Source organism: Nyctibius grandis, chromosome 5 (genome assembly GCF_013368605.1).
Source record: "Nyctibius grandis isolate bNycGra1 chromosome 5, bNycGra1.pri, whole genome shotgun sequence".
In the NCBI taxonomy this organism is placed as follows: Eukaryota; Metazoa; Chordata; class Aves; order Nyctibiiformes; family Nyctibiidae; genus Nyctibius; species Nyctibius grandis.
In genome coordinates, this window is record NC_090662.1 from 25,813,663 (window position 1) to 25,957,841 (window position 144,179).

General features: G+C 40.1%; 1 protein-coding gene across 3 annotated transcripts; it reads left to right on the forward strand.

The window, feature by feature from the left end:
• Positions 1–15,335: 15,335 nt before the first annotated feature.
• On the forward strand, positions 15,336–96,678 carry POT1 (protection of telomeres 1). Of its 3 annotated transcripts, XM_068402227.1 has the most exons (19): positions 15,336–15,406; positions 22,552–22,685; positions 26,709–26,781; positions 28,244–28,335; positions 34,335–34,445; positions 36,833–36,880; positions 38,086–38,200; positions 54,014–54,144; positions 60,359–60,649; positions 64,571–64,726; positions 74,813–74,973; positions 77,662–77,750; positions 79,342–79,498; positions 82,549–82,754; positions 85,529–85,664; positions 88,408–88,502; positions 90,104–90,195; positions 93,664–93,769; positions 94,782–96,678. In XM_068402227.1, exons 2-19 carry the CDS (start codon positions 22,563–22,565, stop codon positions 94,892–94,894), a joined length of 2,295 nt encoding a protein of 764 aa, XP_068258328.1. In that variant the 5' UTR covers positions 15,336–15,406; positions 22,552–22,562; the 3' UTR covers positions 94,895–96,678. The 3 variants fall into 3 exon arrangements, with proteins under 3 accessions (XP_068258328.1, XP_068258329.1, XP_068258330.1); XM_068402228.1 differs by lacking the exons at positions 15,336–15,406; positions 28,244–28,335 and having other exon boundaries at positions 22,597–22,685; XM_068402229.1 differs by lacking the exons at positions 15,336–15,406; positions 22,552–22,685; positions 26,709–26,781; ... (2 more) ...; positions 36,833–36,880; positions 38,086–38,200 and adding an exon at positions 52,420–52,487.
• The last annotated feature ends 47,501 nt before the right edge of the window (positions 96,679–144,179 follow it).

Consider the following 144,179-nt stretch of genomic DNA (forward strand, 5'->3'; position numbering starts at 1 on the left):
TCAAATTTCCGATTATTCTGTTCAGTTCTTAAAGAGCGATGACAGGATATGGATTTTCTGTCTGAAAAAGCAATGTGGGCAAAAGTTTCTGTCTTAGTGTGGCAAGGTTTTGGTAGTGGGGAGTTGCAGGGGTGGCCTCTGTGGAAGAAGGTCAGTGACTGTCATGGGCTGGATACAGTCAGTTCCAGATGGCTCTGGACCCATCACAGGCCAAAGCTGAGCCCGTCAGTGAAGTCGGTGTTGCCTCTGTGAAAATGTATTTAAGAAAGGACAGAAAACTTCAGAGAGAGGAGGAGGGAACATGGAGAGAACGAGGGAAGAGAGACAGGAGGAGAGAATCAGAGAGAAACAGCAAGAGAACACCTATGTCAGAGGGGCAGGAGATGCTCCATGGCAGAGCAGATATTCCCAAAGGGACAGAGCCCGTGGAAGACCCATGCCAGAGTAGAGGAAAAGAGCAAAGAAGGAGCAACAAACAGAAACCACTATGTCCTGACTGCAAACACCACCACCCCTCCGCTATTGCTATTCCTTGCTTCACTGAAGGCACTGAATGTAACCTGCGGCCATAATAAGGTGGGAGGAGAAGTGTCTGATGTGAAGTCGAGCCTGGGAAAAGGAGAGGTGCATTTTCCCTAAATGTTTTAATGCTTTTTTCTTGTTTTGTTTTTTGTTTCGACCTGAAAGGGTAATTAAATATTTATATTAATTTGCAACAAATTAATTTCCCTAAGTCGAGCCTACTCTGCCTGCCACAGTAATTGGTAAGTGATCTCTTTGTCTTATCTTGACCCATGAGATGTCTTGTTTCTGTTCTATTTTCTCTGTCATACTGAGGGTAGGGAGAGTGAGCAAGCAACTGGGTGGGTGCTTGGCTGCCAGCCAGGGCCAACCCACCACAGACTTTTTTGGTAATTATTTTTGGTAATGTTGCTGACCTCTTCACTAGTCCCTACTGTTGAAAAGAAATGAACCTTGTTTAGAAGAATCCACCTGTCTAAGCCACAGAGAAGCTAAAACTCCTGCAGTCCTCACTGTTGTAAATACTTCAGAGATAGCTTCACATTTGAGAAGACATATTCAGATATGTAGTGTTTGATCAATAGCAATGTTGTCCTGTGAACAGAATCACACAAAAGATTCACGTGCAACTAGCAAAGAAACACTCATATTCACCAAGGCTGAGACAAACGTGATCTACATGACTCTTCCTAATGTGTTTTCTTGGAAAAACTCCTGCTTTCTTAGAAAATGCCATCTCAGACATCCTCTCTACAGCTATAAATTATATCAACATTAATAATCATATGCAAATAAATTGATCTTCTCCTCTAAGAAAAGACTATTTGTATTAGCAAGAGTTGCAAGCTCCAAATTTGGTGTTCGATTACACTCCTTCATGCTTGACTGCTTTCTTAAAGATGCAGAGATCAGTATCAAAAACCCTTGTCTATATTCAGTGCAAATGAAGCATTCAAGTGCAATTTTTCAAAATAATTAGATGGTTGGTTGAGCACCTAGTTTTAGTCAATTCAGTTGAATGCATGTGCAATTATGATATATCAAAAAACACTTTACAATGTTTATTCCTTTTTCCTGCTAATCAAATTATCAAATAAATTTTAAAAAGTATTTTTGAAACCACTTAGCACTTCTTCTTAGATCTTTATGAGTTATTTAAAAGATGACAATTAAACCAATAACATTAAAACACACAAACCACAAAACTGAATGACACTGTCAATATTCAAAAGAAGAACAAAGAACTAATGCAGCATGAAAATGCGGCAATGAACAATCATGCAAGATTGTGTAAAATAAAACTCAGTGACAGCTTTTAATCACATATTAACCACATCCAATCAAACACAATGAACATATACTAAGCCACAAAAAAGCAACAAATTGTAAATATTTACTTCACAGTCTGCATATGAACAGACTTCCACCCTTGGCTAGTGATTGCTTTGGGTTCCCATAAACAGCTTAGAATAACGCCATCTAACTAAGAAAAATACAGCTTTAAGAAGCGAATAAATCTAAAGTAAGTAAAAGTTTCATACCTAATCTTATAGAACCATAGAAATACAGAGTTGAAATGACCTTCAGAATGTATCTTATCCATCCCTCTGCTCTGAGACAGATCAGCTAGTTAAATTAAATATTTTATTAACCTGGTCCAACAAAATCCATTCAGTAATGCAGATTTCAGGAAAACTATTCCATGCCTCAAGATTACTTATTTTTTTGGTCAGAAAGTCTGTCCTATTGTCTAATACGAATAATTCATTTCAGAATTTAAGCTTATTACTTTTTCTCCTATGTACCATGGACACACAGAAACAATTATTTCTTCTTTGTTTCTGTTTTTTATATACCACATGACTCCACATGAGTAAAACATACTCTTGACTTTAGGCTAAATAACCCCAGGTCTTTCCATCCATCTTTGGAGGTCATGTTTCCTAAGCCTTTCATCATTCTTGCTGATGTCCTTCAGAACCTCTCCAAGTGACCTATGTTTTTCTTGAAGTTTTATGACAGAAACGGAACACATTACTTCAGCTTATCAAAGGTCTTGAAAAGAAAGTTTATATTATGTATCTTACAGGTTATTTATGTCATTTGTTCTTTTTCAGAACAGAATGACATGACTAACTCACAACCAGCTTGTGATTCACTCCTTTTTTCTCTAAAGAACTGCCACTTAGCCCATTGTCATGTATTTATGCAGTTGACTCTTTTTGCTTGTCCCTGTTGACTGCATCTTATTTTTTAAAACCATTTTCCTCAATTTGACAAAATGCTTTTGTAGTACAACAAAAAACTGACATCTTCAGTATCTGATATTATTTAAGAGTCTTTCTTCAGATACCATGCTTCCCAGGTGTGCTATATTTTAGAGACCACGACAACAACTCCATTGCCAAGGTTGTAAGAACATACTAGCACGTTCTCATAATTCTGGAGGTCCTGAATATCTGTTCTGACACTTTTATGAAAATTGAGCTCATGCAGTACCTCTCAAGGGCTCAGCAGTCTCTTAAATAAGGTATTAAAACAGCTGAAGAATCCTTACTACCACAAAATTCCATGTCGCTTTAAGTCCCATTGAAGTCCACAAGAATGTAAGACATCAAGTACCACACAGGTGCACTCAAAAAATTGTGTCTAGTAATGGATGAAGTCACAAGCACTCTGGAGTTAAGCAAACTCTAGAAACAACGATGAGTGCAAAATCATCACTAAACTGTTACATCAGGTACTATCACAGAGGTCAGATGTTTTTCCTGTGCTTCCTCCTTATTCATTGCTGAGGGACACTTTTTCATTTCAGTCACAGTCAAAAAACAAATGGCATATTTTGCCTCAGTTTGAATATTTTGGCTGTTTCCAAATGTAAAAAGATGTTTGTTTACCATGTTTTGGAAAATGCTGTTTATGTTTTCTGTAATAGAGAGGCTTCAAAAAATAATCACAGAATCACAGAATCAATCAGGTTGGAAGAGACCTCAGGGATCATCGAGTCCATCCGTTGCCCTGACACCACCATGTCAACTAGACCATGGCACTAAGTGCCATGTCCAGTCTTTTCTTAAACACATCCAGAGATGGTGACTCCACCACCTCCCTGGCCAGCCCATTCCAATGTCTAATAACCCCTTCTGAAAAGAAATTCTTCCTAATGTTCAATCTGAACCTCCCCTGGCGAAGCCTGAGGCTGTGTCCTCTTGTCCTATCGCTAGTTGTCCGTGAGAAGAGGCCAACTCCCACTTCACTACAACCTCCCTTCAGGTAGTTGTAGACTGCAATAAGGTCACCTCTGAGCCTCCTCTTCTCCAGGCTAAACAACCCTAGCTCCCTCAGCCGTTCCTCATAGGTCATACCCTCCAGACCCTTCACCAGCTTGGTCGCCCTCCTCTGGACTCTCTCCAACACCTCAACATCTTTCTTGAAGTGCGGGGCCCAGAAATGGACACAGTAGTCAAGGTGCGGCCTCACCAGTGCCAAGTACAGAGGGACGATCACTTCCCTAGACCGGCTGGCTACACTATTCCTAATAGAGGCCAGGATGCCATTGGCCTTCTTGGCCACCTGGGCACACTGCTGGCTCATGTTTAGCTGGCTGTCGATCAGCACCCCCAGGTCTCTTTCCACCGGGCCGCTTTCTAACCACTCTTCCCCCATTCTGTAGAGCTGCATGGGGTTGTTGTGGCCGAAGTGTAAGACCTGGCACTTGTTCTTGTTGAACCTCATGCCGTTGGTCTCGGCCCATCTATCTAACCTGTCCAAATCCCTCTGAAGGGCCTTCCTACCCTCCAGCAGATCGACACTCCCACCCACCTTGGTGTCATCTGCAAATTTGCTGAGGGTGCACTCAATCCCTACGTCTAGATCATCTATAAAGATATTGAACAGTACCGGCCCCAGAACTGAGCCCTGGGGAACACCGCTAGTGACCGGCCGCCAGTTGGACTTTGCCCCATTCACCACCACTCTCTGCGCTCGGCCATCCAGCCAGTTTTTAACCCATTGAAGAGTCCACCCATCCAAGCCCCGGGCAGCCAGTTTGTCTAGGAGGATGCTGTGGGAGACAGTGTTGAATGCCTTACTGAAGTCTAGATAGACTACATCCACAGCCCTGCCCTCATCTACTGAGCGGGTCACTTTGTCATAGAAGGAGACCAGGTTGGTCGAGCAGGACCTGCCTTTCATGAACCCATGTTGGCTGGCCCCGATGCCTCGATTGTCCTGCATGTGCCATGTAATGGCACTCAGGATGATCTGTTCCATCACCTTGCCTGGCACCAAGGTCAGGCTGACGGGCCTATAGTTCCCTGGATCGTCCTTCCGATCCTTCTTGTAGATGGGCGTTACATTCGCTAATTTCCAGTCAGCTGGAACTTCACCAGTTAACCAGGACTGCTGGCAGATAATCGAGAGTGGTTTGGCAAGTTCATTTGCCAGTTCCTTCATTACTCTAGGGTGAATCCCATCCGGGCCCATAGCCTTGTGGGTGTCCAACTGGCACAGCAGGTCACTAACCTTCTCCTCCTGGATTACGGGGGGTTCACACAGCCCCCCGTCCCTAACTTCAGGCTCTGGGGGCCGAGTCTCCTGAGGACAACCAGTCTTGACATTAAAGACCGAGGCAAAGAAGGCATTGAGCACCTCTGCCTTTTCCTCATCCCCTGACACTACACTACCCTCCTCATTCAGCAAGTGGTGAGGCTCTCCTTGACCCTCCTTTTGCTGTTGATGTATTTGTAAAAGCTTTTTTTGTTATCTTTGACTGTAGCAGCCAAATCAAGCTCTAATTGAGCTTTGGCCCTTCTAATCTTCTCCCTACACGGCCTGGCCATGTCCCTATAGACCTCCCAAGTTACCCGACCCTTCTTCCAGAGCAAATAGGCTCTCTTTTTTTCCTTAAGTTCTAGTCTAAGTTCCCTGTTTAACCAGGCCGGTCTTTTTCCCCTATGGCTTGCCTTCCTACAGACTGGGACAGCCTGCTCCTGAATATTTAACAATTCCCTTTTGAAGCATGTCCGGCCTTCGTGGACTCCTTTGCCCTCCAGGACTGATTCCCAAGGGACTCGGTCCACCAGCCTCTTAAACACGCTAAAGTCAGCCCGCCAGAAATCTAAGGCAGGAGTTCTACTCTTGCCCCTCCTTACTTCCCCCACTATCGAAAACTCTTAACATTTCGTGGTCGCTACTCCCCAGACAGCCACCGACCCTCACATCTCCCACTAGTCCTTCTCTGTTCACAAACAACAGGTCAAGCAGGGCCCCTCCTCTAGTGGGCTCATTTACCACTTGCATGAGGAAGTTGTCCTCCACACATTCGAGGAATCTCCTAGATTGCTTCCTCTCAGCCATGTTGTATTTCCAGCAGACATCCGGCAAGTTGAAGTCGCCCACGAGTACAAGGGCCGGCGACCAGGCGGCTTCTGACAGACGCTTGTAAAACGCCTTGTCCGCCTGTTCATCCTGGTTGGGTGGTCTATAACAGACTCCCACCGTAATGTCCGCCCTGCCGACCTTCCCCCTGATCTTCACCCATAAACATTCAACCTTGTCATCCTCACCATCTTCCTCAATTTCAACACAGTCCAAGCACTCCCTAACATACAGCGCTACCCCACTGCCTCTCCTACTTCGCCTGTCCCTCTTAAAGAGCCTATAGCCATCCATAGCTGCAGTCCAGTCATGAGAGTCATCCCACCACGTTTCTGTGACGGCAACACATCATAACCTTCCTGCTGTACAGTGGCTAATCAATCATCTAGCCTAAGAAATTAAACAGATGAAAATGTTTGGAAGATTAAAGACAAACATCTTCAAAGATATAAAAGTTTTAAAATAAGGTAGTCTGTCATTTATGGTAGAACAACTTCTGTTCAGTTTTTGAGAGAGCACTGAAGCTAAAGAGGTTAAGAGCACTGGATGCCTGATGCTTTAGGTTCAGGGTATCCCAAACCACTTAAGCTAAAGATTTTTCAAGAAAAAGAAAAAATATTTTTTGTGCTTTTGGCATATTTCATGCATACCGAAAACACTGGGCTTTCTTAAATTATAATTCATTTTATCTATTGAAGTTTTCTGCAGGCTGGAGAATGCAATGACGTCTAGAAAACTGGCACCATTATCACACTAGTGAAAGCTAAGTACCTTAATAGGAATAGGCTTCCCAGTAACCTTTCTTCCCAAGTCTCCTCTTGCTTCCAGTTGTATTTTTTTGTTTCAAAATAAGTATCTCACTACATTATAAATTAACTCCAGTTCTAATTATCTTGTGTATTTTGATTGTAAACCTAGTGGGGTGGAGACTGGCTTTTTTTGTTTGCCATCGCATTGTTAAACACAAAAGGATTCCAGTTCATGATGGCATCTATAGATTTCCACAGGGAGGACAATGATGCCTGTGATAATAACCATAGTTCGACTTTCATTCATGAAACTGAAGAACTTGAACTTTCCAAATAAACCGGTTCATAAAGAATTCCACTTAAAAAATCAGAAAAAAAAATCTCAAGCTTTAGTATGCATCACAGAAAAGCAATTGCTTCAGTTAATGAATGTAACAAAGCATGAAACACTTTACTATTTTAGAAGTAATACTTAAATAACTCTTACAGAAATACTTCTATTTATCTGTGCTCACACAATTGCACCCTTTAATAAGCTCTTTTAATGACTTCCTTGAAAATATATGCTTAGGTTCCTGTCTGCAGTTGTCTACAACTGAAGCACACTTACCAAAATTCACATGCAACGAATGGACAAAAAAACAAATGCTCCAACATAAAGTACAAGCACTTAAACAACTCACAGAATCACAGAATCACAGAATGTTAGGGATTGGAAGGGACCTCGAAAGATCATCTAGTCCAATCCCCCTGCCGGAGCAGGATTACCTAGACCATATCACACACGAACGCGTCCAGGCGGGTTTTGAATGTCTCCAGAGAAGGAGACTCCACAACCTCTCTGGGCAGCCTGTTCCAGTGTTTGGTCACCCTCACCCTAAAGAAGTTTTTCCTCATATTTATGTGGAACCTCCTGTGTTCCAGCTTGCACCCATTGCCCCTTGTCCTGTCAAGGGATGTCACTGAGAAGAGCCTGGCTCCATCCTCATGACACTTGCCCTTTCCATATTTATAAACATTAATGAGGTCACCCCTCAGTCTCCTCTTCTCTAAGCTAAAGAGACCCAGCTCCCTCAGCCTCTCCTCATAAGGGAGATGTTCCACCCCCTTAATCATCTTCGTGGCTCTGTGCTGGACTCTCTCTAGCAGTTCGCTGTCCTTCTTGAACTGAGGGGCCCAGAACTGGACACAATATTCCAGATGCGGCCTCACCAGGGCAGAGTAGAGGGGGAGGAGAACCTCTCTTGACCTGCTGACCACACCCCTTCTAATACACCCCAGGATGCCGTTGGCCTTCTTGGCCACAAGGGCACACTGCTGGCTCATGATCATCCTGCTGTCCACTAGGACCCCCAGGTCCCTTTCCCCTACTCTGCTCTCCAACAGGTCTGTCCCCAACTTGTACTGGTACATGGGGTTGTTCTTGCCCAGATGCAGGACTCTACACTTGCCCTTGTTATATTTCATTAAGTTTCTCCCCGCCCAACTCTCCTGCCTGTCCAGGTCTCTCTGAATGGCTGCGCAGCCTTCCGGTGTGTCAGCCACTCCTCCCAGTTTTGTGTCATCAGCGAACTTGCTGACAGTGCACTCTATTCCCTCATCCAAGTCATTAATAAATATATATTGAATAGTGCTGGTCCCAGTACCGACCCTTGAGCGACTCCGCTAGACACAGACCTCCAACTGGACTCTGTCCCATTGACCACCACTCTCTGGCTTCTTTCCTTCAGCCAGTTCACAATCCACCTCACTACCCGATCATCCAGACCACACTTCCCCAGTTTAGCTGCGAGGATGCTGTGGGAGACAGTGTCAAACGCTTTACTGAAATGAGATAGACCACATCCACAGCTTTACCATCATCTATCCACCGGGTTATGTCCTCATAAAAGGCTATCAAGTTGGTTAAGCATGACTTCCCTTTGGTGAAGCCATGTTGAGTGCCCCTAATGATCCCCCTATCCTTGATGTGCCTAGAGACAGCATCAAGAACAAGTTGTTCCATCACCTTTCTGGGGATGGAGGTGAGGCTGACCGGTCTATAGTTACCCAGGTCCTCCTTCTTGCCCTTTTTGAAGACTGGAGTGACATTCGCTTTCCTCCAGTCCTCAGGCACCTCTCCCGTTGCCCACGACTTAGCAAAGATGATGGGGAGTGGTCTAGCAATGATGTCCGCCAGCTCCCTCAGCACCCGTGGGTGCATCCCATCAGGGCCCATGGATTTATGGACGTCCAGGTTGCTTAATTGGTCCCTGACCCAGCCCTCATCTACCAAGACAGATTCCTCCTCTATCCTGACTTCTTCTGAGGCCTCAGGGGTCCAGGGCTCCTCAGGACAGCCTCCAGCAGTATAGACAGAGGCAAAGAAGGCATTCAGTAACTCCGCCTTCTTTTTATCCTCTGTCTCCAGGGCCCCCACCTCATTCATCAGTGGGCCTACATTGCCTCTAGTGTTGGCTTTACCTGCAATGTATTTGAAGAAGCCCTTTCTGTTGTCCTTGACCTCTCTTGCAAGGTTTAATTCCAAGGAGGCCTTAGCTTTCCTAGTTGCCTCCCTACATCCTCTGACAACAGACTTATATTCCTCCCAAGTGGCCAGTCCCTCCTTCCATGATCTGTACACCCTCTTCTTCCACTTGAGTTTGCCCAGCAGTTCCCTGTTTAACCATGCAGGTCTCCTGCTACCCTTCCTTGACTTCCTACCTGCTGGGATGCTCTGATCTTGAGCTCGGAAGAAGCAGTCCTTGAATACTAACCAACTATCTTGAGCCCCCTTACCTTCTAGTACCCTGTCCCATGGGATTTCCCCTACCAATTTTTTAAAAAGGCCAAAGTTGGCCCTACTGAAGTCCAGGGTTGTAATTCTGCTAGCTATTCTGTTCCTGCCACATGAGAACCAGACCCTCCTTGTTAGTGAGGATAAGATCCAGCAGCGCTCCTCTCCTAGTTGGCTCTTCCACCATTTGCATCAGAAAGTTACCATCAATGCACTGGAGGAACCTCCTGGACTGAGGATGGCTGGCTGAGTAGGCCTCCCAGCAAATACCAGGGTAGTTGAAATCCCCCACGACAACCAGGCCCTGCAATTGAGAGACTGCTCTCAGCTGCCTGTAGAAGGCCTCATCACCCTCCTCATCCTGATCCGGTGGCCTGTAATAGACACCCACAACAGTATCACCCCTGCCAGCCTGCCCCTTAATTCGCACCCACAAACTCTCAACTTGCTCCTGATCCGCCCCTGGACAGAACTCAATACATTCTAGCTGCTCACTCACATAAAGAGCAACTCCACCACCTCTCCTTAGTGGCCTGTCTTTCCTGAACAAGACATAGCCATCCATGACCACATTCCAGTCATGCGAGGCATCCCACCAAGTCTCTGTAATTGCCACTAGATCATATCCCTCTGACCGAACACGGATTTCCAACTCCTCCTGTTTATTCCCCATGCTGCGTGCATTGGTGTACAGGCATTTCAGGGAGCGAGCTGAGCACACCGATTTCACCCTAGGGGATGGGAGGCCTCCTGGTCTACCTCAACACTAGAGCATTGCCCCAGTGGTTCAAGCCCAGCTACAACCCCAACCCTCTTCGATACTCAGTGATACCATTTTGGTTTTAATTACCTTGTACCTATGAATGTTGTGCTTTTCCTGCAGAAATATCATAAGATATTTCTGGGTTTATTCCTGTGTTTGCAACAAAAGAAAAGATCCAGTGCTTCTGAAGTGTTGGGGTTTCTTTTCCTTAGCTTACTCACAGGATATGTGTCACACTAACACATCAACTCCTTGGGAAATTATATAAATTAGATTTATTTTTGCAGTAGCCTTCTTAGCCAGTGTAAGCTTATAAGCATCAGTGAAGGAAGCACAAACTTCTATAGCTAGTCAGACAGCTGAGGTTTTAGAATAAAGAACAGTATTTCAACATTCTTAGAGCTAGGGAATATTTCATTTAAAATATAGAAAAACTCCTATGCAAAGAGATAACAAACATCTATTATTGTACATTTCTACAGAAGGCTTTTGGGTAGCTGCCTCATCAGAAAATAAAACCCTATTGCTAAGCAAATTAGCTAAGAATACAACCACAGAGCAAGCATATTTAATGAATGTACTAAATTTTGAAAAGAAAAATGGCTCATTTTAAACAAAGAAGCAGACTTAATACTGGCGAACAAAAATCTAATCTGCAGGACCTGTGATGATTCGATGAACAAGAAAGCTTTGAAACCAACGGAAAGACTAACACTGACTTCAAACAGCTTTGGGTCAGGTTCCACAATTTACACTGTAGTAACTCTTTATAGTCTATTAACATCTGTTGTCTTATGCTCAAAACCCCAGTAAGCTTTGAAGCAGCCAGTAGGCATAAGAACTATTCCTTTCTGAGAGACTCCACATATCATATATCACATCGTTTTACAAGAAAACTTGGAGATATTCAGACATATTTTAGAGCTGCTGAACCACAGAATTGCCACTAGCAGAGAGGTCTCCAGAATCACAGTAGTGGAGACCTTCTTCACAGCCTTGCCTACATTCAGTCTCTTGCTTTTCTCTGTATCCTCTCCCATTTCTTTTCCTTATCCCCTAAATAGAAGAGTGAAATAATGAGTCTTTCTTCACCCACTACTCCATTAGTCAGTTACTTAAAGCTGCCGCCTTCTGGTCAGGGAGCCAGCCATGAATCTGTTCTGTGAGTGAACTACTAAAATATCAGCTGTAGTTTGTGAAAAGTGTTCCACTGCTATCATATACTATGCACAATCTATAACCTATATAATTTGGTCTAATAAAAGGTTTATCCTCTTCTGCAAATCTTCCTTCTTAAATTAACATAATGTACCCATTAAATAACTATTAAATGTATGTTCTATTTATTTTTACATCCACATAAGCAATATCCATGTCACTGAGCTTCAATTACATAGAACACTAATATACTACAAATAATGAAGAATTACTTATTTTAATACTTCATATATACTTACTTCAAGAGACTCAGTTCTGGCCTCTGCATTTCAGGCTTGCCAGCAGTGATAACAAAACTCATGCCTCTGACTGTCCTTTACAGAAGGCAAATCATTTAAGCACAGCACTTTCTAGTGAGAAGCATGCTATAATCATATGATTTATTGATTCATTGCACATGAACTATGTTTATAAAGATGCAATTAGTCAAAATGCATTCTTGGAAATCATCTAGAAATTATTAAACATTTATACTGTAATCATTTCAGTAATTTTAATAAATCTGGATTTTTAACTTCTATTAGCCTATCAACTCTAACAAGCAACACATCATTTCCGAAGTACTGCAAAGGATCTCTGCCCCATAACTGACCGAATTTGGCCTGTATCCATAAAAGTCTACTAGAAAGTCAAGTGCTGTCATCAAAGTAAAGTTAAAGGAGTAGAAAAGGGCTGCCTTTAGCTGTGGAGGTATTTGGAAATAGTTTTACAATAGCTCTCAAATGAAATGAAAGACGATCCTTTTTGAGAGCTGCATTATTTAGAACCTGAGTATATACTTACATTTAACACTGTATCAGCAACCTACGAAATGTCTCATGCTGAACTTAGAAAACATTACACCAAGACAGCTGCTAACGGAGACAGTCTGTATTCCTATAGGACAATTCTCTTGCTGTTGTTTACTAAGATATTGGAGGAAAATGAGGTCGAACAGAGAGAATTTTCAATATTGCTTATGGACTTGACTGCCATTGCAACACGTGTTTTTCAAAACATATATCTTCTCTAGTATTTTCAAATGGTTCCAAAAATTTGAAAAAAACATGAGCTAGTTTCCCAAACCCCTATTTAGTTTCCTGCCTCACTAAGAGAACAGTCTTCAGGAGCTCCTGTGAGTCGGTAGTGATGTAATGTATAAGGCTTCTATTTCTGAAAGCTTTGATTCAATACCTCGTGTTACATATATTTTCGATGCACAGGGGAAAGTTTTGGTCTTGCTAAAGTGCATGGAAAGTTTTCATTATTTTCAGTGGGATCAGAATTTCAGTTGTATTTGGGGCTTTCAGGAATTCCTAAACTGCTTAGAAGCATGGGCATCAGCTACCTGTGGACCCTCTTTGCAACCCCCCATTTCAAAGCTCAAGTTCAAGAAATAAGGCTAGTATGTTGTTATTTATTTATGAACTTTCATTTAGTAGTGAAAGCTTTAAACATGATTTATTGAAAGTCACACAGCAGACCAACGTCAAGATCAGAAATCTGTTTTTTGCGGTTTGGGTTGTTTTTTTTTTTTCCCTCTGTAGAAGTACTATTTTCTACTATGACATATATAAATTGCAGCACATTTCAAGATTATTGCAAGTAGCATGAGAACATACAGTACATACTTACTGGAACATTAAAAATCACATTCTGATGTAATTCAATATATTGTTCATCTAACTTCTCCTATTGACTGTAATATTCTACTGGCAGAAATTGGATAATTTCTTGAAGAAAAATGAATAACTGAAGAGGAAGATGACTATCATTAAAAAAAACAGTACTAGAAATTAAAGAAAACCAGATTTCAGGCTACATTTATGACAGACGCAACAACTGTTCTGTCGACGCATAAAACTGGGATCTATCTTTTTTGATCAAAATTCTGCTTATATACAGCTTCTCCTTCATTCTTCTCTTTTGATTAAATACAGAACAGCACATACAACATTCAAATTCCTCTAGGTTTGAGATGACTTTATAAAAGAATTTAATAGTAAATTTAGAAAAGGTAGCTGGGAACAGAAGCAGCAAAAGATGAGAGAAGTAAGATGAGAAGATCAAGTAACCTTTAAATTACTCAGGAGTCCAACTTGCTGTTTCCAAATTATTTTAATTTAATTCAACTATAGCACCTAAGCTTTCCATGATTTCACTTCACCATAATTATAATTGCTAAGCAGATCTTTTACAAGCATAAAAAAAGAAACAGAACAGAAAAGAGAAGTGCATCAGCAAGTTAAAGCAGAATTCCCTCAGTTTTCACTCTTTCAAATTTTCCAGAGTTTTTTTTACTCAGTGATAAGGGGCTCTAAAAATGTTTCATTCCTGACTGTATCCTTCACCACTTTATCAACTTTTTTTCTGATAAATTTTTAATTGTGATAAAAACTTGTTTTCAAAATGTAGATTTAAAAATAGAGGTCATAAGAGAGGACTGACAATATTCCACCATAAATGCTCACTTGACAGAACTTACTAGTCTAGAAATAAGGTTGATTTCTCCAAACCTTTTTAGGGAAACAAAGGACATGGGCAATTGACATCAATCTTAGCCTATGTACTCTGCTGTAGTTGGCTCTTCAGGTGGCCAGGTGATTAGTCCTCCATGTAACCAGGTGTGCTTAAATTCCCAGCTCCATCTTAGCTCTGACTGTTAGCTATTTTTATCATGCCTGTATAACGAGATCTTAATTATATTTTTGTTTAAACCAAGCAAGCTACGTTAATACCCAATGGAAGGTATAGGATTAAAACTTAGTGAGACTAGTGATTATCAAAGAAAAGAAACCTGTTCCAGAAAAGGTTGTCAACAATGAAAATTAGTACAAAACATAAATGTCAGTGAATCCCCCTCCAGAGGCTTCCTGAACATGGATGGATTCAAGTTCCAATTTTTGAATTGAACTTCAAGTGTGACTAAAATACTTTAGAGACTTAACTAAAACAGTTCCAAAATAGGAGGAGGGTTGTGAAGGAAAAGATTTAACGGGTAGAGAAAGGAGAAAATGATTTCCTGTGGGACCTTTTTTAAAGTCACTAATTGATGAAAAAAAAGAAAATGAAAGCTGTCCCAGATATCCAGGACTGCAGAGATGAGAAAGGGGAGATAGAGAGTGCAGACTGGCAGAAGACATGTCTCTCAGGTACTGGAGAGATAAAGCTGAAATCTCTAAAGGAAGAAGCCTTGCTGTTGTGATGTTGAGACACGTATGCTGTAATTTTGAATTGGCAAACAATGCAAATAGGATCTTGGCATGTGTCAACTTGCAGGATCCAAACATCAGCAAGCCTGAGGGACCCTGTGTCTCTGACAATGACAAATACTGGTTTTCAAAGCCTGGCCTGATACCTCCTGCCATTTAAGCAACTACAACCACCCACCAGCAATCAGCAGGTTTTTTTCCTCCCGTATTTTTTAACTTTCTGCAGGAAAGGTGGCAGCTTTTAAGTGCGCCTGAACCGGATCATAGCATCCACGTTTTACCGGCCACCCAACATTGGGCCGGTCCCTGCCGGCACTGGTCACCCCCTTCCAAGCGGGCTGGGAGACGGCGCTGACTCGGGCCCTCTCTACCCCTTCGGCAGCCCGACCGGCGCTGGGGAAAGGCGGTGATGAGGCCGCCCTTAGGGCCGGCGCGGCTCCTGCAAGCTCCGACATAGCCGTTGGCGGGTCCTGCCGCCCCACCGCGGGGCACACGGCTAGGCCGGCGGGCCCCGGCCCAGAGCACACTTTGTGCCGCCCCTCTACCTCTGCTGCCGCCGGCACTGCCCGCTCCCGCCTCTCTCCGCTCCCTGCCCGGCCTCTGCCCGCGCCGCCAGTGAGGGCAGCGCCTTCCAGCCTCCGCACAGTGCATGCTCGCACCTCCCTCGGCTCGAGGGGGTGGCCGGCGGCGCCGGTGCGCATGCGCGCTCCGCCCGGGCATGCTCGGTGGGCGGCAGGCGCGCGGTGCGGGCGGAAGTGGGGTCGGTGGCGGCCGCGGCCGGCGGTGTCAGCCCGGCGCTCGGAGACAGGTACTGGCGGGTCTGCGGGCCGCCCTCCGCGGCCTCGGCGGCGCGGCTGCTGTGCAGGAGCCAGGCGGGGCGGAGTGCTCTGCCCGCTCCGTAGGGCCGAGAGTAGCGGGCGGGCGGCTCGGCTGTGGACGAGGAGCCTCTAGTGGCTCGGAGACCCCGCCGCCCCGGCCGTTGCTTTGTGCCGCCCAGGCGCTTTGCTGGGCTTTGCTTTCCACTGTGAGGCCTACAATTAGCTTGCACCATGCTCCCCTCGCTGAGCTGCCCTGCACGTGGTCTCTGCTATGGGAATTGAGTCCCGACTTTGACACAGAGCTTTGCGGATTAGAAGCTTAGCTTTTCCGTTCTTTTCCGTTCTTTCTTTTCCGTTCTTTCTTTTCCGTTCTTTCTTTTCCGTTCTTTCTTTTCCGTTCTTTCTTTTCCGTTCTTTCTTTTCCGTTCTTTTCTCTACGTAGGCACTAAGTATACCGAAAAAAGTTTTTGTTGTTAATACGCCTATGTAATACACCTCAGCTCTTGGTTTTAAAAATCTCAGCTTCTTGCAGTTGCTGAATTGACTCTCTGAAGGGATTGCAGTTCACATCCTGAAAGGATCTGCGTTACAGCCCTGTCTTCCTGAGGTCTGTTTTGCAGTGGGTGGCTGCTTTCTAGAGCTGAAGTATTGTTGAGATAAATGGCAGTGTAAGAATCCATTTTCCACAGGTAACATTTGATTGTGGCTTCTTTTGCACAATATCAGATTAATACATTTTTTAATAAAGGAGATTTTGTTTTGTTTTGTTTTTTAAATTCTAGTTGTATTCTAGTGAAAGTAAGTACCAGATGTATTATTAAGAGTAAGAGTAGCCTAGGGGCTTATTTCCAGAAGATAAGTGCCTGAAGATCTGCAGCAACAGCAAGCTGAAGCCTTGCAGCTAAGGGAGTAAGATGTGTCGTGCTGCTGACTTGGTTTCTCCTTCTGTTGTAGTTACCTGACGTGGTGTTTTCTCCTATGAGAATTCTCAAGGAAATCACAAATTACAAGATTAGACTACTACAAAAATTCTAGATGACAGACTTTGTTCTTCATGAATGGTCCTCTTGATTTTATTAAGACTGATGTATGACAAAAGATTGCTCTTGTAACTGATTGCAGGTTGAGTTTATGGTAGTTCTGTGCTGTCTGCTTTGTTCAATGGTGTAAATGTTAGTTTTTATGAGAAAATTTTGCATAAACTATATAAAGAGTGTATGGCAGTGTCTACATATGTGTGCACATTTAAAGTGAGGCATTACCTATTTCATAATTGTTTTGACTTTTGCACAATTAGCCCAGGTATGGCACTGACTAGTATTTGTGTTTACAGAGGCTTCAGATATCTACCATTTTGACTGACCACACCAATAAGATGCTGATGCTCTCAGCTAAGAGTTTCTTCATGAAACTTCAGTGAGGTTCAGAGGTCCACAGAATCATGTGTTTGATTTGGTGAATGAGTTTATGTGTCTCTCTTGCAAGTGGCGTCTGCTTTGATAGATAAGGAATCTCCTCATGCTTCTGACCGCTACAGCTTCCTTTTCCCAAAATGATATTAATCCTCTTTATGTCATTTTCGTGTATCACTGAAGTATTTCTTGGTCGTAGAGGAGGGAGCAATCTTCCCTATTTACCTCTCATTTCTTGTGTTTTCTTCTCTCTTCTGCTTCAAAGCTAATCTATCATTAGTTCTTGAAGAAAAGTTGTGTTCTAGAGGAGGCTACAAAGGAATAGTCCATTTGTTCTAGTGAGAGCTAGAATCAGGACTCAGTAGTGTGTATCTTTGGCTTGAGCAAAGGCTCAAATATTAGTTACTTGCTATCCTGTGCACTGGATTGAGGTATTATGATGATAAACCATAACAGAAGAACAGATCCAGTTTTGACTTCTTCGTGAAGTTAGTGCTGGAGTCAAGATGAAGAATATGAATACCTTATTTTTCAGTCATCTTTTTTTCAGGAGTAAGGGCTTGCAGTTTTTACAGTGGAGTTCTGTTGTCTATAATATTTCATTTATATTTTGAATTTCTGACAGTATGAACCAAAAGTGGTAAAGCTTGTCTTGCATCTTATTTATAACTTAGGGTGCTATTAGGGGCTCAGTTTGAATTTTTTTTTTTTTAAATTTTCTTCCTTTAAATATGTCTTGATGAATGTTTTACTGAAGGAAATATCAGAATTGTAATGTTTTGGAGACCTAGACGTGAAGACAAATATCATGGATTTATTAATCAAATAAAGGCAATGGGGAAAAGTCTTACTTTTTGATCTTTGTCCTCTTACAGAAAATGCTTGTGTCTCTTAACCTGGGAGGAAAAAACCCAAAACATTAACTCTGATTGTCGTTACCCTATTTTCCTTGTATTACTTTTACCTCATGTCCTCAAATATATGAAGTCTATGGGTCATCATCCCATTAGTAGTGAAATGAGTTTTCTTCTGATTTGCTATCATCTGTGAAAGTTCAGTTGATCTTCACTGAATTCTAGAGATTCTCCTTGCTCAAAAGAATTCAGCAAATTGTATACTCAAAATGTTCATGGAGTGATTCCCCGTTCTAACAGGAGGTGGACTTGATCTGTCTGTCATGGGTAATAAGATGTTTTCCACTGCTAGAACGTTCCCTGGGGCTTTAGACTCTTCTAAGTCATCATGTTACCTTTAGTTTAACATTGACAGTGTATGAGAACATTTTTGTATACTGAGCTTGCTACTTACAACTTTTGTACTGAAATCTTTTAGAAACTTTGTACTGCTTTACTATGTTAATTCCCATACAAAAGCATGGAGAAAGGGGAGAAACAGTGATGAATTGTCTTGATGATAAGAACAAATTTGCCTTTCCTGTGTGGCTTGTTTTTCTTTTGTTCCTGTCTTTCAGGCATGTTGCACTGGTGTTCATGTCAACAGTTCTGTGTTGTTTGTGGCTGTGTGGTGTTAACTTCACTTGCAACTGCAGCTTGTGGTTTCTTAATGATTTTCAGTGTGCACTGAAGGGTGATATAAGTAATCTGAGAGTTTAAATTCTGGTGTTTTTCCAAACATAATTTAAGATTTTTTTTTTTTAATTATAAAGAAAGTTTAAAAAGCCTAGAGAAAGAAGATGTAAGGCTTTCACAAAAAAGACTTAAATGGTCAGGTTCTTCCTACCACTCTATTTTGCAGTGCAAAGCTCAACAATTACAGTCCATAAACCTGTTGTAGAGCCACTGCCTGATTCTATAAGTGCATAAGCCTTTGGATGTATACTTTGTCTTAAACACTGAAGTTACCAGGCTCTTAGAGCTTGTATATGGGGTGTACTGTACCTGAAAGGAAATGCTAATTATTTTGCTTTCTGTGTGAACTGATGAAAAGACTGTGAGCCTGAAAGCTTTTCTTGTTTCTTGTGCATGCACCCCAGTCCATACCTAGCTGCGTAATTCAGGTCTGTGGATGTTTAAACTCTCAAGCTGCAAGTGAAAAGGATGAGGTAAAATCCTTCAGATATATTATAGGAATTTTTCTCTTGCTTCTGGGCCTTGAGATAGCGGCATTCTGTGACTGGAATATTTTGATGGAATAATGTCCTCATTCCAGAAGGAAAAAAATTCTAAAATGACTGTGTATTTCTGTGGAAGGTTAACGCTTGCTCAAAGCCATTTCTACTAGGCAATTGTTTTCTGGTGTACTGTGGTTTAAGATGGTTTTTATGCTTTTGGAATACATGTTAATATTCCGTAGGCAATTAAGACAGAACTAGTGGGTTCTAGTAGTTTGTTCCACTGTCAGAACAGTGCTTGTGCAGGCCCAAGGCTTTCTCTCTTTCTCCCTCTGCTTCCCCCAGTGAGTGGGCTGAGGTTGGACAAGAAGTTTGGAGGCGACACAGCTGGGACGGCTGACATGAACTAGCCAAAAGGATATTCCAGACCAAACAGAGTCATGCTGAGCAATAAAAACTGGTTTTTTTTATTGGGTCTTCCAAGGGAGCCGTTGGTCAGAGACTGTTGGGGCATTGGTCTGCTTGTGGGAGGTGGTCAGTGATTGCCTTTGTATTGTTTGTTTTGTGTTCTCGGCGGGGGGGTATTTTTTCCCCCCTCCTGTTTCCTTCACTCACTAAACTGTCTTTATCTCAACCCATTATTTTTTTTTTGCTTTTACTATTCCTGTTCTCTCTCCTGTCCCTCTGTGGGGAGATGAGTGAGTGGCTCTGTGGGCGCCTGTGGGCAGGGCAGGGTCAACCCACCACAATAGCACAGACAGTCAGAAGGTAGAACTCTCCTCCAATGCTTTCTACAGCTCACTGGTGAGGTTACGGCAGGAGTGAAAAAAAGTCATGCATGTTGACACTTCACCCTTGATTAAAGTGTTGTGCCTCCCCCGCAACCCTGTCCCCCCCAAAAAAGCACTATCATTGAAACCCAAATTGGTCAACCCCATTACTGGTGAGTTTTGTGGATGTTATGTCTTTCTAGCTCGTTGGCCATCAGATGTTTTGAAGAAGGATATTGAGATTCCAGTTAGAGATTTGTGAACCCTTGTAAGAATTTAGTACCTACTGTTTCATATCAAATAACTGACATTTGATAATACTTCAGTTTTATCCCAGTAAAAGAGTGAGATTTTGTTTGTTTTATGGTGTGTTGAAGCTCCCTGCTCTGCTGTCCATTCCAGGTAGTTGTTGATCTTGTGTCTTCTGGGTTCCTTTCAGAAGAGCAAAATTCTCTGTGAGGCAAAAGAATCTCAAAAGCTTAAGTAATTGGCTTAAGTTTGTCATTTGTTTGTTTGTTTGTTTGTTTTAGGTGTAAGCTAACATGTTCTGCTTTGCAATTGGGTCAGATTAACATTGTACACAGATAATTACTGAGGTTAAGATTGGTAATTTGTAACTAGCTAATTCTTGTCCGGTTACCTGCCCCTATATAAATTCTTTTTACACATATCCCAGGTAAGAAACTGTTTGAGTCGTCTCTTGTAGTAGTCAAGCTCTTAAATGTACTCATCAGTATTTGGTAAGCTATGTCTGTTGCTCGAAGTCTATGGTGTTTTGAGTAACGGTGCCTCTTGGAGCCTCTGTGTCTTCTGAATGTTGTAAGGCCTTATTTCATACACACTGAGGAGGAAGTTACAGAGAAACAAGTTGCTTGCTGCCTTTACGTTGTAAAGTAGGGAAATAGATATTGTAAGCAAGGAAGGTGCATGACAGTGTGGCCCTGATATTCTCCTGCATCTCCTGAGTTCTTGGGGCTGCTTAGTAGGACTGGTTTTCAAAGTCTGAGCTACAAGACCCTCAAGTCAGCACTAAAGTTTTTCCTATTTGAGGTATGATATTTATCAGACGTGCTAGAATGTATTTTGCTTTTAAATGCATACTTTATTGCCTAGATACAATAGCTTAAGAACCCAGAGGTTCTTTAGCTATTACTGCTTTTTAATTCTTAAATGTTAAGAATAAAAGCTGATATTGCCAGTGAAAAGTTAACTAGTTTTCTAAGAATTGCAGATTCAAAATTAATGTATATTATGGGCAACTTTTCACTTGCTACTGTATATGACAAAGTAAAAGGTTCAGTCTGGGACAAGGGACAAGAGAGAGGTACGTAAATTGGAAGCTAGGAGAAAAAAGAAAAGCCAGTCATCCTACATATAGTCATTTTTGTCTGAGACATCCTTGAACCAAAGTATTTTATTTTATAGAATTCTCCTTAGTGAATGTGAATTCTTGATAGTATGTGTTAGACAAGAATAATATCACTGGGGACTTTCCTGGAAAATGGGGAAGGAGAAAGGATGGTCATTCACAACTAGAGAACTAGTCATGAGTGAAGTCAGATATCTTTGGGTACTGGAGTGACAGTAAGGTGGAATATTGATTTTTCTGAATAAGATTTTTTTTTAAAGAATACTTATAATATTGCTGAGTGTCTGCACCTATATGCATTGACTTATGTTTATAACTTACGATCTAGCGGTCTTTCCATTTCACAATGGAAATTCCCGTTTCCATTTAATTGTAAGTGAATGTTTTGTAAGAATTCAGTCTGCCTAACACTGAAAAAGCACTTCTGAACTGAAATGAAAACATAGTTTAAGCTTTTATTTAGTAGAATACCAAATTTTTGTGTCCGTCTGAAAGTATAGGAAATACTTTTTTTGTTCTTTACTGTCATATAAAAATTGCTAAAACTCTGTCTGAAATTAGGACTGTGGCTATAATACTACCAGCTGGGTTTTTAGAAAACAGAAAGCATTTTTTTGCTTAGTTTAAATTAAAACTTAGTTTAAATTAAAACTTTGCTTAGTTTATTAAAACTTACTGAAACAGAAGATTGATAATTCTGTGACTTTTCTGTAGATACCCACTTTAAATAAAAATTGTACAGCAAAAAATCAAAGATACTCCAAGAACAAGATGACCATGTAATGAGAAAATATAGCAATAACTATTTATTGCTAGATCACTTTCTTATGTTTCTCATATGTGTAACTTCAATATAATAGAGTACTCTTCCTCTCCCCCATTCTCAGTATTATAACAGTGATGTTGTCAAGAATTTATTTCATTGACTTTTAGCACAGTGAGAACAAACAATAGACAACAGTCATACATTTCTTATTTTTTTTCTGGTGCATTCAGTGTTTAGCGTTTGTAGATGCACATCTTTATTATTTTTTTCTTTACTTGATACATTGATCAATTTTATTTTAATCTGTACATAAGCATTTTTTGTTCATTATAAGTTAAAATGACAGATGTTTTAATTTGATACAATCAAGTTGTCTTATAGGGAAACAGCTGAATATAGAGACTGTTTGTCCATGACCTATGCTGGGGAAGGAGTCATTCAAAGTCTCTGCTTGATTTTTAATGTGCATTTCTGTACATAAAATATTCACATTGTTTACACTACCCTTTGCATTCATATATAAAGTAATATTTTGTTGCCGTTTGCTACTTTCTCTCTTCCTGCTATTCATGGTACTAAGAGATGAGGCCAATCCCTCTGAAGACTTTAGTCTTACGTAATTAAACTTTCTTATTATAAAATAGATAAATACTCCCCTTTTGAGTAAATTGCAACTCTAGTAACTCTTAATTTGAACGAGTAGTTCAAATGAGATGAGTACCTTCAGGAGACTTATTTTTTGTTTAGATAAAGCAGCTATGCCTGTTCAATTGCTGAAGATCATTAAAGGGAAATCTGAGACTCCACTACCAAGCCATTTGCAGAAGGAGGATTTGAAACATTTGCAAGAAGGCTTTGATCATACCAACAGATACTTTCAGGTAACTTACTAATAAAAGAATTTTGGCTTACTTTGAAATAGCTCCTGGTATATTTATAAGGGACCTTCATATTCCAGCTCAGTTGGTGATTTGCCGCAATTGCGTGTCTTTGTGTGCATCTGCTGCGTACCTTTAAGCAATGCAAAATTATGACCCTGTTGAACTTCGTTGCATGTTACTATTGACTTCCTTGATTCACAGTTCTACCCCTTCCTCTTACATTGTCAGACTTTAATTTTATAAGAGGTTTTCTTAGTTTCTAAACTGTGGACTCATATAAAAACACATTAATATTTAGAAGACTGTGCTGAAAATGGGGGGGATAGGGGGAGTAGTATTTTGTTTTTTTAAAAAAAAAAAAGTAATAAGCACCACCATCGTGTTAGAGATCAGATTTCAGAGTAATGACTTCCAGAGCAGTCTTCCTTTCTTGTATGAAGCAATGCAATATCTAGTTTTATGAAAAGAGGACTCTGTAGCAACTACTTGCATCAAGATACAATTAGCTTTTTCATCGTTATCAAGTGTGCATTTATATTTTACAATAGTCCCAAATATATTTCAGATTGGAAGTACAATCCTAGTGTACTAGTGAAATGCAGAAATATTTTTTTCATCCCTAAAAAAAGTATACTCTGTAAAATGCAGTGTCAGTTCTTGAGGGTTTCTTTTTTAACCTGTTTGACTTTTTTTGTGAATGCTTCTGAAAATCCTTTTAATCATCCCTGATGCTTAAGTGGCAGGAAATCAACATCATGCCAGGCTTGCCTTGAGTCTGTTACCAAAAAAAGGGGGGGAAGGGGCACGGCAGGAGGAGCAGGCTAATTCTGTAGAAAACCTTAGGTGGCTTGAATCCTTAAAAAATGGCACATATATTTTAAAAACATGAGCTGAACTGGCCTAATGATTTTCTGTATCCAAAAAATATTTTTACTTCCCCAGCTGTGTTTTCCCAGTTCCAGCTCTAGTGCTTATCTGACTCTATGATTGAGTCCATTTATGATAAATAAACTGGCAGAAAACCATCCATATTGATGGAGAGAGGGTAGTTTGCTGCTCTCACTCTCTGGACTGGTTCATTATGGTGTCAAAGGGATGCCAGGAGGCAATTATGTAAAGCAAAGCAGCAAAACTGCCCTTTTCGGAAGCAGGCAGCAGTGGAGTGTGATAGGAGGTGATGTGATTGAGAATGATCCAGCCTCACTTACGTCTTGTAAAGGAACAAATGGAAACATCAATAACCAATGCTGCTGGTAAACATGGTTTTTATTCCTCAGGGTGTAGTTTTCTGTCCCCATTCACCTGCAGGGCATATAGGCTTTCCTGCTTTTAAGAGCTATGTCTGCAAGCACCCCTGACATGGAAGAACAGGGATTCTTGTTCACAAAGGAAATGTTGAAGCAGACAAAAACGGATTATAAATTAGAAAATGTTTCTGCCAAAATAAATGTTTCCATTAGGAAAGCAGAACAATTATTACCAGACTATGATTTAAAGCATACATGCAGTGTTGTAGCTCGTTGCTGAAAGCATAAAGAATCTCTTTCACAGGCTTCTGCCTTATGTTAAGAAAACTTCATGCTGCTGCCGACATGGATTAGTAGGTGACTAAAACAGCTTGGAATTAAAACAGTGCAACTGGAGAGCTGATAAAGCTGGTGCTAATGCACCATTAAATATGTAGGAAAATCCATTTCTGCAGGCTGAGCTTGAAGCAAACCTTGGAATGCGCTGATGTTAGGTTATCTTAGTGATGGCACAGCACACTGTCACTCTAGACCTGCCAAAATAGGGATCAGGTTTTGTTTTGAGGAGGGAGGAAGGGGAGAGGAGGATTTTCATGAAGTGTGTTCTCAGAAAAAAAAACATCCAGGATGCTTCTGTCTGGCTTGTGTGCCTCAGTCCTTTCATTCTTCTGAAACCTTTTTGCTTTCTGGCATCCCTCTGAACAATACAAATTTTAGTTTAAATTTGTGAAAACACAGCACAAGCAATGACCATACATCCTCAGTCATGATGTCCCCTAACTGAACTTGATGTCTCCTCCTGTTAATTCATAATCCTCTGGTTTTTGCTGCGGCAAAGCTGAACCAAACGTGAAAATGAGCTGCCAAATCAGCTGTTGGAACAGTCTGAGGAACGAGGCTACAGCAAGGAAGGAGACGTTTACTAGACAAATTGCGCATAGTCAGTTTGAGAGTGAGTCTAGTGGCATATGGAATAGGGAGGGTTTTGGAAGAAGTCTGTCTATGGGCTCAATAAGCAGAGCAGGATAGGTGGGGGAAGAGTGAATTTGAGCAGGTTTTGCTAAGGCAGGTTTTGTTGAAGTTTGGAGCCCAAGAGTTTCAGGCATGTTGAGAAAGCAGCGGGTAGTATTTCTGCTTAGGAGGAGAACTAGAGCATAGGTGTTTGGGATACAAAGGAAAGTGGTGGAGCCACTAGAGTATTTTATTTACTTTTGAGTATGCTTCAAGACAATCTCAGCAAGAACAATTATATATAGTACTTGAAATTTTGAACAAAGTTGAAATTTTGAAAACAAGTGGCAAACCTTTCTTTAAGTACTCATAGACAAATCTCAGAACATTATTTTTGCAGGTGCTGATTGTTATTTGATACTTAAGTCTCCTTACAACTCCTGTTAAAAACGTGTGGTCATAGATTTTTGACCATTTTCGTCTTAAGTGAAGCATTACTACTGTCTCAAAAGCAATAAAGCAATATGGTACATGTTAAATCTAATTCAGTGTGGCTATTTTTTTAGTGTAATAAAATCAAAATATACTTTGGGTTGGAAAAGGATGATTTGCGGAGTCTTAGTATTTCTTTATAAAACAGATAGTAAAATAAATTGTTGAATTTGATTTGGATTCCTCCTCAGTTAACATGTTGTAGGACTACTTTTACTCTGAAAAGCCTCTACAGTAACAATTCACTGCTGTGTATTTTATCCTAATTTGGTTTAAGAAGTGCTTACTCACATTTAAGTCAGGCTTCCCACTGAATATGTGTACTGTAAAATTATTATGATTTACCTGACTTGCCTCTTAATGTTGCTTTTGTGCATTTATAAACAGATTGCCCCTGCTGTCTCTTTACGAGAAACCTTTTCTTTTATTTCCTGTGCTGTTTGTGTAGTTCTCTTAAACACTTTATAGAGTCTGTTTTCAAATTTTTGTATTTTTCTTTATTGAACCAATTTCTGTGTTTTTATCCTTGAGAAGGAGACTGCTTTGTCTGCCATACTGTGGAAGAATACATTTAATTGACATTTCTGCTACTGTTGAAGGAGAACCTTTTTTCATGAGATGACATCTTTCTTAAAAAATACATTTGTTCCAAAGAGATGTTAACATCACTGAAGTTGCTGGTCTGTGATTTTTGCTTCATTGTAACTCAACTTCACTATGAAGAGAGTATTTTTACATAATTAATAGAACCTTTGCATCTTTTGGAGCATTTGTATTATTGACAAATTAATAGGTCACTACAGCTTCAAAACTTTGTAATGCTGTTCTCCCAGCTGTACAGTTTTTCTATTTTTCACAATTATTTATCTTCATATACATCTTTTATCCCTTGACTGTGATTTTGCTTCGATATTTATGTTGTAATCCTTTGCCAATAGTTCCGGAGAAATTGCTGTATCCTTTAAGATTTTGATCATCCTACCTTTTTAGCCACCTTTCAGGTTTTGTGCTAAAACTGTAGCCTTTGTGCTTTTATTGTAACTAGTAAAAGGTACTTTAATTGTTTAGTCTAAGCTTATCATCAGTAGCAGTCAGTAGCATCTAAGTATATTGACACGTAATATTTCCTTTTTTATATCCCAAGAATATCGCTCTTCAATGCTGTCTTTAGCAGTTTCTATTAATTGTTTTTAAGAATTCAGATGATAATTTGCACTTAGCACTTCAATTCTACCTTTTTCTAGCTTACACATGTTTCAGATGCTATCAGTATTTCAGTAACTTAGAGGCCTATAGTCTTAGTTTACTCTTTCTTGTTTTGTTTACTTTTTAGGGAATAGTTATTCTCTCCTACCCATTAACGAAACTGGGAGATGGGACAGACTTTTTCAAGGTGGTTCTTCAAGGTACTACATTTTAGTATAAATTTAAAATTTATTTTGTTGAGCTTCTTGACGCTTTTTTTGACATCATGCTATTGCATCACTAGAACCTGCTTTCTTAGTGTTCAGTAAAATGTTATATTTAAAATACTCTATAAAAGTGTTCGTTCTCTACAAAAATAGATTATTTTAAACTTAGGCCAGGTAAGTTAATGGAAGCAATACAGTCTTTATATGTTAGTAGACTTCTTGTTGCAGAATCTTCTAAAGTACAGTCTTGGAACGGCTTTTATAGTGTATTTTTAAACTGCTTATCATAAAGAAGGACTAAGAAAAATGCACTCTTAATGGTTACCATATAATATACGTAGTATATACACTATGTAAGTGTACGTTTTATATACATCAGTATCTTGATTAGCAGCAAAATATTTGTATTTCATTCTGTTTTAATCTAAGCAGTTAAAAAAATGGAATTTCACCTGATTACTCAGATATTCAAGTATCAGCAGACACATTAACACATTGAAAGGCTTAAGTTGTTCATCATGTAATAAATGATACAAAAAAATAACGTGTCCCTTTTAAGTCCAAAGCTCATCACCCCTTCCAGCCAGGAAGGCAGAGGATGTCATTAGTCAGGAGTCTATGTTGGATTCAAGGAACTTTCCATTTCCTTCTCAGCTCCTTCCTTACACTGGTTGGAGAATCATCACTTGCTCCCTCCAAGCCTTCCTGATTCTACAAATTCTGTGACAGTGACTGAACAGCAGGCTGAGGGGTGCAGATCCTACCTGGTGACACTGCCTGTGACTGGTATTAGCAGAGGTGAATGAAGTTGATGGGACCTGAGTCAGTTTCCCTGCCTGCTTCAGGGTTCCCAAAGAGGGACACAAAACCTCCTTGACTCTTGCTAATTTCATATGGCTGTTCGGGAGAGCGGAGGGTTTCTTCACAGTCTCCACAGTCTCAAAAAATATGTTTGTGCATCTAAATCATTAGCGTTGTTTCTGAAACAGTAAAAGGTAGAAAATTCTTCTGAAATAACAACGTAATTTCTACTTCAGTCCTCCTGGAAGGCTATTTATTGATATGTCTGTTCCTGGAATATCTCCAGTTTATGTAGTTCTACAATATGATCTGTGTTAATGTAAAAAAATCAAATGTGACTGGATAATATTTCCTCTCTAAAACTATACACTGAATTGTCCAAGTGGAAGTCTTTGTCATTACTGTTTAATGTACACTGATGTACAACGTGCACATTTTAAATGGTCCTTTTATGAAGAATATTCTGCTTGATATACCTATAGTTAGCACATAAAAGTAGTTGTATAACTATTTGAAAGGATTTTCTGTTTGTAGATTAATTGGAATGAAAAGTGTTAGACTCTGTAGATTAACTTATTTTGGAAATCTCTTCGCATTGCTGTTTTGTTTTGGAGAAGGTGTGGTGATTGGAATCACTTCTGCTTCCTTTCTCTAGATTTGGATAACTTATGTTCACGGATCAACAGCATCAATATTTTAATATATGGAAAAATGGCAGAGGATTGTGCAAAAGTTATACGCAATGGGGTAAAACATACATATATATTTTTCTTATTTTAGGAATTGTTTTCCACAGATGTGTGTTGTCTTCTTATCTTGTCTTTATATAGCTGTCACCAAAATTAGAAATAGTCTATTCAGTCAGTTCAAATCTGAAATAGAGTATTGAACTAGATATGAACTAGAAAAAAGAAACAGAAAGTATTTGCTTATATAAATTCTTTCTAGCAATAATATTGAAATAAAGCAATTCTTTTTGCCAGTACCATTTACCTAGCTCATGTAAAGGATCATGAATATGGATGATAGAGAAGTTATCCATTTATATTCATAATTTTAATGTCTGTTGCCATTTGATAAGATAGATTTTAGAATTAAATTGATTTAAAAGACAGTTACACTAAAAGCTTTTTTTAAAAAAAAAATTAATTCAAATCTACGTACATGGTTTTCTTTATTGGCTGGGTGCTGGTGTCTTGCTTCATCAGAGATACAAGCTTGGTTTGATTAGCTCCAGGGTAAAGGACATTGGCAAGTCAGCCTATGAGTTTGTGAGACAGTGTTTCAAGTAAAGAAGGAAAACAAGCTGAAAACAATTACCTTAACTTAATGGTTTTTATTAGATTGCCTATCAGTTTGCTGACATTTCAGTATTAGCCAGATATCAGATTAAGTTAGTCTACAATATGTTATGAGCTCATGTTAGTGCTTTTTCATTTGCAATATAAATTCACAGTAAATCATGCTGGAAGGGACCTTTAAAGATCATCCAGTTGCAACCCCTCTGCCATGGGCAGGGACATCTTTCACTAGATCAGGTTGCTTCAAAGCCCTGTCCAACCTGACTTTGAACACTTCCAGGGAGGGGGCATCCACATCTTCTCTGCGCAACTTGTTCCAGTGTCTCGCCACCCTCAACATAAGAGTTTCTTCCTTAGTCCAATTTAAACCTATCCTCTTTCAGTTTAAAACCACTGCCCTTTGTCCTGTCACTACAGGCCTTGGTAAAAAGTCTCTCCATCAAAAAGGTGGGAAGTGATTTAGTGAAGAAAATAAGGCTCTGTTTTCATGTTCTTAGAAATATTTGTTATGCACAAAAATTAAGGGCTTTCTCAAATATGGAAATAGCAGTGGCTTAGTTAGAATTCTGTCAGGATTTTTCATCTCAGATGGACTAGCACACCTGAACTCTGGTGATCTGTATGTTGAAAAAGGGTAAAAATTGTAGTAGACCTTTGGGCATGACATCAAAATACCACTTAAAGTCCAAGTTGCTCTGAATTTGTGGAACATTTTAATTTCAGATCAGAGGCGTGTATTCTTTTTATATAATTCTTTTTGCTTGATTTTGCTCGATTCCCAGCTCTTTTTTTTTTTCCTTTCTTTTTTTTTTCTTTAAGAGGGAAAGTTCTATTTATATTCCTTGAGAGTGATCTTGCTGTTTCTGGATAGTAGCTTACACCCTGAATTCTATCAGCTTCGAAGATGCCTGCATCAGTTCATGAGACATAAGGGACCAAAGCTGCTAGTTTAAGAATTACACCTATAATTAAAGCTGAAGCATTTATATAATGTATAGTGACCTATATTACAATTTTTCTATAATTATGTACTTATAAATATTCAGATGCTGAAAACTTTTGAATCCCTGTGTTTTCACCATTGTTAATCTGACTAAATTAATACAGATTTGGTGAATATGTATACATTAGAGAGAAGGAACTGAATGTTTAATTATTGCTTTTATCATGTAGACAATCCTCAAACAGCAGGTGACATACACTGACTGCCTCTTCAAATGGGTTAAAAAAAAGTATCTTACCCAAGAAAGCATTTAATGTTTCTCTTTTTTCAACAGAGATGTAACTGTTTTGAGGTTTTTATCACTTTTCAAATTTTAGTTTAAATCAATAAAGAGGTTTGAAGTTATAGAACATGTAGGAGCAAGGGTAAAAAAATACCAGTTTTATAAATGTTTAGTGAATAGTTGAAGATATTTATTTGAAGTTATAGTTTTGACCTAGTGCAGCATTTAAAAAAAAATGAAATCGCAGGATCGTGTATAGGTGAAAACTTCCCATGGAAATGAAAGATGCTGGCATATATCTTTGTAGACCCTTCACTTTCTTTATCAGTCTTACCAGTCACGTAATTTGTTTTATTAAATAATAAATTTATTAATAATGATAAATAATATTAGCAATAATAATTAATAGTAAATATATATTAAAATGTTTGCTGTATTTTTAATGAATCTGTAAAATACTTAAGAAGTCTTGCTTAGCAATGTGATTCCTTGTACTTTGAGGATTTTTTCTGGCATCATTGACCATATGGCTTCCATTAGCAGATAGTCAAGCTTTTGTCATGAACTGAACAGGTTAAAACTTTGTTTTTGAAGAAATCTCTGAGTCTGGGAAACATTTTCCAGCAAAAGGTGCTTGCTTTGACAGATAGCATGGTGGTAGGTCTTGGGAAGTATACATTGTCTGTAGTATGTAGTCTGTTAAATAAAAGTCTGTGTGAGAGCCAAAAAGAATTCTATAGGACATCTAGTATCTCTCCTCCAACCAGCACAGGTTATCAGAAGGAAAAGTCAGTAACACCTAATGATTGTGAATGAAGGATTTCACAGATAGAATTCTTTTGAATGAATTTAGCCATAAGGAATAAAAATTGCCTAAATCCTTTTAATAGAACACGTTTAGAGATTGTGCTATTAATTTGACCTCAAAATTGCTGGATGGCCCTTTTCAGCCCTTTGATGTGTGTGAGCTTGAGGGAACAACATGGAGGGGCTTTGGGCTGGGTGGTAAGTTGTGCAGGTCAGAGAGTATTCAATTTTACATTGGAATCTGCTGTGAATCAAAGCCTTTTTTTGTTTGTTATATGCCATGCTAAAGAAAGAAACATGCCTTGAAGATCAGCAAAATCATTTCAATCTGTTTAGGGCAAAAAAATCATTTACAACCATCAGATATGTATAAAATAAGAAGTGACAGTCTTTATACAAATTTCTCGATTCCACAGAATTTTGACAGTGAGTCTAGGATGGCAAGTTCCTGAACTAATTTGCTAAATATACAAGCTGCAGAATCATTTTAAAGAACAAATCAGTTTTATTGTTCTGATGAAAATATAAATCTTGAACAAGGCCCTGAGCAGCAATTAGAAGATAGAAAGATCAGCACTAAAGAGTAGTAGAAAACCACAACCCACAGGCAACAACCCTTAGACAGCCAGAGTGCACTAAAACCAGCGTTCAGTCTTCCGCAGTGAACTGAGCCTTCATGGTACTTTCCACATGTCTCAAATGAGATTTTAATTTTGGAAGAATCTGAATCTGAGGGAACAGAATGATTTCTGAAACTGTCAGAGTTGCAATTCGACAGTTATGAAAGGGATTTAATTTTTAAAAAAACCCGAAGTTTTAGCCATTAAAGAATTGCTTCAGTAAGGTCCAGTACATTTTGTTTGCTGCTTACAATTTCAGCCTTTACAGTTTTGTAGCTTTCCATATCATACTTCCCATACTGTAACAGGTTTAGCTAATGAGCCTGGGGGGAGGGGGGGAGGAACAGGCTGTTCCCAAAACCATGAATAACCATGTTCTTCTTGTCTCCTGAGAGTCTTCTGGTTCTGTAATAGAATAACCATCAGGGAAAAAATTGTCTTTCCTTTATTTTTCACTTCTTTTGAATGAGGGGAATAGGATTTCTTTTTGCTGCTTAAAAATGTGGGTTGAATCTTATAGTTTGTATATATATGCAATATAATACTCTTCTGTTGACATGAAAATCCACAAATATCTGTAAATTAATTTGATTCCCAAGCTAATTATAAGAGAACTTCTAATAATTACTCTTAGCTAAAGTTGAAATGGAAACTAATCTATTTTGAAAACTAATATAGCATTCAATTTCAAGGCGCTGCAAACCTCATAAATTTTTTGCGAGTTTAGAAATTGCAAGTCACAACCTGTCAAAGTTGACTGGACTTGTAACAAATCTGAGAATATACCTGTTCTTTCCACCTGTAAAACTAGATTTTGAGGCTAGTGCTGTCTTTTTTCCTCATTGAAATTGCACAGTCCTTTCACAGGTATTTTTTGAATATCATGTTACGCATTGCGTATTTCATGAGAGTAATCACCAGTGATCTAATATTATTCACAAAAAACGTTTCCATTTATTATCAGCCTGTGTAAAGGCTTGAGTGTGTAATTCTAAAGTTCCTTCTGAGACAGGAGAATAAGACTAGTCAAGTCAGCTGTACAGAGCTTCGATCCTGACTCAGCAACCAAGTCCCAGAATCTTGTGCAGCCTGCAATCTAATGAAATGCTGAAATGGGAATAATGTATAGCAGGGCATAGCTTTTTAGCTGAAGGTTGATTCCACTGTTGAAGGAACACCGTGAGTAGCATCAGCAACAGTGAAAGACACATGCTAAGACCTGGTTTCTGAAAAATAACTGAGTTTCTTAAAGCTGGTGTCTATCTGGAAAGAATGAAACAACTTTAATGTATGTTAGGAGGGTGGTGTGTTCCAGGTGCAAGGAATATTGAGTTGTCTAATTGTTTTGACCCATTTTAAGTTACTTGGCTCTGAGTATGGCTTATACTAGGTGACTTACTTATTATCTTTTAGTCAAAATATACGTTGTATTCCCATTTATGACACTACCTGAAAATCACTGTGCCCTAAGTAGTTTTGTTGTGTATTAAACTGTCTGATTAAACTTATGTTTTCGGCAGTAATTTTTTTTTTTTTTTTTGGCAAATCCTTTAATAACTATATAAAGTTAGTCACTGTCACTTAAGCTAGCAGCCATTCTTTTTCTTGCACAAAACATTAAGGTTTTGGATCTTAAATCATTTAGAGTAGCATTGTCAGATTGCTGAAATAGCAAAAAAAAAAACCATCATAGTGCAATATTTGGCTAGAACTGTCAACTTAAATCAGAAAACTCTTTCATTTGTTGTAATCAAATAAACACGTAAACAAAAGCCATTCAGTAAAAGCTTATGGAAGTGCTTTTGGTAGAAGGTCAAATAGAATGGTCAAATAGAATGGACTTCTGAGTCTAATATGTTTACTGGAATGGATCACACTGGTAACAGCCCTGCTATACAGTTCTGGTACCAAAGGAGTTGACTATAAAGGAGCTTTACATACTATCTGAGTTCCCAGCATTATCTTTGTCTCATCAGATACCTTTCTTATCATCTCCATCTTGTAAATGTATTTTCTATCTTCTCCCTTTATTTTCTTTTTTTTTTTTTTTGGTAAGGTTGCTACTAAAAAGGTGAGCTGCTGCAGGGACTTAAATCATCTACCCCTTTTCTTGTTCGCTTTGTGGTGTCTGAGGAACTTCATACCAAAGTGACAGTGCAGTTGCAAATGCAATTGCTTCCTATGCCAGAATCTCAGGAGTGACGCCAGAGAAGTTTGTAACATCTCTTGCTACCAGAAACCTCTCTATTGATTTACCTATCTGTTTGACCCTTAAGGAAGAAATTGGAAGATGTCAATCCAACCAAAACAGAATGTATGTACAAGGAGAGTCTCTTCAAAGTGCATCTGTAACTCAGTAAGAAATAAGCTCTGAGAAAAGAGTGTTTTGTCTCTGCTGCACCGATGTATGATTCCTTTTCTAGCTTAGTTAAGCTTACACAGAAAGGAGTTGGTCTTCAGTATATTCGAAGGGGAATGATTGTTTTGCTTTATTCGGTGTTACTCTTCCCCTCTAGCCCTTGTCAAAATTAGCAGGCATTCACAGTAGCATTGAGAGTGTGAAAATTTTAGCAGAATTTGAAAAAAAATGCTTGCTGGCATTGGTTGGAAATATGAATTCCATGGGTAGAAGAACTAAATAGAGAAACTTAAAGGCAGTATTTAGAATTTGTTCAGGATTTTTGTTTCTTGAATGTCTTGAGACTTTAGGGTAAAAATTCACATCACATACTGTTAAATAGAGTATGTGATACAGGCTATGTAATCATCTATTTGTCACCCTGTTCCCATAGGACACCTTCGTAGTTGCAGGATTCAAGTTGGCAAAATCGCCTACAGCGAGAGAGGATGGTAGACATGGTTGCCACCTGGAGGTGTCTGAAGAAGCTGGATCAGCCATTTATGTACGTGGGTACTGAACTTTTTTTACCTTTTTTTTTCCCCCTCAAATACCAACATTAACGTTTTTCTTTACAGTGGAAAAAAACCAATAAAATCTGTTAGACTCTGAAGTCTTGCAGATTATTTTAGCATGTCCATCAGGAAACAATCAGAACACATTTGTGTGTGTGTGCATACAATTTTATAGTACCCCTGTCCATGCAAGACCCAAATTATCTCAGGCCTCCCAGGTAAATTTCTGCTTTTTAAGTGCAGAAATTTGACCTTAGTTGGCTTTAGATAGATCCCTAGATCTGCTTAGGCCATTCTTGTGCATAACACAGTGCAGTAATGCAGACAAGATAGAGGGTGCAAGAGTGGTCTTATGTCTATCATTTTTAGTTTTCTCTGGGCTACGAGTTTGTACTGCTTTAACTTGCATCATTGCGCTTTGCCTTTGAAATATATGGATTCCTAGATTCTTAATTTTTAAAAGAGAATTATACCCCTTTTTTTTCTGAGGAAAATACTCAGTCTTTTGTACTATTCTCACATCAATACTGTTCATCTTAATTGCTTCCATCTGTAGAGATATGGGAGTGTTCTGCTGCTGCTTCTATTTGTCTGTGGTAATACATCAGCAGTGCATGTTTGTTGTGGCCTCTGTGTCTTTGCTTCAGGAAACGCTTGGTACCCTTTTTAAGCCTAAGCATTAGTATTTTAAAAGTTATAGAACTTACAGAATTTACAGGAGATTTAGGATATTGTTCTACATTTGGAAACCTGTAATAGGGACTGGGTGTGGAATGAAACTAAGGTTTCAAAAACTTTGTTGGACACCTCAGTGGGATAGTTCTAGTATTTCTTACGAAAGTTATCCTAACAGTTATGGGCATCTGGTGAGAAAGTGTTGCACATTTTTGATCACTGTAATTGTCTACTACTGTTAAAAAGAAGGATAGTACTAAACTGTAAGTGACCATGCTGCAAACTCCATTCTGTAGTCAGTGAAAAGGAAAAGGCACCTTCACCGGAGAACGATATAGCGTTATACTATATGGTGATTCCTTTGAGCCTATCCATCAGATTTTGAAACAAACTTAGAAATAATTATAAAAACTTAAACACAAAATCACATATAAAAGAGACTTACTAAAATAAGTTGTGTGCCAATGTCAAGGTTTGAACTTTTGTCTGTATAGTTGTCTGACAATAATTTTAAATTTAAGAAAATATATTTTTTTTTTTTCAATTTCATTGAAGATAGTAGATAGCAAAGCTGTGCCCTGAGTCTGGGCAAATGTGTGTAAACTAAATGTACCTAAATTTTAGGCATTATATGAGGCACACAGTTGAGTATTGGCAGGGCCTCATGACATGCAGTCTAATCCCAAGGAAGATGTGTAGCTCACTGAACGTCTAGGTTGTGCTGAGGAGGTGTCTGTCTCATTGATCACAGAATGGAGCTTGTGGCCCTTAATTTACTGACACACTAATTGAATGCTTAAAATTAATACAAATTATTTGAATTTTTTGTGAGCACAAATGATCTGAATTTTATGTGTGCTTCACTTTCTTTATTATAACTGTTCACCCGACTATTTAAAATAAATAAACGGAAGTAAAACTAGCTTCAGGAATGCAGCTGAGGGTGGAGAGCAAAACCAGGTCCCTGTCAGGAGTCTGCGCTGCTGCGGGGATCCAGGACTGTGACATGGGACCCTGTGTCCAGCAGATAAGACTGTGGTGTTGCATCAGGATGGCAGCTGAGCCCCTGTGTTTCTCATTCTAGGGTGGGTATGTGTTGGCATTACATCAAATCACCACAATTAGTTCTTTAAAAGACCTTACAAAGAAGATTTAAGTCTGTCTTATAAGTATGGCTCTAAAACCTTAGGAACTACCTTTAAAGAGAATTTATCACATTGTAGTGAGTTTGCCTTGACTTTTTTTTAATTATTTTTTTTCCCCAAAGGAGAGTAGAGAGTCACTGAAAGTACACCTGCTCTAAGCATTGACATGTACAAAACCTAAACCCATTTAAGTTCTCTGGTAAGCAAGTACAGTTTTAGATTTGTGGCCTCCGACTTTCAAATACTGGCTCTACTAACGTGACCTGACTGATATTCAACTAAGTGCATTTCTACTTTAGAAAATATATGTGTTATTTATTTGGAGTAGCTTTTGTCTGAATGTAATTGGAGTAAATATTATTTTCTTTTTTACTGGTTTCGGAGGTGACTCACATAGCACAAGCGTCTATGGTGCTATAGTATGTCTATGGTGCTATAGTATGTCTATGGTGCTATAGTATGTCTATGGTGTTATATTTGCTTTAGAGTTATCAAATCTTGTTATATTTGCAATGCCTTCAATTTTGTAATCAGAGAGTTTGCTATTTTTTTCTCAGATTTATACTAAACCAAGAACAACTGCTGCTTCAGAAATTACATCTGTGGTGAGTTTATATTTGGGATATTTTTAAACCACATGAGACTAACTGCATGTAAATAGTATATGTGGAATTCTTTTTCTTTCCTGTTTATTTTACTTCCATACTCTCATCCCAGCAGTCATTTGTTTAGCTTTTAATTTTGTAAATAATATGCCTGGAAAACAGAATAAAATATTAAAAAGTAGTACTTTTTCTATACTTGCAGTATAGTTCCCATCTTGATCTCAAAATAGGCTACATGTTGGTTTAGGAAATGTGAGCTAGAAAGGTAACTTCCATTCTAAAGAAGATCATATGCTTGTGCTTTAAAAAAAAGGAAATATGAAGCTTTATTTGATTTAAAATCAGACTTCGTGTACTGACCTTAACATTTCTTTTGATTACTGTTTGGAACAAGCCTTTATATGTCTAAATTAAAATTCTACAGGAAATATTATATTAAAGGCATAGAAATTTGTGTATGAAATTTTATTGTTCTCTATTATAAGGTTAAAGATTTAGTACAGAAGATGATACAACCTGCCTTCATGTTAATTTTATGAAGAGTTTCATTTTTTTCCCTGATACCATAACTGAAAACCACAGTTTTCAGTCAGTTTGGCAGAACTTGTATTCTGTAAAAGAGACTAATCAGCATATAATGCAACCTTAAGATGAGAGTAGTCCTTAAATAGCAGAGGGTAGTCCTTTAATCCTCCGACAAGTGTGCTATTTTAGTAGGAATAATTACACAATGGCTATGAGAGGTAAACTCCCCCCCCCGCCCCCCCAAGACAGTGATTCTGTGCAGTGACACTGCCAATAAGAATTACAAAATTATTTATGTAAGTTCTTTAAAAAGCCCTTTGGATGAACATGTTAAAACCAATCAGTGAAAAATTACTTTCCATCGTTCTTTATTATAATGACTTTTATTCGCCCATTTTATGTATTGAAACTTACTTGAACTGACTGGTTAGTTTATTGTAAGAAAGATGCAATCACGAGAAGAAGTAGAAATAAGGCTTGTGTGCTTTATTGCCTGTGAATATATACATATATTTATCTTTAGAGAGTCTAAAGTGAATAAGAGAAAAAAATAGATAACCTTTATTTTTTTAAGATGAAATAAAGCATATCTGAGGGTGGATGGTGTTAAAAGGCAAAATTCTGGGTGAATGTTTGAATACTTTTTTCTTCTGTTCCCTAATTTTATCATGCCTTTCCAGTCTGTTGCACCAAAATATGTGTATACTCCTCTGAATCATCTTAAAGATGGAACTATAGTGAATTTGTATGGCGTTGTGAAATTCTTCAAGCCTCCATATGTAAGCAAAGGAACTGGTATGTACTATATTCAAGAGATTTAAAATCTCCTCCAAACAGAACTGTTCGTACTGTGTGTGTTAAAAATCCACCAGAACAACAAATTCAGGTGGTCCTTTGACCATGGTTCTCAGCTAGCATCAAGGAGACAGAACAACAAATAGGTAAGGGGTATCAGAGTCAGTTTAGGCAGAACGGTGGATAGCAAGTTAAGGAAGTATTTATCAAGCTAGTACTATCAGTACAAAACATGGAAAAGGACCTGTACAAAAAGTACAAAAGCTGTGTACCTGTACTTGTGGGAAAGGATTGTGGTGTCACTATGTATGCTTCTTCCTTGAGATTCTGACAATAAGTGTTACGATACGCTATAAATGCGGTGCCAACATATTTGTTACTTGTAGAAGTTCTGCAACAACTGAATCATTTTTTCTCTCTGTGAGGTTTACTGATTGTGCTAGTTTTGCTAGAAGATTGTACTGTTTCACTAGGTGCTCACTAAGTACACAGCTAGGTAATATCCCTACTGAATTAGATTAAGCAATAGAATTTTTTTATTTGATTCAGAATTGATTGAAGTATTTTCTGCTTATTATAAATTTACTGTGATTTTTAAAGTTGGGTTCTTTTTTTTCCCATCTAAATGTATTTCTAGCTGAACAAAAAAGAATAGATTATGATGGTCACTGTTGATTTTTATGGTCTTAATTATGCATGCAAGTTTCTTGAATAACGTCAATAGCCATGAATTTGGCTTCTAAATACAGAAATTAAATAAGTCAGCATTAGACCAGAACCAAGAGTTAGCGGCTTGTCTGCAAAACCTTTTGCGAACAGATCTGTGTGATCCTAGTTGCTCAGAAACTGCCAGCAGCAGTCTGAAGGGGATGCACTCAAGATAAGGCAGTAAATGCCTTTGTGAGAGTGCAGTGCTATACCTGTAGTACCGTGGCTTCCAGAATGAGGTTTGCTTACAGTTAGGTAGCTTGAAACATAAGTGAAATAGCTGAAACCTGTGCAAACATGGTGGCACACCCAAAAAAAGTGCCAAGTCTAACTAAGGTTCAAATAATGGCTTCACTTTTTGAAAACCAAGCAATCTTTAGCCTTTGAATCAGTTTGGAGTGTATGAGTGGGAGGAACGTCTGGGAGGTCTGTGCAAATGTGGTTATGCTAACTTCAGTATGTTCAAGTGAACTATACTGATATAATCTGTATTGTGGGTATGATTAATTATTGCCATTTGGTGCATGTAGTATTCTTCTAGATAAACAGATATACTGGTATGAAAGACCCTATTGACAGGAAATTTTTGCTATCATTTGTAGCTGAAGTGTGGTTTCACTGTACTTGTAGCTAAAATGCGGTCTAATGCTTGCCCACAGAAAAGACAAGACACGCGTGTGCTGCTCTCTGGGCTATCGTACACTAAGCGTCCGCTGTACTAAAGGCAGCCACCGGCCCAGTCAGCAGTCATAGTTAATTTGTGCAGCGCTACATAGTATTTTCAAGAATATATTAGATTAACTGGGTCCACAAACGAATGAATAGATTTTGGGAATTCAACAGTATTTTTACATACAGTTGTCCATGTAAACAGAAGAAACAACGTGTCCGCAGCACTACAGCTCAGTGCCCTGGTGCCTGCAACAGAGCAGCAGTTTTGTGCTTCCCATACAGTTAGTTGTCAAAATGTATTCCCACTGGTGTTTGTTACAGCAGAAGACACGGCTTGCTTCTAGAAAACCTTTCCGCTCTACATTCTTAATCAATGTTGAGAAGGCAGTAGTGTTGCCCAAAATAACTCTGAAACATAAAAAAAAAACAAGTCTGAAGAATGTGGGATAATCTAATTTAAATGTTAACATTTAAAAATAGATGTAATCATTAAGTTAGGAACTGAGCCAGTAATGGTGCATCTGTTTTTATAGCTAATATAGTGCATGTTTGTTTTTTTTCTTCTTGAGACTAAATTAAAATGAATATTATCATATTCTACATAGTCATTGATACACTGAAGTTATTTTGCTAAACAATAAATTGCAAATCTTTAAGATGAAATATTGTTTTGATTGTTCTATGTAGGAAAAAGCAAATAGTAGTTATTAGAGAAAGCTGTGGAAAAGTTGTATGTCACTGTTTTTTCAGAAAATAATTGTTTTTTGATAATACTATAGCCCAGTAAAAGTGGAGAAGTACAATTCCAATTGTTCTACATTATGAATGTTACAACACAGCAGATATTCTTAAATGTAAATGAGGAATAATGGTAAGTGAAAGTATCTGCAGGAACTCAGTGTATTTAGACTGGAAACAGAAAAGTGTTCTAGTATCTAATTAGAAATGCAAACGTTCATTAAATAATAAATTAAGTGTCTGTGTGTTTGTTGTGTGCATAGCAAATCAAGTTATACTGCTAGCTAAGAAGCAATAGTAATAAAAATTAGTCTGCCCTTAAAGCTGAATACTTATGGAACTGTCATATGATTAAGCTACAGTTAATACTTAAATAATACTTAATATTTAAAAAGTATTAATTCAAAGAAAGACTCCAGAGGGAGCTCTTCAAAGATCGGAGATAGATTCCCAGATAGTAGTGAATGGGTGGTGTTAGGTTGCTGGGGGCTCAAGGAGAAGGATTTGGGCCTGCTGGGCATGAAGAAGAATCAAAAATGGGAAAGGACGTTGTGCTAGGGCAGGTGCCCAGGCGCTGGTACCAGGGGGGCTGCAGGGCGGCCTCTGTGAGGAGAGGCCAGGGCTGCCCTGTGCCGGACATGGCCTGTCCAGCTGGCTCCAGCCAACCCACCACCGGGCACAGCTGAGCCCCTCAGCCACAATGGTGGCCTCTGGGAAAACAAAGTTAAGAAAAGGCAAAATGCTGCATGGCAGTGTGGAGTGAGTGGCCAGCTGGCAGCAGCAGCGGCAGCAGCAGCGGCAGTAGCGGCAGCGGCAGCGACTGAGGTCAGTGCGGGGCGAGGCGAGATCGGGCTGTACCGGGCGGTTTTCATACTTTGGGCCTTCCGAGCAGCAGCCCCGAGCTGCTTCCCCCTGGACCCGGAAGTTCCCGGCAACGAATCAGGAGGGGGGGGGGGGCGTAACACCACCCCCCGTCGATCGGGTGATAAAGAGCCTCCTGGAGGGCAGGGACTAGTCCCTGGCCAGAGGGGAGAGGGGGAGTCAGCAGTGACTGTGTGTGTCCCAGGGTGGGGGAGGCCACAGCCATTTGCAGCTCGTTGGGGAGGGCGCTGACTCCCTCCCAGTGCAAAAGGTGAGGAAGGTGCCAAGGAGCTGTGAACCAGCCAAGCTGTGAAGGCGCCAAGGAGCTGTGAACCAGGGGTGTCACCAACAGGTATTTCACAGCTCAGTGAAAGAACAATGGTCTCCACCCGGCAGAAGAAGACCAAAATGGATGTGGGAACCCAGACAGAGCTCCCACGGAAGGAGGCAATGGTGCAGGTTGCAGGCTGCAGGGAATGCTACAGCGTCTCTGTGGTGACAGGGGGCTGTGTGCACTGTGAGCAGGTAGATGATCTGCTCGGCCGAGCGGCACAGCTGCAAAGCCAGGTTGAAAGGCTTCAAGCCGAAGTAGAAAGGCTTAGGAGCATTTGGGAGGCTGAAATGGAGATAGACTGGTGGAGCCAGGCTCTGCCCTCCCTGCAACAAAAATGGGAGCACCTGCCAGAGAGCTCCCAGGATCGAGGGACCCCTGTACTCTGCCCCTCTCAGGTGGAAAACAATAACCTAGAGGAAAGGAGTGAGTGGAGGCAAGCCTATGGCCGTGGCAATAGGCGAGTGCCCTCCTTGCCTACCTCGCCTCCACAGGTGCCTCTGAGCAATAGATATGAAGCCCTAGTGGAATACAGCCAGTCCAATGGGGATGTGGTGGAGAGGCAACCTATATCAGAGGTCCCACCACAGTCAGAAAAACCTGACAGGTGTATAGCTACCTCCTCCACAAGGAAGAAGAGAAGAGTTTTAGTGGTTGGAGACTCCTTCCTAAAGGAAACTGAGGGCCCAATATGCAGAGCTGACCCCCATCACAGGGAGGTCTGCAGTCTGCCTGGAGCCCGAATCAGGGATATCACCAGGCAACTTCCCAACCTGGTGGAGGCCACAGACTACTACCCCCTGCTGATCTTCCAGACAGGTGGGGAAGAAGCTGCATCCCGTAGTCTGAGGGGGATGAAGAAAGACTACAAGGCCCTAGGACGGTTGGTGAAAGAGTCTGGGGCACAAGTTGTTTTCTCCTCCCTCCTTCCATTTTCAGGTGATGACGTGGGATGGAATAGTAGGATTCTCTCTATAAATGCCTGGCTACGAGACTGGTGCTACATGCAGGGCTTTGGGTTCTTTGATAATGGCTGGTTTTATAAGACACCAGGCATGACGGTAATACATGGGAAAGGTTTATGTCGTAGGGGCAAAAGGGTTCTGGGACAGGAATTAGCAGGGCTCATTCGGAGAGCTTTAAACTAGATTCGAAGGGGGATGGGGTAGTAGCTGGGCTTGCACCACTGGGGCAACGCTCTAGTGTTGAGGTAGACCAGGAGGCCTCCCATCCCGCTGGGGTGAAATCGGTGTGCTCAGCTCGCTCCCTGAAATGCCTGTACACCAATGCACGCAGCATGGGGAATAAACAGGAGGAGTTGGAAATCCGTGTTCGGTCGGGGGGTTATGATCTAGTGGCAATTACAGAGACTTGGTGGGACGCCTCGCATGACTGGAATGTGGTCATGGATGGCTATGTCTTGTTCAGGAAAGACAGGCCACTAAGGAGAGGTGGTGGAGTTGCTCTTTATGTGAGTGAGCAGCTAGAATGTATTGAGTTCTGTCCAGGGGCGGATCAGGAGCGAGTTGAGAGTTTGTGGGTGCGAATTAAGGGGCAGGCTGGCAGGGGTGATACTGTTGTGGGTGTCTATTACAGGCCACCTGATGAGGATGAGGAGGGTGATGAGGCCTTCTACAGGCAGCTGAGAGCAGTCTCTCAATTGCAGGGCCTGGTTGTCGTGGGGGATTTCAACTACCCTGGTATTTGCTGGGAGGCCTACTCAGCCAGCCATCCTCAGTCCAGGAGGTTCCTCCAGTGCATTGATGATAACTTTCTGATGCAAATAGTGGATGAGCCAACTAGGAGAGGAGCGCTGCTGGATCTTATCCTCACTAACAAGGAGGGTCTGGTTGAAGCGGTGAAGGTTGAGAGCAGCCTTGGTTGTAGTGACCATGAGATGGTAGAGTTCAGGATCTCATGTGGCAGGAACAGAATAGCTAGCAGAATTACAACCCTGGACTTCAGGAGGGCCAACTTTGGTCTTTTTAAGCAATTGCTAGGGGAAATCCCATGGGACAGGGTACTAGAAGGTAAGGGGGCCCAAGATAGTTGGTTAGCATTCAAGGACTGCTTCTTCCGAGCTCAAGATCAGAGCATCCCATCAGGTAGGAAGTCAAGGAAGGGTACCAGGAGACCTGCATGGTTAAACAGGGAACTGCTGGGCAAACTCAAGTGGAAGAAGAAGGTGTACAGATCATGGAAGGAGGGGCTGGCCACTTGGGAGGAATATAAGTCTGTTGTCAGAGGATGTAGGGAGGCAACTAGGAAAGCTAAGTCCTCCTTGGAATTAAACCTTGCAAGAGAGGTCAAGGACAACAGAAAGGGCTTCTTCAAATACATTGCAGGTAAAGCCAACACTAGAGGCAATGTAGGCCCACTGATGAATGAGGTGGGGGCCCTGGAGACAGAGGATAAAAGAAGGCGGAGTTACTGAATGACGCCTTTGCTTCTGTCTATACTGTTGGAGGCTGTCCTGAGGAGCCCCGGACCCCTGAGGCCCCAGAAGAAGTCAGGATAGAGGAGGAATCTGTCTTGGTAGATGAGGGCTGGGTCAGGGATCAATTAAGCAATCTGGACGTCCATAAATCCATGGGCCCTGATGGGATGCACCCGTGGGTGCTGAGGGAGCTGGCGGAAGTCATTGCTAGGCCACTCTCCATCATCTTTGCTAAGTCGTGGGCAACGGGAGAGGTTCCTGAGGACTGGAGGAAAGCGAATGTCACTCCAGTCTTCAAAAAGGGCGAGAAGGAGGACCCGGGTAACTATAGACCGGTCAGCCTCACCTCCATCCCCAGAAAGGTGATGGAACAACTTGTCCTTGGTGCTGTCTCTAGGCACATCAAGGATAGGGGGATCATTAGGGGCACTCAACATGGCTTCACCAACGGGAAGTCATGCTCAACCGACTTGATAGCCTTTTATGAGGACATAACCCAGTGGATAGATGATGGTAAAGCTGTGGATGTGGTCTATCTCGATTTCAGTAAAGCGTTTGACACGGTCTCCCACAGCATCCTCGCAGCTAAACTGAGGAAGTGTGGTCTGGATGATCGGGTAGTGAGGTGGATTGTGAACTGGCTGAAGGAAAGAAGCCAGAGAGTGGTGGTCAATGGGACAGAGTCCAGTTGGAGGCCTGTGTCTAGCGGAGTCCCTCAAGGGTCGGTTCTGGGGCCAGTTCTATTCAATATATTCATTAATGACTTGGATGAGGGAATAGAGTGCACTGTCAGCAAGTTCGCTGATGACACCAAACTGGGAGGAGTGGCTGACGCACCGGAAGGCTGCGCAGCCATTCAGAGAGACCTGGACAGGCAGGAGAGCTGGGCATGGAGAAACTTAATGAAATATAACAAGGGCAAGTGTAGAGTCCTGCATCTGGGCAAGAACAACCCCATGTACCAGTACAAGTTGGGGACAGACCTGTTGGAGAGCAGCGTAGGGGAAAGGGACCTGGGGGTCCTAGTGGACAACAGGATGACCATGAGCCAGCAGTGTGCCCTTGTGGCCAAGAAGGCCAATGGCATCCTGGGGTGTATTAGAAGGGGTGTGGTTAGCAGGTCAAGAGAGGTTCTTCTCCCCCTCTACTCTGCCCTGGTGAGGCCGCATCTGGAATATTGTGTCCAGTTCTGGGCCCCTCAGTTCAAGAAGGACAGCGAACTGCTAGAGAGAGTCCAGTGCAGAGCCACGAAGATGATTAAGGGGGTGGAACATCTCCCTTATGAGGAGAGGCTGAGGGAGCTGGGTCTCTTTAGCTTGGAGAAGAGGAGACTGAGGGGTGACCTCATTAATGTTTATAAATATGGAAAGGGCAAGTGTCATGAGGATGGAGCCAGGCTCTTCTCAGTGACATCCCTTGACAGGACAAGGGGCAATGGGTGCAAGCTGGAACACAGGAGATTCTGCATAAATATGAGGAAAAACTTCTTTACGGTGAGGGTGACCGAACACTGGAACAGGCTGCCCAGAGAGGTTGTGGAGTCTCCTTCTCTGGAGACATTCAAAACCCGCCTGGACGCGTTCGTGTGTGATATGGTCTAGGTAATCCTGCTCTGGCAGGGGGATTGGACTAGATGAACTTTCGAGGTCTCTTCCAATCCCTAACATTCTGTGATTCTGTGATTCTGTGAGGGGGGAAGAAGTGTGAGAAACAGCCCTGTGACACCAAGGTCAGAGAAGCCAGAGGAGAGGAGGTGCTCCAGGTGCCAGAGCAGAGATTTCCCTGCAGCCTGGGGAAGAGACCTTAGATGAGCAGACTGATCTATGCTGCAACCTGTGGAGGAGTCACACTTGAGCAGGGTTATCCCAAAGGACTGCAGCCCATGGAAGGACCTATGCTGGAGCAGAAAGTGTGAGAAGGAAGGAGCCAGGAGGGAAGAAGAGCTGTTATGGAGTGAACACAACCCCCTGTTCACCATGCCCCCTGCGCCACTGGAGGGAATAAGAGGGCAGGTAGAGATGTTGGGAATGAAGAAATGAAGTTGAGCCTGGGAAAAAGGAGTAGGGGCGAAAGGTGCTTTAGTCTGTTTCTCACCATCCTACCCTATTTTTATTGGGAATAAATTAAATTAATCTTCCCCAAGTCGAGCCTGTTTTGCATGTGATGGTAACTGGTAAGTGATCTGCCTGTTTTTATCTCAACCCACGAGTTTTTCCACCTTATTTTCTCCCCTGTCCTGTTGAGGAGGGAGAATGAGAGAGCGGCTGGGTGGGTGCCTGGCAGCCAGTCAAGGTCAACCCAGCACACGTGCTGGGACTCTCCAGGTTTTTCAGACTTAATAATAATAATAATAATAAAACGAGGATAAATCTGGAGAAGGGATCTTGACAAACAAGTTTCTTTGATGATAAGAATCTCAGGGGGATGAAAAATCTCTTCAGCTTAAAGAGAACAATAATAACACAATCAGTCTTACAATATCTGTATAGTATATAGACGTATAGAATATATATTTGTATATTTATTTGAAAAGTTGGGCTCTCACTGATATTCTCAGCCTGCAGTTGTAATAGATTTTTTAACTGCATTTATAAGGAACTGAAGAGATTAGCAAAATGCTCAATGATTGCTCTGAATTGCCAGGGCATGAAATGGCTCTTGTCAGAATTATGGCAAGAAGAATGGCTGCTTGTTCACAGTAAGTCATGAGTAATGTCCTATTTTCCTGGGGAAACCTCCACCTAGCTTGTTCTCTTAGATATATGCAGTATATTCCTGTGTCACATGTTGAATTAAAATCTCATTTGAGCCTGCCTAGATATGCATGTGGACACAGAATCACAGAATGTTAGGGATTGGAAGGGACCTCGAAAGTTCATCTAGTCCAGTCCCCCTGCCGGAGCAGGATTACCTAGACCATATCACACAGGAACGCGTCCAGGCAGGTTTTGAATGTCTCCAGAGAAGGAGACTCCACAACCTCTCTGGGCAGCCTGTTCCAGTGTTCGGTTACCCTCACCGTAAAGAAGTTTTTCCTCATATTTATGTGGAACCTCCTGTGTTCCAGCTTACACCCATTGCCCCTTGTCCTGTCAAGGGATGTCACTGAGAAGAGCCTGGCTCCATCCTCATGACACTTGCCCTTTCCATATTTATAAACATTAATGAGGTCACCCCTCAGTCTCCTCTTCTCCAAGCTAAAGAGACCCAGCTCCCTCAGCCTCTCCTCATAAGGGAGATGTTCCACCCCCTTAATCATCTTCGTGGCTCTGCGCTGGACTCTCTAGCAGTTCCCTGTCCTTCTTGAACTGAGGGGCCCAGAACTGGACACAATATTCCAGATGCGGCCTCAGCAGGGCAGAGTAGAGGGGGAGGAGAACCTCTCTTGTCCTACTAACCACACCCCTTCTAATACACCAGTATTAGTAGTATTTTAGTATTTAGTATTTAGGACAGTAACTATTTTATTTTTATGAAATATTTCTTAGAATCAATGTTAATAAAGGGTAGTATTTTCAGAAAGTACACTTCTAAAAACCTTGCGCAGTTCCAGGTCAGCAGTTCTACAGGGCCAAAATGCAGCTTAAGAACCATAAATCAGATTCTTGGAGGTATTTTGAAGCTTTAAGTTTTATTTTATTTTCAATTTTTATTTGATCTTGAACCAAGTTCATCAACATTCTTAGCCCAGAATTTGTTTGAAACTATGTAGCTGAAAAAACGTTACTTTAAACTATAGTATGTGGGCAACTTCAATTAAAATAGTCAATTTTTAGTAAGTAATAGCAAAATCACAGACTGTTGTGGTATCTGATGGTCTGTTTGTGAGGAAGCAAACTTAGAGTTAAATCTGCAGTAGTTTTTTCTTTAAAATATTGTGTTCTGTTTTGTTTTTTCCAAATCAAAATATTGAGGATGTATTTAAACTCTACAGAACAGAATAAAAACTGTTGCAGAGGTAAAGATAGTGATTTCATTTCTGGAGCCTAAAGATGAGAGTAATGTTATTTTTCTTCTGTTCACAGTGGTTTGTGTTTGTTTCTTTTTTAAATAATGGCTGTTTCCTATCATCTAATATTGAAGATAAAAAAAGTTAAAAAATTTTTTAAAAGGAAGTGAAAAATTAAACAGTTGAATGAATAGTTAATAGAAAGAAATCTCAAGACAGTTACTTTGATCTACAATTTACAAATGATGGCATTAAAGCATCCGTTTAGCCAGATGCTTCTGGGTATCTCTTAAGTGTATCACCATGTTAGAAGTAACAAACTATAGTAAAACATCTCCAGTTTGTTTCTGTAGAGGTTTTGTTTTGGGCTTCTGCAATATCTGTGTGTGTATGTACATATATAAACACACACACATACAGGGGTGTGTGTACATTCGTATTATTTTTCTTCCTGTGTTTTCTTGAAGATATTTAGGAAGTTAGCTAGTTCAACTACTTGGTTTTAATACAGAGACACTTGTGTATTGAATGGCCTCAGTAATTGTTGAAAACAGTATTAATGTTTCGTGTAGTTTTGAAGAGAGACTAATTTGCTACAATAATCTCTCTTTTTTTTGTATGTGTATTGCAATATAAGAAACAGAAGGCAATCTCTAATTAGAGTCCTTCATTGACAACAACATTGCCAAAAACCTTTTTATCTCTTTGCAGGGGGAAGTTACTGATTCAGGATAGTGAGTTTTCCACTCAGATGCTAGTCAGGAGTACGTATGTGACTGCCCAAAAGGGGATTTGTAATTAGATCGATGCTTTCTACCTTAAAAATTTATACATGCATATTTGTTAGGAACTGCTGAAGTCCTCGGTAAACCTAAAATAAATGATTAAGCAGTAAGTACTAAATGCCTTCCTACAACATCCGTAACTACTAATCTGGAAAGCTTTTGTAGCAATTCTGTTTTTCTTATGATGACTGAAAAATAAATTTGTAAGTCAAGCTGTGGGTTTTGTGCTTTTTTGTTTTTTTTCTTTTTATATATCTGTACAGTGTGGAGAGATGCTGACTTTCTGAGCATGCTAATGACTGACATAACAGTCCATAAAAGAGTGGAAATGCCACGTCATTTATTAAAAAAAAAAAGCTGTAACCTGAAGAAGGAACCTAAACTGTCATCACAGTGGAGGAAACTTCAGCTTTTCAGTGACTGTTATAGGGCTACAAAACATTCATATTTCGAACTATTTAAAGTCAGGACCTAGAAGCTTGGAGATCAGCATTCTCCGTGTAGTTAATGTAACCTTATAATGATCTTGACTTGGAATTTTATTGATTTTACGATAGTCCTTGCAATAATAATGAATTCCTTTTGTTGCATAAATTTCTTTTCTAAACAGCTGTTTCACCAAATAGATGTGGGTTTTTTTATGACGTGAAATAAAAAACTAAGTAACAAGTTAAAGTAATTGTATTTTTAAAGAACAGTAAGGACTAGTCTGAAAGGATATAAGCAGTGTAGCAGACAGATGCATCACTCTCTACTTCCATTTAAACCAAACATCTCTTCTCTCTCCTTGATTTTTTCGTAAACGGCAGTTCTGAGGTGTTACAAGCATCCTTACAGATAGCTGTCCATTGCTGGTGATGCCTCACATGTTGTTAAGCCTGAGTGGGAGTACTTCTTCATAATAATTAAGTATATTAAAAAAAAAGGTGCAGTTTGGAGTTCTGTTTAGTATCAGCCTAAAACCAATGTTTTTACTAAGTCAATCTTGTATGAAATTAAAAACTTTCTTTTATAGTATATAAATTTGCTGAACTGTGCATCCATTGTGTCATATTTTTAAGCCAGATGATTACAAGTAAAAATTACCAGTGGTAAAATTTCCCTTTAAGAAAAGTTAATCAGCAGAGTAAATTTATCTAGTAAAGGAAAATTGACTTCAATATGTAAACTTTCATTTTTTTTTTTTAACTTGGTAACTAAGGGATTTTGCTTCATTGGAAAGTGTATTGTGAAAAATCAAAAGTTTGAGCAACGACGTTTATTATATTGTTCCCTGTAACACTGGAACATTATTTAAATTCAGCAATTCTGTTTAGAGTTTGACTCTCATTTGTGCAGAAAAGTGAATTCAATCACTGAATAATGGAAAGCAGAAAGCAATTTTCACATTCCAGGTGGAGAAGGAAAGAGAGGTGGCTTTTTGTTTTTAATCTTCAAGAAGGACTTGCTGGATGAGAATTTCTTTAAAAGACAATCAGTCATTATGCTCTGTTCTTGAAAAGCTCTTATTTTAATTAGGTTTATTGTAGAAGTGATGTTTTGAGGTGATAGTTAAGAATGGAATTCCACAATCACAGAGGCAGAGAAACATGTATTATGTAGAAGGTGATCCCTGACTATATAAAGCAAGTATAATATTTTGTACTACTTTGAATGGGGATGATTATTATTAGTCAAAAGACTTAATTGAGTATGCTAATAGCACAGAAAATGGAGGGAGTGTGTTAACTTTTTCCCCTTTAAATAGGCAGCTGCACATGTCTGAAGCTGACTAGGTTATCTCATCACAGCATCAGAGTAACCACAATTTTACTGTGAAATGTTTTTGTTATTTCACTCATTTCCTATGTTGAATTATCTCAATGCAGTGTAACATGTTGTCCTGTATTCTCAAAGGATTGTAAATCTATGAACCATGTGTTTTTTTCTTCTCAATTGCTCATTTTGCTCATATCACTTTCCAGCTGACCTGTTAAGTTAACTGCTCAAATTCGTACCCAAAGAAGTACAACAATCCGCCTTTGGATTACAGTAGTAAATACTTGCAGTTTTGTTAGCCACTGATGAGACTTTATTCATGTCCTCTTATCCTAGCATAAAATGTCAGAATAGATGCTGTATGACACTTGACCTTGTGCCTTTGGTGGGAGTGTGCAAAGGAATGATGCTTAGCAACTTCTGAGTTAACAGATGAGAATTTATCATTATTGAGTCTGTGTAAAAATCTTGAGGAGGGAGCAGAGTAGTGGTTTCATAGAAGTACCATAGGTTTTTATATCTGTAGGAAGAGTAGTTTTGTATTTTTCTTGGTAAGTCTTCGCTGGATTTCTTCTTTCAATACTTCAGTCACTCAAATCGTTAGAGAATTTAAACTTTTAAGTTTAAATGATAGTAAAATTTAAGGATGCATTTGCTGGAAACAACAGAATATTTATTTTGGAGGCACAGGCAGTGCACACACAAGCGTGTATTTTAATCCAGTCTAATGCGTCTGTCTTCATGTTTGGGGAATCTGTACACAGAGTTTATATATGACAATTGTCTTCTTTTGACTGACTTCCTAGTGTTTTTTATATGTTAGGCAAATCTGTCAGTTTCAGTAGACTGATCGGATTCCCTTTCAAAGCTGTCTAGCAACAGTTTGTGTCTGTATCTTTATAAAATGCATGATGGAGATTTTATTGACTTTGTTTTAGTGCTATGACACCTTTGTTCATTCCCAGATGTGTAAACTCTGGTTTAGTGTCATTATCACTAACTGTCTCATAGAATTATAGCTAAGGGAAGTTGCGGGTTTTGATTTGCTTGGATTTTTTGCTTTTTTTGGTGTTTTATTTTTGAGTGTTGAAAAGGTGTCTGTCACAGGCAAAACAGGTTTGACTTGGGGAATTTAATTCATTGCCAGTTAACATACTTTTATCATTTAATAACTGATTCAGGTATTGAGAAACAAAGAAGAGAAACATCTAAACGCTTAGGGGAAAACACATTTCCCCTGACTTTCCCAGGTTCAGCCTCACTCCAGACACTGCTCCTTATTGTTCCTAGTCTCCATTCCCCTTGTCGTTGCAGGTTACACTGTGTCTGTTAGGGGGCAAACGGTGGCGCAGGAGGTTGGGGTCAGTACATAGCAGTTTCTTTCTGCTGCTACTTGTTCTTTACTCTTACCTCCCACCCCCAGTACCTTCCTTCTTAGAGGTGTCCTCTGCGCCAGTGTGGGTTCTTCCATGGGCCTCAGTCCTTTTGTGGGTGTATCTGCTGTGGCATGGACTTACTGACAAGCCACAGTTGCTTCAACCTTGAACTTCATTTATAGTCTTCCGGTGCTTAATTTCACTGTTACAGAAATTAAGCAAGCTTACACTGTCAAACAAGAAGCTTTTGACCAGTTGTTTCAAATTTCAGTTTTATATAGTCAGTTTCTGTAGTTTGTTCGAATATCAGCAACAGAATTCATCAACAGGTTTATACATTGTTTTTTAATTTTGCTTCTTTACTGTTGATTTGATGCCTGCTAAATTATGATTATGTCTTTGTGTGTTACTTTTCTTTAGAGAGTTTTATATCTTGAACAGTGTTCCCATTCTTGGTACCTCAAGAGAGTGGATGTAAGTCTTCATGCAAGTCTGTTTCTAAGAGTTACAGCTACTTCTTTTTACGATGTTGACATTCTGTTGTTGGCTGTTACCAAATGCAACATAAAAATTGGCAAAGAACTTTTAGTTTAAATGGGGGTCCACAACAGTAAGACTACAGCAGGAGTAAATGGGCTCTGTACGTAGAGGAACTGTTCCTGCTTCTAGATGGTATGTCTGCATTTTATATGCAAGTCAGCAGTATGAATAAACTAACTTCTACAATGAAAACTTACGCTTTTAAAATAGGATTGTGAAAGCAAAAATGTGAGTTAAAGTAGATGGCATTGGAAAATTGGAGAGTTGCCCAAGCGTTTTGGGTAATGCAGATCTAGTGATTTATACTTTTTTAGTCAGAATGAATAATAACAGAATCATTTAATTCATTATTCCAGTCTGAAAGCACTGTGCGTGCTGCAAACAGTTTACGTATATCCACTCTTTTCGGAGTACAGAAAAATGCTAAGAGAAGTAGTAAATCAGTGTTGTACCAGTGTGGAAAAGTACAAAGTTATTTGATTTAAAATTTTTCACCACTCTTACTAATATTGGGTTTGTGCTCATTCTGACATTTAAGAATGATATGCTCAAATGGAAAACCAACTGAGTTCACCATTGCAAGAGTTCAAATTTTAGAAATTTTAAATTGTAAATCGTTGAGTACTGTTAATTTAATGCCTAAAAATTTTACTTCTTGCTTGAGGATCTTGCTAAGTCTTTCTAAAAGCCAAAATTTTGTGTACGTAAATGTACACAGGGTTGTCATTAAGATAAAAATAGTAGGTCATTGCTCTACTGATCTACTGAAAAAGTTGTAATTCAGCCTTGAACTGTAAGTTTCAATAAATGCTAGCATAATAAGTATCCAAAACAAAAGCAGTCTGTCTTCTTGATTAAAAGGAACTAGGACAAGATGTGCAGAAGTTTGAGGTTCTAAACATACAGCCAAGTTGATATTTGGTATTTGAGAAGTTCTCGGGCAGGTTAACCAGCTACCATGCTGTGAAAGAGCAAGTGTACTCTCACTCCATTTTACATTTGTAAGATACCTGAGCATACATGCTTCTGTAAGCTGAAATGGAAAATACAGATTTCATTTATGTCATCTGCAAATACTGCTCTGTTCTGGACTGGTTTTCTCTGTCATATTTGTATCTTGTTTTGAGTTTAACTTGAAAAGGGCACATTTCAGATTCTTACTATACCTTCTAACTACCTCTGTGTAACTGTATCCTTGCGGTATATATCTTGCATATTTTGTTGAAGTGAAAGATAAGTAATTTATGCTTTAATTTGCTTTTAGAACTTGTAGAACTCATTACCTCTTCAGAAGATGGTGCAAAAATAAATCTTAGAATTGTACAAGATTGTACATATGCCCCCCATCTTATAGAGGAACTAATTGAAACCTGAAAAAATAGCATGCATGTTGTAGACAGAAGAAAAAGTTTTGTGTGTTCCTGGCTCACAGACCTGTGCTTAATCACCCATTTCATTTTCAGTTATTTGGAGTAATTACCGTCAAGATGAGCCACACTTAAGTTGTTATGCTACTGTAACTAAATTAACTTTGGAAGAGTTACACAGATCATAGGAGAAAAAAATTGGCCATAAGGTTGTTCATCCCAAGTTTAATAGCTGTGCATTAATAACTCCTTCATGCCTATTATTCATTCAAACACTTTTATATTTTACAGATTATTGCTCAGTTGTAACACTTGTGGACCCATCGAATGTCAAGTTAACATGCACTCTTTTTAATGGAAATCTAGATTCTCTACCAAAAATTTACAAAGTTGGAGATGTTGTTCGATTTCATAGAATAAAGGTATGTACTAGGATGTGGGGGGTTTATGTGCTTGCTTTTTTGCAGTGAGAGGACTGTAGGAATAATTTAATTCTTCATATACTGAAATTAACATGTGGAGACACTGGATAACACAGTTGATTGATGAAACACCTATGGTTATGTTACGGACCAAAACTGGAAATAAACTATCAAAGTTTTTAAACAACAACAGAGCACTAAGCTGATCTCTCTCTTTTTTAAAGAGTGTTAGATATGGTTATGACAACTCCAGAACAGCATTTTTTTTTTTTTAAGTATTTGTTAAACCAGTTGACAAAAATCACATGGTAATACTTCTAGCTGAACAGAATTTAACTGACATAAATGTGCACAATTTATTCCTCTTCAAACTAATAGAATTGAGAGATTACTTCAGAGCTTCTGTTGTGGAGCAGTTTAGATCAGCTGGAGAGTTGCTTAAGTAAATGTAATCTGTCTGGGATTGTTAGTGTGCAATATGGCCTAGCTGCTGCTTTGATGTCTTCCTGCCTTACCTCCTATTTATCTGTATCAAAGGCCATGAAGGAAACAGTGTTTATAGCTTTGGTCCTGCTTCTGATGGATGTTTTTCTTATGCCTGCTGCAACTGTATGGGGAAGAGAAACCACACTACAGAGAGTAAATGGAAGTCTTGTAATGCTGGACAATACTTAAAGAGGTGCAGAATAGTACCACAGACATTATTTTACCATGTTACATATTAATTTGCAAGATAAACATACATAATGATATATTTTATTTTTGCTTAAAATAATTATAGTAGAAATGAGTAAATGTTCTGAAAGAGGCCAGTTAAAAAAAAAAAACAATTTGCATATTTGAACACTCTTGAGAGATCTAGGAAATTTAGGATTGTACAAAAGGATGATGAAAGGGGTAAAGATCAGTAGTACTAAGCATGTATGTTTTGTTATGCTGTAGCAGGAGAACAAAGGAAAAAAAACCCATGACAATAAATGTAAAAAGTGGTAAAATTTACCCAGTAATTGAGATTTGTACCACTGAGATCGTTAAGAAAGAACTTGTTAAGATTCAGAAACAGTCTTCTTTTATTCATGTATATTGTAAATATTTACAATTGAGAGAGAAATTAGTTAACCTTTTCTGGGTTACTATAAAGCTTCCTTAATGTCATCCTTGTGTAATTAGAGTAGAATTAAACTATATTTAGATTTTGAAGCCTGTGTTGCTAATAAGTACCTGAGATGTGTTGTTAGCCTTGGAAGTTCATTGATTTGCCTTCACATGGGCAAGTCTTATGTTAAATTTAAAATTCTCTCTGAATCTTGCAGACTGAGTATAACACAGATATTCTCATTTCTGAAATTCAGTGGAGGTAGAAACATGTTTATTGCTTCTGAAATCAAAATATATATTTTATAATATGTATGTGAAAAAGGAGAAAGTAGAAAGGAACATGATTAAAATAAAAGAACTGAAAAGTTGCATGTCTGTGGTAGGTTAATACTGGATTTTTTTGAGATGTGGAAAGTACAGGTTAAAAAACCAAACAAGACCACTGTTGGAAGTTATGTATGCACCCTCTTTTATGCAAACATGATAGTGTCTCAGCTCCACTATTTATCTTTAATATAAACTTATTAAGGAAACCTATTGATATAGCACATGTAAGGAGCCTCACCATTCTCCTCATTTGGCATGAAATTTTTGAGCAGATCATTCTAAAGTCTTTATCAATTGGTACTTACATCATTCTCCAAGATGATGTTTCAGTATTTAAAGATAGGGTCTGTTAATTCCCTCACCACAAACACCTTTTGTTTTTTTAATCGCAGCTGAGCTGTTTTAAGTGGTTTCCAGCCCTAACTGACCTCCAGCTGCTCACAATCCATAGCTCCACAAATGCATTAGCTGACATTGTTTAATTACTTTCTAGGTTAGAATGATCTAGAGTCACTAAGTTGTCTTTTTCTGGATGGGAATGTTTTGACTATCCCAGACTAACAAACAGTTACTTTGGAAGTTTTCATATCTGATCTGAGCAGGTAAAAAACTGACACAGAAGCCTGGTCCCAAATGCTGGGAGTGAACTGGGAGGGGGGTGACCTCTTCCTCTCTTTCACCTACAACCAGCATAGTATGTGTGATTGCTGTGCAACACAGTTTTCAATTAAAAAAAGAAATCAACTCTAATTGATTAGGTCTAATTACACTGTCTGCAGTTCCTCCTTCACTCTCTTCTCCTTTTGTCTTCAGGCCTTATCACCTTCTCTTAGCTTGCTGAATGGAAAGCAATCAAGGGTAGCAGAGGCCATAGTCTGTCAGAGCTGTGCTTACCAATGCAGACAGACATATGCAGTCCTTAGAGTGTGTATTCACATTTCCCTGTCTCAGACAGACTTTTGAGAACCTTCCAAGAAGTTGACATTGATAGCAAACACATTTTAAAAATGACTGCTCCCAGCTACACTCTCAACTGCTAAGTGAATAACTTCTCTTCATAGTAACACAGGTATTGGCAAGGTCCAGTGGTTCAGAGCTAATAAGAACTTAATGGAGAGGATTCTATTGGGATTACTCTGGGTAAAGAATAATTTTATTTGCTTCGTTTTTGTTGCAGAGAATGAAAATTTTAAGTGTCTTAGTAACAGAATTGAAAGATTATCCAGTTCTAATTACATTTCTGTTAATATTTCTTGAAGTGCGTTTTTATGACTTCTTATGATTTCTCATGAATTATAGTACTTAATGATTTGCAGTACTGTATTTGGGCCTTCAGCCACAGTCTGTGCTCTGCAGAGATGACAGTGGGGGGGGGGGGTCCCCCTACCCCCTAATATAAGAGCTAGGCCTATGATCTAATTGTCTAGCCTCCCTCTGTCTTCATGGCAAAGAAGGAGTTATCTCAAGTGTTAGCCATGAATCACAGGGATCATAATTTTTTGACTTCTGCTTCGGTAAAAGATACCTTACAATGAGGTCTTCAGCTGAATGTATACTCAAATTGCAATAGAAGTTTGGACAGTGCATTTCAGATGATGCAATAATTCAAGTAAAAAAAAAAAACCACAACGCAACCTGATGTCTTGAAATACTTCTATGTGTATAAAAAATAATCAAGTTTTAAGCTTAATGTACTCATGTTTCAAAATATCATCTTGAATTCCTTATCATTCCACAAATCAGTAGTTAAATTTATTTTAGGAATTCTTCCTTGTTTTGATATTATAAGATGATCTGTGACTGCAGTGGTTTTGTAATAGTCCTTCTGCAATTTAACAATCAGTTTTGATGGAAAACTATGGAGATGCTATTATTTCAGCTTTATACATCACTTACTATCGCACTTTTCCATTGAGTGAGGTGAATAACACCAGCTTCAGTTAAAAAAAATATTAATTCAGGTGGTTTAAGTTGCTGTAAATCTATTTATAAATATTTCAAGATTAGCTTCTTTTCAATGCGCATATTCAGGATAGAGTTGTATGCCGTAGAAATCACTAGAGTTTATTGTCCACACAGTTTGTTGAGGTGACATTTCACCTTTTGTTCTTTAGTTTGTAAATACTATACCAAAGACTCCTGCAATATGTATTGGAATTTATTTGCCTGCTTAGACTGAGCCAAATACATTGTATCTCCTCTGATTTTGTTCCAGAAGGTATTTTTGCTTAGCAACCATTATTTATTGAATTTACTTAAAATTTTCAGGGAATTTTTAAAGTTATAGCCATCTGCCCTGCTTCCCTGTTCTCCCTCCCTCCTCAATTTTTTAAAAAATCCCCAAGGCCTCTAGAAATGACACATAATCTACTGAGGGGAAATTGTCATCATATACAAAAATCTCAAATTAGGTCTTTTCCCTAAGTTTAATTCAATTTCAAAATCATTTGTGTGTTGAAAATATAACTAGTTTACCATATCACTGCGTAACTTGATTTGAGATCTACTTAGAGTGCCATAATGAAACAACATTTGCCCATGGATTTTGTTCATTTTACACTCCAGTGATTCCTCATCACTTTAGCAATGATTTTTTTTTTAACGGACAAGCCTGGAGAATTTCAGTTGACCATCATCTGTTCTGTGGGTCTGACATAAATGATTTTCCAGCTATGAAATATTTTGTTCTGTAACCCATTCTACGTTTACTTTTCCTGTTTGTCCTGTTGTTCACTAAATAATGTTGTTGAATGCTGTTTACCTTTGAGACCACTCAGTGGCTTCTCTACATACATGTGCCTAAGGACATTTGGCTTTACTTCAAGATCATACGTAATTTTCTCATCGTGACACTTCAAGTTTACCGTCTTACTTATTTTATTTCTTTTGTTATTTTATAACTGCCTTTCCGTACATTAAGGCTGAATTCAAATCCACTAAATGAGGGTACTAGGAGATGTCAAAAGTACAGTATGTTCAAGCACAGCCTCATGAATGCTTAAAACATGGCATAAAGGATTTGGGAAATGTGAAAAATAGCCTATGGTGAAATATTAGTGGAAGCCCAGGGAGGCAAAGAAGTGTCTTGAACTGGTTTCCTGAAAGGTTTAGAGCCCTCATAAATAGGCTAGAGGTCTAGGACAGAATTTTTAGTAGGAAAGAAGTTAAGATATTTTCATGATGATTTAAAAGAACTAGTGAAGAAAAAAATAAATAGGTAAATTGGAAATTAAAACACTTGACATGACAGAAACATTTGACATGTCAGACAAGATACTTAATAATATGCTTGAAGTATCTTTTGATAGCGGACGAATGAGTGAAAGTGATGAAAGAGAGTTTTCCTCGCCTTTGGATGTTACCGATTTTGAGAAGCTATGGAAGATAATACCCGTTATCGGTATAAGATAAGATAACATCTTAGTGTTATAGTGGAACATTTTTTTCCAGATCATTCATGGATAATGGGCACGAGTTGATTATGAACCTATGTGTTTTCCTGATTTGTCCATTGGCTTTTCTTGTATTTTCAATATTTAAACCTAAAGGTTAAAAGATTAAAGCTTTTCAGTGTTACAATGAAGAAAAACTACATCCATGAATTGATGTGCTCCATTGGTCGGGTCTGGAGAATGATTAAGTAGATGAAAGTTTGTCCTAGAGATGATCCTTAATGCATTTATGCATCATGTTGAAGAAGCAGAGATTAAAGAAGTTCCTGTCACCAAGATTGAACTGCTTTGTTTATTAATTTCTAAGGAATACTTGATATGTGTGCTTTTTAAATTTCAGTGTGTTTATAAAATTTAGGCCTAAATTGTTGGCAATGTTTTGGTAAATAACGTTGCTGTTTAGAATTTCTGTGACATCTTTCATTTTCTGCACTTCTAAATCAGTAGGATTTTCAACCATTTGAAAATTGAGCATTGGGAATCCTAAACTAGATTGGCTCACAAATGCTGTATTCAGAAGTTGTCTTCCTTTTTTTGGTAAGCAAATTTTAATTAAAAAGGAAAGGATCAAAATAGCTGGTTTGAGATTTCTGGATAATGAGTCATGCAGTGCTTTGATATATATATCTAAAGTGCAGGGAACAATAAGACTAGACTAGATCCTTGAAGGAATGCTTCAGACTTTCAACACTGTGTTTTATATGGTAGCAGACACACAGGTAAATCAGCAGGATACAGGGGACCTGCCAGGTGCAGGGCAGTAGACATAAGAGTAATTCTGAAAGCGGTATTCATAATTCAGGGGATGAAAGCTGGTCACTGTTTTGCTTCATAGAAAAAAAAAAAATATCTCCTAGAACTGGTATTTTCTTTCAGTTCCATAATATCAGGAAACAGGGCTATTGTGAGAGGCCAAAAACAGAAATTCGTAATAACTTCTCTCCACCATTGCTCTGCTATATGACCCCTAAAAATTAATTTCTCTCGTGCCTCAGTTTCCCCATCTGTAAAAGCAATCCTAATGTGTTCCCCACACAAATATTTTGAGATTTGTGAATAAAATACTCTGCACTGATGCTGTATATTTACAGGTAGGTATTAGACTGCTTCTGTAAAAAAATTTGTGTTAGATGATATTTTCTGCTTATTCACTTTGTTTTCTTGTTAATGTTAATTTCCTTTTTTTAGTTTTGTTTTTATTTTGACTCCATTCTCCTAATATCACCAGGAACAAAAATGATCAATGGTCCATTCTTCATGCACACGATAAAACAGAAACGTGTGTATATTTTGATGCAGAGCAACCATTTATTTTTTTTCTTCATATTTTGTTACAGATCAGGGAATACAATGGACAGATGCAGGGTATTACCAGCGTGGGATTTGCATCCTTGACATTTGATGGAACTGTAGGAGCACCAGTAGTTCCTCGAACCTCTAGCAAAGTGTACACTTTCATGGATGAAGAACAGAAAACAATAGAAGAATTACGTGTTTGGGCAGCCAGTAATCTTTACATCTCTGGACCAGCAGCAAAATTGTCTGGTGTTCAGCCAATGCTGTTCTTTGATCTCACTTGCCAGCTGGTAGGAAAAGCAAAAGTGGATGGATCTTCTTTTCTTCTAAAGGTAGATTTATTTTTTAAAATCATTTGTTAGATTTATTATTAAGACATTGTGATTCAATTTTGGATAAAACAGATATATTCATGGATTTTAAAGTGTTGTGGAGGTAAATATTTCAAGGTTCAGCACATTTATGATCTTTGTTTTATTTCTATGAAAACAAAAGAGAAATCCCAGATCTCTCTTAAGTTGTTAATCCGATTTATTTCTTTAGAGAGATTGTAAGATGGCATTGGTATGGATCATCATTTCACAAACATTTGTAGATAAATATCACAAGATTTCTTAAAGTTGAAAAGTATTGTTAGTTTTAAATTTTAACCTTGTTTTTTAGTTAGCAGCAATTATTGCTTGTTTTTCTACATCTGCTGGGTATAATTAATGCAGTGAGTAGCACTATCTAGAAAAATGAAAGAATGGATTGTTTCCTATCTTGATGGATTTTAGGTAGCTTCTTTTAATTATACATAAGCGCTTTGGGGATCAGTGCTCACTGAAAGTACAAATGCAAGTGCCACACAACAGAAGAGTATTTTCCAGGGGTGATCCTTAACATCAGCTAAATAAAAAGGAGATCTGCATAATTTTCCTGGTTTTAGCTCTAGATGTATCAGTCTGGTGTTATTCTGAAACTCCTCTGGATTTCTTTTTCTTTCTTTTATAAGTTGATTGTTAAAATGTGAGTGATCAACAGCCTGTTATTTTCCATTTTATGACTCCATAAAATTATTTATTGGTTCTACTATATTAAGTTCTATTGTTACATTTTTAGAAACAGCACACTGCATTATTCCTTCATTGAAGCAGCAAAGATTTTTCTTGTGCAGAGCAATGCATGCACTACACAGAAACAAACCTTAAGTGTCATCCTGTAATATGCTTTGCAGCTGTTACAAATATTTCCATTTAATTATTCCTTGTGAAATACTTGTCAAATGAGACACAGTAAAATTCAGAACTTTGTGGACTGTAATTAAGTTGTTTGTTAAGAAGTATATGTTCAGTATTGAAGGACCCTTTACAAGGACAGAGACAATACTTTCCTAAATTAATATTTCTTTACACTCTTTTCTGTGTTGTGAGATCTGAAGTTGATTTTGCCAGTTTTCTATAGTAAAGATAATGACTTGGGGGTTGGAAACTTAGGATAGACTTAGGAAGGTAGAAGTATGAAATCAGGTAACAGTAGATCAATTTTTCTGATATGTAATTCCTTTGACAGTGTATTTTTTTTAGTAGGATAAAATATTAAATACTTAAATCTGTATTAAAATACATCAGACAAGCTTAAAAATGGTGATTAACATTGGTATGCTGTTGCTAATTTCCTCCATTTTTCAAGCAGGGCAGAATCTCTTATATCAAATGTTGGTTGTGATAGAAGAGAAGCCTTTTTAAAAAATAGTAGACAGATCTCTGATTATTTTGTTGGTTCGCTAAACAAAACAAAACAAAACAAAACAAAAAAAAAAAACACCAAACCAAATTCAATACCAGCTCAAATGGAATGATCATTAAATATTATTATTATATTATTTTGGTTATATATTTTATAATAAGGATTTAAATTTATCATGTCATTCCAAGTATATCAGTTATATTAATGGTTTATTATACTATAAAATATAATGATTATTTTAAGCGTTGAGCTCATGTAACTAGGGGGGATTGCTTCAAAGACAACTAAAATGAATTTCAGTGATTTTGTGCATCACCCATAGCATAACTTTTAATATTACACTTGATAAATTAATTGGGATATGCACAGCACCTGAGGCTGACATGGCATAAAGACGGTATCGCTAACTTGTTAGTGTGTACCTTTTTCTGAGAATTTTGTTATTCAAACTGATGGAGACTGAAAAATTCACACTAGAAATTATTCTGTCATTTATGACTTTTCAGAAGCATTTTACTATTATTCTTTTCTTTCCTTTTGTCTGTCAGTTAAATTGTCTATGGTAAGCTATGTCATACAATTAGCATACTCTGCTGAAGAGAGAAACAGGTTTCATTGTGTCTCTTCCATTTCAGTGTTTTGCCGACCATGGTTGTCACTAACTATTCCTTAGCTCCAGTCTGTTCATGACTAGTAATGGAAGCATTTACTGTTTCTTATCCAGAGTTAATTTAATCAGTTTTGGTTTTTAAATCAGTGTTCGTTTTTGAAACCCAGGCTTCTGTGTTTTCATCCATAATTTGAGTACAGTGAAGCTGGCAAGCTCCTGAGGTAGAGAGCTTGATCTGTTTTCATATTTGTGCAAGTAAAAAATGAAACCAACTACTTTTCTAAGGATTTTTTTTACTTGTAAAGAAAGCTTACTGGCTTACAAATTCTTCCAAAAGGTGCCCTGATGCTATCCCTGTCAGTTCCTCTGGTGAAGGACATTTTAAAGCTAAGCAGTCATCCTTGTACCTGACAGGGAGCGTTCAGGTTATTTCAATCTATTTGTCAGATCCATCTCTTAAGTGTAGAAGTACCAAAGTGTCCCAAGTAAAGCCAGTTGAAAAATAATGGGGAAACATGACAAACTTAAGGTTCTTTATTTTGTCAAAGTGACTAAATTCATAATATATATGCACTAAATCTATGTTTTTCAAGCTTAATTCTGGAAAAGGTTTGATAATTCAAGCAATGGGCAACCTCTCTTTCAAAGGTGATTTTAAGTATTTCATGGTACAGGATCAGAAGCTAATAGGCTTTTTTTTTAATCTGTGAAAGCATGTGCCACCTCATTATCTGGGTCCTCCAGAATACACTCTTATTTGGGAACATTAATTTGTTGTTATGGGTCATTTTCACTGTGAACAGTTTTCCCTTTTAGCTCTTGATTTGGGATGAGTATTTTGACCATGAGTTATTCTCAGTGTATTTACACATGGCTTTGCTGATTCTTAGATCTTTTCTGTGAGTCCTTTGATCCACAGCAGTTAAGTGTACGGGGTAGAAACCCTTTAAAAAGTAAGCTTTGGTGTCTTTTTTTCTCCGCCTCTGCAGTGCCTAATTCATGGGACAAAATGCCTTGGTATCACAAACTGTCTGAAAATTAGCTTCTATTAGACCTATGTGCATGAAATCCTGTGAAATGCATTTCAGTCTTACAGTCCAAATACCTCTATATTTTTCTTTTTCTATGCCAGTATTTCAGACTATTATTTCTGTTGTCTTTGAGAAGAGGATATCTTCAGGAACTCAGGAAACCATAGTTTACAGAATATATCATAAGCAGCTATCACTGCAATTTTAATGTATGATTTAAGTAGTAAGATTTTGGTTCCAACGTGCTAAGTCTGTTGGTAATCTTACTTTTTCACAATAACTTTGATAGCTCAAAAATCACTCTATTGATATACTTTTGATACTTAAGTGTATCAAGAACTTAGCTTTAGGCAAACAATTTTTAGAATCCTCGTTATTAATATATATTAAATACTGATGTTTTTCTAGTATGTTCTGGATAACTAGCAGTGTATACTGATGTAGGAGATCACCAGTAATTAAGGGGGTATAGGCTATGTACTCAGTCATCACATACCATAGCTGGAGTGGTTAAAAAAAACCTATAGAAGGATTAAAATATTAAATATAGACAGTTCTGCATATGGTGAATTCTAATAGTTGTAACTGCTGGATAAACAGGTTTTGCTAGTGCTGACATTTTTTTTTAAATATGAACACATCCCAGGTCTTAACACTTGATCATGCTCTCTGTAGAGGTTATTTTATACTCTGTAAGGAATAATGATAATTTAAAAATCCCATAAAATCTAATTTAAGTAATTTAAGGGCTTTAAGACTGAGACTCTAATTAAGATTTCTTATTGGTATAAATTTTTAATCAAACAACAAATTTGTTAAAAAGTTATTTAAAATCTCAATCTAAATTATTCTGAGCATATTGTAATAGTTCATTTGCATTGCAGGTATGGGATGGCACAAAATGTCCCTACCCAACATGGAAGGTGCCTGTGGAAGCAAGAGACCTGGAAGGAGAAAAAGTTGTTCTTCATCAGCTGCGAAATCTAACGGTGGACATTCTAGTCTATGATAACCATGTACAACTGGCAAAATCACTTAAGGTAATGCACAGTTTGGTATTTCTGTCTCGTTTTGTGGCCTATTTTCTGCTTAGAACTCACTTCAGAGAATGTATCAATTCAGTTCTGCTGTTAATTAGTTTCAAATGTTCCTCTTTATCTTTCACTGTATTTCCCATACCTTTTGTTTGAATGCAAAACTCCTTCAACATGTGTAAAACAGCCTCATTATCCTAAAATTGCCATGAAAAAAATGCTTGCAATTAAGCAGTTCTTTCCAGACACTGTAATATCATATATAATCCTGTGAAAATAACGCACTCAGGAAATGTATTCTATGCTTTAGAATTATTTTTAAATGATATAAAGTACGGTTAAACTTGTAGTCCCATTAAAGGCCCGTAATTCTAAAGTCAATAAAAGATTTTCTGTTCTATAAACTTCTTCAATTTGCAGTGCAGTATTCATTTAGTGGGTCAGTAATGTTGATTATGCTTAGACAGAGAAAACAACAACATAATTAAACATTTGATCTTCAGCAATACTGCCATCTTGCTTCTGAATGTGGTAAATTAGCAAAGAATACATCTTTCATTTTATGCCTTACCTTCTATACTCAAGCATAATTTTTAAGGAAGTGTTTACCAGAAAATAAAACAAAAGTGATTGATAGCCATTTGTTAGGCTGGGACTATCAGCAGACATGAAATCAATTTGGTATATTAATGCCCGTTCATGAGTAAATGACAGGTAGCGAAATAACTTGCATTTGTGTAAGAATTCATAACAAAACTTACTCACAGAAGTATTTCATTACTTACAGGTTCTCTTCCAGAATTTTTCTCTTGATAACTGGTGTAATCTATTGATATAAATATCTGCTGATGTTCCAGTGAAGCAATATGTTTCGAAAACATATTGGTGGCCCAACTCAAGGAGGAGGTGGAAAGGTTAAGGAGTACAAGAGCATCCCAGGAAGAGGATGGCGGGCAGTGCTGTTCCCTGCCTGTCCTGGGGAAAACGGACGGGCCTAATGCTCCCTGGGTAGTGGAGGATCCTCTTCCTCCTCCACAAGGAGCAGGAGAAGACCTAGGGGATGGGGGGAATGGAGGCAAGTCCCTGCTCGGGGTGGCAGGCAAATCCCATCCCAACTTTCCTCCCCTCCCCATGTCCCCCTGCAGAATAGGTATGAGGTGCTGGAGCCTGAGCGTCTTCCTGAGTGTCAGGAAGACACAAATCTAGGTGAAAGACCCTCTACAGGGCTACGTAAACAGAAGGAACCGAGTAAGAGGGTTGCAACCAGCTCCAAAATGGAGAAAAGAAAAGTAATTGTTATAGGCGACTCCCTGCTAAGGGGAACGGAGGGCCCCATATGCAGGCCAGACCCGACTCACAGGGAAGTCTGCTGCCTCCCTGAGGCTCGGGTAAGGGATGTTGCCAGGAGGCTTCCTGAACTGGTGAGGCCCTCTGACTACTACCCACTATTAGTATTCCAGGTGGGTAGGGATGAGATGGAAGAGAGAAGTGCCAGGGCAATCAAAAAGGACTTCAGGGCCCTGGGGCGTTTGGTAAAGGGGGTAGGTGCGCAGGTTATATTCTCTGCAATTCCTTTGGTGTTTGGTGAAAATAGGGAAAAGACTATGAAAGTACAACAGATTAATATGTGGCTAAGAGACTGGTGCCGGAGGTGGGATTTTGGGTTTGTTGACCACGGGGTGGCTTTCATGGCACCGGGCCTGCTTATGCCAGATGGGGAACAGCTGAATCAGAAGGGGAAAAGGGTTATGGCCCAGAATTTGGCAGGGCTGATCAAGAGGTCTTTAAACTAGGTTCGATGGGGGAGGGGGATAAGACCAGGGCAGCCACAAATGAACCTAGGGGCAACAGGCCTGTGTCGGGGGCAAGGCCGCTAGCCCAGCTGAGGTGCATTTACACCAATGCACGCAGTATGGGCAACAAACAGGAAGAGCTAGAAGCCACTGTACAGCAGGAAGGTTATGATGTGGTTGCCATCACGGAAACGTGGTGGGATGACTCTCATGACTGGAGTGCAGCTATGGATGGCTATAAGCTCTTAAAGAGGGACAGGCGAAGCAGGAGAGGCGGTGGGGTATATGTTAGGGAGTGCTTGGACTGTGTTGAAATTGAGGAAGATGGTGAGGATGACAAGGCTGAATGTTTATGGGTGAAGATGAGGGGGAAGGTTGGCAGGGCGGACATTACGTGGGAGTCTGTTATAGACCACCCAACCAGGATGAGCAGGCGGACGAGGCGTTTTACAAGCGGCTGTCAGAAGCCGCCCGGTTGCCGGCCCTTGTACTCGTGGGTGACTTGAACTTGCCGGATGTCTGCTGGAAATACAACATGGCTGAGAGGAAGCAATCTAGGAGGTTCCTCGAATGTGTGGAGGACAACTTCCTCATGCAAGTGGTAAATGAGCCCACTAGAGGAGGGGCCCTGCTTGACCTGTTGTTTGTGAACAGAGAAGGACTAGTGGGAGATGTGAGGGTCGGTGGCTGTCTTGGGAGTAGCGACCATGAAATGTTAGAGTTTTCGATAGTGGGGGAAGTAAGGAGGGGCAAGAGTAGAACTTCTGCCTTAGATTTCCGGCGGGCTGACTTTAGCGTGTTTAAGAGGCTGATGGACCGAGTCCCTTGGGAATCGGTCCTGGAGGGCAAAGGAGTCCAGGAAGGCTGGACATGCTTCAAAAGGGAATTGCTAAATATTCAGGAGCAGGCTGTCCCAGTCTGTAGGAAGGCAAGCCGTCGGGGAAAAAGACCATCCTGGTTAAACAGAGAACTTGGGCTAGAACTTCAGGAAAAAAAGAGAGCCTATTTGCTCTGGAAGAAGGGTCGGGTAACTTGGGAGGTCTATAGGGACGTGGCCAGGTCGTATAGGGAGAAGATTAGAAGGGCCAAAGCTCAATTAGAGCTTGATTTGGCTGCTACAGTCAAAGATAACAAAAAAAGCTTTTACAAATACATCAACAGCAAAAGGAGGGTCAAGGAGAGCCTCCACCACTTGCTGAATGAGGAGGGTAGTGTAGTGTCAGGGGATGAGGAAAAGGCAGAGGTGCTCAATGCCTTCTTTGCCTCGGTCTTTAATGTCAAGACCAGTTGTCCTCAGGAGACTCGGCCCCCAGAGCCTGAAGTTAGGGACGGGGGTCTGTGTGAACCTCCCGTAATCCAGGAGGAGACGGTTAGTGACCTGCTGTGCCAGTTGGACACCCACAAGGCTATGGGCCCGGATGGGATTCACCCTAGAGTTGAAGGAACTGGCAAATGAACTTGCCAAACCACTCTCGATTATCTACCGGCAGTCCTGGTTAACTGGAGAAGTTCCAGCTGACTGGAAATTAGCAAACGTAACGCCCATCTACAAGAAGGATCGGAAGGACGATCCAGGGAACTATAGGCCTGTCAGCCTGACCTCGGTGCCAGGCAAGGTGATGGAACAGATCATCCTGAGTGCCATTACACGGCACATGCAGGACAATCGGGGCATCGGGGCCAGCCAACATGGATTCATGAAAGGCAGGTCCTGCTCAACCAACCTGGTCTCCTTCTATAACAAAGTGACCCGCTTAGTAGATGAGGGCAGGGCTGTGGATGTAGTCTATCTAGACTTCAGTAAGGCATTCAACACTGTCTCCCACAGCATCCTCCTAGACAAACTGGCTGCCCGGGGCTTGGATGGGTGGACTCTTCAATGGGTTAAAAACTGGCTGGATGGCCGAGCGCAGAGAGTGGTTGTGAATGGGGCAAAGTCCAGCTGGCGGCTGGTCACTAGCGGTGTCCCCCAGGGCTCAGTTCTGGGGCTGGTGCTGTTCAATGTCTTTATAGATGATCTAGACGTAGGGATTGAGTGCACCCTCAGTAAATTTGCAGATGACACCAAGGTGGGTGGGAGTGTCGATCTGCTGGAGGGTAGGAAGGCCCTTCAGAGGGATTTGGACAGGTTAGATAGATGGGCTGAGACCAACGGCATGAGGTTCAACAAGAACAAGTGCCAGGTCTTACACTTTGGCCACAACAACCCCATGCAGCTCTACAGGCTGGGGGAAGAGTGGTTAGAAAGCGGCCCGGTGGAAAGAGACTTGGGGGTGCTGATCGACAGCCGGCTAAACATGAGCCAGCAGTGTGCCCAGGTGGCCAAGAAGGCCAATGGCATCCCAGCCTCTATTAGGAATAGTGTAGCCAGCCGGTCTAGGGAGTGGTCGTCCCTCTGTACTCGGCACTGGTGAGGCCGCACCTTGAGTACTGTGTCCATTTCTGGGCCCCGCACTTCAAGAAAGATGTTGAGGTGTTGGAGCGAGTCCAGAGGAGGGCGACCAAGCTGGTGAAGGGTCTGGAGGGTCTGTCCTACGAGGAACGGCTGAGGGAGGTGGGGTTGTTTAGCCTGGAGAAGAGGAGGCTCTGAGGTGACCTTATTGCAGTCTACAACTACCTGAAGGGAGGTTGTAGTGAAGTGGGAGTGGGCCTCTTCTCCCAGGCAACTAGCGATAGGACAAGAGGACACAGCCTCAAGCTTTGCCAGGGGAGGTTCAGACTGGACATTAGGAAGCATTTCTTTTCAGAAAGGGTTATTAGACATTGGAATGGGCTGCCCAGGGAGGTGGTGGAGTCACCATCTCTGGATGTGTTTAAGAAAAGACTGGACATGGCACTTAGTGCCATGGTCTAGTTGACAGGGTGGTGTCAGGGCAACGGTTGGACTCGATGATCCCTGAGGTCTCTTCCAACCTGGTTGATTCTGTGATTCTGTGATTATTAAAGGAAAAAAATTTTAGTATTAATAAAACGTATTTTCTTGAGTAGCTGATGATACTCCCTTTATTACTCTTTCCCATTTATATTCAGGTATTCCTGTTGAATATGTGGTACATGGGATGGCTTCATCAACTCTCTCAATTTTTTTCCTTCCTGTAAGCCATTTCTTTCTTATCTCTAAAGTATCTGTGCCTTTGCTGGATACTGCACTGTGTAGCAGAAGCTCTAGTGTCAAAGGAAACTGTAAAGAAACATGGTTTGACCTACTGAGTGACACAGGCTGTTTTTCTCCTTCTGGCTGTATCCAAAGTTGGAGTAGTTTCACTCATGTAAGCCGTAGACATTTTAAGTTCGATCATTTTTGAACACTGCTTTTTAGTGGATTGTCTTAGAGGAGTTATTGAAGAAAAAGTGCTTATATCCTAACAATTAAACTTCAGGGAGATTTATTAAGTTCAAGTTGCTATACATGCAATTAATTTTATTTCACAGAATAATCTGAAGATAATAAAATTTTGGGGGACCCTTCCTTAAATGGAAGATTTACTAAAAGGTTTGGTTTTAAATACTAGTGGAGATCATGTCATATCATAAGAAAATATAATTGAAATACTTTATATTAATCTGTATAATATTTTATTTCGTTCAGGGTCTTGTTATGCATTTATGTAGAACTGTAAAACTGGAGAGCATTTGGTGTATGCATGTGCATCTTCCCGAGTGTGAACACGAGAACAGTGTGGACAGAAACTGTACTAGATGTTTTGCCAGTTTATGGTTTCAGAAAAAATAATATTGCACTGTTTTTCGGCCATCTCTTCTGCATTTGACAGTGGCTTGAATTGCCTTTTTTAATGTAAATTGTTATGGAATTGTTAGGTTACACTCTCCCATGTTGCTGTGTACCATTTGCAATGACAGTTGCAGCTCTGAAATGATGTTTTATGTAGGAACAATCTGTTTTACACAGCCTTGATACCAAGAAGGGCAAATTGAAAAAAAAAAAACAAAAAACCAAACCTGAAGTGTTTGTTCTTATTTTAAAATTGTATCTGTAGGCACATCTTCAGACAAGGAAGCTCTGAGTAATCACTACAGTCTAGAGAAAGTGGGTAATGTATTACAGTGAATTTTTAGCAAATCCTGGAGCATGGTGTCGGGGATATTCCTGCAAGAGTTTGTTAAAAGCTCCTTGCTTGGATTGTCTGTCCAGAGAACACTGAAGATAGGAGCATTTTATCCCATTTTCTGAGACAGTCAAATAGTATTTATAATTTTCAATGGAGAGAACTTTAGTAATATTGAAGGTATGCTACAGTTGATACCATAAGTAGGCTTTTTGTCCCCTACATTTACTGGCCTCCCTTTTCTGCTGGGTAAGATTGTGGCTTTTCAGCGTTTGCTGCCTTAGCAGAACACAAACAGGATTTTCAGAAATCTCATCTCTGAAGTAGATTATTTCCTGGGGCGTAAAGGCACAAGCAAGAGCTACAACTAAGCAAAGATGATGGTGTTCATTGCTTTTTCCTGAGTTTCCCCTCTTCCTATGGCTACCTGGGGTGCATGAGGCTTTCTTGTTATTCTAGGAATCCCAGCCTGCAACTAACTCTCCAGAGTATAGTTGCTCCCCATAGGCTGTAGTTCATTATTCTTCAGCCTTTCTTATTCCAGTTTTTCCAGAGGTTCTCAGGATTCAGTGACTTTGCCACACAACTTGGGAATAGGTCTCTGACATGGGTTTCTCCATCTAGGGAATTTTGCTAGATGGTAAGCATCAAGGTGAGTAAGCATCAGTGGTCAGTCAGTGCACAGTAGAGATCCAGCTGTCCACAGCTGGTTGGAGATTTCCTTATGTACTGACATTCATTGAATATGTGGCACTGTGCATTCCTCTTATGTCTTGATACCATCAATTTTGCGTTGCCATGCGTTTTCTGGATAGTACAATTAAAACAATTAACCTTGAGCATGCATCGTAGTCCTAGTCTGTAGTTTCACAGTATTTGCTTCATGTTATGTATCCTCAGATGCAGAAGTTGAATATTTACAGCTATTCCTCCTTCTGTATACATTGTCGTGTCTTCTTTGATAGGAGTTTGGACTAAGAAGTCTTGCTTGCTTTTCTAGTGTCTGAGTCACATTTCCAACCTGCAACTTCAATGAGTTACATGGCTGTAATATGTAGCTTCATGTTTTTCAGGCCTGGGCAGCAGTCCTTTGACCTGTCAGTGGTATTTTCCCCACTTCTGTCTCTGTATTTATTAAAAGGGAAAAAAAAACCAAACAACACTCCCCCATCCCACACGCAAGTCCTCCAAACGTTTTAATGGATTTAAGTTGGTATTTTTTATTACAAAGGACGACACCCAAATGCTGTGTGTATGCTTCCTCTCATTTGCAAAAAGTTGTACACAATTTACTCAGTAAAATTAGACTGTTGATATGATAAAATGATGACAAAGAAATCTCATTTAGTATCATCAGCCATAAAATAGGCATAAAAATTAGTATAGATGATTTTGTCAAGTGATTCCTGTAGATAAAGACAGCCTCTTGTCATGAGTGCCTTTCTGGCCAAACATGAACTGCTATGATAAGTAACTGTTCCGAATTCATCAGTGTCTTAAATGTGAACACAACCCTATATGTTTTGAAATAATTATGTGAATTTGCTATGCTAAAAAGCTGTTTTAGTTGGCTAGTTACAGGGAGCTGTGTATGCGACTTCTTCATTTTTATTCTTTTTAGCCTTAATATGTATTTTTAAAATAGTCATATCTGAATTAGACTGTAAATAGGGTATTAGTATATTTTATATTACTGCAAGAAACATGTTCTTATTGCTTTAATTTCATTTTAAATTAACTTGCTCTAAATGAGTAGGTAGTTCATAAACAGAACGCTGTAAAGTCAAGTAAGGAGTTGGATTTGTACTAGATTTTAGTGATGGCTCTGTAAATCATGGTGTTCACTTTAATGTGGATTATAATTTGTTTTCAGTCAAGCATATGAAGTGTGCTCGGTCTGCAGGCATTTTGTAAACGACAGAAATACAGTAACATTTTTAGCCATAATACCCACATTTGCTCGCCCCTGTTAACAGTAATCAATGCTGCCTCCCGAAGGCATTCACGGAGATTGCACCCCGTCTTGCACAGTCAGGTCTGGTGGTCTGTGTTGTCATTCGTAACCTTCCAGACTTCTTCAGTATTTGGCAATGCTGATTGTAATGCATCTCTTTGGTATAGTTCTTAGTGATATTAAAATACATTAAAAATAACATTTTCAGAAAAATGCATATACAGGAAGATATATTTTTATAGTGATCATAAATCTTGGGAAGTTGAGTGTTGCACTAAAACATGTAATTCAGTTGACTTTTGCATGTATTTCAGCACACAGGTTTAGAAGGCAAAACCAGCGTTTTATATTCTTGGCTTCTGGGCTCTCCTCTCCCATGTTTAATGTTTTATGTTTGTACATACAGTACATTCTTAGTTTTTTCATATAATGTTTTGAAAGAAAGAAATTCTTCAATTTTAATTACTTTTTCCTGCTTATATATAAATTACTCTTGGAAAGAAAAAGTAGTTTGGCACTATTTTATTGAGATAAGGTTATTTGATAAGCAGAATTTAGCAAAGAACTTCAAAAAAAAACATTCTCCAAAAGCATTTGTCATAGTCATTAGATTAGTTTTATAATATGACTCTCCCTTGCAATTTTTGGTATTCAACATAATTAAGTGAAATTTAGTCTCTGGAAAGAAAAAAGAAAAGCCTCCAGATAAGCCTTTTAACTGCCATCTAAATGCACAACCTCTCCTGTTGATATGCTTTGGATGAACAAAATGAGCATCTCCCTAATGGTGCAGATCAATTAAAACTCTGGTAAGAGCTCCATGCCAGAAGCAAAATAGGTGCAGGCTGAAGTGCACTTTTTATGTCCCTGGTGCCTGAACTTGAAAATAAGCTGCCTTTTTCATGTGTGATTACTATTTAAAAGAGCAGTTTGATACCAGCATGATATAGTCATAGTCTGTTCCTTGATACAGAGGAGCATTCCAGAATCAAGATGCTGCTCTGTCTGCTTTTATGCATACATGCATACATTTATAAATGTCATACTAAGACCTGGCCAATCCAGTCTAATAGGAACACTTTCTAGGTTTCTACCGTTTAAAACGGAAGATGAAGCTGAAATAAGACTTAACAGACTGGCTGCTGTAATATTAATGTTAATTGAAGTCAATTTAAAATAATTTATCATTTATATAAGGCTATTTAAAGATACTTAGAGTGAACATAAATTCAGGTTATTGAATTTGTGTAGCTTGCCAGCTATCAGCTGGATCTTAGGTAATACTTCAAAAAGATTTTTGTATGCTAGTTAATTTGATTCAAAGGCCTTTAAAACACATCAAAGGGAAATTAATTGTATAATTAAGTCTTCAGATTATCTGCCTTTAGAGCCTTGGGTTTGGTTTGGGTTTTTTGCGGGGTGGGGGGGTAATGTGAGTGGTATTTTGAAATAAAAGCAAAGTTTTAAAGACGTGGTCGATGTTCAGCACTCCGTAACTTCTTTCTTAATAGGTACTTGTATAAGTTAGCCTAAGTCCATTTGTGTAATTTTACAAAACTCTTTCAGAGGACACAAAATAATTCTAAGCAAAACAAGAAGCATATTCTCCATGTACCTGAGGGGAAAATCTAACAGAGTTAGGAACAGTGCCAAAATCTTTGAATTTCTAACACGTGTTGCCTTTTGTCCTGGTGCTGAAAAAATGTTATCTGCAATGTAAGAGTAAGATATGATAAAGAAATCTGGGTAAACAGATATGTCTGTGTGTATACATAAACAGGTAATACGCCATGGATGATGATGGACATGAGGTCAATTGCTGAATGCGATCATACATGGACAAATCACAGCATGTCAGTCTCTGGAGGGCTGTGTTGTGAATAGTGAAGACAAATTGTGCCCTCAGGAAAGGAATATATTGGCTCGTTTGATCTGTCTTCTGAAGTCTGCTTGAGAATCACATTTAGTAAGAAGGCTTATGCTGGTACTGAATCAGCCTTTGCTGCCAGTAATGTTGTCTGATAAAGCAAAATGAACAGGTCACCCAGAGAGGTTTTGGAGTCTCCATCTTTGAAAATACTCAAAACCCAGCTGGAGACAGCCCTAAGAAACCTGCCCAAGTTGACTCCACTTTGAGCATGGGGGCTGGGCTAGGCAATCTCCAGAGGTCCCTTACAACTTCAGCTATTCTGTGATTCAGTGAAAAAGCTTTATGAGGCCTAGAATTTTCCAAGTAAATAGCTACCTTTGTGTTATCAATATTTTTTTTTTCTTTAAGATTGGAAGTTTTCTGAGAATTTACAGTATTCATACGAAACAAGCAAGTGCTGACAATGAAGATGTCTCACATATAGAATTTCATCTTCATGGTGGCACCTGTTACGGTCGAGGAATAGGAGTCTTACCAGAAAGTAACCCGGATGTTAAGGAACTAAAAGCGTAAGTTCTATATGTAGGGTTTTTTCCTAGATGATTCTGGAAAAATCTAGGGTAATGTAACAACTGTACAGTTTAGAATTGTAAACGTATGTAAGAATCAGAAACTTTGCAACAGAATATGTCTTTAACACAACTAAGATGAAGAGTAAGTATTTGGGGGGATAGGTAAATAAAGGCTAATTTTTCAAATTTAAAATACAGGAGAGATTAAGATTTCTATTTTATAGTGCTATAATAATAAGGCCTGGCCACATTAACATACTTACTCTGTTTTATAGTGTCATATAATCTTTTAAAGGTAAAAGCTATGGTTAAGCAAATAAATTGAGCACATTTTAAGCATGTGCATATGTGTTACTTGGAAATGGTGAGACTTAAAGATGTTCAAAATGAAGCATATAATATAAATGCTGTACTGAACTGCATTATATACATAAGGAATCATAAAATCATTTAGGTTGGAAAGAACCTTTAAGGTGATCAAATCCAACTGTTAACCTAACGCTGCCAAGCCCACCACTAAACCATGTCCCTAAGCACCACATCTACATGTCTTTTAAATACCTCCAGGGATGGTGACTCAACCACTTCCCTGGGCAGCCTGTTCCACTGCTTGACAACCCTTTCTGTGAAAAAGTTTTTCCTGATATCCTTTCTAAACCTCCCCTGGCACAACTTGAGGCCATTTCCTCTCATCCTATCACTTCTTACCTGGGAGAAGAGACTAACACCCACCTTGCTACAACCTCCTTTCAGGTAGTTGTAGACAGTGATAAGGTCTCCCCTGAGCCTCCTTTTCTCCAGACTAAACAACCCCAGTTCCTTCAGCCGTTCCTCACAGGACTTGTTCTCCAGACCCTTCACCATCTTCGTTGCCCTTCTTAGAAGTTGCTCCAGCACCTCGATGTCTTTCTTGTAGTGAGGGGCCCAAAACTGAACACAGCATTTGAGGTACAGCCTCACCAGTGCCAAGTACAGGGGGACAATCACTTCCCTAGTCCTGCTGGCCACACTATTTCTAATACAAGCCAGGGTGCTGTTGGCCTTCTTGGCCGCCTGGGCACGCTGGTGGCTCATATTCAGCTGGCCATCGATCAACACCCCCAGGTCCTTTTCTGCCAGGCAGCTTTCCAGCCACTCTTCCCAAAGCCTGTAGCATTGCATGGGGTTGTTGTGCCCCAAGTGCAGGACCTGACACTTAGCCTTGTTGAACCTCATACAGTTGGCTTCGGCCCATTGATCCAGCCTGTCCAGATCCCTCTGCAGAACCTTCCTACCCTTCAGCAGATCAACAGTCCTGCCCAACTTGATGTCATCTGTGAACTCACTGAGGGTGCACTCGATCCTCTCGTCCAGATCATTTATAAAGATATTAAAGAGAACCTGGGGAACACCACTTGTGACTGGCTACCAATTGGATTTAACTCCATTCACCACAAGTCTTTGGGCACAGACATCTAGCCAGTTTTTTACCCAGTGAAGTGTACGCCCGTCCAAGCCATGAGCAGTGAGTTTCTCCAGGAGAATGCTGTGGGAGACGGTGTCAAAGGCTTTACTGAAGTCTAGGTAGGCAACATCCACAGCCTTTCCCTCATCCAGTAAGGGGGTCATCTTGTCACAGAAGGAGATCAGGTTAGTCAAGCAGGACCAGCCTTTCATAAACCCATGTTGGGCCTGATCACCTGGTTGTCCTGTACGTGCCACATGATGGCACTCAAGATGATCTGTTCCATAACCTTCCCCGGCACCAAGGTCAGACTGACAGGTCTGTAGTTCCCCGGATCCTCCTTCCGGCCCTTCTTGTAGATGGGCATCACATTTGCTAACTTCCAGTCCCATGGGACCTTCCCTTCCCGGTTAGCCAGGACTGCTGATAAATGATGGAAAGTGACTTGGTGAGCACTTCCACCAGCTCTCTCAGTACCCTTGGGTGGATCCCATCCATCCCAATAGACTTGTGTGTCTAAGTGGCATAGCAGGTCTCTAACCATTTCCCCGTGGATTAAGGGAGCTTCACTCTGCTCCCCATCCCTGTCTTTCAGCTCAGGGGCCTGGGCACCCGGAGAACAACTGGTCTTACTACTAAAGACTGAGGCAAATAAGGCATTAAGTACCTCAGCCTTGTCCTCAGACTTTGTCACTGTGTTTCCCCCCACATCCGATAAAGGATGGAGATTCTCCTTAGCCCTCCACTTGTTGCTAGTGTATTTGTAAAAACGTTTTTAATTGTCTTTTATGGCAGTAGCCAGATTAAGTTCTAGTTGGGCTTTGGCCCTTCTTATTTTCTCCCTGCATAGCCTCACGGCATCCTTGAAGTCCTTCTGAGTTGCCTGCCCCTTCTTCCAAAGGTCATAAACTCTCTTCTTCCCGTAGGAAAGGCTAAGTAACCAAAGTCCACATTGCTTTATCAGGAACTCTGTTTCCAGTAGTAGATTTCTTTTGGAACTATATTGTGTTTAAAGTCCCAGAAGTGACTTGGAAAGGTGTGTCTCATCTGCATCGTTAGTATACACTCCTGCAACTTCTGGCTCAGTTGAGTTTTGTGTCTCTGTTGGAAAATTTGTCTGAACATTATGCCTGTATATTGATAAACAGTAGGTTTCATATAAGTGTATGTATATATGTGTGTGTATGTATATATATGAAAGACTTCTCTAGTGTATAAAATATGTAGTAATTTATTTTTAGATTCTTAGAATCTGTGGATCTGGCAGACAGTCAGAATATGGAAAGCATGTCTTCAGTGGAATTAGACGGCACTTTTAACAATGTTACAGGTAAGAGCAACTGAAAGCTGATTTGCTTTTTATTCTAACATATATATGGTCAAGATAAGGTCACAGTCTCTGCTTCTTTAAGTGTATAATGTTAGTTTCACATACAAAGCCTTAGAGGATTCTTTTGATTATTAGACTGGAAATTGACATTACCCTATCCTGTCTCGCAGCAGAAGCCTTTCATATACATGGAAAAATACTTTCATAGGACGTAGTGAATAAATTATTAAACACAAATAGTGTTCTTAATCATACTATATTAGATCATAAAGCAGAGTGACGTAACTCCATCCCTCTAAAGGGGGATTTCTCAGAAACAGGCACTGAAAATGCTACTAAACGGCTGCCTGCTGAGGAGCCCTTCTAAAGCCGTTGGAGGGAAGGTTGTGTCAGTGGCAGAGTTGCAAGGTGCAGCGCCGTGGAAAAGTGGTATCTTATAGACAGTTCTACAGATCCCATATTATTCTTTGAATGGTATTTTTAGCCCGCAATAAGAATAACTAAAAGTGAATTAAACTCTAAAGCTGGTTGGATATAGTCTGCATCCTTGCTTCTAGCTTTTAAAATCTTATGTTACTTAGCCATTGTTAACACATTGTGACGGGATATTTCTAAAAGGGTGGAAAAGTCAAGAATAAATAAATATTTAATGTCTAGACCATAACGCTACAAATTTAGAAAGAATTTTGCACGTTTACTGCACTGTGTATGTGTAGTAGAGATTGTTCAGAGGAGGGACCAGAAAGATTGCTCTTGTCCAGAAAGATTAGAGAGGGATGAATACAGTTTATGTCAGCAGTACCATTCAGAGTATACATTTGAAAAGTGTTCATTTTGATGAGCAATGCTGTTTAATGTATACACTAATTTCTCCTCAAGTATATTAACTCTTGCTATCTAATGTTTGTCTCTTGCTTACTTTGCTTTTTCTGTTTGCTTTATTGTTTTCATATATTATTAGGATTTCCATTTTCCTTTGTTCAGCTTTTGGTTTTGTGTTTGTATCTATCTGCCTCTCTATCTATCTGGTTTTGTGTGTCCACGTGATAAAAGAAGAAAAGAAGGAAGGAAAATAATTAGGAAATTCTTCTTGATTTTAGATCTTGAGTCACACTTACAGAGATGTCAGCAGTTATCTGTTACAAGTAGGAAACATTTTGACCTCAAAGTGAATTTTATTTTTACTAAAGAACAAAAATATTTTTGAGACATCAGCTCAAAGGTTGAAATAATATCTTTACTTATTATAGGAAGAGGTATTCTAAGAGTGTAAGTTTATAAATGTTACATTGGTTTTGTTTGGGTTTTAAAAGAACAGAGCATATTTATATATTCTACTTTCATTTGTTTTTCTCTACATGTTGATTTCTGTACCCTGAAGTACACCATGCTCCCACAGCCTGTTGTGATTTATCTTAAAGACTATAGTAACGTGTTGTATTGATAAAACTGAGGCTGCAACTGGGAAGGGAAGAAAAGCTGGGAATTAAGGGAAAATGCATACCTGCAATGGCCATTTCTCGTATTCCAAATATTATGGTGTTTAATAGGTATGCATGGCTTTTTTTGTCTGTGTGTTGTTATTTTGCAGTATTAACAGATCATCAGGATTTGAGTAACACAGAACTGAAAACCATTCTGAACAGCACGGCTCCTCAACAGTATCGCATTAGAGCAAAGCTGAGAACTTATAAACCCCAGAAGCTCTATCAGTCTGTTAAACTTCATTGTTCCAAATGCAACTCATTGTAAGTGTTTCACACAAAGTAATTAGGAATTTTCTGTATGTTTTGGGCTGCCTACATTTTCAGTCTATTTTAATCCTCTTTTTTGTGTAAAAAGAGCTGAATGTAAAAGTACTTCATTTTGAGCAAAGATTTGAAACTCACTGGTAATAGGTAGGAAAATTTTAAACCATCAGATGAGTTCCATTTACAGAATCCTTTGAGTGCTTTCAAAACAATACTTTTTTCTTTATTTTCAAATTTAGCAGTGTGGTTTTTCCCATACCGATGTTGTATTTAAGTATCTGTTTCTGTATTGCCGTTTTAAAGTAGGATATGAAAAAACGTATGATGGGATATGTTAAAATAGGATATGCAAAAACTCTCCAAGTGAATGACTAAGATGTCTTTGACTAAAGTGTATCTTCCAGAGAAGCCATGTTTTCTGGATCCAAAAATATCAGGGAAACACCATTCACCTTGGTATCTTTGTCTTTTTTCTGACCTGAGTCAGTTCACTGACTGTTTTTATCATTGTTATTTCCCCTTTAATGCCATTTGTTATTGTATCAAATAATGCTTAAATAATTATACACCATTTCTGGTGTATATCCGTCTAAAAATGAAAGAAAGTCTGTTTGAAATGGCCTGGTTATGATTAAACATGAGTGACATGCATTACAGTGCTATTCATGATCATCTGAATCCTGTATCACTTTTTTTTGCCTGACTTAGCCTAGCATCAGTCCCAAGCAAACAGCTTTATCGCTACTGGCATAAACTATTGCTTTCTTTAAGTGATGGCATGTTAGCATTCTCCTAGCCCTTTGAAATTTTTTGCACAATGAAGATTTATTAGATACAAACATCACTGAGACAAGAAAATGCCCCTACTCTCCTCTTACAGCTTTTGGATGCAAAGTAGCATGCTTGCAGCTTTAACAATATTGGTCCTTATTAGATGTTGTTACAATGTTCTCTTGGTTGCTAATATTAGAGGAAGTGCTTCATCATTTCCAAAACATAGAAGTACATGGTCTTTATTACCAAGTATAAAAAGGAGATAATTGCCAACTATGTCTGCCAATTTTGTCACTTTTTTGACATATTTGCCAACTCTGTATTGTAATAAGCAGATACGATTGATAGAATTTTGTTTGTTCCTTGTGAACTTTATCCTTATCCCATGATTTTCCATGACTACTATAGCCTTTTATATATTCTTGGCTTGTTAATATCTTCATTTCTGTTCCTTTGAGTCTCCTCCTATTTCACATGTTGCTGCCTTCTCTTTACCACAGAATTAGGGCAGACTTTTAACCAGATAGATTTGTGAGGCTTTAGTTAGCATATATCCCACTACTGCTACCACTGTCCTGCTGCAATGATGAGACTACTTGCAGTGCTTTCCCAGCAGTTTAGCTTCTCTTTTCTCAACTGTGTGCGTCAGGTGGAAGGAATCAGTGAAATATAGTGGAGCTGTACTGCAGCCTGGATTGGGTGAGTTAAGAGACCCAGGAAGCAAACATGATTTAGGGGCATCCTTCTCTCCTACATGTTCTGCTGTGGTAGAAGAAGTTATTTCATGTTTTAGCATGTGCTGAAAAGCCTGACCGAACAAAGTTCAATGCAAGTTTGATCCTTTAACGCTTTATGCAATAAGATGAATATAACTCTTGAGGTATAAAATCCTTGTGAGAGATTTATTTTTATTTTTCAGACTTTGACTGGAAGCTTCTCTGTAAATAGCAAAATGTTGATATACACGGATATAGTTTTATACATGTATCCACATTACAGAAGTTTCAACCCTCATGTGTAGCTTAGTTCAAAAACAATTCATTCCATTCCTGCCTTTGCGGGAAATCTACAGGCAGGCTGTAGAGGCTGGAAGAGTTTAATGGGTATAACTGGAAAGATGACTTGATATGTTAGGTTCATTGCTTTTGCATTTAAAATAGTAATCCAGGAACGCAGGTGGAAGGAGTTCATGTGAACAGCACCGTGTTCAGAAAATGAAAGTTCAGGTTCAGGAAGACCTCTTGTGTGCCAGTTCTACAGTCGTAGCAGAAAAATATCAAAGTTTGGTTTCATAGGCAGGAATTGTTCAATTCACTGGTGGAAGCAGCTGCTCTCGGGCTTGAAAGTGAAATTGTCAGAATACTCTTCAGGAGTTGATGGTATTTTTTCTTTAACTCCACTCTGAAGCTTGGCACCTACTTCCTTTCAGTGTTTCATGAAACAGCCCAAGCTTTTGCGTTTTTTTTTCATTGTCCTTTTTGTCATGGCTCATGTTCCACCTGAAGCCCAGAGGTCTGTCTTGCTTAGAAGAAAACATTCTAATGCATTTTTAATTTGTGTGCCAACCACTGGCTTTTTGCCTGTTGTTGGTAATATTGGTAAAATTTGAATGGCCTGCATTATTTCTCTGTGGATGACAACTGGAAATGCACAGTGGTGCATCTAGCAGGACAGGAAAGAAACTGTGTGATGCAGAGTTGCAGGTTTTCCTTTTACAGTACGTATGTGAAGCTGTTCTGCTCTTGCCCTTTTCCCCCCCTCAAAATACGCAAAGTAAAATATGCTAGAACATAAAACTTGAAATTATATGAGTTTATATGGCCTTTTCACTCTACTGAGGTGGTATGCAGTTGTGTGGCCTAACTGAAATCATAGAATCATCATAGAATGGTTTCAGTTGGAAGGGATCATCTAGTTCCAACCCCCCTGCCACAGGCAGGGACACCTTTCCACTAGCTAATCACATAAAGCTGATATATTTGTTTTTCCATGGATTTACATATGTCTGGATGAAGCCACTAGGCTACCTCTGCTCCTAGGTAAGATTAGATTACTTAGCATATTTATTAACATGGAAATGAATTATCTTGTCATAATTTGCTCTACAACTCTAAATGTTCAAACTGATATAACAACAAAATTATTTTTCCTATGTATACTTTAAGTCTCATGGCTATATTTTAATATTTATTCAGAATACTGTCATCCTTGTTGCTGGATTGCCTAAGGAGAAGCTGTTAGAATTTACTTATTCATTTTGGAAATGGTTTTAGGCGAGAAGTTCCAGATGGAGATGACTTTGACTTCATTTTACAAGGCTCTGCCATTACTGCCCCCAACCCAGAATTACACAATACGTCTTGGTATGATTCTGTAATGTGGACTACGCAAGACCAGAAACAAAGGAAAATAGCTATCCATTTTGTAAAGCATGATGAAATGCTTCAACAGCCTGAAGATACTTTGCTTATGATAGAAGGTAAGACAAATTGCAAATATACCACTTCTTATGGCACAGTGTCCACTGAGCATCTACAAAGTTAAGATATGTTGAAGTTGTATCACTGTAGGTAGTGATGATCATAAAGGCATCTTCAAAGAAAAGAAAAACCCATCTGGAACTTTAAGTTACTGTTGTGCAAACAGGAAAAAGTCACCTGTGAAGGTCTTATAAGGTGCTTCTATTTTAAAACTGTATCAATAAATTATTGTTGATTCTGCTAAAACTAACATCTGAATATATTTGTTTCTTGCTGTGCTTACTGATTTTTCAGTTCTAATTTGAAAACTTACTGAGTCTTCTAAAAAAACCTATTTTTAGTCTTGATGTGGAAAAGTTTTGGAAGGCTTCTGATAATGCAAGCCTACAATTAACTTTGTCAGCCTCTGGATGTCAGTGTTGTTTCAGATTAATAGAGCTTCTTGCAGTGTGAGGTTTGTTTGGTTTGTTTGTTGTCAGATTTCCTCAGGGAAGAGAAGTAGCCACTGAACTTTAAACAAAGCAATTTAGCAAGAATACTAATAAGGAATGTTTTGAATAGAATAAAAGTAATAAGTAATTGCATATAGTACCATTCCGAGTTTAAAACAAAGTCTTCAGTTGCGCTCAAGTAGTGGTGTGAATAAGCATATGTAAGTCAGGTGATCCTTTGTGTAAGGGTCAATGACAAAACCCCTTCTGTTTTCTGCTTTGTTTTATATTTAACTAGTTCTGATAGCTTCTTTATTTCTGTCATGTTCCAAAATGGATTTTTTTTTTTTGCAATCTAACCTTATCTTTGTGAAAACAAAAGAAAAAAGAATCCATTTCTATTCTATTTTCCTAAAATAACTGAACAATATAACTTGGTAAATCTTTTTTCAGGTATTGAAGTGCCAGCAGCTAAGTATGTGTATATGTAGATATATGTGCTTCATGTCGGAGCACACGGAAAAGACATAATCAGTGTTTTAGCACTTATCTCCCAGGACATTGATCATGAACCTTGCCAAAGCTACATACTACTTTAATTTTTATCTTTGATTTTTTGGAGGTGAAGATTTTGAAGTCTCCCTAGAAATCTTCCCAGCACTTTTCCAGATACAGACAACCCTCAAAGCCTGAACACATTATGACATTTATTAGTCAGACGCGGTCCAGATTCTACTCGTTTGTTAAGCACATGCAATTTATTCTTCTACAACACACTACTCTATTCTTCCCCATAATCACTATGCTGAAGCAAGGACTGTGTTTGGCATCTATTGGGCTGGAATTGAGGAAATAGTTGGATAATGGACAGAATTTTATGTGACCCTCCACAGGGAGTGAGGGGAATCCATAACCATTGCTACAGATTAGTAGAACTGAAGAGTGAAATGTTATGGTTAACAAGTAGATTAATGCTCCTTGCATATCCTCATCATTCGTACATGAGATCACTGTGATTCACATCATTGTCAAGCCCTGGTAATTATCTGTATTTTATGCCAGTCTCTTAGAAGCCAGAATACATTTTCGTGGTGTAACTTCGTATTACAGCAACATTGAAATTCTGGAGACCTTTTAGCAATGTCAGTTAAAACTACCCTGAATTTTGTATGTTAATCCTTTGAATGAGAGTAAATGTATATAAGAGGCTTTATCTGTGTCGCTGTACTTGGAGGACCTTTGTTTTCTAGTCTTTTGGGAAGCCATTTCAAATATGTGTGCCTCTGTTTTATTTTTTTTACTAGAAGTTAAGTTCATTGATGTTTCATGTTGTTGTGCATTTTTTCATCACCAGTAATAATGCAATTTTATTGATTTTATTTTCTTCTCTAGTTAACTCTGCAATACAAGTAACAAATATATGCAATAAATATTTTACAATCCAGTGTCATAATTGCTTGTCATAAAGTCTTTGAAACTTCGTAGTTAATGTTAGTGGTAAACAACACAGTTGTGCAATATATTTATTTTAAAATAATTTGCTCACTTTTTTAATTATTGTTCATGAGCTGGTTAAATCATATTATTTTTATTGAACTGTTTCCAAATAACTGTTCTCTGTGTGTTAAATTAATAAATTTACCACATTTCCACTGAATTCGTGAAATATCAGAAAGATTCCATAATCAGATCTGCAGTCCATACTACAGAGATTGAAGGCAGGTTATCCTGTGATTTATAATAAATATGAAAGAACTTTTTCCTGTCACTGAAACTGGAAAATCTCAGGGTTCCAGCTGTAATATATTAAATTTCTGCTGTGTTCCTAGCATGGCTCCAATTTAGTAGCACTCAAATTAGCATGAAGTTTGGTGATTCTGCATTTCCCACCTCATGTCAATTATGACATGGTTCAATAACTACTTTTTCATAATCTGCTCGTTAAAAATGAATAGATTTTTGCCACTTAGAAGCTGAAAAAGCAGTTACTTAGGACCAATTGCAAAAAGTCAGTTTATTCTTCCCCCCCCCAAGAAAATTGCTAGTAAATCATAGGAGAAATTATATGAAAGTGATGCTAACTAAATATAACTTAATGGTTACAGTGATAACTATGAGGAAGATATTAAGGCATCTGCTCTGATACATGTCCATCTTTGGTTCTTTGAGTCTGTTGTTGAGTAAGAGTGAGAATGTTATGGACCATTTTTTCAGTTTTCCATAGTAGGTCTCAGTTTTTATTAAAGGTCCTAAAATCAACATCTAATCAGCCAAGAAATGCAAATTGTTCAATTTACTCTTGATTACAGTTTAAAAAAATAATGTTATTTTGCTTTTAATAGGTGGAACACTAAAAGAAGTCTGGAAGCTTACAAAAAGATTTAAATGCGTTATTCCTGTGAGATCCACAGAAGATGATCTTGAATTATTAGATCTTTCAGCTCCTTTTCTTTTACAAGGGAACATAAAATATTATGGGTAGGTTAAAAGTATTTGTTGATATTTCAGTAGTTGCAGTAATAGATATAATTTTTTCAGTAATTCAAACTGCAGTACTCAAGGGATAACTTACCCAAAGATTCTTTGATGCAAAATACGTAACAATATCACCAGTACTGAGATAGGGATGAAATGCCATACTGCTACCTCGTATAAAAGAACTCGGCTGCAGTTGGGCTTTATCTTGCTCTATAAATATCATGTCCTAAATTACACACCACCCCAGGTTCAGTCTTGACTGTGGTGTGTGGTAGGTCAGTATACTACAGAGACGGAAATGCACTTATGAGTCTCCTTAGGCTGCAAAATGCCCAAATCTTCCTCTTTTAGTCCAGATCTTCCATTTTCTGGCCAGAAAAATACTATTTTCTGGTCTTACTCGTTAGGCTAAGGTCAAAACATATGTTGCTTTAAAACTGTATGGTGTTTTTTTTGTACACAGATAATATTTAAATAGAGACCCAGAAAATAATTTTAGGCTGTCAATCCACATCTCATTCTCTCTCTCATTCCTAGTGTTGGGAAAGCTTGGGTTTTGGAAGAAATAAGGGATTTTGGACAGCCTTTCCTCACCATTCCCGTTTATTGAGATCCACAACACTGCAAAGTGCCTTACCTATTTGTGGATGTCAGTCACTGTAGAGACAACTTCAGTGGGTTTCTGAATTCCACAGGTCCAAGGCTGTGGAATACGGTACACATATCTAGGTCTGGTAGCTGTGCTGTGCCATGCAGTACCGTGTTCCTGCTAAATGAGAGCTAGCAGCAGTGTGTTCTTCCAGTACTGAACAGCAGCATGCAGTTACCAAGCTCAGAAATACCATCTACTTCATGCAAGCCATTGAGTCCTCCCTCTCAGCAGTCCTAATAAAGTTCAAGCAGTTGCACTACTTCAGTCCTGTAGGCAGTAAAAAAAATTCTGTGCAGAAATATTGCATGTTTCACATGAACCCTAAAGTTTCGCATAAGGGCCTGATAACAATGAATACAGATAATTATTTCTTTGTCATATATTGTTTTGACCTTTCCAGATACAGCTGTCCACAGGTTTTTAAAATAAAGGCAATATATGGATATTCCTAGTGGGACTGGATCTTCACCAGTACGAAGTATTTCCCCTTGCACTTTCATAACCCATATATTTCCCCAGCTATGCACAGCTCACCTTCATAGTTCTCTATTTAAATGGCTGTATTGTAAAAGCCAATGCTCTATAAGATATTCCATGATTGTTTATAGGATATTTAGGAAGGAACCTCACAAAGATGCTGACATTTCAGAGCTTTGTTCCATGTGCTTTTTTATCAGTAGCATATACTTAGCAAAGATAAAAAAGATTCTGTATAGTAGAATGAAAAGCAAAGTGATTTTTGCTGTAGGAATGAGCTTGAATACCTGTATAAATATTTATATGTGTGTGCATATGAATGTATATTCATATATATATATAAAAATGAACACAGATGCTTGCATATAAAAAACAAAATTCACAACTAAGTTACTTTATTGGAGTTTGGGTGGTTTTTTTAAAGGAAAAAAGTAACTTCATTGAGCTTGGCTTTATATCACTTGAGCAGAACTAGTGCTATTGATTTTTATGACACATTTTGCATGTAATTCTAAAAGATAATAAATGTCTATTTTAAGTTCTAACTGTAATATACTAGCACGGAAGCTTAATTTGGAAAAAATAGTTCTGTAATTTTATTTCTTGAGACAAAAGGGAACAACTTTGAAAACAGTTCTTCAATATTTTCATCCACTTGCAGCATCTGCTTACTATGTCATGTGGAAAATTTATAATTACTGGTGTAAATACACTAGTAATAAAAGAGATTGTATTAATAACTCATAGTTAATATTTTTTAACATATGTAAAGCCAAATTTCTCTTCTAACCCTGTTGCGTTTTTAGAGCGTGCTACAAGTTCAGATGCATTCCTGCTTTTACAAAGTGAGATGTTGTTTGTATTCCTAAACAACAAAGTAGTGACATATGAATATATGTTTAGCAATGACATGTAAATATATGTTTAGCAATGTAGTGATCTTAGTATCATAGAATGGTTTCGGCTGGAAAGGACCTTTAAAGATCATCTAGTCCAACCCCCCTGCCATGGGCAGGGACACTTTCCACTAGACCAGGTTGCTTAAAGCCCCGTCGGACCTGACCTTGAACACTTGCAGTGACTAGGCATCCACAACTTCTCTGGGCAACCTGTTCCGGTGTCTCACCACCTTCATCGTGAATAATTTCTTCCTTCTGTACAATCTAAATTGACCCTCTTTCAGTTTAAAACAGTTGCACCTTGTTCTGTCACTACAGGCCTTGGTAAAAAGTCTCTCTCTGTCTGTCTTATAAGCCCCCTTTATATATTGAAAAGCTGCAATAAGGTCTTCCCAGAGCCTTCTCTTCTCCAGGCTGAACACCACCAATTCTCTCAGCCTTGATGTACAGTTTTCCTCCTTCTATTCACTGAGGTGGTCTTTTCCAGACCAAAATGATTTATTTCTTCTCAGGGATAATTCAAAAGCAGCATTTAAGGGTTTTGATGTGGTCTAAAGCTTGTGTCTCTGGTAAAACAGTTGTTTTAAACAGCAATAGAAATACTTTTGCACTCCCACTGAGTAAGGAAATGAGAATTATTTTTTTCGGTGCAGAAAGCTTCTAGTATAAATAAATCAGTGTTTGGTTAGTCTCAGTATGTTGTTTTAAATGCTAGGTGCAAGCAGTGTTCAACCCCAAAGCCTATCAAGAGTCTAAGTTCCATTGCAGCAGAACAACGACCATCATGGGAACCAGCTGAAATAGCGCAAGGTCAGCTGACGTAATATTGTCCTGAAATACTTTTGTGCCTTGATTCTGAAGTGTTTATATGAAATAGTTTGGTTTCTGGGTTGTAGTTTTGTACAGAAAGCATGTGATTTATGGTTATGCTTGACTATAAAGCTGTAAAATTTATTAATCTTTTACCAGTTGAAATCACGTATTTACTTTTGAAACCGTTACAGTATGAATTAAAGGATTTTATATGTTGAATAGTTTCTAGTAACTATAACAGTACTACAAGTAACACCTATCATAGTACTGATGTGATGAATTTTTGGTTGCAGATGTCATTTTTAAACTGTGTAGATGCTTGCAGTCCTAGAAGTTAGTCTTGCTTTTCCTTTTGAAGATATGTTTTTTCTGACCTGAACTAAAGAGAGTCTTATTTAATGACTAGTACAAGTTAGACTTTTATCTTCGGTAAGCCTTATCAATGCTTAGCATATTCCAGACAGTCTGCAAGAAATAATATTCAAATAAAAGGAATTATGCCATAACATGTATGAGTGTTCCATGCTTTGTGTGTTTCTTGTGTTACTTTATGTAGTCAACATGTTCAAATGCTGGAGGTAAAATGGAGCTTAAAACTTCACAACACATTAAAGAAAAAGAATACTTTCATGTTTATCAGTTCATGTTCTAACATATTAAGTTGGAATATCTGGCAGTATCTAAGCTTGGTAAAGACTTCATAAAAGAAAAAAACTATTTGAGCGATACAGTGTTTCTCTTAAACTCATAATTACATTCTATTAAATAAATATAAAGTAATATATAACTGGCAGTGTTACAGCACCTGCGATTGACATTTAATTCTTAAAATGAAAACAATAATAATTAGATGCTTTCTGGCATTTAAACTATTTTATGTATATTATTATCATCATCTGTATTTTCAGACTAAATGATAACCTGCAAGTATATCAGATCAGCTGAACATAAAATGACTAACCAATTTAAGTAGATGTGTCCAGAAAAGACTGATGCAAAGTTGCAGTAACTTTGTATGTTTAAGATATTTTATGTTTGCAGCATAACAGTTACTGCTGCCAGTGAGAGAATTACTATAGTCATTTACTTAGGCTGGAATATTTTCAGAACCGCCAGCAAAGTTTTTCTGAATAAGACTTCGCCTGGTAGCTTTTACTACATCATATGAAACAAATTGTTTTCCTCAGAAGATATTTTTTCAGGTGGAACGCTGTCTTATTATTACTGAATTAAGAGCAAGTCTCCTTTAATCTTCCATGGATAAAAAAACAGGAGTAGGAGGATCCTACTAAGGTAGGATCTAAGATCTAAGCCAATATTAGTATTTCTTTTACTAGGATGAGAATAAGTACTTAAAAATCTTTCTGCATTTTTATAAACTCATCTACTGAAGAGTTTCTAGGCAAATTGCAGTGCGCTGTCAAAATACGAACCACATTTTGCTATTCAGAGCCTCTGTTTTTTGGCCTGTCAATTTATACTTTCAATGACAGTATTCAAAGTCAGTTACTATTAAAGGAGGGATATTGTCTGCCTGAGTTGTTACAGTTTGTCTTGCATATTCACTCTAAGAAACAGATCATTTTTTTTTTCTTCAGTTTTAGGTATTGAGCTGCTCCAGTACATTTTTATTATGAAGTTTACACTGGTTGATGGAACGGGAGCACTAAATGCATACCTTTTTGATTATGTAAGTAAATCTAGGTAAAAACAGACCAACAGATTATGTGGGTTTGGATTTTATTTGTTTTTAAAATAGCAAATGTATGTACAGAAATATTCCTTCTATGTTACCTGCAGTGTTTTATGGGGACAGTTACAAGTGCTGTAATGTAATACCGTCCATCAATCAAGATGCACAGAATGTAATTTTTAGTAATTTTTCAATAAAATATCTGAGTATAGAATATCAAAGCATAAAGATAAAACTGAAGCTTGTAGGTAGATTATTTGGTATTTCCGTAGATTCTTATACATTTCCATGGCTGAATTTCTCTTTTATTGGCAATGTTACATTATGCATCCTGACTGCTGTGTGAATGATGGGAGTGTTTCAGGATTTATGCAGGTAACTTCTGGATTAGTTCAAAATCTCATTACCTCTTTTTTTAACTCTCAGGAGAATCTATCCATTCAGTAATTCTTGATTTTTGTTTCATATGACCATAAGGTAGAAGAGGCCTTCCTTCCCCTGAACCTAGGCAGGACTTGGCTATAGCTATACAGATATTTGTCTTTGTTTTCAGAAGCAGTTTATTCAATTACTTTGCTAACCTTAGCATAACCTGTCTTCAGTTTTCTCTGAAGGAACTTAACACCATTGCTGCTACCTGAGACACTGAAGAATGGATGGTTTTCCTGTCACTACAGACTGTATAATGATTTTACCTTCTGAAGGCTAAAAAAACCCACCATTCGTTCTATCTTCTTCTATATAAGAGCTTTTTTCATATCAGAGTTTTTTTCTTCCATATCAGAGTTCTTTGAAAACTCTGACCATCCTCACTGTTATTCTTCTAGATTCTTCCCAGGTGGCCCGCATCTTTCTTGAAGTGCTGAAACAGTACCGTAGCATGAAGCATTGCCATATAATGCTTCTATATGTATAAACTAGTATGGTGATCACTTAATTTCTTGCTTACTGATTCATGGTATAATCCTTTCATCTCTGAGTAGAACCTTGGCTTTAAGAAATTATTCCTCATTCTTTGTTTGAGCAGTTGATTTGGGTTGCTTAAAAACAGTATTTTATACACGTATCTGGTGGAAAGTGGGGGGGGATATGTTTTTTCGTCCTAATAGCTCTCAAGTTTGTCAAAAAATAATTCTAATTCTTTACTCCTGTATACCTGCAGTTTCTCCAGCTTGGTTTTATCTGTAAATAGTGGGCCGATTTGCTATTCCATAAAGCATGTCACTAATGAAAATTCTCGAAATCACCAGACTTAGGACAATCCCCTGCAGAATCTACTTTGGACATCTCCCATTTTCACAGTAAACTACTGATTACTCTTCAGGATTTTTTTTATTTCTTTCCTTTTTGCTCTTAATTCATAAACTTTATTATTACATTAGCAGTTTGATGCACAAAGATGGTTTGAGTTAGAATTTTTTGTGATGCTGAAGGTGGAGGATTTCTGACTGACAAGCAATGAGCTTGTCATTGCTTCTTACATCTCCAGTTTAGGGCCAAAGATGAACTGTATACATCTGGCATCCTCCTTAGTGAATTTACTTCTTTATATGTACTTTTGTGTGCAGTAGAAATATCTGTTGCTGTGTACTTTGTGGGTTTTTTCCTTTTGTTTTAACTTTTTTGTTTGTTTTGTTTTTTACACACACATGCACATACCCATTTTAGTTACTACCCTAAATTTTGAGATGGTATGTAAACCATTTTGAAAAGGGAAAATAACAAAAAAGTGAGAAGAACTTGGTAAAGAAGAGAATTCTAACCTAAAATAGATTAGTAGTATTACATTGTACCTTTTGTCCTTCTATAAGTGCATTTCTGTGTTTTCTTCCAGCTTTCTATTCCAGCAATTCATAGCTGGGAATATCAGGATCTGACAATACACATTTGGAGTAATCTGTCTACCCAAGTGGAAAATAGTCAGTGTAGCAGCACTTCAGAGTTATAACTTTGTCCAAAATGGGACAGAGAAACAATTTAGTGGGATTTTTTTTTCACCACAGCAATGCTATTTAATGTGTATATATCTGGATATTTTCCACCGTTGTACTAAGTGACTTTGAATGGGACTTTGAAGGGAATACTCTTCCTTGTTTAATTTTAAGACTGTAAGTAAAAATAATATTGAAAAAATATAAGTATGTTTTCTTAAAATACACAGGGTATTAGCAGCAAAGGAGGTCAAAGACTGCAATCCCCATTTCAGCTAGTCATCTTTTCCTTCTGCTGTCCTTTTTCCTTTTTATGTTGAGAAACTAAACTTCAAAAGGAAGGTGGGGGGAAAGATTTTAAACCATCTCTTGATGCAGAATTCCAAAAATCTCTACTTCAGGGTAGCTCAGATTTTTATCAGATACTATTCAGTACTACAGCTCAGCTGCAGGAAAGACACCACCATTTTTTCTGAAGTGCCAGCTGCTATCATTCCTGCTGGTGGTACTTCAAAGACAAGCCAATACCTTCCAAGCCTAAACTCAAGTGCTCCAGCAGCACCTGAGAAGGAACTGGGCTACTTTGAAGTGCAACTTTACACTAGCTGCCAGTCGCACTTCTGTAGGAGCACTCTCAGTTCTTTTCTATCCTCTCCTCTTTATAGGAAAAGTAATTGAAGGAAAAAATCAAAAAGTTTTATAGTCAGAAGAAGAATTGGAAGAGTAAGAGGAAAAAGTAGTTATCTCTGTCAATTTTGCTGCTGGATTATCTGCTAACTTCTGGTCACTTCCATTAAACATGTCATAACAAAAAATATACAAAGGCAGATTATTCTGTATTTGTATCTTTTAACAAAAAAGGAAGAATTCCCATCAAAAACCTTAGCTCACTTTGAGAAGCTATAAGAATGTGAGCCTTTACAGATACAAAATCAGGTAACAAACTTGGAAAGAATAAGATGGGAGTTTTGTCATGCTTACTGTATATGGTTTAAAAATAGGCAGAAAAGGTTTATTTAACATTTAAGTGCTCCATTCTTTATTTTACTCCTCCTTTCAGAAATTTATCCCACCGTATAAGCCTTTCTCCATAGTTCCTAAACTATAAAAAAATGAAACTCAAACTAAGGGAGTTTCACTTGTATGAAGCCAGGTTGCAGTGTCCCCTTGTTTTCAAGTGACTTTGTTCCTCTCAAAATGTTCTGCTTGCTGCAGTGAGGGTCTGTTGAGGAGGACTGAACATCCTGTCTGGCCATAACATTGCCTGGTTATGAAGGCCTATGAGGAATATCTGCCCTTTATGTATATATATAGACCTACATGTGTGCTTTCTGGGTGGCTGTAGTCCCTGAATGCAGACAGTTGGGTTTTCTTCTGTATCTGGAGAGTTTTAGAAATAATGTTGTTGTTCTGTTGTGTTACCTATCTGGATAATTTTAAGTTCCTTAAATGATAAAAGAACATGCAGTCAGCATTCTGGCTAATGATTTCTTACCCCTCTTCCAACACCTCATACTTTTCTGCTCTCTTCCAGGAAAAGTTTTTCCAAATTCCTGCCTCCAAAATCTTAACTAATAATTTTCTTCAGCAAAAGATGCAGATGACCATGAATACGCTCTGTCCTCCAGGAAGAAAATTAGGTCAGCTTGCCATTGTTTTAAAAGGGGGATGGGAAGAGAAAGGGTCTTTCAACCTGCTATTGCATATACAAAGTCTTAGAATTCAACTTACGCATGGGCAAGACTCAGAACAGAGAAATGCAGGAGTCTGTAAGGAGAGTTCCAATTTGTTTTGATACATTTCTTTAATACTAGAACTTCCTTTTAAGAAAGAAATGTAATGGTTCAGTAGATTCTCGTATAGCATGCAGTGAAGTGTGAATATAGTCATGTCTATGCAGGCACTAACAAGTCATTTGTATTCATATGGAAGTTAACCAGAACACCCTTTACTGAATGTCACAGCATGTTAGGGAAAACTGAAAGGGAATTCAGTGTATGGCACATGCTTTGGATGAGATTGTACTTTTGAATGCACATGCTGAATCCCTTGCTACAGGAAACATCCATGGAAATTGAGCAAAAACTTAATCCAAGTCCAGTCACAGAGGTTTTTGCGCAGTATTTCTGTTGGGGCAGAAAGTAGCTCTGACTAAACTACACACGTCCAAGGTTGCCAGATGTCTCTGCCGCAGCTCTGACCTATGGAGCATACTCCAAGTACATGACTGTCAGTGACCACAGCAACCATGCTGGGCTCTTTACCATACTTATAAAAAGTGGCCCTGTTGTAAAGGGTGCAAAGGATGTTCCCTTTGAGATCAATGAAATTGTCTCACTGAGACACATGAGGATGAGTTTTTAATACTGGAAAGTCTTTATATGTGCTATGCTGCGGTACAACTACTGGTACCCAGTGTTTCAGGGGGTGATGGGGGAGGGAGGGTGAGGCTTGGAATATTGTCACTGAACACCATTTCAGATGGTGTGGGAAATTGTAAGATAACAAATTGGTATTTCAAAATTAGTAATTCATTTTTCTTCCTATTAACTGTTGTATATATTTAGATATCCTAGATAAGATCTTACTCAAGTTATACTTCTATAAAAGTTAGAAATTAGTATTAAACAGTAATTTGGGTTTTGTTTGTAGATGACTTGCCATGGCTGGAATGCTTCATCAGGTCCTATAATGTCAGAGATGCGATGAAACATCAAGTTCATTACCAAATTTTTGACACTACAGTTGCTGAAGATGTTGTATAGTGATGTGTTGCTAATAGGAAGTAATCCAGTAAGAATCCAGTTTTTGAGGGGTTTTGGGATCAGAGACTGTATAAAAAAATCTTTGTTCCTTTCTTAGGAATTCAATCTGTAGGTATGAAGTTTTAGTTTTTATATTAATATGAATGGAAATTATGCTTTGATGTATTTACTACTTTCCTGATATACAGCCTTATGATCTGAGTGCAAGTGGAGATGCTAAGCTTTCAGCTGGAGGCTGCTTGGCTCAGGCTGCTGGAAGCAATCTAGTATCCATCTGTCCTTCAAAAAGGCAGTGGTGAGCTTACTCTAAACCAGTGAGTTTTACTCAGAAAGTACAGTCAGAATCATGCTGCTTTGTTCTTTTCTCTATTAAAATAAATGATGTCAGCAGAGATAGGGAAAAGGAGCTCTTCAGTAAACTTTCAGAGTACTTCGTGCAAGCTTATGTTACTGCTCTCAGTAAGCAAGTTTGACAGGGAGATTTTCCGGTTTTAGAGATTTCTTGATTTTGCGCTGATATGTACATTTAGACAGAACTCTTCCTGTTAATCGTGCTAAGGTAACTGCTATGTGTACCATTTACTATAGATTTTGATGGAGTTATGAATGTGACCATGTAATGATGATCACTAAAATTAAAGTCAAGCCATGAAAGTAAGGTAGCGTAAAATTGTAAAATGAATATTGACATTCGCTAGATCGTAATGTACTCAATAGGCCCTATTGAGTACCAAAGTTGTTAGCATGCTTATTAGCTGTGTGTCTGTGTTTTCAAAGGCTCTCACATATCTGGCTAAATTTATTGTCAGATTACACTGCCCAGATCTGCCTTTTCTGTCTTACATAATCAGATTGTATGACTAAAGTTAGAGATGCAGAACTGATCTAGTGATATCATGCCTTGAAAATACTGCTGGACTAGAAAAATTACTCGGTGGTTTTACTTTGCATTCAGAAGTCTGTAGGACAAATTCAGGACATGTTTCTCCAAGGATAATTAATTTAGAAATCCCTGTCAAATCAAGTGCTTTCCATCAGAACAAAATGGCTTAATATTTCCAACAGCTGTTTTTTAAGGAAGTTCAGAAGCAAGATGGAATACTTGTAAGTAGGTTATTATTTTGATAGTAGATGACATTTTATTTTTTCATTTTTCAGGGCTGTTTAGTAGATTATGCAATTTGTCATTTAAAATTTCATCTAAATGTCTTCTGATAATTTTCTGGTACTCTCAAAAATTACACTGGGTTTATATGTCATAAACCAGGAGATTGTTCTTTATTGATTGTTTTATAGGGAGAACCAATATTAAAAGTGGTTAGTGTTACTTCCTTTAAAATGTATGAAAAAAAACAAATTTGGAATTGAACAAGGAGTTTACCAAAGAGCAGTATTGGCTTTACGAAAGCTTGCCTGAGTCTGAATAAATGCATAAACAAAAAATACTTATAACAAGTTATTAAATAAATATTATCAAACTTTAAATGCTGTCCATATACAAATTATTTCAGAAGTTAGGTGTTAAATTGAAGGCAATCTTTTTTGCTTTTCACGTGTATAGTGTATGAAAACATTGGAAGGAAATGTTTTTATTTTTAGATTTTTGTTAACAACTCTGATAGATATTGATATTGTATATTTTTTCTAAATAAGTCTTTGTAAAGTAATAAATAAGAATATGTTTTGAACTTTGGTGTCAACTAAATTAATTTCACCGCTTCTCTTGTCTGAGATCTTGTCTGCCAGAAAACTCTGCGTAGGCATCACTTGATTTTTTTACTATTGAATATTGTATTTAAAAGTTTAATAAAGATATTTCCAACTATTGAGTTTTTCTTGTATTTGACTTTCAGTTCCTAGTTCACAAGACTGTGAAAACTTTGTCACCAGTAGCCTTCATCCCACAAAATGCTCCAAATGAATGTTTGTATAGTTTGTTGGATTGAAATGTACATGTTTAATTCTCTTTCCAAATATGATTTGTAGAATACTAAAGATCACTGTATAGAAAGGAATTAGTGCACAGACAGTTGGAAATGTCTGTGTCTCATCGGTAGCCTTTATATGGAGCAATGGAAGTCACTGAGATAGGATGTAGACCTTTAGTTACTTAGCCTGGTCAATGCTGAGGCCTGTGAATAGCTGACTGATGGATGGAAATCTTGAGATTGCTGTGTCCTGAACTTCCAGCACCAACAGACTTCAGTTTCGGAATGCTGAGCATCTCGGGCAGCAATGACTTTTAGCCATCACTAGCAACCTCCTTAATAGAAATGAAAGTCACATTTCCCTTGGTCAGTTTCTTAACCAGGTATGTGTTTTAAGTTTCTAAAACATTAATAAAAGGTCAAATGTCTATTTTAATAGTTTAAAAAAAATTACTGAAATAGATCATAATGTATTTAGAGGCACTCAAAAGTTGAACCAATAGTAGATCAGGTTAATATTGGTTCACTAAGATCCAATGAAAACTCCGGCATGTCTTCCTGGTGTCTCATCTTCTTCCTCCATCCACAGGGTAACTGCATCAAAACATCAGCTTCTTACTAGAAATGTGGGCTAAATGGCAAATATGCATGGAATGTGAAGTATATAGTGCACAGCAACATTACTGCAGGGAAGGGCAAAGAATATCTGATTGTAAAGGAGGAGCTGTGAGGGAAAATAATAAAACTATGAAAGAACAATAAAGGAACATGAACCCCCCCTCCAATTACACAGGTAAGTGTGTAAAAGTGGTAAAATAGTTGTTAAAGTTTTCAGAAATAGAAAACAAAATAAATGTGGAATCGTTTTTTAAGGGGTGCCTGCATGATAGGGCTCCTTGAAGTCCTTGTTTTGAGGGGGTTTAAAAACTTAACATTGGAAGTCTCTCCAAAGTCAGTTGAATTTACGCTCTTGGATGCCTCATGCTCTCTTGAAACTCCAATTGGAAAGACAGAATGTAAAGAAATAACATATATTGCAGAAACAAGGAGGCATTCCTGGTATGTGACCTGTTTAGTGGTGATTCAACTTTCTCATCAGCTTTTACTGTTATGGGATGCAGAGATTTACAGATGAGACTTTGAAATGCTTTGCTTAATACTAATCCTTTGGCTACTAAGCAGGAGGAAATGGGATTGCAAAAAAGACAGCAGAGCCCACAGGCTAACAAGCTGAGGTTTGCAACAGAAGGAAGAGAGTTCATTGTGTTAAGAGGGATGAGTGCTTAGCTCTTCAAAACAAGTGTTTTACATCACAAGAATTTATTCACGTTAGGTCACTTTTTGGCCAAAATTATTGCAGTAATACGTGAAACGGACAGGAACTGGGGCACTGCAATAAGGGGCAAGGCCAATTATTGAGATGGAGTTGTGAAAAAATTAAGCAAATATCTATGTTCAGGTTCTTTAGATGGAATGGGAGCACCGCAGAAAATTTTCTTCAGTGGAGAAAAAAATTTCAAATAAGGATTTACTTCAAATAAGCATTATTCCAAGTGTAGTGAAAAGTTAATATTAAGAAATGGAAACAAGGAAATTCAGCAGAAGATGGAGAAGGGAAGAACAGTTTCAGAGGATTGTAGCAAAGGCAGGAAGTGGTAGTAGAGAGTCTATGAGACAGTTTGCTGCAGCTCCTGTTCACAGCATTTCCTATACATGAAATTCCCTGTAAGAACTATGATTTGTGGAAACATCCATCTGATGAAGGATTGCCAGATCCAAAGTGCTGGAAAAAATGTAGAGCAGAATTATGTTATAATTAATGAGCTTGTATTTGTAGTAAAGCAAGATGGACATCACCCCAGAACACTGCTGTAATGTGTTTTTCCTTTTCTGCTACATCTCCAATACATGCATACAGAGTTACCTCCATAAAACTGCTGCAATGTTATCATTTGCATAAACTGAACAAATTGAAAGTCTAGGAATAAATCTACATTTAGTAGATACTTGTTTTAATTTGATTTTTTGCAAGTAAACTAGGAGGAAATATGCTTAATGTGGAAATACGTGCCAGAGAGGAAAAAATGAATTTTTTTTTGGCTCATAACTGTTCTATTACGTGCAAAACTTTGAGCATAAATTTGTTCTGTACCTTCTTCTCTGTGTGTACAGCCTCTGGACTACCACTGTTAAAAAAATACAGTTTTGTGAAGTACAAGCTACATCTTTGTAATTGAGTTCATATTTAACTGTAATTTTGAAGACTGGCTATCAGGTAGCTTTGAATTATGGAAGTGTTAGTTCACTGAAAAGAAATCTCTGAACGATGGCAGCTGTAGAAGTGCTACTTGAATTTTGTGACAAAAGAGCAGCAAAACTGAACACTGAAATCTGCTGATTGGACAGATTTAAGTACAGACTTTATTTATTTCTTCTTCTGTCTTCAGATGACCCCTTAAGCAACTCAAAGCCCCTCTGAAGCAATGTTTCAAATGACAAATATGATCAGTCACAGGTGGGATGTGTATTACCAGAGGTGCTTTATTGTTTTTAACAGAGGGGTGGGTAAGGGGCTTGCACCAGATGGTAGTGTTTAATGCTGTTATTCTGGAGTACATTAATATGATACTTCATCTTGAAGGATACTCTTTTCCTGTCACCATTTACTATGCTAAAGGTGCAAAATCCCATAAAAAAAAAATGAAGCAGTTGCAGTGATTGAGTTTGACATAAACCCACAGTATAAAGAGATGTCAAAGGTCATCTGGACATGCTGCTGTTTGGTTTCTTAGCGTGCATAGGTACCCTGGTACATATAGTGATGTGCATGAGGTCTCGCTGCTCATAAAGCTACAGTTGTCTTAAAGGGAGACGACTTTACGCTTCCACTATTTGCTGTGTTTTGTCGATGGTAAACCAACTAGCATTAAAAGCTGAAGAACTGTTTTTCCCCTACAGGTCAGTCAATGCCTTTGTTAGCAATGTGCTGCTGCTTGGGTACTTCTCGCAGGAAAAAGCAGCAGAAAAGAAAGCTTGAAAAGCTTCGTTTGAAGGGATGGAGAAGGTCAGAAGTTACACATGAAAGGACAGTTAGGAATGAGGAGCGCCCCTTAAATATCTAACAGTGCGCATCTAAAAATCAGATATTGTAGCTTGAAAATCTTGGTGCAAAACTGTTGACTGCCATGATCTATATGATTTGATAATGAATAACCTTTTGAATATTATTCCAATCTACCTAAGTGATTAACTAGACAACTAATTCACAGTTATGTTTCTAAACGAGGTTAATTCTTCTGGATCCAGTTACTCGAAATTGTTTCTGTCTGAGCTGAGAGAGGTCAGTTTGTTTTTCCTTTAAAAATTGAACGTGTGACAAAAAACTTGGCAACATTGACAATACTCATCATTTGCTAGATGCATTCTTGCACTTCACCAAGTGCCGGGGTGTCACGGTTTAAAGCTGGGCCGGCTATTAAACCTGCGGCAGATGCTCTCTGTTATCCCCCCCTCCCCCCAGAGGGAAAGGGAAAGGGAAAAGGAAAAGGGAGAGAGACTTCTGGGTTGGAAAGTTAAAACAGTTTTAATAAACTATAATAATGAAAAAGAGTATAATAACAATAATAATAGAAATAATCAAATATATACAAATATATATACAAAACCAAGATTGAGCTCCCCTGAAGTCAGCCACGTCACCACCGGCACTGCAGGGCAGGCTCCGGGAAGGCCCAGGCTGGGCCTAGCGACGGTCGAGAGCTGGATTCAGGGATGCACGGATCGGGATCGGGGGCAGCAGGAAAACAGACGGAGTCCTCCTTGGACACCGGCCATAGCAGAAAGAGAGCGAGACCCTCGTGATCCCCCCGCTTTATACTGAGAATGACGTGTATGGGATGGAATACCTTCGTTGGTCAATTTTGGGTCACCTGCCCTGTCCACTCCCCCCTGCAGCTGCGACCCCCCTCGGCTCTTCACTCGTAAGCAGTGAGGAATTCAGCAGTGACCTTGGTTTCTCTCAAGAATAAGTACAGCAAGAGCCTTTCTGCACAACATCCCTACCGGTGCCTCAGTGATAACTACAAACTTCGAGCGTTATCAGTCCTGGAAGCAGACACTGTCTGCAAAAACATGCAGTTAGTTTCAGAAAGTGCAGTTACTTAGAGGAGACTTAGCTGAAAGGAAAAATCACTGAAAGGAAAATCGGCCTGGTTTAGGCCAAACCAGGACACAGGGCCTGCTCACATCAGATCATTTTTTCTGGCAAGGACTATATTACACAATGATACTTTGTAAGTGTACCTTTTTACAGCAAGCTTACCAAGGCATTTTAAAAATAGCAATAGTTTTCAAAGCTCATTTAGCTCTTCTGTAAGGGCTGGAAAAAATGTGAATGTCTTCGGCCTACTTTTCAATCTGGCTAAAGAGGTGGCTGATCTGATGTGATGGGGCAGAGAATTCTTAACTCATTTCTTAGCGGCTATGGCAAAAGTATGCAAACCTCATTTTAAATATTGAGGTCATTGGCTAATATGTGTCAGGAGAGCATAGAACTGTACCAAATAAGCCTGTCAAGAGCATAAAGCAGCAAAGCAAATTAGATTGGAAATCAATTCCAATTGAAATTGACAGAAGGAAAAACATGACAGTGATATATTCTGCTTTTGGTAATTCAGCTTTGGTAAAGAATTCTGGTCTGAAACTTAAACCAAATAGTAAATGAAGACTTAATCTGATGAAAAGTGTAATGAAACTGCTTACTCAAATAGAGCAGAGACCTCAGAAGAGGCACTGTATCGAGAAGCGCTTTTTTTTTTATTGAAGATCGGTTTGTTTTCCTTGAGTATTTCATTCTTCAGGCATTTCTCCTCATAGTCAGTATACTTAGGTTCCCAGTCCAGTCCAACCAACCCTTGGATTCTCCATCTTATTTTGCTGGAACTGAAGTCTAACCATCTATGTCAGCATAGAAACACCATTGCTTTGAGACTGTCATTGCTTTGGGATCTAGGAGGCTATCCTGAACTATCAGGTGATAAGAAATGTCACTGATATTCATTAACAACTCCTCCATACAGTCTTTCCTGTCTGTAGTGAGGTGGCTGAGAGGCTTGTACAAGGAGTTAGAGATCTGTGTGCTTGCTGCTTTCTCATACGTAGGTACAGTCTGAATAGCCTGGGAGTGCTTACCAACAGAGTAATCCATGATTACTCACGTGTATGAATATGTACCATGGATAGCATGCAACTGCTTTATACAATAGCATAACATGCAACTGCTTTATACAATAGCATAACTGATCAAGGCATACATAATAAATGCATAAGTAACCAATTTGCATGTATTCAATATACATTCAATCATAATTATATGTATAGTGCCTTATCTTGTGTACTTCAAATAATATATGCACCTCCTTGGGAACCGTACCTTTATTGAGACAAGAGTATTGGAGTGCACTGTCCAAGGGACTCATCAAAGTTGAGTCCAGATTCCAAACCTGACAGCTGTCAGTCACTGATGAGTCTGTACCTAAGAGTGCCAGTGAACACACAGCTGTCAAACCCCACCACCAACCATAACGCCATGCAGCGTGCCATGACCCACAAGGAAGGGCTCATCTGATTCTGCAACAGCTGTGCTTCCCAGCTTCAGGAGGGACATAAGATTGCTGTCACCTTTTCTATAATTTCCATTTGTAATAAATCATCTAACCAGCTTTGAGTGTCAGTTCCTTTCTTGCTGGGATCCAAAAAGAACTGGCACCTCCTCAGTGCAAAACACCATCGCTTTTCATAGAACATACCACTACTCCCCTGTTTTTCCTCAAATTCATTCACGAAGGTTGAATATTAAAAAAATGCAACAGTTGGTCTTGATCAAAAGGAGAACACTGACAAGTCCAAAATAGCAGCAGCAGATTAAATTACAGTTTACAATAGCTGTGTCTGCACAGTTGCAAATCACGTGTGGACGAGCGTGCATAATGCCAGGTGGTACTGTGGTAATGCAGCCCCTTAATTCCTCCTTTTCAGTTTGTGCTTACTTCCAGGGTTTATTTTGTTGTAAAATAAATTTCTTCTTGGTTAAAAAATTAGTTTTAACCAATTTCCTTCATTAAAAAATTGCATTTCTAATCTTTGTGTGGGGAGTACAAGAAAACAATTGCCAATTGGCACTGTTTGAATCTTGATAAGCTTAATTTTTTAGAAGACTGTAGAGAACTAGATGCCGTAACAGATGGGAGCAGTGGTAATAGTTACATTTTCAATAAGCCCACCCAGTATCCCACCGTATTTCATTGCAGACTGGACTGCGGGGATGGGCTACTTGCAGTGTTCTCACTGCAGACAAGTAAAACTTAAGCCCAACAATGTTATGACTTAGTAGTATTTTCTTAACAAATTTATTTCAGCTTAGGAATGGACCAGTGCTTCCTGTCTCCCACAGTAATGTCCTGGCTGAAAGAACAAGTGCTTGCCCCCTGTCTCACATGACACTGTAGTTACCCTTTTTAGTTAAAATTTTTTAAAAAAAACTAAACAACAAACAAACAAACAGAAAACACCAAACAAAAAAAAAACGCTATCGAAGTTTCTCAGGCTTCTTGTAGTTGGAGTGGTGGATGTAGATGTGCGTAAGGCATAGAGGCATGGTACTGACAGCAAATGCAAAGGCAGCTGAAAATGATACAGCAGTCTGACTGGTACTATTGCTCGATGGAGACTGGAGATGGGTGAAAATGAGAGATGGAGTTACGTGATTTAGGGAGTGAGATTTTATTAGAGTGAATTTCCTGATGGCCCAGCCTCCCTACTCTGAAGACATGAGGCTTTTTTTTAACCAAATTAGGAGGGAGAGGTTTATTCACCTTTGCGTACAGAGTACACAAATCTGCACCTGTATGAATTTCCACACCTTTACACCCGTGCTGATGCCACAGTGGAATAGGAGGGGGGAGCCCATTCCCCTGCCTGGCTGTGGTGGGTTGACTTTGGCTGGCTGCAAGAGGCCCACCCAGCTGCTCTCTCACTCCCCCTTCTCAGTAGAACAGGGGAGAAAAAAGATGGAAAAGCTTGTGGGTCAAGATAAAGACAGGGACATCACTTATCACGGGCAAAATAGGCTTGAATTGGGGAAAATTAATTTATTGCCAATTAAAACTAGAGTTGGATGGTGAGAAAGACAAAAACTGAAACACTTTCACCTCACCCTCTTCTTCCCAGGCTCAACTTCACTCCTCCATTCCTGGCTCTCAATCTCCTCCCCTCCTGAGCAGCACAGGTGGATAGGCAATGGGGGCTGTGATCAGTCAGTCCTTAACAGCTCTTCTCTGCTTCTCCTTCCTGCTCACAGTTTCCCCCTTGCTCCAGTGTGGCTGCAGCCCTTTGGGATAAACCTGCTTCACTGTAGGTCCTTCCTGTGGGCTACAGTTCCTGTCACAGCGTGCTCCAGTGTGGGCTCTCCACGGGCCACAGTTCCTTCAGGAAATCTCTCACCTGCTGTGGCGTGGGGTCCACCGCAAGCTGCAGTGTGGATATCTGCTCCACCATGGTGCCCTCCACGGGCTGCAGTGTGGATATCTGCTCCACCATGATGTCCTCCACAGGCTGCAGTGTGGGTATCTGCTCCACCATGGTGTCCTTCACGGGCTGCAGGGGAATCTCTGCTCCAGTGCCTGGAGCATCTCCTCCCCTCCTGCTTCTCTCGCTTTGGTTCTCGCAGGGCTGTTTCTCTCACTTTTTTCTCTCGCTCCTCATTGTTGTTGCAGCGTTTTACCCTTTCTCAGAGGTGCCACCACCTTGGTTGAGGGGCTCAGCTGTGCCCTGCGGTGGGTCCGTTGGAGCCGGCTGGAACAGGCCGCGTCTAGGATGGTGCCCTGTCCTCACAGAGGCCACCCTGCAGCCCCCCTGTTACCAACACCTGGGCCTGGACACCCAGCATGGTGTCTGAACTCTAGGTACAGGAGCAGGCTCGCTTGCACTAAGACAATGACATCTTGCCATTGATGGCTGAGATGTCCTGATTTTAGTTAAAGAGAACAGCTTGAAAATTGACAGCATAATAAATAATGTGGAAAGCTGTTGATCCAAAAATTCTAGCCTGTTCACTGATGGAGCAGAGCCAGGGTCTTGATGAAATGTGAGGTTTTGGTAAACACAGATATATTTGGTTATGATCCATAAATAGCTCGATTTCCCAAATTAAGAGCAGAAATAATGTGGGACAGAAATGTGCAGTGTTCTACCCTTCTTTCCCCAGCTATCTGAAAAACACATTATTAAATACTTAAGGGTATATCCTTCCCTGTAATAGATGCACACAACTTAAATGGTAGTTGGCAATAGAGGACTGGGGCATTTTAATCAAGAGAAGAACTTAACACTTAAGGCCTAATTGTACAAATAACCCATCTGTCTTGTACAGTGCAGAACCAGAGTGATATTTTTAAGGTTAAATCAACCCCTTAGAAACTAGACAATCTGTTGCCACTTCTACCCAGCTGTACTTCAGGCAGTGGCACTATTATCCATTAACTCATCTAGTACTAAGTGATGTGCAAGTGGAAGGAAAGGGATTCAAATAATTGAGCAAATGATTATCACATCTCTTCTTCTAATGGTACTGGAACTACCACAGCCCCAAAGGTGTATGTACTCACTGAAGGAAAATGTTGTTTCATTTATAAATGTGTAAAAGAAGGAACTAGGAAATTCTCCACAGATTTCTCTTAATCTGGATTTTATTATTATTTGCAGCTATTGTGTAAAAAGTGCTTTTCATGTAAATAAGATCTTCATGACAAACCCTCTAGTGTAAGCCTTTTACTCTTCCCTTTATTCTGTAATGGGAATCTCTGGTATTTATCTGGAGGATGTTTAAGCTTTTCTTGTTTACCCTTATTTTTCTGGTTGCATCAAGATGTTTTTAAAGGGAAACTCACTTTAAAGATACACAAATTGATGAGGATGACTGAAAGCTGGCTCTAGAGAAAAGAAGAGACAAACATAGATACAACCCCAGTAAGCCTTTTGTGTGTCCTTCTGCAGTGCTGTCCAACAAGACTATGACTTTTTTTTTTTAAGGTTTGCCATAGGCTCATTCATTTGGTTAGCCCTGTGTCCACTGAGGTAAAATCCAAAGTCAAAACCTACACAGTATTTCTTAAGGCAGTGGCTAACATCTGGGCAGTCCAGTCCATTTATTCAGCTATTATCTTTTGTAGCCACTTGAGATACAAAGAGCTTTGTGAACCTGGACAAGAAGCTTCAAGGTATGCCAGTAAATTTAGCTATTCATTCAGGACAGATGAATGAAACAAGCAGTCAGGTGAAACTGTTCCTTAGTATCTGGAGAAATTGCTAATATCCGAAGTAAACAATAACAGCTCTGATTGCAAAATGTGTTAGATATAATACTATTTGGGAAGTAAGATTTTTACTTGCCTTTTTTTTTTTTTACCAGCATCAGCAGAGTGATATAGGAGCATTTTAATTCATTGTGGTCATAGTTCAAACTTAGCTGAGCCCATCAAGGGAGATTCAAGCACAGAACAGGAATGAAAAAACTAAATTCTGACACAACAAACTGATAGATAATAAGGATTAATCAGAAAAATTGCATTTAGATAATCACAATAACAACCGTATTTCATTGTAATTTACTTAAAAGAGTAAGACCTCAGCCTGAGCAATCATGTTATCCTGTTAGAAGTGCATCTGAAGTATTCGCTAGTTGATCTCCTTGGACAGAAAACATCTGACTAACACACATCATTTTTAAGCCAGTCAAGCCAGGGACCACAGCCGGATTTGGGAATCCTGTGTGTTACGCCCCTCACAGACAAGCATATGGAGACAGTCCTTGTGGTAGATTGTGCATGTTTCTGATCAGATGCAACACATACAAATGAAACAGATAAATGGCGGGGGGGCGGTGGTGAAAAAAAGGATGTCGGGATAACAGGATAACACTGTAATTAACAAACTTGCATAGCAGCTACAGGCCAGCTCATCGTGCCCATTTTCGCTGAAGGGAGTCATTCCATTTCAAGTCCAATGAGTACAAGAGACTTTCTTTTTTTCCTTTCTTAGCTTTGCTACAGGTCAAGGTTTCAAATACTGCTCATCGCCCACTTAAGAAAGTAACTAGATTTTCAAAAGCACTTTTTTTGAAAGCTGTTCAGCTTGTCTTCTGAAAAGCTGGCAAGGGTTTTGCCCAATGGCTTTGTTAGAAGCTTTCATTCAGAGTGCTCAAACACGACTGACTTATTCCTTTTCCTAAGGAATCAGACTCAAAGCAACAGGGCTTCATGCACAACATATGAAATAGATCTTTCCTCTGTTAAAACCATAGCAGGAAAACTATTGTTACAACAAGTCTGATTAAAGTTCATCACTTAGTACTTCTAAAAGAAATAGAAAAAGCTCCCAGCTTCTGGGATTATACACCAGAGTCTTGATACTGAGCATAATGCTGGGTAGGTGTGAAAAGTAGTTAAGAACTGTATCTTTACAACTTCATGGTCGTTTTTTGTGCACATCCAATTGAGGCAGGAATCAATTTATCCAATGTATAGCCCAATGTATCCAGTGCTGGTTTTCATTTTCAAGCAAGTTAAACACCTTTTTATGCCAGCAGTCTTAGAATTTGAGTTGAGATTGACATAGCCCTTTTTTGAATGCTGATGAGTGATCACTATCTTTAACATTTTATCTTTGGAAATATGGAGATGAGTGCTCTTGTTCCTTCCTTAAACTCAATGAGCCTTATTAATCCCTTGTGTAATTATGGCAATTTCAAAGCAGTTACACTACAGATAGGCTGGACCACTCATACGAATCAGATTCCTCGATGTATGGCTCTTTCTAGATAATGAAATGAAGACCTAAACATATTGCACTTTATAGCAAAGATTTACTTTTGGCTTCAGACTGCTCCAGCTGATTGCTAATTAGACATTTGGCCTTAAAAACAAAACTTTATGTGAACACACAGAAAAGCTTTCATGAGTATGATTGTTAATCTTGTTAGGGTGGCACAGTTACCAAAGCCATAATGGGAAAGTAAGTATAGTTATACCAGCACAGGCAAAAGAACTTTTAAACTTATTTCATTGGCAAAAGGCTAGAGCTCAATTCTTTCCGATATAGAAAGCAATTACTGTATCTCAAACCCTCTAGTTTATTATGTTTTGGTTTGGTACATGGAAGAGAATTCCTCTAACAGATTTGTCCCTTCAACAGATAAGCTATCCATTACATTCTACCTTTTTGAGAAAAAGGAGCTTGTGTGTATATATTTAATAGGTTTAGTGCTCCAGTAGAAATTCATTTAAAATTGCTTCATCTGTAACAAAGAACATGGATGGAACTGATGCATCTGAATGCAAGAGGAGCTGACAGCCCTGGCTTGATACCAGAGCTGCCTCTGTCTGATTTACCTGACTTCATTCTGGAATGCTGCCCTACTCTGAAAGCTGATTTTGTGGAAGTGTAGCAGTCGCTTCCCGGTCTGGGAAGGACAGCATATGTTCAAGGATCCCACACTGACAGTGCTTAGTTGATACTTATTGTTAGATGGTAGGTCCTCCAAATTTCATCTAGGTTCTGTGAATCCAGCTTGCTGCTTTGCTTTCAGACATCACCACTGATATCCTGAAATACCACCACTGGATCCTGAAAATAATTGCTGCCCTCTCTAACATCTCCATGGAAGGCCGTGTGTGTCAGTGGTCTTTGCATAGACACAATTCTTTCTGAAGATGCAACTTCATAAATCACTTAAGCCCCAGCAAGTCCATGATGCCACCAACCAGATGAGTCCTGCATTTGTCTCTGGTCGTAAGCTCCCAAGCCCTCCTTCATGCTGGTAGTAGGAGGATTGCATGATCTGGCTCATCAGCTCCCTGATGTAGCTCAAAACTAATCTTTGCAGGGAGAGAGAAAGAGAGGGAAAAGATGTAGAACCTATCTATGTAGATTCAGGGAGCAACCATCCATTTTGGCAGCATTAGTGTCTTAGGTCTTAAGCAATTAAGAAACCTATGAAACTGTGTCCAGCCAGGGGCCATTACAGGAGAAACAGTACTAATGGTTGGCTCTCCAGAGCTCCTGGAAGAAACTCAGATTTGCCTCCTCTTACTGATGGAAAGATCTGCCATTCACAGTGGACTGTGCAAGTCTTTGCAACATGAATTCTCCTTCTAGTGTGATTTAATCAACAGTAAAGTCATTAAGAGAATGACCATAAATTGCTCTCATTAACTTGTCACAGTCAAGATGAGTGCAGCTTACATGTCTCAGGACTGTTATTTCAGGTTGTCTCCGTGCAGACTGAGGGAGCAATTCCTGTGATGCTTTATATTCATCTTGCTTTTGCTTCCCAACTACAGAGTTTAGATATTTTCTTTATTATCTGTCTATCTATGTATCTAATTTTGGGGATAGGGAGAAGAATGCAAATTTTGGAGGATAACAGGCCGGAAAATACTCTTGCTTGCATTGTCCTTGCTATTGCACAGTAACTCAATATCCTGCAATGGCTTTAGCAGCTACCTGCAAAGCCATCTGTGTTCTTAAAGTCCTCTCTCCGTACACACACAGCTTCAAGAATCCAGTTTTACTGTTGCTTTTCAAAATCAAATAATGTTTTAACCTATAGCAAGCCTTTTACTATTGTCCCAGCTGCTTACTCATGACATAATGAGCTAAGGTGTTTCTCCTGATGATGACAGATGTCCACAAAAGATTCAGCACTGAAATTGCTGAATTATTTTTTACATAAGATATACACAATATACCTTAAAAAGAGCCTTCTCAAAATCATCACCAATATAAAGAGAAAATTCGGTCAATACAAAAAGAGTCCTCTCGTAGGCCAAAAGTAAAGCTGTGCTAAAGACTCTCTCAACATTTTTATACTGAATTTCTGAGAAACCATTTGTATTCAGATGTTGACCTGCAGACAGGAACACAAATATTTTACAGCTAAGTGCAATAAGGAGTTTAGTAATATGCATGCATATATATTGAACAACCACTATATAAAAAAACAGAAACAGTCCAGAGAGCAGAGATTAGGACCCTCTTGGACCTGCACTAGAAGAGCAGGAGGTCACATGTAACCTGGTTCTCATCGGCTGGCTGCAAGTGCTACACAGCCCACGAGTAATTTTGAGTTGAGATTGTGGGAATGCAAGTATTTATACAGGGTGAGGTGCTGAAGTTCTTTATTGAGCCTAATCACAGAATCAACCAGGTTGGAAGAGACCTCTGGGATCATCGAGTCCAACCGTTGCCCTGACACCACCCTGTCAATCCTTAGCCTTTGACTTCTAGCTTCTTCATACTGAACCTCGTTTCTTTCTACCTCTTCCTCTTCTCTCCTTTGCTGCACAGGGAAGGGCGGAAGAGCACTTAGAAGATCTGTGTACGTTCCTTCCTTGTTGAATAGAAAACGTGACTTTTTTTTTCCTTAGGTACTCTTATTTAGTAGGGTTGTCCTGACAATATGCAGAGAAAGAGGTTTCATCTTTAATAAGTCTTGGGTTCATTCATTAGCAGAACCTGCTGAAATGTTTCTCGCTTCCAGAGCCAGTAGAAGCCTGGCAGCTCTTCCTTACTGTCCTGTTCTGCAAATCCTTTCTAAATTTTGAGAATTTCCCCATCAAAACCTGATAAAAACAGAGATTAACTGAGAATTTTCAATTTTTAAATTACAGTGACTTACTAGCTAGTGGGAAGCAGCTTTCTCTCCACACAAGCCGCTATTTTATTGGCAGCAAATCCACTTCCAGATTTATATTTGTACCCAGCTGTGTTCTCCTACATCCCCTCTCCAAAAATTTATCATCATCCATCATGCTGGATTTGAGCATGGGAACTCTCAAAAAAATTTTTAAATGGCTTGGCTTAAAAAATAATTCCTTAAAAAGAAATGTTAAAAAGTAATCACTTCAGTCTATGCTATTCCACAAGTGCAGCTGTGGGAACAGTCACACAAAAAGTTAGGTTACCAGAACTAAGAAGGAGTGGGAATAAGTAACAGAAATGGTGGAGGTAGCTGCTTAAACTGGATTTGCTGATAAGTGTATAGTAAAATGTAACCACAGCTAGAAAGACCAAGTAGATAGAGCAAGCTTTGGGTAGTGTACCACAAAGTATTTGTACTAATTTTCTGCTTTAATTCTGGCTAGTTCTTAAAATCTGTTGTATTGGAGGATGTTTGTAGATTTGTTCAAGTTTAAAAATAGTATCTGTTAATTTCAGAGTCGTTTTCAAAAAGAATATTCTTGGATAATATCAACCCTTCTCTTCAGAATGAAAAAACAGTGTTTTACAGTGCTTCACAGGCTATACACCACCCTTACTCTGAGGTGGCCAAAAGCCACAGGAATATGTTAGTAGAATGAATGATCAGACCAAGCTCAGAACTGTACTAACCATGCCAACATGGATTTCATTCAGCTCAGAGCACTGTCAGGACACGTTTACCTTTTACTATGAAATACTCCAAGTGAAAGACTGATTTTTGTTGACCCAACAAAAATATGAGCTGTGATGTGGCAAAAGTAAGCTAAAAATTGTTTAGTAAAATAGAAAATGTCAACTAACTCTAAACACAAATATATTGCAGAAATGCATCCCATTCAGACCCTTCTGCTGGAACGTAGACAATGCTCAGCTGGAGGCTTGCCAGCTGCCTGGCAGCACCAGATGCTGAAGAGCCTTGTTTTTCAGGGTCTATCCCTCCAGGGCTGCATCACCATGTGGATGGCTCTGGGCCTGCAGGGCTCCCAGATTATCTGCTTCCCATCACGGAGTCTGTAAATCAAGAGAGCCTTGACCTGAGATGAATGTCTGAAGGAAAGGCTCCTCACTCCTTAGCAGGAAGCCATCCATCCATGGCATCAGCATTAGGGTTTAGTTCAGCATTTCTTTTTGTTTTTAAGCCACCATTTTGGAATTACCAGCACATCCAAAAAACTTCATTTGCTTATAATAAATAGATACTTGCATAGGATCCAGTGGAAAATCAGGCTTTAAAAGGCCATCTACTCCTTCTCCCACCCCCAGGCAGGACTAACTATGCCTAGACCTTTCCTACGAATGTTTGCTTTGACCAGCTGTAACTGACCTTACTGCCCATGGCAAGGTCAAGAAAAGGACTTGGACAGTGAATACTGTGAGGTTAAGTTATGCAGCATGGCAGTAGTTAGCACGTACACGTTGTTGTGGGAGGCACAGCATTTGTAAAATTTTTTAAGTAAGTCTATGACATTGCATAGCCAGGATTACCTACATGTAATCAACACAACTTCGTGTTTCTGTCGGGAAAGACTGGGTGAGCCACCTCACAATGCGTATGTGGCCATGAAATCTGCAACATGGATTTAAGTTTGTAACAGAGATAATCCATTCTGAATTTTATGTAAAAAATAAGTACTAAGCAATAATTAGCTAATTAAAAAAGTCAGGAGGATGAGGGAAAGAAGGAAGAGGGAAGCACATTATAAAAACTGAAGTGCTGAATAACATTTTAATAAACAGCGAATATCGCATGTCTTTTTCTTAATAATCGAGGAGGAACTTATTTATAGATTTCATTAACATGTTCTAAAACTTGGCATATTATAAGAAATTGTTTACAGAGAAAAAGCAGCCTTAATATCTCTCCCAATCTGTCACTAACAAAAAAAAAGCTAAATCACTAAACAAAGATCTTGCTTGGGGAGCTTTGCTGTCTATCTCACCAGCAGCGTTCGTGATTGCCTCACATTTGAATCATTTGACACATTCTTTGTGAGACCAAAACTACACATTTGGAAGTGAAAATAAGAAAAATATGTTTGTTAACAATTTGCATAAACCCTGATTTCAGTCTCGACAGTGCAAATTTGTCACGTATCGTAAGAAAAAAACACAGATTGAAGTGGATATTTTAGGGAAGTAGCAAAAAGCAGAAACGTGAGAAGCTAAAATCTTACCAGCCATTAGTATTTACTTTAACTGCGTCAAACCTTCAGTCAAGTTAGTAATAAGCACGCAGGTCATTAAACAGCTTAATTGAATTTGAGTGACATCTGGTTTTGAACAATTGGATGGCACAGTGTATTTTCATAATGAAAGAATTGACTTCATTTCCCTCTTCTCTCACTGAAAGTTTATTAAGTAGTTCAGCCATTAAAGTGCTTATTTATTAGTGAAGCCCAGATGGCCAGCCACTATAAGTGTAAAGAATAGCTGAGCCATGTCAGACCTTAATTAAGTGATTGCAAATTAGAGGAATATCACTCAAAGCATAGAGGCTGAAATTACACTTTTCTACCATTATAATTCCATAATGGTTTGTGAAGAGAAAAAAAAAAATCTAAATATGACTTGTTCAGAAAGTAAATGTAACCACAACATAAGGAAAATGTGTGACATCCCTGGTGTTACCCCTGTACCGAAACTCTGTCACTGCTGTTGAACTTGCAACCCCTGAATACTCTTTCATAGGTGCATTTGCAAGGTGCTGTCGCTCCTGCACTTCACATACCCTCAAGGGGAACTGAGGGTACTCAGAAGCTGAAGGATTAGGTGAGAAGTCTGTCATATGTATTTAGTTATAAAGCTGTCTTGTTTCCTCACTCTGAAAGGAAATGAGCATGTAATAGCCACATACATTTTTTTTTTCTAAATGTAGGTAGTGGCTAATGAGTGCAACATAGGGTGAGACAGGTGTGTGTCTTCTCTGATTTGACTAGTTCATTTAACATGTGCCAGCTCCCGTGGGACTGTTTTCTTGGGAGAACATAGAGACCCACAGCCCTCTCAGGCCCCATCTTAGCAGTTTTTCTGTCCCAAAATACCTTCTTTACAGAGGATGGAGAAAGGAGCTGTGATTTAGACTATATCCACAGGTACCACTCAAACCAGTTTTCTGCCTGCTTTGCACAAAGCTGGTGGAAAAAATATCCAAAGACCAAGTTTATTAACAAAGGATCATGGCAAATTTAAGCCCTATATAAATGTAGATTTATGGTTCCGATAAGATGTATTTTTCAGCTGCCAGGTTTTTCTGTGGCTCAGCTTCTTTTTTCATTGCTTGTTTCTAAGCTGAGTACTCAGGCAAAACTATCACAGTTTAAATCACAAAAGCAAGTTTTGTTCAATGTTTAAAGTTCCCCAGTAAGTTCATCTCTCAGAAGCATGAGAAGAGTTTCCATAACAAAACATAATTCTAAACCAAGACAGGAACCATTGCAACCCAGGCATTCAATACTGTTATTTAAATAACTGCAGATACTAATTAGACCCACTGTCCAGGCTAGTGCTCAAACACTGAAAAATAATTTAAGCTTAATGTTGCACATAACTCTTCCTAGTGTAAAGACTGTGAAAAATCTATAACACATTTCACTTTTTCTTTAAACATTCAGGGACTTTCTGGATGTTGCCATCAACAAAACAACTAGAAGACAATAACTTTTAGTTGAATGCAGTCATGACACAAGCCCACCAGTCCTTTTATTCGCAGCACAGGGTCCTTAGTCTACGCAGTGTCACAGGGAATGATTTCTCAGGCAACGCACCAGAGGTGACATCATTCACCCTGTTCCTTTTGGTTTTAACTTTTTTCAGTTCCAAAGGCCACAAGCAATGAAGAATGCTTTGCAGCCAAGGTTAGTGTTACCCCACTGCAACCACACCACCTCACTGCAGGAGACACTAGATGAATTTAGCCATGGTTTTAGGCCATCAGTTGAAACTCTCAACATTTTGCTCTTGTGAATCAAAAAAGCTGCTAGTCACGCCACCTTTCTAGCATGAAATGGGAGGTGAATTTCACATTGGATGTATTAAGGATGAGAAAAGCAAACAGATCGAGGACAAAATGGCTGATGAACTGGTAAATGATACAGTCAATACATTGCTCATGCTGCTGAAAGCAATAGGTGTGTTTTGCTTTCAGTTTCAAGAAGGGCTCGATTTCACTAAAAGCCTGCCTGTGCTTAACTCCTAATGGGATTTATGCCCACAGTTAATTGCTTAGCAGTTCCTACTTCCAGGCTATTCTTGACTAGTTAGAGATATGAACTCTTTGGCACAGCATATCCCTAAACCACTGTCGGGTTCCGGATTTAAGGTCCGCCTCTAAAGCAAATCTAGAAATAAAATGCAGACAGCCCCCCCGTCCGCCCCCCCGAGAGAGAGAGAGGGAGAGAGAGAGAGACCCGCCTAATTAGTCAAAAAAAGGAGCAAATCTAGAAATAAAATGCAGACAATCCCCGTCCCCTGCTCCCCGAGAGAGAGAGAGAGACACGCCTAATTAGTAATTCCAGTGCAGCCCACGTGCGGCGTGCCTGGTTCAATGCAGACAGCCCGCGCGCAGGGCCCGCCAAAAATATAAATAATTCCAGTGCAGCCCACGTGCGGCATGCCTGGTTCAATGCGAACACCCGGTATGCTTAACCTGCCTGCAGGTAAAGCACCCCCAAAAAATCCTGACCCGAAATATTAAAGATTCGTGATCCTTGAGTTCAGACAAAGCACAACCGAGGCACGGTATCAACAAACTTGGCTCTGACTTTATTAGGTCCAACACTGAGGCAACTCAATATTCAAGGAAAAGAAAGAGAGAGAGATGAAAGAAAGAAAGAAACAGAGAAAACAGTTGAAAGAGAAAGAAAAAGAAAATATTCACCACCCTGAGATCCAGCGGCGTCCCGCTTCCTACTTGGAAGATGGCGGTGAGGGTCCCACGTGTTGAAGTGATCCAGCCTCTTTTATAGAGTTTTTCGGCAGAGTCATGTGACTGGGAGCCGTCAGTCAACAGTTCGCACCAATCACAGGTCCGAAGGCGGGACATGTCCGGTTCCTGCGCCGTAGGATTGGCCCCTTGCCAGGCTGTCACCGGAGACACGCATCCGGAGGCGGGTGGAGGGCGGGCGCCTAGCTTATTGCGCCATCTTACGTTGCCAGGCTCAGGCATTCCAGGCAGCCGCCATAAGATGTCGCCCGAGCACGTGGTTTACGATTTCTGAGACAATGCTGAAAAGGAAGGGCCAGATTCCCACAACCACTAAGGTACATCAAAGGATGTTATTCATGAGCACTGTTTCTTATACTCTTCCTCAGTTTTTGTCAGAGGGGAGAGACAGGGGTGTATCTTATAAGATTTTTACAGTTAATTGACTTGAAATTGTCTTGCAATTACATCTGGAGAAAAACTGAAAAAGTTTGAGAGTTTACACTTCCCCTTGTAACTTTGTGATGAGTGTACCAACTGTTCCTTTAGCTCACATTGCTTACAATCATAGAATACCTTGAGTTGGAAGGGACGCATAAGGATCATCGAGTCCAACTTCCTGTTCCTCAGAGGGCTACCTAAAACTGAACCATATGACTAAGAGCATTGTCCAGACAATCCTTGAACTCTGACAGGCTTGGTGCTGTGACCACTTCCCTGGGGAGCCTGTTCCAGTGACTGACCACCCTTTCAGTGAAGAACCTTTTCCTAATGTCTAATCCGAACTTCCCCTGACTCAGCTTCATTCCATTCCCTCGTGTCCTATCGCTGGTGCCCAGAGAGAGGAGATCAGCACCTCCCCCTCCACAGCTCACCTTGAGAAAGGTGTAGACTGTGATGAGGGCATCCCTCAGCCTTCTCTTCTCCAAGACGAACAAACCAAGTGACCTCAATCACTCCTCATAAGTCTCAGTATATTCTATTATAGTTTACCATTGGGTTTTACAATGCAAAAGAAGAGAATATTCTTAATGAGATATTACTGTCTCATTTTTACAGGACTATAGTGTATTTATTCAACAGTTAATAAACTAAATGGTTATCCATCTATTCAATCTTCTTAAAAAAGCCTTCCTTTGAATTATAAAATGGGTTTGGCTTCCTGTATCATTAACTATTCTCACCATTTTGTCTTTGCTAAAGGAATATCTTTGAAAGATAGATATGCAGCACTGAAAGCTACATATATATTTATATATTTGCATACTGTCCTCAGCTATGGGCCAGTGTGTCATTTGAAAGAAACTGGGACAGTATAATCAATCTCAGTAAGGTTATGCCCTTTATTGTGCCATCAAATTAGACTACAGAAATATGATGTGTAATCCACCAAAGTAGTGCCAACAACACCAAAAACTAATTGTGGGTTTAAAAATATTTGCTGGATGAAAAAATAGAGATGAAACCTGTTAGCTCACCACCATCTTTTTATTGTTCTTAAAATAGTCAGCTTCCTTCTGCAAACTTCTCCATAAATGTGTATGTTTTACCAACTGCAAGAGCGAGGATTTCACAAGGAGTCTTGTGCCATATATCATGATCAAAACCAAGCAACTTAGCAGTTTGGTTTTGCTCTAAACATACCTTGGTATTTTGCAGCTCAGATGCTGGAAAATTATTGACATTCATATTTGACAGACAGTTTTAATGGCTTCTTATTAAAATAGCATATGTCTGGATCTACTTTTTTTAGTACTAGTGGGTTGCACATTATTTGCTATTAAACGTTTGTTGAGAATGATGTGTATAAACACTGTGAAGATTCTCATTAGAATATCAAGCAAAAGGGTCTGAAATTAGCATTTATTAACTGTTTTCAATAAAGCAGACTCAATTCCCACTTGTACAGCTCTGAGGAGGATGTTTTGAGAGCCAACGTTTAAATTTATAGAAGTAAAGAAAGGCTTCTTTACAATCATGCCTTCAAAATCAAAAGAAACATGTTAGTGGGAGTAAAGATAATGGACTCTTCAGTAGGTGCTATGTAGCAAGATTAATAGTCTGTTCCATAACTGTGGGCCTGTAAAATACATAGGATCTGCCAAACATAATATCATATCCATTTCTAACTAAGGTCAACATACAAACTTTGTTCAGTTTTAAAATCCAAGTATCTCACTCCCTCCACCCACTCTACACTAGAAGGGGATGATTTTGATTCTGGGGTGAGCAGGCTTTCCTGCCACGCAGCTGGACCTGCCCATTTACACCATGGCTCTTGCTGTTTAGGATCTTAATCCTGGTGTTATTTGAAGCTAATGGCAAAACTTCCCTAGATATCAGTGGAGTACACTCAAGATTATAGTCTTCTCATTTAATTTCATAATTCTGGGAAGGTCTCTGATATGACAGACTAAGCCTGGATCAAGAATACAACTGAACTAGAACAGTTTTAAGTAAGCAGTAGGTTAGTACCTTACAAACACTTTCTTGGCCACCCCAGGCCACGTGCTGGGGACCTGAATTTAGCTATGGGCTACTTACAGTGTAATTAATGCACGTGGAAGGAGAAATGGACTCTTAATGCTATGTTTATTAACATTAGCAGCAGTCTGAGATCAGATGTACCTTAGAAAAACAGATGCAGAAATATACTATGACCTAAGGGACAGATAGAAAAAGAATTGCTGTATTCTGACCAACAAACCTCGGGAAATAGCCTCCTCTCGGCTGCTGGTCTGAATCTGCCTTCGCACCTTTTGGTGAGTATTAAAATATCTTTACAAATTTGCTGGATAACAACATAGAAGTTTATTATTGTAGATATTATTTCAATTTTTTTGAAATCCGTTCTAGTGTTTCTTGTAATTTCATACTTCTAATCTTAGCACTATGGGAAGAGGGGGACTTTGATCAATGCTCACATTATATTTATTATTTGTATTGCTGTTGCACCCAGGGGTCCCAATTAGTATGGATATTTCCAAACACCAGTTAAGTGAATGCAAGCAGAAAATATTATCTAAAACACTTCTCATCTTTGGTAAACCCATTACTTTACTTCTTAGGCCATACCTCTTACAGAGGATGCATAATCTGTTAAACTACTTCATACGTGTTCCTTCAAACACATGACGTGTTAGAATTCATGAAAATGAACTCTAAAGCATGAAGCCTTGATCTTGCAGGAAAGTGGGGTTTTTGGGGCTTTCGGGGTTTTTTTTAGGAAAAGATTGCTTTCTGTATATGCTAGTCTTAGACTGTTCTCGAAGCATTGGACATCAAATACTTTTTGAGACAAGATATTATGATAGATGGACTGACCCAGCATCTGCAATTCTTGTATTTGAATTCTTGTGCTATTATGCTACCTACGTGCTGACTATGAAACAGATGCTTCTTTTATCTTCTTTTTAGAAACAGCCAAACAGCAACGGCGGCAGCGGCGGCAGCGGCGGCGGCAGCGGCGGCGGCAGTGGCTGAGGTTGGTGCGGGGAGAGATCGGGCCGTGGCGGGCAGGCGGTTTCTGTGTGGTTTCCGTGCTCGGGGGGGCCCGGAGCAGCAGCCCGAGACCCGCCTGGACCCGGAAGTTCCCGGCAACGAATCAGGAGAGGAGGGGGCGTAGCACCACCCCCTGTGATCGGGTGATAAAGAGCCTCTGGGTGGGCAGGGACGTGCCCCTGCCCAGAGGGGAGAAGGGGAGTCAGCAGTGACTGGGTGTGTCCCGGGGCGGAGGAGGGCACAGCCCCAGGGGCGTGGCAGTTTGCGCAGCAGTTCTCGCAGGCAGGGTGGCGAGCAGGGTAGGCGGGCAGGCAGGTATGGTTTCCACTCGGCGGGGCCCTAAGTCCCTTGCGGGTGCCAGAAAAGACATGGCAACCCAAACGGACCTGCTGCGGAAGCATGCGGAGGTGCAGGTGGCAGGCTGCAGGGAGTGCCAGAGCCTGGCCCTGGCACTGGAGGGTAACGGAGACCTCACCTGTGTGAGGTGCGAACAGGTCGACCACCTGATCTCCTTGGCGGCCCAGCTCAAGGAGGAGGTGGAAAGCTTAAGGAGTGCAAGAGCATCCCAGGAAGAGGACGGCGGGCAGTGCTGTTCCCTGCCTGTCCTGGGGAAAACGGACGGGCCTAATGCTCCCTGGGTAGTGGAGGATCCTCTTCCTCCTCCACAAGGAGCAGGAGGAGACCTAGGGTATGGGGGGGAATGGAGGCAGGTCCCTGCTCAGGGTGGCAGGCGAATCCCATCCCGACCTTCCTCCCCTCCCCACGTCACCCTGCAGAATAGGTATGAGGTGCTGGAGCCTGAGCGTCTTCCTGAGTGTCAGGAAGATACAAATCTAGGTGAAAGACCCTCTACGGGGCTACGTAAACAGAAGCAACCGAGTAAGAGAGTTGCAACCAGCTCCAAAACGGAGAAAAGAAAAGTAATTGTTATAGGCGACTCCCTGCTAAGGGGAACGGAGGGCCCCATATGCAGGCCAGACCCGACTCACAGGGAAGTCTGCTGCCTCCCAGGGACACGGGTAAGGGGTGTTGCCAGGAGGATTCCTCAACTGGTGAGGCCCTCTGACTACTACCCACTATTAGTATTCCAGGTGGGTAGGGATGAGATTGAAGAGAGAAGTGCCAGGGCAATCAAAAGGGACTTCAGGGCCCTGGGGCGTTTGGTAAAGGGGGTAGGTGCGCAGGTGATATTCTCTTCAATTCCTTCGGTGTTTGGTGAAAATAGGGAAAAGACTATGAAAGTACAACAGATTAATATGTGGCTAAGAGACTGGTGCCGGAGGTGGGATTTTGGGTTTGTTGACCACGGGGCGGCTTTCATGACACCAGGCCTGCTTATGCCGGATGGGGAACAGCTGAATCAGAAGGGGAAAAGGGTTATGGCCCAGAGGTTGGCAGGGCTGATCAAGAGGTCTTTAAACTAGGTTCGATGGGGGAGGGGGATAAGACCAGGGCAGCCACAAATGAACCTAGGGGTGACAGGCCTGTGTCGGGGGCAAGGCCGCTAGCCCAGCTGAAGTGCGTTTACACCAATGCACATTACTCTCATGACTGGAGTGCAGCTATGGATGGCTATAAGCTCTTAAAGAGGGACAAGCGAAGCAGGAGAGGCGGTGGGGTAGCGCTATATGTTAGGGAGTGCTTGGACTGTGTTGAAATTGAGGAAGATGGTGAGGATGACAAGGTTGAATGTTTATGGGTGAAGATGAGGGGGAAGGTCGGCAGGGCGGACATTACGGTGGGAGTCTGTTATAGACCACCCAACCAGGATGAACAGGCGGATGAGGCGTTTTACAAGTGGCTGTCAGAAGCCGCCCGGTTGCCGGCTCTTGTACTCGTGGGCGACTTCAACTTGCCGGATGTCTGCTGGAAATACAACATGGCTGAGAGGAAGCAATCTAGGAGGTTCCTCGAATGTGTGGAGGACAACTTCCTCATGCAAGTGGTAAATGAGCCCACTAGAGGAGGGGCCCTGCTTGACCTGTTGTTTGTGAACAGAGAAGGACTAGTGGGAGATGTGAGGGTCGGTGGCCGTCTTGGGAGTAGCGACCATGAAATGTTAGTTTTCAATAGTGGGGGAAGTAAGGAGGGGCAAGAGTAGAACTCCTGCCTTAGATTTCCGGCGGGCTGACTTTAGCCTGTTTAAGAGGCTGGTGGACTGAGTCCCTTGGGAATCGGTCCTGGAGGGCAAAGGAGTCCACGAAGGCTGGACATGCTTCAAAAGGGAATTGTTAAATATTCAGGAGCAGGCTGTCCCAGTCTGTAGGAAGGCAAGCCATCGGGGAAAAAGACTGGCCTGGTTAAACAAGGAACTTAGACTAGAACTTAAGGAAAAAAAGAGAGCCTATTTGCTCTGGAAGAAGGGTCGGGTAACTTGGGAGGTCTATAGGGACGTGGCCAGGTCGTGTAGGGAGAAGATTAGAAGGGCCAAAGCTCAATTAGAGCTCGATTTGGCTGCAACAAGTCAAAGACAACAAAAAAAGCTTTTACAAATACATCAACAGCAAAAGGAGGGTCAAGGAGAGCCTCCACCACTTGCTGAATGAGGAGGGCAGAGTAGTGTCAGGGGATGAGGAAAAGGCAGAGGTGCTCAATGCCTTCTTTGCCTCGGTCTTTAATGTCAAGACCGGTTGTCCTCAGGAGACTTGGCCCCCAGAGCCTGAAGTTAGGGGCGGGGGGCTGTGTGAACCTCCCGTAATCCAGGAGGAGATGGTTAGTGACCTGCTGTGCCAGTTGGACACCCACAAGGCTATGGGCCCGGATGGGATTCACCCTAGAGTAATGAAGGAACTGGCAAATGAACTTGCCAAACCACTCTCGATTATCTACCGGCAGTCCTGGTTAACTGGAGAAGTTCCAGCTGACTGGAAATTAGCAAATGTAACGCCCATCTACAAGAAGGGTCAGAAGGACGATCCAGGGAACTATAGGCCTGTCAGCCTGACCTTGGTGCCAGGCAAGGTGATGGAACAGATCATCTTGAGTGCCATTACACGGCACATGCAGGACAATCGAGGCATCGGGGCCAGCCAACATGGATTCATGAAAGGCAGGTCCTGCTCGACCAACCTGGTCTCCTTCTATGACAAAGTGACCCGCTTAGTAGATGAGGGCAGGGCTGTGGATGTAGTCTATCTAGACTTCAGTAAGGCATTTGACGCTGTGTCCCACAGCATCCTCCTAGACAAACTGGCTGCCCGGGGCTTGGATGGGTAGACTCTTCAATGGGTTAAAAACTGGCTGGATGACCGAGCACAGAGAGTGGTGGTGAATGGGGCAAAGTCCAGCTGGCGGCTGGTCACTAGCGGTGTCCCCCAGGGCTCAGTTCTGGGGCCGGTGCTGTTCAATATCTTTATAGATGATCTAGATGTAGGGATTGAGTGCACCCTCAGTAAATTTGCAGATGACACCAAGCTGGGTGGGAGTGTCGATCTGCTGGAGGGTAGGAAGGCCCTTCAGAGGGATTTGGACAGGTTAGATAGATGGGCTGAGACCAACGGCATGACGTTCAACAAGAACAAGTGCCGGGTCTTACACTTCGGCCACAACCCCATGCAGCTCTGCAGGCTGGGGGAAGAGGGGTTAGAAAGCGGCCCGGTGGAAAGAGACCTGGGGGTGCTGATCGGCAGCCGGCTAAACATAAGCCAGCAGTGTGCTCAGGTGGCCAAAAAGGCCAATGGCATCCTGGCCTCTACTAGGAATAGTGTAGCCAGCCGGTCTAGGGAAGTGATCTTCCCTCTGTACTCGGCACTGGTGAGGCCGCATCTTGAGTACTGTGTTCAGTTCTGGGCCCTGTACTTCAAGAAAGATGTTGAGGTGTTGGAGCGAGTCTAGAGGAGGGTGACCAAGCTGGTGAAGGGTCTGGAGGGTCTGACCTACAAGGAACGGCTGAGGGAGGTGGGGTTGCTTAGCCTGGAGAAGAGGAGGCTCAGAGGTGACCTTATTGCAGTCTACAACTACCTGAAGGGAGGTTGTAGTGAAGTGGGAGTTGGCCTCTTCTCCCGAGCAACTAGTGATAGGACAAGAGGGCACAGCCTCAAGCTTCGCCAGGGGAGGTTCAGGTTGGACATCAGGAAGAATTTCTTTACAGAAAGGGTTATTAGACATTGGAATGGGCTGCCCAGGGAGGTGGTGGAGTCACCATCTCTGGATGTGTTTAAGAAAAGACTGGACATGGCACTGAGTGCCATGGTCTAGTTGACAGGGTGGTGTAGAGGCAGCGGTTGGACTCGATGATCCCTAGGTCTCTTCCAACCTGGTTGATTCTGTGATTCTGTGATTCTGTAATTTACCACTGCAATCCAATTAAACAGACTGATTTTCCTTTTAACACTTAAGGAATAGGTACAAGATCAGTCCTTTACGGCTTGCAGTAATACCTTCTGTTTTGCAGGGGAGGGAGCTATTCGCTACATATTTTAGGGTGTGGGTGTGTAAAATCATTCCGTGTGCTTAGGAGAAACACGCAGCAAGCGCAGCTGTGCTGGATAGGCTAGGGATGCCTGTGAAACATACAACGTTTTGTTGTGTCTCCAACAGCAAAACAGATAAATAGAGATGACAGGAACAGAGGAAATGCTCTTTCCCACAGATCTTCAGCCTAACAGCATGTTCCAGCTACTTGCTTTGCCTCTACATCACCACCTTAACTAGGAAGGAAGAACTACTTAGCTGAGCCTTCTGGTCTGTTTATACGTAAATGTGTCTGCACACATTTGATGGTGTTGACGCCACAAGCTTTTTTTCTGCCAATATAAATGAAATATAATGTTAAAAAAATATAATTCTTCTACCAAATCCTGGCTGTGTATTGGCATCTGGCAAAAGATTTCCATCCCAGCTTTGTGCCCTCTCAGCCGGTCTGTCCCCACAGGAAGGCTGCACTAAAGGCCCTTAAACTATGAGTTGGAAAGCCACAAAGTGCTGAAGGAGAAGCTGTTTGTATATTGGTAATGTCTTTATCTGTGGTATCAGTAGCACACAACTCTTTGGGCAAATTACAGGTGTTTCTTGCAGGGATGTGCCTTCTGTGCAAGTCAGAATATGGGCAACACTGGTTGTGCTCTGTGTGTACACCTATTCGTCCACCTCTGTGGTGCCTGGGGGAGCAATATCTGAGTGAAAAATGGTTTCCTGTTTTATCCATATGCAGCCTCAAACTAGTATTCAAAATGGGAGAAGTATGCATTACAAAAAAAACAGGTGGAAATATTGATAGTGACAGCTGGAATTATCTCTGCCTCCTTTCATTTAGTTCCCAATTCAAATTTCTGTGCAGGCCCTATTTATGCTGCATAACAGTTAACTCTGCAAATATTGATGCGATTTCAACACAGCCCAAACCACACAGATGAGACATATACAGAAACATATTCACTACATTAACTAGCAACATCAGTCAATCACTTGCACTGTAAATTGAAAATCACAATAGGATAGATTGTACGGGCTAAACGCTTTCTGAAAAGCACTGAACACCCTCTGGATCAGAGGAAGGGGAATGGAAAATAACTTCTTAGGGTTTATAGCATCCCCCCACCCTTGCCTTCCCTTCCCAAGATTGTGTTCATTAGCATAACATGTTCATAGGAGACTGAATATTCCCTCACACCTGCCTCTTCATACAAAAGGTCAAGCGAAAAAATCACACGTGACTTGAGTTCACAGAACCACTGCGATTTCAAATTAGGGAGACACTGTTGAAACTGGTAGGGCTAAAATGTAACTTGCTCTGTTCTCATTTTTGCTGTGTAATGTTAACGTAATTTTTAAGTTCTTTTTTTTTTTAATCTTTTTTCTTTCCATTAGCTTCCAAAGGGGAAATGTGAGTGGCAGAAGCCCACCAGTTTACCTCAGCAAGCCAACCTGGACACAAATTGGAGGAAAATAATTGTAATAAAGAACAGATTCACTTTCATACTGACTGACGGTTGTTATGGAACATAGAAAAAGAACAATTTTTACAGTGATTGTCATAATTTTGAATGGTGTCCTCCTCTATCCTTGTTCTCTCTCTTGGGCAATTGTACTTACAGATGTTAACAGACTTTTTATTTCTGTGCAAAGTGTCCTCCTTCAAGAACAGCTACAAACACCAGTATAAACTGCCTGCAAAATCCTCTTTAAAGCTCAATTTGTGTCTATATTGAACCCTTTGATGTTGAAGAAAAACATTAGAATTGTGCTCATTATTGCACAGAGAGGTTCTTCAGAATGCAGAAACAGCCATCCCTTGCTTCTGCCTTGGAACCTAATGTTGTTCATCACCTAATACTATTTATTACCTATATACAAATAATTTTGATATAGCCTTGCATTTTAAGGCCTTTACTGGGTAAAAAAAAAATGTTATATTCGTATAAGACAGATTCATGATCAATATTTGCATTTTAAAAGTGATATTTATGTGCCATTCTTAATACAGTATTTTTCTGCAAATATTGCTGTAGTTCACTCAGTTTTATGACAAATATACTGTAACAAACTCCTCTGCATTTCACTTTTGTATTGTAGTTTTTATTGGCTCAGAAAAAGGAGCTTCAGGAGTTTCAAAGCCATCTAATACATATGTCTGGACCCTTTTTGTTTGATCTTGGTATGAAGCTCTATTTGTTCCCTCCTGTCAGTCAAAGCAATAAGAGGAATATGATAAATAATCATATGCATACATCAGTTTTGGGGTTCCACAAGATGGACAAATAACTAAATAAGATTGCAAAAACCCATCCTTTTGGCTAAATTTGAACAGCTTGACTCTGATTTCACTCATCGTTATTTGCCTGAGTAAAACCAGGAAAAATAGCCTGTAGGCAATGAGAAATAACACCACGAACAAAGAAGTGTCAGATCAAGTGTCTGATCAGTAATCACTTTCTTGTTTTTCTGTGTTTTTCTGGCTCTGGGAAATGCTCATTTAGAGCGAAGAGGTACTGGCCTGAGTTCAAGCCAGAAACGAATACTTGAATTTTTGAATGGAGCCTTCAGGTCCTCAGGAGGACACCAGGAGCTCAGCAGAGCTCCGCCATTCCTAGCGTTTCTGGACTGCAGGATTGCAGCTCCCCATTTCGGAGTGCAGCTGATAAAGTATCTCATACACCCCATGCCAAATAATTTTCCTTTTTCATCCACATCAAGATTTCTGTTGCCACTAGTGCTGAAGAAGTGCTTCCTCCTGCTAGTGGATGGATAGGCAGCAAGCTGCTCAACTACTGCTCGGTCGCCAGCAGGCTTCTATGGCACAGGTTTTCACCTGGCTGCTGGGGTTTACTTCTGTGTGAGTAGGTAATGTAACATGCAGAAATGCCCTGGGGAGCAGAGGTGGGGGTCGTGTTGGCTTGCTTCCCAGGGAAGTCCTAGCCCTAGGACACGAGGTAGGCAGGAGATAGGTGTCTGAATGACTCCAAGGAGGCAACTGAATGTAGGTTGTTATTTCCCCATGGAAGGTACTAGTCACTAACCTGTTATGTAAAAGATCTCTAAGCCATCATTTCTGGAGCCACTTTTTCCTCCTTCCTTTTTATTCCTGTAACTCCTACGTTCCTGACTACACTAAGGAAGAAAAAAGCTGCACTGGTCTGAAAACAGTTGTCTTCCTGGCCAAGCACCTTAACCATTAGAATGCAACAGAAAAATTGGCTGCTACTACTACAATATCATCAGCTTCAATCGGTTTGGATCAGACATTTAATGCTTTACTACCTGTCAACTTCAGGCTACTAAAATCTCTTGTCCCTTCAGTAATTATCTGTCTTTGCTGCTTCATTTCTTCTGCCACCCATTATGCCCTCCCCAGCATTCACACTGCATGCTTCTCACTAATCTTTCTAATACTTGTTGTTGCATTGTCTGTTAGATACAGCTGTGAATTGCTAAGGTGCAGCATATTTGAATAGTTCGCTTGATATCTTATTGTTAAATACTTAAGTTACAGCTCATCAGTTTAATTTTTATGCTGCTACAGCAGGATTGCTGAGTTTTCAATGGTAATAACAGTGGCATCCTTAGAGGATATTCAGAGATGGTTAGTGCTAATGGTACTCACACTTCATCAGTCTTGTATTGAGGTGAGTATATTTTTTTAGAACTGCCAAAGTATCCCATGAAACATCATTTCTCTTTTTAAAGCACATCTCAGCAGAAATGGCTAAAAACTCTCACTCTCATTCTGACTAAGCTGCTGTGGGATTTAAAAACCCTTTGTGAATTAATTGCTGTGATCCCAGGGAAAGAGAAGAATGTGTTGCCCCCCCCCCCTCCTTTCACATTTTAATACCAATTACCAATTTTATGTCAGACTTCTTTTCTTTACTTCTTTTTTCAATCATGCCAAATCATGTTGGGTAAAAAATTCAACAGCATGATCAGCAAGTAGGAACATCTTTCAGTAGCCCTTGAACATCCTTGATTGCTTGTTAAGAGAGAGGTCATCTCTTTTCAACTTGACGTCATCACTTTTCAACTTATTGTAGCCTCAGAAAAAAAAACAGATGTAGGGTGGAAAGACTTTTCTGCAGGGGTATTGTGCTCTCTCAGGACTGCTCTCCTTGTCTGGTCTTTACCTCTAAGCAATCCAGAATAGGTTTCTTTGAAATCTCAATGTAAAGCAAAAATTCTGTGTTTTCTGAGGCTGTTCCCACAGAGGCTGGGAGATCTTTGCTGAAGAATTTTAGAAACACGCTACACAAGTATCTGCTGGAGACAGTCATTCTTTAACTTGCCTCATTGCTGGAGAATGAGGTTTTTGAAGGTCTTTCTCCAGTCCCCAGCTCTAGAGAAGAAGCAGCTATACTGGTACCCCAGCATGGCAGCTTAGGACAAGACTGCTCTGTCTAGTCTTCCCTTACAACATCGAGATGTTAACATGTCAGAAACAGCAATATTCTGTAACAGGAGAGAAAAAAAGCTGCTCCTGTGCTTCTTGTGATTATATGCAGCAGGGGAAACAAGCAAGAAAAACTAGGAACTTGGTGCCTCGGTTATACAGAGCCGTGTACCAGTACCCATGAGTGACACAAAATGTCATAGTTAGCAGAAATGCGAGACATATTTCTACAGGAGCAATGCAGCATTCATAACTGTGTATGTGTATTTGTGTGTGGTCAGCAGTGTCCTTAAAAAATAAAGCACTAGGGCACATGTTAATGAAATGACATCACCATTCCTAAAAGTTCTGCCACACTGAGATGGGTTATCCAACTTGACAAAGACTCTCTAGGATAACAAACTACTGCAGACCCTGCACAGTTGGTACGAGGATGCATCACCAAATAGATTTTTAGAAATTTGCTGTCAAGCACGTAATTTAAAAAGCACAAGTGTTCTGAAAAGTATGAATTCAAATGTAATCAGTAATAACATCAGCTGAAACACTTTGTTATGTGAAGGCAATATATATTTGCCCTCTGTCTCTTTTGTGAATACACAATTAGCATAATAGTTAGCATTCTCATATTAATAGGCACAAATAATTTCCTCAATTGTTGTCTGCTTGCTCTGATATTCTACCAAGATATTAGTCCGTGTCAGTCTGATACAAAAGGCACTCTAGAACATGTGGATAGAAATATATCAAAAAGTGGTACTCAGACACAATAATGTATTAGATTGATAGCGTGGTCACTCATTTAACAGGCTGGTCTGTAAAATACTAGCTGGGCTCCCATTAGTTAAACCCATGTATTGTTTCAGGGAAGTGCTGTAGGAGATGTTAGCATTCAGATGTTTAAACACCTCTCACTGCAGCCAAGGTCCTGCTGCTTCTCTTTCGTGTTGACAGCCAAGACCACTCCTCTCTCTTTCACTCCATGAATACCATCATAGAGACGCAGGAAAAAGTTCTTCAGCAGCATGTACAGCTGAGCTGGAGAGGCATTTTGCTCAGAAGGGACAAGATCTTATATTTCACATGACTCACAAGCCATTTCAGCGTGTATTCACTGTATGCAGCAGGTACGGGGTTAGAGGAGCTGCCAGTCCTTTGGGGGAAGCTGTTAATCGAGCCTTTGCAGTTTCAGCAGGGTACACAGAACAGCCCACGTGTCACCAGTGCTGCAATGCTCACTGCCATCACCTCTTCTGATTTCACCTGCATCCCCTCCCCTGTCTTTGGTGACTGATACTTTTGCTATCGTTACCAGCAAACACACAGAGTAATTTCCGGACAGGGTACGTCAGGGGCAGGATACCCAAGACAGCACGCGTCCCTGTGTGTGTGCATGTGCGTGTGAGGGGAGGACTCCAAATGCAGCCCTGCCATAAGCCTATGGTGCCTGAAGGTCCTGCCCTTACACCAGTAAGAGAGAAGGGCGCAGGCTGCCTCTGCAGCGCGTGCATGGCTCTAGTGAGGATGGACCCTCAGCACTGCTGAGATCCTTTAGGGATAGCTGGTGCTCTGACACAGCTGCCTGTCAATCCTGGGGGGTCTGTTGCTGCCTGCGTGCAGTAGGTATTCATGGCCCACAAGCTCTCAGGGCAAGAACTCTTCTTGCCCCACTCTTCCCTCTTCACAGAATCACAGAATCACAGAATGTTAGGGATTGGAAGGGACCTCGAAAGATCATCTAGTCCAATCCCCCTGCCGGAGCAGGATTGCCTAGACCATATCACACACGAACGCGTCCAGGCGGGTTTTGAATGTCTCCAGAGAAGGAGACTCCACAACCTCTCTGGGCAGCCTGTTCCAGTGTTCGGTCACCCTCACCCTAAAGAAGTTTTTCCTCATATTTAAGTGGAACCTCCTGTGTTCCAGCTTGCACCCATTGCCCCTTGTCCTGTCAAGGGATGTCACTGAGAAGAGCCTGGCTCCATCCTCATGACACTTGCCCTTTCCATATTTATAAACATTAATGAGGTCACCCCTCAGTCTCCTCTTCTCCAAGCTAAAGAGACCCAGCTCCCTCAGCCTCTCCTCATAAGGGAGATGTTCCACTCCCTTAATCATCTTTGTGGCTCTGCGCTGGACTCTCTCTAGCAGTTCGCTGTCCTTCTTGAACTGAGGGGCCCAGAACTGGACACAATATTCCAGATGCGGCCTCACCAGGGCAGAGTAGAGGGGGAGGAGAACCTCTCTCGACCTGCTGACCACACCCCTTCTAATACACCCCAGGATGCCATTGGCCTTCTTGGCCACAAGGGCACACTGCTGGCTCATGGTCATCCTGCTGTCCACTAGGACCCCCAGGTCCCTTTCCCCTACTCTGCTCTCCAACAGGTCTGTCCCCAACTTGTACTGGTACATGGGGTTATTCTTGCCCAGATGCAGGACTCTACACTTGCCCTTGTTATATTTCATTAAATTTCTCCCCGCCCAACTCTCCAGCCTGTCCAGGTCTCTCTGAATGGCTGCGCAGCCTTCCGGCACATCAGCCACTCCTCCCAGTTTTGTGTCATCAGCGAACTTGCTGACAGTGCACTCTAATCCCTCATCCAAGTCATTAATGAATATATTGAATAGTACTGGTCCCAGTACCGACCCTTGAGGGACTCCGCTAGACACAGACCTCCAACTGGACTCAGTCCCATTGACCACCACTCTCTGGCTTCTTTCCTTCAGCCAGTTCACAATCCACCTCACTACCCGATCATCCAGACCACACTTCCTCAGTTTAGCTGCGAGGATGCTGTGGGAGACCGTGTCAAACGCTTTACTGAAATCGAGATAGACCACATCCACAGCTTTACCATCATCCATCCACCAGGTTACGTCCTCATAAAAGGCTATCAAGTTGGTTGAGCATGACTTCCCCTTGGTGAAGCCATGCTGAGTGCCCCTAATGATCCCCCTATCCTTGATGTGCCTAGAGACAGCACCAAGGACAAGTTGTTCCATCACCTTTCTGGGGATGGAGGTGAGGCTGACCGGTCTATAGTTACTCGGGTCCTCCTTCTTGCCCTTTTTGAAGACTGGAGTGACATTCGCTTTCCTCCAGTCCTCAGGCACCTCTCCCGTTGCCCACGACTTAGCAAAGATGATGGAGAGTGGCCTAGCAATGACTTCCGCCAGCTCCCTCAGCACCCGCGGGTGCATCCCATCAGGGCCCATGGATTTATAGACGTCCAGATTGCTTAATTGGTCCCTGACCCAGCCCTCATCTACCAAGACAGATTCCTCCTCTATCCTGACTTCTTCTGGGGCCTCAGGGGTCCGGGCCTCCTCAGGACAGCCTCCAACAGTATAGACAGAGGCAAAGAAGGCATTCAGTAACTCCGCCTTCTTTTTATCCTCTGTCTCCAGGGCCCCCACCTCATTCATCAGTGGGCCTACATTGCCTCTAGTGTTGGCTTTACCTGCAATGTATTTGAAGAAGCCCTTTCTGTTGTCCTTGACCTCTCTTGCAAGGTTTAATTCCAAGGAGGACTTAGCTTTCCTAATTGCCTCCCTACATCCTCTGACAACAGACTTATATTCCTCCCAAGTGGCCAGCCCCTCCTTCCATGATCTGTACACCCTCTTCTTCCACTTGAGTTTGCCCAGCAGTTCCCTGTTTAACCATGCAGGTCTCCTGGTACCCTTCCTTGACTTCCTACTTGTTGGGATGCTCTGATCTTGAGCTCGGAAGAAGCAGTCCTTGAATGCTAACCAACTATCTTGAGCCCCCTTACCTTCTAGTACCCTGTCCCATGGGATTTCCCCTAGCAATTGCTTGAAAAGGCCAAAGTTGGCCCTCCTGAAGTCCAGGGTTGCAATTCTGCTAGCTATTCTGTTCCTGCCACATGAGATCCTGAACTCTACCATCTCATGGTCACTACAACCAAGGCTGCCCTCAACCTTCACCGCTTCAACCAGACCCTCCTTGTTAGTGAGGATCAGATCCAGCAGCGCTCCTCTCCTAGTTGGCTCATCCACCATTTGCATCAGAAAGTTATCATCAATGCACTGGAGGAACCTCCTGGACTGAGGATGGCTGGCTGAGTAGGCCTCCCAGCAAATATCAGGGTAGTTGAAATCCCCCACGACAACCAGGCCCTGTAATTGCGAGACTGCTCTCAGCTGCCTGTAGAAGGCCTCATCACCCTCCTCATCCTGATCCGGTGGCCTGTAATAGACACCCACAACAGTATCACCCCTGCCAGCCTGCCCCTTAATTCGCACCCACAAACTCTCAACTCGCTCCTGATCCGCCCCTGGACAGAACTCAATACATTCTAGCTGCTCACTCACATAAAGAGCAACTCCACCACCTCTCCTTACTGGCCTGTCTTTCCTGAACAGGACATAGCCATCCATGACCACATTCCAGTCATGCGAGGCATCCCACCAAGTCTCTGTAATTGCCACTAGATCATAGCCCCCCGACCGAACACGGATTTCCAACTCCTCCTGTTTATTCCCCATGCTGCGTGCATTGGTGTACAGGCATTTCAGGGAGCGAGCTGAGCACACCAATTTCACCCCAGGGGGATGGGAGGCCTCCTGGTCTACCTCAACACTAGAGCGTTGCCCCAGTGGTGCAAGCCCAGCTACTACCCCATCCCCCTTCGAATCTAGTTTAAAGCTCTCCGAATGAGCCCTGCTAATTCCTGTCCCAGAACCCTTTTGCCCCTACGACATAAACCTTTCCCATGTATCACCGTCACGCCTGGTGTCTTATAAAACCAGGCATTATCAAAGAACCCAAAGCCCTGTCTGTAGCACCAGTCTTGTAGCCAGGCATTAATAGAGAGAATCCTACTATTCCATCCCACGTCATCACCTGAAAATGGAAGGAGGGAGGAGAAAACAGCTTGTGCCCCAGACTCTTTCACCAACCGTCCTAGGGCCTTGTAGTCTTTCTTCATCCCCCTCAGACTACAGGATGCAGTTTCTTCCCCACCTGTCTGGAAGATCAGCAGGGGGTAGTAGTCTGTGGCCTTCACCAGGTTGGGGAGTTGCCTGGTGATATCCCTGATTCGGGCTCCAGGCAGACTGCAGACCTCCCTGTGATGGGGGTCAGCTCTGCATATTGGGCCCTCAGATCCCTTTAGGAAGGAGTCTCCAACCACTAAAACTCTTCTCTTCTTCCTTGTGGAGGAGGTAGCTATACGCCTGTCAGGTTTTTCTGACTGTGGTGGGACCTCTGATATAGGTTGCCTCTCCACCACATCCCCATTGGACTGGCTGTATTCCACTAGGGCTTCATATCTATTGCTCAGAGGCACCTGTGGAGGCGAGGTAGGCAAGGAGGGCACTCGCCTTTTGCCACGGCCATAGGCTTGCCTCCACTCACTCTTCTCCTCTAGGTTATTGTTTTCCACCTGAGAAGGGCAGAGTACAGGGGCCCCTTGATCCTGGGAGCTCTCCGGCAGGTGTTCCCATTTTTGTTGCAGGGAAGGCAGAGCCTGGCTCCACCAGTCTATCTCCATTTCAGCCTCCCAAATGCTCCTAAGCCTTTCTACTTCGGCTTGAAGCCTTTCAACCTGGCTTTGCAGCTGTGCCGCTCGGCCGAGCAGATCATCTACCTGCTCACAGCGCACACAGCCCCCTGATACCACAGAGATGCTGTAGCATTCCCTGCAGCCTGCAACCTGCACCATCGCCTCCTTCCATGGGAGCTCTGTCTGGGTTCCCACATCCATTTTGGTCTTCTTCCGCCGGGTAGATACCATTGTTCTTCCACTGAACTGGGAAATACCTGTTGGTGACACCCGTGGTTCACAGCTCCTTGGCACCTTCCTTGCCTTGTGCACTGGGAGGGAGTCAGCGCCCTCCCCAACGAGTTGCAAATGGCTGCAGCCTCTCCTGCCCTGGGACACACCCAGTCACAGCTAAGTCTCCCTCTCCCTTCTGGCCAGGGACTAGTCCCTCCCCTCCAGGAGGCTTTTTATCACCCAATCAACAGGGGGTGGTGCATTTAAAATGCTTAAATTGCCCGCGGTGCCTCCGGCTATGCCCTCTCCTCTCCTGATTTGTTGCCGGGAACCTCTGGGTTTGGGGTGGTGGGGGAAGCAGGGGAAGCAGCTCGGGGCTGATGCTCACAAGGGGCTTGGGGGGGGCCCAGAGTACGAAAACCGCCCGGTTAAGCCCGATGTCGCCCTCGCCCCCACACTAACCTCAAGTCGCTGCCGCCGCTGTCTCTGCTGCTGCCGCTGTCAGCTGTTTGTTCTGGTTTCACCGCGTTTAAATCGCCCGCGGTGCCTCCAGCTACGCCCCCTCCTCTCCTGATTCGTTGCCTCTTGTGCAGTAGAAGCCCAGACCATGCTCTTGCCACTGACACACTGACAGAAAATAATGTGAAACAAGAGGAGATTTGCCTCTGGGATACTTCTGTATCTGTGGAGGGCTGCAACCGGTATTTTTGGCCGGAACAATTTCTAAGTGGAACATTTTCTGTGTGAACCTTTTTAACATAAATACTTGTGCCTGAATAGAGACCTGAATAGAGAGTGAGGATGCAGAGTCGCCACAGAGGCACAGCATGGGTTAAGACTTAGGAGTTGCTATTTGTCCCCTGTGGTTTTGTGTGAGTTTTCATGGGACTGCAGCAGATTTTTCTTTTCTTACTTCTCCGCTACGTCTGGTGTCCGAGCTCCCTTTTCCTGTGTTGGTGACTGGAAGTGATGTCCTGGCCCCACTTCTTTGCCATCTTCTGATGATTTGCCTGTCTGTGAGTGGCAAATGATGAATTACACCACCACACTTTCCTTTTGAACATATTCCCATTCAGCATAGGTGTGTTTGCCCCTCTACTACACTTTACATTTGTGCTACGCTGTACTGTAAATGTTGTAACAATTCTTCTTGTTAACTATGCTGTGGCTTTTGTTCAAGCTTGTCTCCTGCATTACTCAGAGCTTTATCTCAAGCTCCCTTGGTGTTTCAGATCTGCATGGTTTGTCTCCAAAAGAAAGTCTGGAAAGCTGAAGCAAAATCAGTTGAACAGGTTTTGATTCAAGCAAGCCTACAAATTTACAGTCCCATCATTTCCTGATCAGAAATGTTGCCCTTGCCTGACTGAAACATGGCTGAAGCTATGTATGCTAAACTCAGCTCCATCTTGCTCATCCTTAAAAGACAAGTTCACTTCAAATGTTGCTTCAAAAGTCTGAAATATATGAACATTTGTGGCTGCTGCCAGACAAAGTTTTGTTAAGTTTTAGCAAGACTATGTGAGTGCTACAAAGTAGCCTCATATCCAAAGTGGGTCTCTTCTAGAAAGGTTCTTCTTCCAAGCTCCAGAAGCGACCTACCTTAAGAAATGGATTGTTGGAACATATGGCCAGGTAGACCCATGAATGGGCAGTCATCGTTTAGTAGTTTGCTCTTTCTGGAAGTGCACATTTAAGTGTACATCCAATTTGAAAAGAGTCTTTTCAAATCTCTAGGTCAGAGAGTTTGAGAAATGTGGAAGACTGCTGGCAAAATAAGCGAGGTTAGTTTTGCTCCCCATTCTGTAAGTGCATTAAGCAGCCCAATAATGCAAAGGCAATAGGTGGTTAAGAGTGGGGAAGTAGCCTTCATGCTCAGAGCAGGGAGGAGTGATTCCCCTGCCAGACCCTTGATGGGAGAAAACTATGCTCCTGGCACAGTTCTCTGGCCTTTGGGTGGGTTGCAGTAAGAGAAGGTAGTTATCCTCCGCAAAGCTTTACCGTTAAAAGGGGGTTTAAAAGCAATGTTTTGGACAGCAAAGGGCTGCTGAAATTTGGGACTTCTGAGCTCAGCTCCAGATTCTAGAGATTTTTGTCCAGCCTTTCCCCACCCCATCCAGGCCATCTCCATCTCCTCCTTCATCCCTCAGCTCCCAGTCTCCTGCCCCACTTCCCCCTCCTCCAGACTGGTGAGTTGTCACTCCCTCAACCTGATACCCACCCCTGCCCTCTTCCACTCAGTTCCCCACCCCCAGGTGCCTCCCCTGCAAAACTCCTGTCTTCCTTCCTTTCTTTTCTGATGCTGAGTTTTTTTTCTGATTCTTTTCTGATCTCTGGTTAGAGCAGAGAGATTAGTAAGAACATGAATGTTAGAAGCATGAATTTCCTTCCTTTTGCTCACTCTCTCCGCAGACAGATACATCTCCTTAGCACCAGCAATTGGGATGGTGAATGTTCAGTGCATATACATATACTGGTGCTGGCATGTGTATGGCTTGGTCAGAGTGCTGGAGCATCTGCAGCAAAAACAAGATGTGCACTGGCATCTTGCTGAGAGAAAAAACAGCTCAAGTGGAATAATGTTTCAGGGAAATAAAGAAAGGGAACCTCCTCTTTCTCTGCCCTTCTGCAATACATTTCAAGCTTCTGCTTGAAAGCTTCCAAAGGAAATAGGTGTCAGCATTTCACAGTGATCAAAACAATAGGTTGTTTCCTTAATGCTCTACGCAGAAACTTTCCAAGAAAATAGCCTAAAAATTCAGCCTGAAGCAAATAATCCCACTCAGTTTTGCCAACTTCTAAGAAAATGAAAAAACTCTGGAATTAAATTTAAGGGCATTATTAATTATAGATGTCATTATCTCTTCTGTCCCTAAAAAAGTTTAGTATCATTTAGATATTCCTGGAATTTTTTAAATAAATAATATTTCTAATCCATAATATGTAATTTTAGCAACCAGAGGAGATGGCTGGTGTTTCTAAAGCCGTTCTCCGGTACTCTTATTCACTGTTCATTATTTGCAGCTTGGTAGCACACACAGGTCCAAACAGCATTGGAACGTCATGTGTTTGACACTTTACAGGTGTTTTGCTGCAACCCGGTGACATCCCCAAGGACCTAGAAATATCAAGACAATTAGAAGACCAGAAATAGTGATCCTCTTGTAAATAAGGGGTACCGAATAGCGGCCAGTTGAAGCACTTGCTCAAGGGCACACTAAAAGAGCTCTCTCAGAGCCAGCTTCTGAGCTTGTATCTCCCCAGGTCTTACCCATAAGAGCATCCTTCCTTTTCCAGATGTCTAAAAAATGGGAGATAACTGGTTCTCCTGGGTAATTATGTGTCAGAGTAAAGGAATTTGAAATGTGGCACCCTTCAAGGCTCTTTTCCTTTCCCATTTCCCATGCTGTAAATACAAAGTCTCTTGGCGAGATCATTACTAAACACAAGACAGAATATTACCATTATGCTGATGATACAAGATATAATTTTCTGGCCTTGTAGCTGCAAGGTCTGCTCCTTGGAAAATTTTGAAAGATACTGTTAACTGAATGCATCAGGAGTTATTCATCCCCAAACCTGAGAAGATCCTTGTTCTTGGCAGAGGTCACATACCTCAAGAGGGTACTCAAAGTCCCCAGCCTATCACCACACCGCGTAAGCTAACAGAGCCTTTTTTATTATTTTTATTCAGTTGCATTATTCCAAGACCCCATCACAGGACTCTTGATAGGGCAGCTGACGTCATTGCAGCTGTACGTTATCTCAATATGATGGGCTATTGTGACACATTATGTCCACCCAGCAAATTTTTTGCATCAGCTGCTGCTTATTATTTCTAAACCTTTCACCAGGCTTTACTTTGGCTATATTTAAGAACTACTCGCTGAGCTCTAAACTGGTGTGCCTCTGTGCTCATACACCACCCACAGTTGAAAGTTTTTACCATTAAATGTGAAGTCAGCTGGATAGCTTAATTCTGTTATGACAGCCCTCCAGAACAAAATTCCTTCTTCATCACATCTGTTCCTATTTATCCCTTCCCAGTGTTATGAATTTAGTCTGAAAATATGCCTCTGCTTTCTTGGTTTTAACATTAACATACAACACAAAATAGAAAGTGTGACATATACACTTTACTAAGTGTATGACAGAGCACGTTTGTGTGGAACAGTACGTGTGCATATGTGCATTTACAACATAGAGCATTATAAAAATGTAATTAATATTAACTTGGACTATGCAATCTGTATAAAAAAATCTGGATTTTAGGATATCAGTGTTATGCATTTTTATATTCCCATAATAATTTTATAAGCACTCTATGAAATACTGTGTAACATTTCTACTTGCTCTTCTATGTGCACAATTGCATTCCAAATGCTGTTCAAGATTACACTCTCTTGTACTATACAGATGCCACAGAATATGTAAATATTTTATTGTAAAATGCACATACTGTGACTTCTGCCCCAGAGGGTATCCCCTAATTTATAAGTGCTTGATGAAGATGTTTAGATTTTATTTGGTATTATTTATTTTTAATAGCATAGCAGGAAAGCAAGTGTGCAGGGGATAATCTTGATGGATTCGCTATGACAGATGTGGTGTTTTATAAAATCTTATACCCCAAAGACACCAGTTCTCCTGCAGTGATGTCTCATGGGAAACTCAGATCACTTCCATTAGTAATGATGCTTCGGTAATATCACTGTATTCAGATTTGGGAACTCATTTTAGCTTAAGATTTATACAGTGAACATGAAGAAAGCATGGGGTTTTCTTGGCTGGACTCAAAGTAGCTGCTGTGCATTACTTCCCAGCACAAAGACACCTGCAATATTTATATTTTTCCTTCCATTTTGCCAGCCTTCTTTCACAGTTGCTCAGTCACCACCCTGTATTTTTCAGGGAATAAAGCTACTCTCATCACCAAGAACACTCCAGGGTCCTCCGGCAAGAAACCCCTTCCCCCACACATGGCCTCTGAGTCTCACATCTGTCTGTCTGAAGTCATTAATCCAAAGCCTTCGATGAAGGCAGGATTCTCACGCTAACAAGCTGGCAGCCTGGGTTGTGCTCTGTTTCCTGGCTCCAGCTAAAGCCTTCCCTGCAAGAGGTTAGAAAGAGCAGCCCCTCATTTTAAGCAATGCTCAAGTGGGTGACTTGAGCTGAACTATGACTGCTTTTCGGAGGGGCTCAGTCTCAAAAACAGAAGGAAGGATCTTCATGAACATAAAAGCACAGACCTTTCCTATTTAAGATATTAATTTAAGATATTTTTTAAGTTCTTCACATAAATCACTCCTGCTGTTCCTTACCTTTGTAATGTTGGAGGGGACGTTACAGAAGCCTTAGCTTAGAGTGAGGTACAATTCAGCCAGGCTCAGGCTATATGATGCATGTGTGTTTCACATGAAATGTATGTGTGTTTTGCTCTACACTAAGCTGACTTTTTGCCAGCACCCAAATGAAATACAGTTTGACAGTGGCTGCTAAGAGCAAAAAAAAATAAGCATATCAAAACAGATAACATTCATTTCATGATTAGACCATAATAATTCTTAACTTGTAGCCTGTAAGTAAAACTAGAGAGAAAAATAAATGCCATTAGCTTTCTTTCAGACCATAGTTATTTAAAAAGGGATTCTAGATTATTTGGTGGATTTTGAATGATTAGTTTTTAAAACAATTTTAATGACCTCTTCCAGCCAATAATATATTTTCCTTCTGGAAAACATATAGCTTTCTCTTGTTCAGGCTCCCATGGAATTAAGTTCTTTGGGATGTCAGTAACACATTTCTAAAGCTCTTTAAGAGTGACCAAACTGGATCCTTGACCATTTTTTCTGGTCCCTTTATGCTATGAAGTACACACAGCAACCAAAAGCAGGCAAGTGAGATTTTCCTGATTTAAGATAATGGCTGATTGCCAAACGCCATCTAGGATGGCTCGGTAACACCCCGCAGGAGGAAAGAGTGCTGCAGGTAACAGTCCAGAGCACTATTTCTGTGAGCATCCCTGAACCTCAAAGCAGGTTTTAGAAGCTTTAGAATCAAAGTACCTGAAAGTCAATTTATTTTAACTCTGTCCCTGTATCTTTGCTGGCCTGATTAGCAAAGAACAGCCACAACCAAAAATTTGTCCCACTGTACAAGTCATTCACCCATCACTCAAGTGAAGACATTTCTGGTGCGGGAAATGACCGTACTCTCAATGTCAAGATATCCTCAGTCTCGTAAAAAGCATTCTGGAATTTATTAATGGGCACAGCTAACAAGTGCCTCCTCATGATATTTCATTTCCAGAGACATTCTGGTTAAATTAAGGTATTCACCAATGATTTTAAGGGACAAATATACTAGCTCATGCAGCAAGCTGAGGTTTCCATCTAAACAGACACGAGCGCTGATGTTATTTGTGTAGAAAAAGCACAGCAACATGACCACAAGCAGCTTTTACTAATGCCCTAAGAAGCCTTGTGTGGTCCAGGACATCTGTGATTCATAAGACCAGTGACAGAAGAGCTGGCATCCCTGACTGCCTCTTCTCCTTGATGACCTGCTGACATTTATACTATGTCCTCATTAAGAAATGCTGGAAAATTAGAACAATGCTATAGAAGGCAAGAATTTCAGTCTTTAAAACAAATATGGAAAATTATGCTAATACAGAAAATCAAGCTACATCTAAAAGAAATAACAGATATGTCCCTCACAGGGGCACAACATGAAAATGCACGAAAAATAACCCTCCAGCTGCTGAGACACAGTTAGTAGATCTCCCTATTCATTGTTAACCTTCAGAAGCTCTCAATTTATCATGGGACACAGGTGGGAGAGAGGAAAAAAATAAAAGAGAAGGAAAAAACAAAACAAAACAAAACAAATAGGAAAGAGGACCCCAAATTAAAACAAAATATGATATTTGGCAACTAAGGGTGTCATCCAAAGTCATTGCAGTGAATTGGAATATTCTCACTGAGTTTAACACACTCTGGATCTGTGCTTAACTGAGAACAATGATGACATGAAAGGGAGAATGTGTATGAAATATATCATGCAGTTTTAAATAACTCTTCTCCCCAGAGTGATCTATTTACTTATGAAGAAAAATGCAAAAAAAATATAGAGTGGGCTAGAATTCAGGGAAAAGACGAACCATAAAAGATGACTTGTATGAGCAACAGCAAAGCATAAAATCTTGTGCTTAACTTGAATGTATGAATATTCCCCAGAAAAGCTGTATGATGATTTCACCAATGAAAAATAAATATATTCTTACAATTTTATTAGACCATGGTCAAAGTGCTCAATGGCTTTCAGGATAAAGCCAAGAAAAAATTAATGATACCAAAGTGCATTGTTAAAAGATATAAAATAAATGCAAACATAGTCCAAAAGTAGGGCTACTTTGGTAGGAGAGAGGTGAGCAAAATTCATGATTCCCAGATACATGTATTTATTATTTGTTCTTATTGAAAGCAGAAGGTTTGACAGAAAGCAAGAAATAAAAAATTGGTATTGATAGCACACAAGTAAGAAAAACAGCTGTATCCAGCGAATTAGTCCAGGTTAAAGGCATCCCTGAGTACACACTGAAAATACTAAGCCCTCAAAAATTGTTTCTGAAAAGTCATATAGCGTAGCAAGTATAGCCTCAAACATCAATAAAGGGAAGAAGAGTAGTTTATTAAACAAGGAGTCTAACTTCAAGCATATTCTGTAATGCAAAAGAACAGAACAATTGCTGAGGGGAAAAGGAAAATAAAGAGGAAAAAAAACAACCCCAAAACACTCCTCTAAACATTCAAAGGGTAATGGCATGATAAGCAATAAGCAGCATGGTTTCATAAGGAACATGTTGTGCCAAGGAAACGTGATTGCTTTTTTGATAGAACTGCAGCCATCCTGGATGAAAGATACACAGTGTGATTTTAATAAAGGATTTAATACAGTGTCTCACTAAATGTCCCAAAATGAATTCAAATTGCTTTGGACGTAAGCACTGTCATGTAAATTGAAAACAGGTTGAAGGATCACAAACACTGGCTGATGAGAAATGGCAATGGATTGCACTAAGTTGTAGGGAAGTATTCAGTGGGTCTCCTGCAAGGTATGAAGTTGTTTTTTGTTTTAATAACTTCATTAATAAGCTGGAAGAAAAGGTAAACAGCATGTAAATGAGCTCTGCAGATGAAACTACAGTTGGAGTAATGTTAAAGTGGCAGAAAATAACAAACTAAGGTCTAACTTAAAAAAAAAAAGGCAAAAAGACAGCAGCAAGCTACTGCTTTGGAGAAGGGACAGCCCACAGCAGAAAAACAAGTATCTTACATGGGCAAAGCAATGGCCTACACTTATGCTTAGGAACGAAAGGCAGCACACATATGAGGGTTTGGAGCGCACTTCATTGGACACAAAACCTAACATGTTTGGGCTGCATACTTAGTAGTTTAATGTGGCACAGGAAGGGAGAAAATCTTCTATGCATGGAGGAAACATATGGTTTTAAGTTTACAATTAAATACATTTTAGCATCCCAAACTGGAGAAAAATATTGAGTTGCACACAGGAGGGAGAGACACAGGCTACAGCACTGGGAGATAACAACAGGGGCTAGGGACAAATAATCTAAAGTTGTCTGCTCCATACTTTCAAGGGATGAGGCAGCCTCTACACCATAGTCTCTCCCTCTCCATTTTATTCCTTAAACTGTTCTTTTCCTCGTATTCACCCAAAATAATCCCTTCGTCCCCACTCATCATTTCTCTTTCAGCCTTCTTGACTCTTGCTCTTTGTCCTTCACAGAGTCTTTCTCAGCTCCCCTTCCCCTCATTTTCTTCATTTCTCTTTATAGCTGCACTGGCTGCTTAAAAACAACAACTGACATGTCATTTGGCTGCCTCTGCTACTCTGAGATATATGTTATCGCCCAGTCTGGGCTGGACTGCAGGTGGGGTTGGAGGCAGTGCTAAGCTGGGCAATCTGGGCCATCCCAAGGACAGCAGTGCTTCCAAAACCTTTTGGATCTATGAACTACTGCCAACTTGTTGGAATTTGGCAGCACAATCTCAGCTGGAAATGGTGGAGCCTTCATTCTTCCATCAGGTTCCCCACACCAGCTGTGAAACCTTTGCTATGGCCTCACAGATCTTCCTTAGTTCATGGACCACAGCTTAGAAGTCACCATAGTTCAGGTTTTAATTTCCCTTGAACTTGTTTTGCATTAAATAGCAAACTAGGGCAAGCAGTGACTAACTGGAGCAAAGTTCCTGATGATTATCTGTATCACAAGGGCAGTCTGACTCGAAGCTCTGAATACTAGTTTGTGCTTTTTAGGGTTTATGGCTGCAATCCTAAAGAGTTGAAATAGTCAAATTTGGAGATCAAGAAAATGAGAAGGACCATGGCCATTTTTCTGCACAGGGAAAGTAAAAGGACTCTGGTAAATACAGGAAAAAACCTTTTGTATAAAGGACCTAGCAAAAAAAAAACAAAAACAAACCCCAAAACAACCAAACAAAAAAAATCTAAGAATTCTCTGAAATACAATAATCAAAAGAATTTCACTATGGTAGACACTTTAGAAAAATCACTGTTAGGTCAAAAATTGACACCAGCTACCATTTTAAAAGTCTGTAAAGGTTTAACTTGTGCCCATAAGACTTTTATTGCCTTTCTATATTTCTTACTTATTACACAGTGAAAATCTTGGGTAAACTTTTAAAAAGGAAAGTTTTTATTATTTTTTTACCCTGATCTAAATTTCATAGCCAGGCAAAGAAAAAAAAAAAGTCTTTGCATCTCACCTCTAGCATTGTAGATTATTAAGACCTTTTATCTGTTTGAGCACTTCCTGCACAGAAACTTGTGATGATGATGACAGGTAAAAGGGATGATGCTAACACGAGAGACTGAAATACAATGATTTGATGAGGAAGGACATGACTCACACGGCTTCACCCTCATTGTCTTAATCTATGACCTATCAAGGATACTCACTAATAATAGATACTCTTTCCTACCTCTCCACATTATATAACTTATTCCCCATGTAATTCACCTTAAAAAAAGAATTGACTTCTCTCTCCAACGATCGATGTTGTTAGATAGTCTATATATCGTTCTGCCTTTTGCATAAAATAGGACAGAAAAGCAGCAATGCAAGTATTAGCCACATTTTAGTTTTCCATGTAACATAGATCACTTGTCTTTTTATTACTAATACTAATAGAAGGGTTGCTGGTACTTGTCTTTCAAAACAAACAATCATGTTCATGGACTATGAAATATGAGCACTGGTGCTTACCCTTTAAAACAGAATTCAAACTTCAGTAAAAGAGAAAGTTTAAAAGGAAAAGTATAATAATTTAAAATGTGAAAGTAGACAGGAATAGCAATCTATACTCAGGAGCCATCATAAGCTTTCCTAATGGATGTCAATAAACGCAGAATCAGAATAGCAATTACAAGAAATTCCCAATATTATCATTAAACTTTGAATTCATTTTTGAATTTCAATTTCAAATTTTTCGACATTTCTTTATTATTACAG

Coding starts and splice junctions, on each gene's coding strand:
- POT1 (XM_068402227.1), top strand. CDS start 22,563: ATGCCTGTTCAATTGCTGAAGATCATTAAAGGGAAATCTGAGACTCCA. Junction 64,727..74,812: donor AACTGGCAAAATCACTTAAG/GTAATGCACAGT, acceptor TTTTTCTTTAAG/ATTGGAAGTTTTCTGAGAAT. Junction 79,499..82,548: donor TGTTCCAAATGCAACTCATT/GTAAGTGTTTCA, acceptor AAATGGTTTTAG/GCGAGAAGTTCCAGATGGAG.